The sequence below is a fragment of the Echiichthys vipera genome (assembly GCF_963691815.1).
Source record: "Echiichthys vipera genome assembly, chromosome: 13".
Classification (NCBI taxonomy): domain Eukaryota; kingdom Metazoa; phylum Chordata; class Actinopteri; order Perciformes; family Trachinidae; genus Echiichthys; species Echiichthys vipera.
Genome location: NC_139838.1, coordinates 13984774 through 14128952, shown reverse-complemented (window position 1 = coordinate 14128952; position 144179 = coordinate 13984774). Strand labels below are relative to the sequence as shown.

The following is a 144179-nucleotide window of genomic DNA, read 5'->3' as shown; positions in this document are numbered from 1 at the left end:
TTGTCTTACCTAACTTTAAATGAAACATAACATGTTAATTAGTGAGCTTTAATGGTGCTGATGAACCAGGCTTGCTGTTTCTTCCTGTTTACAGTCTTTATGCTAAGCTAAACCAGCTGCTGGTTATTACTATTATTTTGAGACAACTTTATTCGTCTGGTATCACGCATTCTCAAAGTACTGATTCTTCTGTCATCTGCCCTGTATCATGTATAAAATATAAGTCTTCCCATACAACATAGCAGTAGGGACTTTCATTCTGTGATTGGGGCATGGAATTCATTGGGTGTTCTTTTCATGACGGATTTCACTTGTTTGTCATTTGCAATCTAACTCTTACCAGTGGCCCACCTGCAAAGTGCAACCCTATCTTCAGCCAGAGGTGGGTGGCGCAATAAAAAATGGCCGCATGCAAACATTGTAATGCAGAAGCCTCCTTTTACACAAAAGCGCTTCAAAGCTCCTTTGCCACTGCAGACTACGGCGATGTGTTTCTCACCAGGGACCTCATGAGTAACCTGTGTCACTATCAATCTGCCAGCCTCTCCTGATGCCATCCAGATGCCCCATCCTGAAACACACACCAGCCTCTCTGTTTGCTCCACTTGAGGTTTAGGACCCTTTTTTTTCAATAAGTTGGACATGCACTAACACATATACAGATGCACATACGCTTTCACCAAAAATACACACTTTAAAACCAACATGATGTTGGGACACAGGCAACCGCACCCACACTCACACTCACAAGCCACCCCCTGTCTGAGGTAGATGCTGCAATGAGGAATAAACGACACATTTCCTATTTCATTTCGCTAAGTCTGGCCTGCTTTAGCTCACTCCTAACCTGCCTTGCCATGTCGGAAGACCAAGAGTTAAATTAGAGAGGACTAAATTTCCTGAAATGAAATGACTGTCAACTCAACTTTGCTCCATCATCCCAGGAGAGTGCAAGAAAAATACCCCAGTCCTTCCATTCTGTTTTTGCGTAATGAACAACGAACAGAGTTTGAAATATCAAAGGCAACCGCGGTAAAACGCATCTTCTCAAATGAAGGAAAGTTGAGTTGTTTTAGTCTGTCTTCGATCTTGAAGATTTATAGTGAGGCAGCAACATGTAGCTCCCGTATATGTCATCATGACCATTAGGAAGTGCTGACATCTATCTGATTAAAATGAAGAAACAGCAAGCACCTGTATGGAGGTGTGTGCGCCAAAATGTGTCGCCAAATGCTTTGCACATCTGCTGCTGAAAGTATCCATGCATTAATGTGCTTTTGTGCATGTGCATGGATGCTTTGCATGGATACATTTTTGTACATTTGAGTGTGTTTGGAAGTGTATGTATTTTTGTTCTTCTTCTTCCACATCTGTGAGTGTGTGAGGATGAGGGAATGCATGCCTGCGTGGTGTGCTGGCTGGCTGTCCTGCCTTGAGGGGAGATAAATGGCTGAGTGTTGTTGTTGTCCAGAGAGCAGACACTCAGACAGCCGCTCACACATGATTAATTGTTTCCTTGTTGGGACTGGGACCAGTTGACTGTGGCTGGGCCAAGGCCTCCCACCCGGCCTTACCAGACGTGTGTGTGTGTGGTTGTGTGTGTGTGTGTGTGTGTGTGTGTGTGTGTGTGTGTGCAAGAGAGTTACAGAGTGATGAAAGGCAAAGACAGCAAAAAAGAGAGAGAATGTTATGTCCTATTTCACGAGTCTGTCTGTCATTGTACTCTCTTTTTAAACATGTGCTATTGTTTTGAACCCGACCACACAGTGAAGCAGTGAGGTTTTTTTTTTTTTCTTTGGTCGAATGTGGTCAAAATGATCGATGTAATTGAGGGGGGAGGATTTGACCTGCAACCTTTTTAATGTTCACTTGAATTCGATTTTGCAATGTTAAAAGGTCTTTAATGGACTTTTTTTCCTGCAATTGTTTCCCTCCCTTGTGCAGTTACGATGCAGATGCTGTGACATGCAATTAACTATGCTCTAATTACTTGCTCCAAGTGAAATAAGCTTTAGCTTTTGCCTTGAATCATGGCTGCACATTGATTTCTCATAGGTCAACCACTGCTCAGGTTGATCTACAGTGATGCTGGGTTTTATGAGAGTGCATGAGTGAGCCTGATGATTGATTAATTGCAATTATCAGAGGCCTGATAATTCACCAGAGATGATAATAACATCAAATGTGCTTTGCTGCTCTGGCGGAAAAAGCCTCTCCGGTGTCTAAATTGCACCCCCCTATTAATTTCTCTTCCTTCACTGTCCAATGCTTTTAAGTGCAGCAGGACAGGTGGGTGGCTGTTACGTTGTGTTCAAATATTGGAGGTTTGGGAGGGGACGGGGGTAAAATTGGGAGTAAAAATAAAAAACAAACACCCTAATTGCCAGGTATCATGGGTGTATGGGAAGGGGACACAACAGGGGGGGTGTTGTTGCCACAGACGTCACAGTTAAAAACATGCTGCCATCCTAACACGGCTGTTCGGCTCAGTTGCACATTGTGGTTTAATGATGGCATGAGGATGACTCACATGCAACACTGATTCACTTTACATTAGACCCTTAATCACAGCAGCTATTATCCCCCATATGTGTTGATTAAAGTACAGGACTCCACTGAAACTTGTGTTAAATAGATGCAAAACATTTACTCAGTAAGAATTTATACTTCACTTATGTGCGTTATTTCACAGCGTAGACTGGTAGGAGGCTGCTATTATTCATTCATTCATTCATCTTCAACCGCTTGTCCCTGTCGGGGTCGCGGGGGGCTGGAGCCGATCCCAACTGACATCGGGCGTGAGGCGGGGTACGCCAGTCTAACGCAGGGCACACAGAGACGAACAGAGACAGACAACCATTCACACCTACGGGCAATTTTTAGAGTCATCAATGAACCTGGTTTAATTAGGTTGTTCATGGATAAATAAAGCATTATTGGTTTTGCTGGTTACTATGGTTACTATGGTTACTATGTCATGTTTTGCAGATGCTTATGACAGAACTCTACATGCTTTACACAGAAAACAAATGTGACTGTAGTTACACTTGTCTTTTCAATACGATTGCTGTCATCCAATTACGACGGGACACATTCACGATCAAGTCTGTGCGCTCCAGATCCTAGCAAGAGCCGACCGTGATCAGCCAGACCACATGGTGAGGTTTGGACAGCCTGTGGGCACAATCCGGACAATTTGATCAAATGTGGGTCTCACTTCATCTCCCTGCCACACTGGAGTTCCTCTCCCGAGTGAGAGCAAAGGGGAACGGGGCTGGAGTAAAGCGGAGAGAGTGGGAAAAGATGACCAAGTGACATTTTGGATGTACCTATTGTGTGGGAATAACATTATATGCACGCAGGAATGTATCCGATTACAATCTGATCAGGATCGTCGCATTGCAGTGTCAAGTGTGGACACACATATGCGGACACAGCTGAGTTCCAGTCTGACCACAAAAGTCCCACTGAAAAAACAAGTGTTAACACTGTTACTACATCAAAAACGATTTTTCAATTGTGGTAAACAGAAATGACACATTGCATGAAATTGTTTAGATCAGATTCTGGTCTGTACTCCATGAATCAAATGTGTTGCTGGCTTGGCAGGGCAGTACAGACTTCTACTGTATATACTGTACATTCTCTGCTGTGTTTTTCTGTGCTTTGTGAAATTATACATGTTTCTGTCAAAGACCTGCGAGATGGATCATGTCATAAACTGCAGGGCTGAAACAGGGCACTCATAATCCGTCTTGACATCAAACCAAAGCCTTGTGTTTTCATAGTGGCTGAACCACCAGGGATAGCATTAAACTGAAACATACCCATCTGTTTCTTTCTGTGTGCCAACATGTCAGATCAGGTTAAAATCCGGACGGGTTTAAGTGACGGTGAGGCCTCGGCGTGATCCCATACTGTCTCAAATATCCAGTGTCATGTCCACATGTCCCAATGGCTTTATCCTCATTTTCAGCTGAGCTGTGATGACTCAGATCAAATCTAAGAGTGTTTTCGGAGCAAAGCATGAAATATAACCCAGATATTGTATCTGTTAGTCATATGTGTAACGGTGGAGTCAGTTATTTCCATTGTAGATATTTATGTTCCCCTCAACCACAAATTTGAAATTTTGAGTCAAAGTATAGCGCTATTCTCACTAAAGTATTAAGACTTTTTTAGTTTTCTGAAGATCAAAGTAATATTAGTTTCAACATATGCTATTTTTTAGATGAAAAATCGTTTTGCGGCTTAAGTTTGGAATGATGTATCTAATGTGTGCTGAATCTGCAGTGACTGAGCAGGGTCTGTGCTGCAGTGATGTTAAGAAGATACGTAGTTTGATGTTAGGAGAGGAAGGACATTAAATCATGTTAAATCTGCTGTATTAATGCTCTAAATGTCAAGTACAGTCCCTTAAAGTGGCAGACAGTTCTTTGGCGGCAACTATTAACTTCCCAGTGTCTTTGCTGGTTGACTGGCAACTGCTCAGACCCCAAATAAAAATCAAATTTCCATTAGTGAGTTTTAGAGGTGCTGGTAGGTCGGTGTTGTTACCTTTGGACAGAGCCAGTGGGGCAGTTCACCCTGTTTCCCGTCTTAATGCTAAGCTAACTATCTTTATATGCAATATGACATATTTTTTTCTTAACACAAAACTGGAAGACTCACTTCCATTGTATTCTTTGATGTATAGATACGAGGCGAGTCAACATCATACTACTAACAAAATCGACATTACATAGCTCTATCAATAAAACTCTATATACATATACAATACATATGTAGGCATGTTATATAGTCTATATAGCTTCAGGCAGACTCCCTATATCTCCCTATATATAATTTAAAAGGCTGTTTTCATCTATTTTTTAGAGAATATGATCACAGGTTTGACTTCACTTGCACATGATATTATTGATACAGTTTTAGATTTTACATATTCTTCTGATCCTATAGAAAGGGGTAGAACCATTGAAGACAACACAGGATAATTTGGATGAGGATGAATGGGGCTGAATAAGGAGCCTGTGGTCAATCCATACTGGTTAATTGAGGCAGTTAAAAGTAGAGTAGAAGGGACTTAAAAGCCCCAGTCCTTGACACTGATGGCTGTCCTATAAGGGACCCTCAGTAGGGCCCTCAGGTCTTTTGATAGGGCATTCGCCAGTGTCCTTTGGGGCCGTTTCACCCCCACAATAAACAGGCAGCCCTTTGTCAACGGGAGTAGGGGGGGGTCTGAAGGGTTGCTCCTCGTTATTATTTTCTAAAGTAATTATACCTTATTATCTGTGTTTACTTTAGCGGGGGTGCGAGCGTGCAGGTGTGGGCCATTCTGCAGTGGGTTAGCCGTCTCACTGGTGAACGCACCCCGAGTGTCTTTTTATTTATTTTTTTTACTCTCTCCCCTCCATCTTTACTTGGAGGTTTTTGGGGGTTTTAGTAGTAGTATTGTAGCCCCGTCGCTAAATTCAGCCCAACAAAAGAAACATGCAATTAGGGCTATTATAGTAGCAGCTGCAAGCTTCCTAGCTGTGCAGAGACAGCTTCGTCTTCTCCCTGGCTCGGCGGCGAAGGGATTGGAGAGGGGAGAAGTGGAGAGAGCAGGGCCTGCAGCGGCGAGGAAAGAGTTTGAATGGTCACAGTAGCTACCAGTGTCTGCAGGAAAGAGAGGAAAATATAGCCTCGGAGGCTGGTGTGTTTCCTCAGTGAAGACACAGCAGGGACTCTCTCGCCCACAGGCTCGTGGGCCTTGAGAACAATGGATCTGCCATCTCCCAACATGAAGTGTTATGAAATAGTCTTCGCCACAGTTCTATTGGCTGCTCTCTCGCATGGAGTCATGTGGTCTCAGAACTGCGTGGGCTGGGGTAAAACTGATTTGCAAATAGGAAAATGCTTTTTGAAGAATCTAGTCTTTCATAAAGACAAGGATCAGTTTACAGAATTTGCGGCATCCAGTAGTTCCCATATTGATCCAAAAAGTAATGTGTTGAAAGTATTACACATACACTGGATTTCTGTATGAAGACTAAACTTTGCAACCATGAACACAGAAGTGGTCAGTTTAAAAGATTTAAACCTTTCAATAATGTCAAAATATTCACCCAGCAGATTGTTATTCAGACCTCTGGAAGTCAGTCAATATCAGCCGCCGTGAGCCTTCTCGTGCATGTCACAGGGAATCATGCGGGTCACAAAGGAACAACAAAAATGCTCGCACAAATTAAAGTCACGATTAAATAGGATCAAAGAACTAGCGCAGAGACACTGAAAAGCCTGTCGATCTGTGTGAGGTTGAATATTGAGGGTCCATCGAGGCCCTCATGGTGTCAAACACAAGGGACCAATCTCATGCTCTCAGCACAAACAAAATAGTCACAGGTCCTCCTCTGTTGCTCTCACTTACAGATTCTCTCACTTCACCGACTACCAAACCCTTGGAATAATCATCTGGCCCAGGCCCCTTAGTAGGGCATAAACAGATCTGAGTATCAACTTTATGTATGAGTTGGAGCTCTTTGAGTTCACTTGATGAACATGTGACCTTGCTTTATTTCCCGCAGTACTTGCCAACCAAATATTTATCTTCTTTATTGACATGTATATCAGTAGCAGCTGGAGCATTGTCTTTCAATCACAATATGGGCCCAGGAGAGCTGTTGGGCTGTGATATGCAGCTGATTGGGATAATAACTGGTAGTAAACAGGGATTTTGTATTTTCCCAGAAGAGAAGGAGAGACTGTCAGATACTTGTCAGCGTGCATTTAGTTGCCAACATTTAAACGCTTGTCCTGAGCTAGCAGATTTCCACTTCCACCTTTTTCAGCCTTTAATGCAAAAATCTGAGAGTAGCAGTTTGAAGTATCAAAATATAAACTGATGCAAAACAGCAAATTGTATTGGTAAATCAGCATCATAAGAGGAAACTAACGAAATGTCACTGTCTGGCCCAAACTTTGTATCTCTATATTTTGTCATTTTTTTCTTTTTCTTCATAAATCAGTTCTATGGGTCAATCTTTAGGTCTGTGTGTGGGCTTTATAAAGGATAACCAATGCAAAGTATTAAGATAAGCTTGTGACTAAATCTTGTAACACCATTGGGACCTCAAACTGTCAGCAAAACCACACACTCCTGAAGGACGAGTTTTTCTGCCCAACAGCAATGTAAAGCTAGCAGGAATGGCCACACAGACAGAACACAGTGGTGGAAAAATTAATGAAAACATTATTACGTGCCATTACTCATTAGAATAGTCAGGATTAAGATTCATTATGTCAAAATTAGGGATGCACTTATTAAATACTGATGTGGGATATCAGACCGATACTGACTCAAAAAGCTGGGTTGGTTATTGGTAACAAGGCCAATCTATTCAATTCAGTTCTATACTATATACATACCATAATGGGTCTTATTTCAGTTTAAGTTTTAACTAATTTGTTGATGCATTTAAACGGTTTACACTTTAATTGTAATTCTTGTTCATTTAAGATTTTTTTACTAAGTTGCTGCTGTCAAATGAGGGAAAAACTATATACATAAATACAGAACTTGAGTATTTAGGTTACTTTCCACTTCTAGAGGCGGAGGATGAATGTTGTTTTCAGGCTGAAAGCTGCTCCTGCAGCCTCAGTCTTACTGGCATCCATTTCACCTCATTAGGACCCTGGGACTGAGAGTCGACAAAACACTGAGAGAAATCATTTTGCCGGGGAGTGTGGCGGGGATAAATTGGCCTCTGGTTCAGTACGAGAGTCCCCGCTGTGCCAAGCGGAAGAGAAGGGCCTTGCTGGCAGTAGGGGCAGGCCCAGGCAAGGCAGGCTGGGAGGCCCCATGCTGAGACCCCCTCCCTGCCTCTGACAAACACGGCAGTGGATAATCTCTCCTTCAGGGACTCAGCCCAGCGCTGTGGGGCTGAGAGGGAAGGGGCTGTTATACAGCACAGTGCAGAGGAACTGCCTCTGTATGTGTGTGTAGCATGCACCATAAACACAATTGTTTGCATTGTGTGTACTTCCACTGTGCACAGCTTATGTACATCTCCTTTTGCCCGTGTGCACCTTTTCGCTTCCTATGCCATGCAGAAATCACTGACAGTTTCAATAAACAGAGCCTTACATGAAGTATGGTTGCTACAAAATGGACACCAATGTCTCGGATAAATTCTGTTGAGCATTTGAACTTGAGTAATATCATGCAAAATGAATGTAGTCCGAAAAAATGCACAACGTATCGGCAGATTGCAGGCAGATCAACAGCTTAAGACTGTAATTGTAGATATTTTAGCCAAACTCCAAGTCATCTTCGATACACAAACTTATAACTACACAGATGGATTTAGTTTATGCAAAGAATAAGAGCAGTCCAAGGACAAGGTGAAACAGAAGGATGAGGGCTAGATTTCTGGTAATGGCCTATCAGGCATCAGTTAAATTTAGTCATTTGGCTTGTATTAAGTTACCAATATCACTTGCTCAATTTCAGCATTGTTCTTGAGATTACTCAAGAAATTCTATCCTGGGTTTTTTTTTTTTTGGTTATTCAAGCCAGTCTGTAGACCTAAGACTAAGTATTATTAAGCAAAACTAAACTTGAATGTAAGGTGTACTTTAAACAATAGCAAATGTATTATCTATAAAAGTCATCATCTAAACATTTCAAGTACAGCTGGTAAGTAAAAACACTGAAAAGTAACTGTTTTCTCCAAACACTTTACTTCCATCAAAATTTCTTACAAAAAAAAACACAAATTAACATCCTCAAATTCCATCCGGTGGTGTGGTAATATTCAAATATAAATGTCCATATCCATCGTAATACTGAAAGGCCTTGTCAGCTGCTAAGACGTCTCCATCTTGTAACCATGCTTTTCCAGCTCAGCCCTGCAGGGAGGAAAAGGAAAATAGAAAGATCAAGTCAGTAGAGATGATTACAGGTAAGTGGCTGAGGCATAAGTACCCTCTGCTATTGATTGTGAGAACCATTAAGAAATGGGAGTGAAAAAAAAAAAAAAACATATATATATATATATATATATATTGCATAATGTGTGCAGCTATGGATTTGATGATTACACACACACACATATACATAATATATATATATATATATATATATATATATATATATATATATATATATATATATATACATACACACACACAGTACGCACACATGCACGCACACACACACCAGCTATGCCCTTTAACAATAATGATACCTTGAAGAAACAACTTAATAGCATGACTATCATAATTGGCCTAAGTAAAACAATAGCATATTACAGTCTCAAGTGTACTCAAATAAAAACAGACAAGCCACTTATGCATCAACAGTTATTGATTAGCCAATAAGTGTGAGTTTAAGCATGAAGGATCTTACGATGGTAACGTTGATGTGTAATGCAAGGTGTTTATGGCCGAATTTCAGATATAAGTGAAACATACAGCGGCCTACTGAAATTAACAAAAGCCTAAGCTAGTAAATAGAATCTGCACAATGGCTGAAAAGTTAGAAACCAAGAGTAAAGAGCCTTTTTGGTGCTGCAAATTCCTGACCTACAATTCAAGCTGTATATTAGAGAAACTCTTCCTTCGTCTTTTAAGAGACCATAAGTTTTGAACTGGATATCATTCTGGCTTGGAGTGTATTGCAATAACTTGTGCAAAAATACATCTTTAAAATATTGAAATTTTATCATGTTTCATTTTAGAAAAATAATCATGACCATGGATCATAGATGCAACATTGTTGAGTCATTGACTGCCACACAAATTAGTATTTTACAACAGTAAATCTATATTAACTTCAAAAAGCTAAAATTGTTTTAAGCCTTTAACTCATGTATAACAAAAATGATATGGGCTATGTCCAGAATTGTAGCTTTGATGTTGTCAAACATCATCTTTGAAAAACACAGACCACAGAGTTCAGCAAGTCACAGAACTGCTCCTGTCAGAATGTCTCCTGTTTAAACCAATTTAATCAGTAGCATCAGATATGTAGGCACGTGTTTTATGCGCGTTTGATATTTCTTGAGAACACAAATTGAAGTAGGATATAAAGAGCAATAATTTCAAACAAGTCTCCTTGGTTTGACAGTAAAATGTAACAGTGCACTACTCTTACGGCAACAGATCATGCAGTTGGATTTGGAAACCTTTAAAAGGATCAATATCTTATCATTCCATTACTGTTAACTAGTTATTGGAGGAAAAGTCTGCATCTCACTTAATGATGTATTTATCTGTCGATACATGGTGGTTATTGTCAGTTGCACATAGTATAGGTCAACGTCAAATAATTACTCAAAGAGCTGTGTGTCTCATCTACTGTAATTTATGCATGAGGATTTAGCGTGTGTGTAGATATGAGAAAGATGACTTGAATGACTTCAATAACTTACTGTCCTATTAAGCCAAACCTTTAATAATTGCCCAGCATCTTTATTACTTCATCATTGCTGTACTAGATCACTGATGAGAGGGTGTAACTAGACATTGTGAATGTTACTGAATGTTCAGACTACCTCAGTTGATTTGAGAAATCGTCCTCTACATTGTCATCATCCCAGTTGTCTTCCCAAACATGAGCGTCTTCATCTTCATCCAGCCCCGTCCAGTCTAGGGAGTATACAGTGGGATATCAACAATACATAAACGGTAGAGACATTATCAATTTTGAGACAAAAAAGGCCATCAACCTGCACTCCTACAAAGCCTAAGCGCAGTGATAACTAAAATTTAAGCTGCAAGCAGCATTGAACGGACCCTCACACCCCAGTCACATGGGGGTGGGGCTTACCCAACCATACATACCCGACTAAACATTATTGTCTGCATGGGCTGCTTGCAAAATGTACGCCACGCAACATCAAGGGTGTTCCATGAATCCTCAAAAGCTTCGCAGTTTAGTGTCACAAAGGTCTTTAGATGCAACCTAACAGATTTTAAGTAAATTCTCTAGGAGTTTGTTAAAGTGCAACACGTCTGACTGGCTTCAATCTGGGAAAAAAAATGACACTTTAAATTCAAAATGGCTAACTTCCTGTTGGACTTTTTTTTAGTCTCCGTACCAAATTTCGTAAGTCTACGTCGAGCCAAAGACCCATATCAGGTATTAAATTTAGACACTGATGATGCGTGTGCAACTTTCTGTACGCTTAAGAGCACCAGTAGCACGTCAAAAAAGCCAAAAGTAATAAGGGGCGCAATAAAGCCGACCTGCCAAGCCCAATTGTGACATCAAAACGAAGTAATTACTAGTTTGAGCATCCTAAATTCCTCAAAAGTGATACATACATGAAATACATGATGGCCAACTTCCTGTCCAGCAGGGGGGGGGGGGGGGGGTACCAAATTTCATTTCCATCAAAGGAACTCGTGTGTTTAGAGGTGCTCGTCTGAGGCCAATCACATTTTATTGCTATTTCCACCACTGAGACATGTGTAACGATTTCTGTGAGCCTTCGTGCATCCTCAGCCCCTCAAAAAATGTGATGACGCAGTTTTAACATATATAATAATAATAATAATTTCTTTAAAAACAATAGCTTTACTTGCACTTTCTGTGCCAGTAGCAGTTTCGTGCTTGGAAAAACACTGTCCTAACAAATGGATATTTGGCACATTGATGATGGATTTTGCTTAACTGGTTTGTCATTTAATGTTGTTTTATCCAAATTAAACCTAACCTCCATACTTTCAGGCCCAAAATTGTGCTGCTGCAATATTGTTATTAGGGATTTCGTAGTTACTGCAGTTATGGTTCGTATACGGTTTGCGTCACCTGAACGGCTAACACTAGCTTAGCTTTTCGGCTGGTATTGACGTTAGCGAGTATGTACTGTGTATAATACACGGCAACAAAATAACAGAGATGCAAGTGTAAAGTAATCAAAAACAAAATATCATTAGTAAACAGACAGCTCCATGAGTATTGTTAGTTTGGTTATTGCGTGTTACAAGCAAGTTAGCTTAATGGCTAGCTAAGGCTAACACGGCTAGGCTAGCTGAGTCACTGCTGCAGGGCCTTGCGCTGAGTACAGTAACAAATACTGAGAGACAATAACAAAGGAAACAATAACAGAATGACCCCAAATAGTATCTGTATTATTTACCCTCGGCTGGGAATTCTTCGAACTCATCATCCTCCTCCAGTAAGCCCAGGTCCACGGTCTGTTTCTTCTCCGACATGTTAGCTGTGTTGCTGTGCTGCTGTTTGTTAATGAATGGCCCTCTGTCGCAGGACTTGTGGGTTGCTGAAGCTGTTCGAGCGGGTGTCGATTGCGTTAACTTGCGCAGAAAAGCGCAGCAGTTACCGTGCTTCACGACATGTAGCCCATTTAGTTCAAATTACAAAGTACTTTATTTCTTTTGTATTTATGTATGTACCATGCTATATTGTCAATGGAGCCGTGTTGCTTTGAATATGTTTGTAACGTTTTTTGAGAAATTGTAATTTCAATATTCATATGAGAAGCTGAAATGTAATGGATTGCTCTAAATAAAGTTTTGGGGAAAAAAACATTTAGTTATAATTAAAATCAACGTTCAATATCTGAATATGCTTGTGCATTGAACCTCATATTAATCGCTCATACAGTAGGCTACTGACACACACACACACACACACACACACACACACACACACACAAAAAAAGGCTGCAGTAGCCTATACATAAGCCTCATAAAATAGTGGAGGGCAGTTGTAGGCCTAGTATAGAAAAATAGTCTACATGAATAATTTTCTCAAAATCAGCTTGGAAAAAAGCAAAGTTATAAAAGCTGCCCTATATGTTACTAACTTCTAAGCCTAAAATAGCTTAGGTTCAAGAATACAAGTAAAAAATGTCCCGATTTTATCTTTTCAAATGTGAATCCTTTCTTGTTTCTTTAGCTATTTATGACAGTAAACTGAATATCTTTGAGTTGTGGACAAAACAAGATATTTGAGGACGTCATGTTGGGCTTTGGAAAAAAATGACTGGCATTTTTCACAATTCTCTGACATTTTATGGACTATGCAACTGACTTACTGTTCGAGAAAATGATCGACAGATTAATCCATAATGAAAATAATTGTTAGTTGCAGCTCTATTCAATTGTAAAATAATTGATATACTGATATCACCAAAACAGGCTTGTCACCATGTGACAAATAAAGATTGTGTGCATGAAAAATTGTAAAACAAAGATGTACCTGAGCCCACATGGTTGTGGTGTCATAAAGGGGGAATGTTATCAAGTAATTTAGTAATACAAAGTTTGTAATTTTGTGATGGAAAACCTCTTCTTAACTGTGTTTACACAGTAAGCACTTTTGAGTTTTATCTATAGCAATGTGCAGACTGATGTGGTTGATGTGATGTTGTGTCTTGTGGCTTTTCGAGCGGAAGTGAATATTTCTTACATAATTAAGTTCCTCATCAAACATGCAAAGATCTCAATGTGCTGCTTTAAACCATAATTTTGTCGTTTTATTGTTAAAGTCTAACAGCATGGCACCTTAATTAAAGATGTGAAGAGCAAACAAGCATATAAAAAATTAAATTCATCTGATTGAATGCATAATGGTTGTCTGTCTCTGTTCGTCTCTATATGCCCTGTGATAGACTGGCATCCTGTCCAGGGTGTACCCCGCCTCACGCCCAATGTCAGCTGGGATAGGCTTCAGCCCCCCCGCGACCCCGACGGGGACAAGCGGTTGAAGATGATTGAATGAATGAATGAATGATTGAATGCATACTTTAAAACAAACTTATAAAGTGATTAAATGGAGTAAATATCCCTTGGAATCATTTGGCTTGTACAATATTTTTTTTTAAATTCCTTCAGGACTGTTGTTCTACCTCTTGGATAAAGAGGTACAACAAGTTGGCCAGCTATGGCTACTATAATGCATGTGTTTGCTTGTTTCTGTGTTTACAGCTTGCATGGTTTCACTAACAGTGCTTTGACATGGAGAGAGTTGAGCAAAGCTTAGACAATTCATGCAAATATTTTGGAAAACAGAAAACAATTTCTCTTTGCCCCTCTGAATTTCTCCCTTCACTCTCTCCCAGACACTCTCTTTTTCTCTCTCTCTGTCTTTCTCTCTCTCACTCTCTCCCAAACCACCACAAAAGCCTTGTGCAGTCCTGTTTCCTCAGAACATATGCATACAAGTAGTCAGTCAAATTTCAGCAAAGATTTTTCATTCAGGAACAAATGCACATTGTAACCCATGTGGCCTGCTCAAATAATGAAGCGGCAGCCACAGCTTAGGATGTATTTTAGATAAATGAGAGCATGCATTTACCACAAAACCACTCGCACCACTTGAAAATTGCTCTGCAGCTGTCATACGTTGACAGATGGAGCAAACCTCAACTTAGGCTCTACGACCTACTTATTCTATTTTCAAATTATTTTGTAATCATCCTAAGCCTTTACACATGACAATGCCACAACATTCGGAGGAACAAGAGGAACAAGACATGGATAGAGTTCAGGAAGTAAATGCCACTGTGTTTAAATACTGTAGGCTCATTGCAGTTAGACATAGAAATTCATGCTTCAAACGACAGGTTTTAGGTATAAAAGAGCATTTAAAACAGAAGGTCATGTCTGCATATGAATCACTTTTTAATCTGAAGTAATGAATAAAGGAATAAGTTTTACTTGCTTATTGATATTTTTAAGGCTTCAACAATTCTTTTCATCATAGATTAATCTCTTAGTTAATTGATCAATTGTTTGATTTATAAAATGTACAAATATATTACAAATAAATACCTATTTTAACGTTTTTAAATGACTTGTGTCGTCCTACCACCAGCCCAAATCATAAATATATTCAGTTCATTGTCACAGGTGTCAAAGAAGAACAGCAAATCCTTACTAGTGAAAAGCTTGAATTAAGACATTTTGAATCAAAATAACTGCAATACACAGAGTGGCCATTACTTTATAGCTCATGTCCTCCTTAGCTGATCCTGGTGCCCATGTCACTCAGTCTCAGGTGCAGGTGAAGCCCTGGGAAGTGGCTGCAGCGTCCACCCAGCATACCTGAGACTGCAGTTACACCGCGCCTGGCGCCTGGAGTCTCTCTGCTCAGGTAAAATAGGAGGAGGTGGGGGGCATAAGAGGGGAGATACAACATGGCCACTGCAGACAGACTCCACTGCAACTTATGTCTGAGTAGCAGCATCACATTTCTGTCCTTTCACAAAGCCCTCTGGGAAAGGACAGGTCGGCAGCCACTATAAGTACACTGAAAGAGACAGACAGGGCGGACAGGGGAAGACTAAAGCTGAAGCCTGCCCCCCCATCACCCTATAATCCCCCACCACCCCCACCGCCACTATGCCTGGCTCTTTAGCACAGGCCCCGCTTATGATGTGGCCTTGAGGCGGTCCACAGTGAGAGGTGGATGGATGGAAATGGGTGGAGAGAAGAGAGAAGTTTATCTGTGTGTGTGTGTGTGTGTGTGTGTGTGTGTGTGTGTGTGTGTGTGTGTGTGTGTGTGTGTGTGTGTCACCAAATATTACAGATCACCTCCAAGAGATAACAGACAAGTCCTCTTCTTCCACGTCAGAGAAAGTGAAAGCGCATAGGAGGACCGCCGGCTGTCTGCTGTGTCGTCTAGCCGTATACTTGCTGTACCTGTGGACACTTTGTCTAGACACCCCCCTCCCAACAATTACACTTTGCATTGTCATTTTCCCGGCCTCAAAATGGAGGCTTCCTATGGTGCCACTCAATGTGCATACCGTAGAAATACAAGACGATTTTGAGCTTAATTTTGTTGTCAAAGCTGTGAAGTATTAAGACAAGAAAGTAATGGGACACGAGAGCTTTAAGAAATGCCCTAAGACATACAAGAAAGTGATCATCATGGATTAAGGGGACTTAACTAGCCAATTAATGAAGCAAATCCAAGAAAAAGCATGTAAGCTTTGCTCCTAGGAAATCTGCAGAGGGAGCAATATGCTTCCAGGATATGTCTGTCAAGATCCTGTATTAAATTTAATCCGGGCCAGTCAGTAAGTCTACTCCATTGTGAGTTGTGTCGAAACCCAGTCTCTCTTTTCTCATAAATACTCTACATCCAGTAGAGAATAGTGGATACTGATTATTTCAAACTTTGTAATATAATCAATTAAATTCCCATAAGTGTCAAATTAACAGAAAATGAAAGGATCTTTTTTTATGTTTGTTTTGCTCTACAGAGCCATTTTTTCTGGGGGTCTCATTCATTGAGATGTCTGTCATGACGAATTTAAGTTTCATATTTTCCCCCCTGTCCGTCTTGAAAAGCTCTGTCATCTTGGGCTTGAGGTACAGTTTGCCAAGAGGCTAATGGCCCTTTATGACAGTACAATCTGATGTCTGTCCAGGCTAGCCTCTAGGTAATCCTGTCCACCTCGGCGGCTTAGCTCTGCTTGGGCTTAAGTTGCATATTTTGTTTTTATCAGGACACTGCTGATAAATGCTATCAGCGAGGGAGAAATGAAATATGGGGGGTCTAGCTCCATTTTGTCTGAGCCTCTAGTTGAAATCTAGCTGAGGAACAATGACACCTCTATTGGTGGAGCAAGACCCATAGGGTATGAATAAACAGCAACAACTGCCAATGATGTTTAAAGATCTCATATTGTAAAAAGTGAGATTTCCATTTCGTTTTGGATTATAAAGCAGGTCAATGGGCTATAAAAATACTGTAAAAGTATCAAAATGCTCAAACCGTAGAAAAATGCACACAGCCTGTATTCAGAAACTTTGCCTTTAAATGAGTTGTCAGGACTTCTGTATGGTTGTGATGTCACAAATGTACTATATAGAGGTCCCCTTCTGGTGGAGGTCCCCTTCTGAAAACTAACAACAAGGACTGCATATTTTCACCTGCGTAATATTGCAAAAATTAGGAACATTGTGTCTCAGAAAGATGCAGAGAAACTTGTTCATGCATTTGTTACTTCTAGGCTGGACTATTGCAATTCCTTATTATCAGGCTGCTCCAATAAGTCTGTTAAGAGTCTCCAGTTGGTCCAAAATGCTGCAGCTTGTGTACTAACTAAAACAAATAGAAGAGAACATATTTCTCCTGTATTAGCTTCTCTGCACTGGCTACCTGTAAAATCTAGAATAGAATTTAAAATCCTTCTCCTTACGTACAAAGCTCTTATTGGTCAGGCTCCGTCGTATCTTAAAGAGCTCATAGTACCGTATCACCCAACTAGATCTCTGCGCTCTGAGAATGCAGGGCTACTCGTCGTTCCTAGAGTCTCCAAAAGTAGAATGGGAGGCAGAGCCTTCAGCTACCAAGCTCCTCTCCTGTGGAACAAACTCCCAAATGTTATTCGGGAGGCAGACACTGTCCCCATATTTAAGAGTAAACTTAAAACTTTCCTTTTTGATAAAGCTTACAGCTAGGGCTTACGATGAGACTTTATTCTGCTTAATTATGCTGCTATAGGCCTAGTCTGCCGGGGGATAATACTTTTCCTGATACTCTGACAGCGTGCTCACACTGTCCTTTTGGCCGCGGCCAAAACCGGTTTTTCAGCTAAAGTCTAGTACCTTTAAGTAGTGTGAGCGCACCCGCTCCGCGCTCAACTGGGGCCAGCTGGCCCTCCACGGCCCGCTTGAAATAGGTGGGCTTTAGCGGAGCCGTTTGCACATGTACGAGCACGAGCGTGCGCACGTGTACGCGCACGAGCACGAGCCCTACGGCAGTAGCGTTATGTCCGCCTGTTCGGACATGTAAATAGAAGGACGGACCATGCGCGGACATTTAACAACAACAACAATGGCGGTGAAAGGTTCATGTTGGTGTGATGCGGAGGTGGAGTGTTTACTGCAGATTTGGTCGGATGAAAATATTCAAAAACAGTCGACAAGACGCACAAAAACTCCGAGGTCTATGGAAAGATTTGTAAACATAGCCACACACACGCGATCAATGCGTGTGACGTGTTACGGCGTGATGTCGTATGGACAGCAAGAAGTATTGGCCGAGGCCCAGGTAGTGTGAGTACAAACGGGGCTGGGGCGCGGGGGGGAGAGGGAGGGGGGACAAGTACCCTAAAGTCCGGGTCTCGGTCCGGGAGGATAGTGTGAGCGCGCCCTGAGCTTCTCTCCTCTCTGTCTGAATCATTCATGTCCCATCAATGCATGTTACTGATTCAGCTTCTTCCCCGGAGCTGTTTGTGCTTTGTCGTCTCGCAGGTCTCTGCTGATCGTGGTGGTGCTTGCTACTATGGTCCTACATGACGCTTCCTGCTGCTATTGTCACTGTTACTCATATATACTATCACTAGTTTAATAAACTATAAAATTTGTAGCTGTATCGTAGCTGCTATTGCCACTACTCATCATTGATCATGTTTGCCACCATAATTATTATCATTTTCATATTCTGTCACCTTAGCTGTGCTTGTTTCTACTATTCTGTTGTATTAACTGCCTTAATATATACGTTATATTCACATTACTATAAATATTATAGTTACTGTTAGGCTTTGCTTGCAACTCTGGAAGTGTGTCTGTCTCTCTCTGTCCATCTGTGTGTCTTTTCTCTCTTTCTCTCTCCTTTTCTTCCTCCCCAACCGGTCAAGACAGATGGCCGTCCTCCACAGAGCTGGGTCTGTCTGACGTTCCTGCCTGTTATAGGGAAGGTTTTCGTTGCCACTGTACTCTACGGAGGAATTGTTGGGTCTATGTAAATCATAAATAAGTCATTGAGTGTGGTCTTTACCTACTCTGTAAAGTGTCCTGAGATAACTTTTGTTATGATTTGACACTATAAATAAAATTGAATTGAATTCTGGTGGACCCCGCTGGACCTTATATCGGAAAAAATTATGTATGAACGGGGAGAGACAAATTATTCTTTGATCCTGTTTGAACTGTGCCATAAATTACACATATGATGCCTGTCAATTTAAAAGATAATTTTGCAAGTCAAGAAAGTCACACTAAGGTTTGTCTCAGTGCCTAGTTTGGTGTGTAACTGCTCATTGAACTACAGCTCTCATCAAAAACATTATTTGTCTCTCCCGTTTCTCTACCATGTACATTATTTCTTCATTTGGTCCACCTGACGGGGAGTGACTTTGTTTTTTGAACAATAAAGCATGTAAACATGTTTCAGTAGAAACTCAAAATACAAGTATGAACCTGAAAATGAGCATGATATGGGACCTTTGATATTGTCACCAAAGTCGAGGTGGTACAAATTCCACTCGCTTGCTTTGTTTAAATTTATTTGCATAAATGCATGATAATCCCGGTGCTCAGCCCTTTCATTCACAATTACAGCAGCTGTACTTTTAGACCTCCAAAATATTATTTAATAAAATCATAAAATTACATGCTAATTTATTGCCAGTAATGTGCGCTATTAGTGTACTACCTCTGTGTCCGTGGTCCAATGCCACGGACCTATACAGTACGTGAAAAGCACTCACACACTCTTACCATAGGTGATAACCCCCTCTGTGAAAAGCACTCTTATTGGAAGTGCCCATTATCTGCAAAGTCTATCTTCATGCTGACACGAAGTCATTAGCTTAAGCTGTCCTCTGTGTAAAATCATTGTTAATTTCTATGGCAATGGTGCATTGTGAACTGACACATATTTTCATTGACTGCTACATATAAATTACGGATAAATTAAATAGGGGAACCCGCAAAATGTTACACCTCACAGGTATATTCAAAGGACTGAGCTCTGTGATGTTGCATAATTCCACTTGAAAAATAAAATAATTAAATGGCAATATGGTTTTAATTTTCTGAATTAGACCATGAAGGTAAATGATGCGTGCATCTATACAACTGCATGCTACAAAAGGGCTTTGTGGGAGTTGACACATGTTCAGGGAGAAATGCTGGCTACCTGGATTCCTAACCTTTTTGCTTTAAAAAGTCTTTATCTTTTTCCAATGTGTCAAGCAAATGTGTATTCTCTTATTCAGACTTTGTATGCTCCTTAAATGTTTTAGTATTAGTATGTTTTCTGCTTGATATTTTAAGGATCATTACATGTTTGTCGTCTCCATCACCCATGTGTCTCTTTTCTCCCATTTTTTCCCACTTTTCCTCTCCCCAGTCATTTTCTAGTTCTCTATTGCACACAGAAACAGACACACCTCCTCGCTTTTTATAGTTATAGTCACGGTTTATCTAAGTGTGCGTGTCCCACACAGCAGGGGTGGGGGGTGGGGGGAGGGGGGGCTCAATGAATAAGTGACAAGACCTGCTCTGCTCCTCTCTGACACCTGTCAGAGCCTCGCCTGTCGTCTGTGTGCAGAGATGGAAATGAGCAGGAGTGACACAACATGCCAGAGGTGACAGTGACGGCTCACCTCTCTCTGGCGGCTTCTAAATCAGTTGCACAGCTCGCGGCTCGCGTGCTGACTGGGTAACAATAATTATCGACTCAGAAGCTTTCAGATGACCCTTTTTTGTAATGCAGTGATGTCACACTCACTTAGACATTTGAGTTGTGATGCTGCGGATGCTGAGTTCATAATTTATACTGCCAGATAAAGCTGTCTACATACAATCATATAGATGCTTTAAGCCAGAATATTTTACTTTTGAGCAATAAAATGCCTAAGAAATAAGCAATGCACCATTGCTCATTGCAATACACTCAAGGGTTTTTCTGGTAGCCTTACTTGAACCGGCATGACCATTGGTGGCCAATGTTAGCATAGCGAAGCTATAAATATTCAACCCTGTCTGATGTTCCCATACAACGAAACTGCATTCTCATTTATGTTAAATTTTAAAAACGTAATTTCTCCTGGATTACACATTGACAGGTGCACATTGGGAAACCAAACACGTGGTGTGAATTGAAACTACTTGGTTTGGAAAACATCATGGTTTGGGTTAAAATAAGTGTATTTGTTACATTTGTTTGCCCTGACCTCCATGGATTTTGATTAGAAATGTATTTGTGATATGTCAAAAGCAAAAGTAATCCAGGACAAAATACTTTCCTATGGGAATGTAATTGAGAATGCGGTTTAATTTTATGGTAGCTGCATTTTTAAGAGCAGGGGCAGACATATTATTTTATAAGGTCAGTTCTTTGACTTTATGTCTCTTCTTTACTCCTCTATGCTACTGGTACAATAGCTTAGCATTTTAGCTAATGCTAAGCATGATCCTATATTGTCATTTGTATCTGCTGTGTGGCTGCTGTGTCTTGCATTTACATTGATAGATGATACCCACAGCACATCGATCCAGCTGCAACTTTAGTGTAATCCAACTCTTTTCATTGTTGATTTGCTATAATCTCTAACTGACTAACTCCACAATTTGGTTGTACTGAATTCCGTGTGCCTAATCCCCAACATGTGGCTGTCCCTAGCCCCGGAAAAGTCTGTGATTGGTCTGATTGATAAATGAAGCCCCTCTTATGCTTTTGGGCGTCCGTTCGAAGGGGGCCTCTGTGGGTCTGGACTATGTCCAGGAAACCTGGGACAGCCACTTATTAAGTAGTTAGACCCTCAAGACGAGGGCTGCAGACAGGGACCGCTGCTGGTCACCTGGGTTTGAATTTAGCTTTGGCATCTCTCAGCCATCAGTCAGGTCTGGGGGTCTGACTTTGGTTTCATGTTGTGAAAGGAGCACAAGCCCCTTTTTCTGCACTGAGGTCAAAGGTTGCGTGTTTGTTCAGCCTGGCCAGGTAAAAAGATGTGATTATTAGCACTTCATCAAAACAACCGGAAGACCATACTGTGTGTTTTGAATTTGCATGTTAACAATCCAACTTTGTCCACAAGATATAAGACAATATGAAGTTGAAATTTTAATTAAGCATTTATAGTGCTTTGTATCTTTACCCTCCTGGTATCAATTTAAATTCCCTTCAGAGATATTGTTATTTGTACTGGAGGAAGTTAATGATAAAACAGAGAGGAAGGTATGCAAGAGTAGGCATTGAACCTGCCACCCCCCCCCCCATTACAGTTTCTTAATTGTTTCTTCTACTTCAATGAATTTTTCAACAGAGATGCACACTGTGTCTGTTCATCGTCAATTTCACAAGTTTCAGGGAGAAAAAGAATAAATAAACATCTTAAATTAAGCAGAGCGGAAAGGCTACACTATACTCCACAATTAAAGAACTCTTAATGTTTCCTTTGTTTGGTTCTCATTCACACAAAAATCGGAGGGGGAAGAAATGTATGAGACATGTATGATTTATCATTTAAGCTATATTTTCTGCAAGGGCTATTAATGACACAGAATCAATCCTCGCACCACAACAAAACACCACAGTTCCCATGTAATTTGCCAGCCTGTATTTTCAAATTGCGGTAACAGCCAGTGGTAACAGTAAACGTTAGTTTGACACAGAAGTCCACAAAGGCATAAAACCAAAAATGTTTTCTGGAGAATATGGCCATGGGCGAGGCTTAAGCGGCTCAGTCAATGATATGGCGCTCAGGATCGGAGAGCACCCTGGGTAGAGCCCAGATGAAACACTGAGAGGTGAAAGGGAAAGTGGTGATTTGTCATTGAGACTTTTCAAAGAAAGGCCAATGCCAAGGGTCCAATTTATGTTTTTTATCATTTCACTCCAATCACTCCCCATGCCCCTAACCACATTCTTTTTCCAGGTATCCAAAAGAACACCACACAAGATGCAATGCCGTTTGTGATTAAATGCCAAAATATCACATTCCTCAATATGCCAGAAATGTTTATATAGTGTTGCTCTACATTTTGTACTTGGATTTTTAAACATGAATTGTTGTGACCAGTCTCGGTTAAATGTGATGGAATCCAGTTCAGCATCTTTTCAGCACCAATGTTTGTCATGCAATATGCTTGGCAACTGCCCCAACTGTATGTAATCTACTCTGGCTTTGGATCCGAGCTGTTTCTGAGCTCATTAATACGGAGGGAAGGTGAGGAAAGCCTTTTTTTCAGTATGACTGCCAGGTACAGTTTCTCTTGGCCCGTGTAGCATTTGTAAAACATGCTCTCATAAAAACCAAAATCAAACGCTCCAATTCTTAAATGGGATGTTGGAAAATTATTTACAGGCAAATAAAGTGTGCGTGAGACCATGTTAAAAAGCTGCCCAGATTTGGTGTATGGTTCTGTTTAGCAGAAATCATTTTCACTCCGAAATTTGGAAGCGTTGCCTGTGATTTGCTGCAGACTCTCGTTAATCCTTTGCACATACTTGAAAGTTGATCATCTAAATTCAACACAGCTCTCTGCAGAGGGCAATAACAGGATTTTGTGTTTGCGCACAATTGGTTATTTGTGTGTAAAAGTGTGTGTTTAGTGGGAGATACATTACCATTCTATTATAAGGTCTCTTATTGTGCTAATTTTCAGGTACATTCTTGTATTTGGGGGTTTCTAGAACATGTTCACATGCTTTGAGGTAAACAAAACATTAATTTTCTCATATTAGCTGCCTGAATAAAGCTATATTCACCCTCTGAAACACTCCATTTTAGCGCCTGTCTCTTTAAGCCGATGTCCCGAAAAAGTGCAGTCTGCTGTGATTGGTTAGCGTATCCAGATCTGCCACATCTGCGCCCTCTGTGTCTCTGCACCCTCATTGCAGCAGGGGAATGACTGTAATGGCACTGTAGCAGCACTTTCTCCAGGACTTTATTCTTGAATATCGTCTGTGTGCACCTCTCTTTGGATTGAGTCAGTGTGTTAACATGCACAGCAGTAACCCGAAAATGGTCTTTCCTTGGTTAAGGGAATAACAATAAATCATTTTTTCACGTTGCACTGTTGCTTCCTGATCTATTATATTTCTGAGTCAAAAGCAACTGCATCTCCAGTATAACTAAGGGCAGTATAACTAAGGGCAGTATAACTCACGGAGCATGCACAGATGCGTAACCAGATCATAATTTGGGAATGCTGCAGGAATAGTTAGGGTAAGGAGTTATCTAGGTCGTTTAACCGGGATATGAGAACTCCGATTATATTCGGGGTACAGTGTTTACATGGCGTTTGAGAAACCAGAGTATTGCTTCGACCTGAATATAATCAGGGTTTTAAAGTGTTTTGATACTTTCACAGTAATTATACAGCACCTTGACCTGCTTTATAGTAACAAAAGAGATATTAATCTTACTTTATATTATAAATATATTGGACCTTTCAAAGACTTCAGAGGAGGCATGCTGTTTGATACCTTCCTGCCCGCACACAGACAGACACGCAGATGTGCACCGTCACTGGTTGATTGTTGGTGACCTTGGCTGATTGAACTGGTAAAGACCAGTTGTGCAGCTGGGGCCCACTGTCTGGCTGGCCAGGGCAGCGGGGCGGTGAGGGGAGAAATGGTAGCGTGACTGCGAGGGACCGCCGAGCAGCGATATCATGACCTCAGCAGACGCACTCCCATGTCTGTGCACTATGCTGCACTTGTTTCCCTGGCAGAGACGACAGAGACAAAAGAGCAAGGAACTTCCCCAGACCTTCATTTTCGGGTGTTTGGACAACTCTTAGGCCCCCACAGTGCCCCCAGGGGCCTCTCAGCTGGCCTGGAGAGTGAGAGCGACCCAGTAATAAGGCAAAGCAGTGAACACTGAGCAATTACGAGGGGAAGTGTGTGTGTCTGCAAGTGTGTGTGTGTTAGGAGCTACGGGGTGATGAGGAATCTATGACATCATTGTTATAGGGAATTTATAAAAGCCATTTGTTGCATGTATGGCTGCAGTTATTCAGATTTCTTATTATAATTTACCAAATAATGAAGAGTCATTTAATCTGAAAAAGCTGCAGTGTCTCCCTTTTTGCATATTAGTTGATGACAAGAATTTGGAATATAAATCTTGCTTATGTTTTATTAGTTTGGGAAAAGCCTTCCTTTTTATCGACCGTGTCTATGACTTTTATGAACATATAAAGTGTGTTCTACTCTATTATTATCGCTGAAATGCACAGGAAGCATGCATAAAATCAAATATTTGCCTAGTTTATGTGAGCAGGATAACCATATGCAATGTTTTATAGAAGGGTGACTCATGGTTTCTCCATTGCACGTTTATTTGTTTGTTTATTTGTTGGCCGTATATTTTGGTGGATAATGACCCACCTCGGCAAACCACATAAAGCAAAAGGGGAAACATTTGTAATGGCCAATGCACGGCTTATTTTTCCAGCAAAAGTAATGACAACAACAGTGAATAAAACAGGCTGCAAACATAAACAAAACCATCAGTCAAGAACAACCAAAATGAGCCTTGTCCCGTTGATGTCAATAAGTGTTTATTATCCTCATACAGAGCGACAGAAGGAGAACAATTGTAAAACTTTAGGTAAAGAGGCTGTTGTGAATTGAGACACCACGGCTTCAAGGAAGTAGTTAAAAAGAGTGAGTCAAAAAGTCATCAAAAGAGGTTTTTAGCAAGGGGGAGACAGAGAGGAGAAAGGTTTGGCTGTTGTTACGTGAACGCAATTTGGCCTTGTTGGATGACAAATTGTCCAGCGGTGGGACAGGACGGTTCAGCCAGCTGGTTGGCCCCATTGGCGAGTTGATTGATGGTGTTGATGTTCTAAATCGGCCGCCAACACACAGAGTACAGGACTCGTAATAGCGCAGCTTTAGATTGGCCCTGGAGATAGCAGGAAGTGGATGGGGGGATGCAAGGAGGGGGGAATGCAGGGGGAAAAGGACAAGTTCCCATGCATGCATACCGGGATATGAGATTTGAAAGTGTAGCTGCTGGTTTTTAAACATTCCTACAGTCCACTGAGGTATCGCTTAGAAAGCTGTACAATATGGGTTAGGGTTAGTGAAACTATCATGGCTACCTGGCTACCAACCATCCTGTTACTAGTCATTACAATTTGTATGTGTTGTACATCTGCATTATATCTTGCTTAGTCATGTATCAAGAAAAATACATGCAGGGTCATCGTCACTTCACAAAAAAGCCTGGGGTCAGGGAGCAATCATTACTGTCAAAGAGAGGTCAGAGCCGATGCTCTCATGTCCACAATCGTCCGATCAAGCGTCTACAAGATGGGGATGGTGGAGGGGTAGAGGTGGAAACTTCCCACTAATTGTAACAGGAGCCCCTTTATCATAGTTTCAGGCTTTCTTAATAACACGCTGAACCTTTGATCAAGAGCAAGGCAGTCTGGGATTGAGTGGGAGGTCCTCAGATCTCGACACACGCAAAGGGGAAACGCAGGGCAGTTCAGGGTTGCACTGGATCCTTTCCACCATCATTGCATAAGAAATTTTGATTTTCCTAAGTCATTTCAAAGTACGATTATAGTTAATTGCCAGCAAAGTTAATGGGACCCACCCACCTGCCTAAAAACAATGGTTGGAGAGGATAATCTGGTCTTTTGATCCAGAATGAGTCAATTAATCAGCATCAACATATTTGTTCTGTAGCTGTCGACCAAACATTTCGTTGGTGAATTTCCTCGAAAAACATTTTCATGCAAAAAGGTTTTTGTAGCCCCTAACGTAAAAGAACATCATATATTTATTATCAGTGGCATTTTATTGTTGCGGTTTCTTTTAGAAGGCTGCAGAATACATTTTCCCATGACACTCAAACACAAGCATGTGCATGCAGGTGTTTGACAGTAGTTTCCCAAAAATCCTCTCATGTTGTAAAGTGCACACTTTTTAAAAAATGTTTTCAACTCAGTGAAGAGATGATAAAGAGTTTAGAATGATGAAACTTTGAGTTGACCCGTTCGGTGAAACACCTCTCCTCTTCCATTATGTGAACATCCAGAGCTCAGCATAAGCATTAAAAAAAACAACACATGCCTGATAATATCATCAGTGCAACTGTACACAGCAGCAGCGGGAAGAGGTTAGCTCCTATTGAAACTAAATAAAATATAATCCAGCTGATTTTGGATAGTAATAAAATAATATGAAATTAAAAGGTACAGCAACCTGAATCACATCTGATTGCTCGACACTAAAGGGCATAAAGGTTGGGAACGTCAATACTTTTATTCCAGAAACTGCATGTAAATCTGTCAAGTACTGAAATGTTCATCTTTCTTTGATTGTCAGGCGAGTGCATTGCTTTTAAACAAAAGAGGGCTATCATCTGCAAATAGGGGGTAATCACATCAAGTATTTCACTTGCTCATTTAGTCATTTTTAAACTATAAGCGTGCAATCTTTGTAATTCAACATACCACCCAAAAGGTGAGGACTATGTAGTAGGCAGTCCTTTTAAAGTTGTGTTAGGCCCAGAATGGCCTTTTAGGCATCCTCAGGTTTTGCTATGAAGTCTATTCATTAGTCTTTGTAAAAGGAAAAGGAACGCAAAATAGTTGTGGCTGGCTGGTTGGGGGAAGATAATGGGCGAGAAGCCAGGGAGTCGTCTGTATGAGCTGTTGTTGGGCCAACGTCCTTCTGGCCTTGGGCCGCTTGCAGTGGCGTCCATGAACCAGTCTCATTGTTAACAACCACACATGCACAGACATAGGCCTACACACACACACACACACACACACACACACACACACACACACACACACACACACACATACAGACATAATGAACAGTTGTGTGCTTGCACATACAGCAAGTGAATTCAATGGCCCAAGTCTACACACTCATTTTTTAATGAAATATAATCAAAACTAAATGTATTTGAGCTGTGTTGGGAAGTTACTCAAAAATGTAATCAATGAATTATTACTTTATTTTAAAAATTAAATACGTTACTTTACAAATGACTCAAAAGGATGTGAAATGTCACTTTCCGGTACTCTGCATAGTTTCATAGGAAATGCCTTTAAATATATAAGTCCACATCTCCACATCCACTTATCACATCTTCTGTGTTTAACATAGAAAAGGAAACATTGTGAAAGAGGTTGGAGGTATTTACCAATGATTGTACACAGCTCGCAAAGAGAGTTGTTGAGTGACACATATTTTTTTGGGTAAAAGCTATTCACACCTCCCCATCCAAACCCTGCGGTAAGGTAAAACGTCCTGGACGTACAGTGTGGGAGACAAAATTAAGGTTGCCCTGTCACATATTCTTGTAAACCAAAAAAAGTTATGTTTACGTTCAGTGTCACTCATTAAATACTGCATTGTTTATAACCATGTTTACTTGCTAGCGGTCCTCTTCTTCCCTGCTTGTGTTAGCAGTTTGCTTTTAATGTTTTTATTGGAAGCATTTGTACAAAAAACTTGACAAATTGACAGTAAACATTTTTAATTTGAACACTTTTCCCAAAAAGAAATTAAATAAAAAAGAGAGAAAGAGAAAGAAAAAGGACAAGGGGGATATATAGCCATCGACCCGCTTGTACACAAAAAATGTTGAATTCACAGAGTTGCAATTAAAAGTAACTGTAATGAATCACAAAGTAATCACCAAATGTGACAAATTTATCAGTAATGTATTGCTGTTGCTTTTTGTCAGCATAATGGGGAATTGTGTATTTTGAATGTATGTATAGACTGGTCACTGCCAGCACTAAATGAGTATATCTGCAAAACATTCTCTGACAATGAATTTCATTTATTTTACAGTATCCACTCCCAGTAGATAAAGCATGATTCATGGTTCATGAGGTTTTATTGTGGTGTTTTTGGCAACTCAGTGCTTTAAGGTTAAAGGGGAACACTTCCTTCATTAAGAATGAATTGTTTTATATTATTTCCATGGCCTCTAAGTTGAATCAATATTTATTGACATGAGCTGCTTCTCTCAAAGCCAGAAACCAGAGAAGTAAGTCTCAAACTTGTGATGTCATCAAGTATGAAGTCTGGAGCAGCTCCATAGAGAAATGAGCCAAATTACCCAAATTAGATTTATTCTATTGTAGTCTTCATAGTTTTAAAACACAAAATGTCCCCCTTTATGCTCTCCGTGTCTATAACATCTTTCATAATTCATTATCTGTGGAGCAGTTCCACACTTTATACTAGGGTTTGGCAATTGGACGAATTTATCGGCTATGGGTGATGAGTGCATCGCTGTTTTGTTTTTTAATGTGAGTTCTTGTGTGATTGTTATAATTGTTTTGCTAATTTAAAGGTCTGCTTTTATCAAGCAACTCCATGGACAGCTGGGCAGCGGGGAGACAGCGGGGAAAAACAGTGTTTAGAACCAGCAGATTTATTTAAGGATTGATTTCGAACTAACCAGAGTCGGTGCTTGTTGGAACAGTGAAAAGATCTACAAAGATGGTTTTGGTGAGATGTATTTGACTTTGAGTGAAATGTATTTAACAAAAGAGTTAACAAAGCAGTTAAGCTAGTATTAGTTCGGCGAAAGAGAGAAACTTGCATTCAGAACGTATATGGCTGTATTTTTCGGTTTAATATGGAAAATAAGTGTAAGAATGTAACCTTGGACAATTTAAATAGTTTATTGTTGGAATAAAAAAGCTAAGAGACCATGTGAAAAGTAGCAAAGCTCAACGCTCAAACACATACACACAGAGCGGGTGTACTGTCGTCACCACACACACACCTAGGCGAAAACATTGTCAGTTGCTGGGCTGACAGAGGCCGGATGGAAAATTTTAACATGTCGCCCAACCCTACTGTATTCTTGATGACATAACAAATTTGAGTTTTGGCACTCAATTTTTGGATCTGGGAGTGTGCTCTTCATGTTTACTAATATTGACTGATTTTAACAATAGGAATAACATGTATGAATTTTGAAAATGGGCATAGTTCCCCTTTAAGGTTTGGGAAATATTGTAATTTAATATTGAAAAAGTCAACATTAACTTGAAGCAGGAGACAGATACCGTTGACTTTTCAATGTATAACCAAAACCACAACCTTTCCTAATCTTAATCAAATGTTTTACTAGCCTAAACCTAAAAATATGCGATATACAGCATGTGAATCCCAATATCTGGTGTCACATTCCTGTGCTTTGTTTCATTTGGCAACGCAAATTAGCAATATTTAAACATCCGATTGGTCATAGTGTGGTGAGATGTATCTCCCTTGCATACATGTTGACAGATAAACAAATGAACACATATACACACACACACAGACACACACACACACACACACACACACACACACACACACACACACAAACACACACACACACACGCACACACACACACACACACACACACACACACACACATAAACATTCACATTCTACAACCACCCGTTGGATGATCCACTCTCTGGACATGTGTGCAGGGGTATAATTTTCGCCCTTTCCTCCTGAATTAGGACACCCCCTACCACACACACACACACACACACATACACTGTTAACCCTGGATTCTTGGATAATTTTGGTCACTTTTCACCCTTGGCAGAGTAGTGCTGCACAAATGACAGAGGCAGAGCAGGCCTTGCAGCTGTGTTTCTGAGACCTCACCCACCCGCTAAGAAGTGCACACACACACACACACACACACACAAACATACTTGTTCACACATACCACCTACTGGCACAGCAGTAGAAAAAAGAGAACTGCGGTTACCTCACTATTATGTTCTGTGACTACTGTGTGTGTGTATGTGTGTGTGTGTGTGTTCATGTCTGTGTGTTCGATTGTCTCTTTCTCCTTTATCTCGTTCTCCCCATGTCTCTCTCTCCCTCTGCCCCCTCCCCTCTCCCTCCCTTGTCCTCCTCCTCTCAGATCCTTCTTCTTCGCCATGATTTCACAGACCTCCACTTACTCTATTGTGCCGAGAAACAAAAAATAAAAGAAACACAATCGCCCTGTCCTCTTTCTCATCTTAATAAGCAGCTCCAAGTTTGATAATTACACGTTCAGCCCGCCGCATGAGTTTCTATGCAGTGTTCACATCAGGGAGAAAGCCATTGACTCCGCTGTTGAGGGGAGCAACTATTAGTAATGACTGACAACTGTCCCCCTCCCCCATTTGGATTGGGCGGCTGTAAAAGCGAGAACAGTGCCGATCAATTCTGTCTCCTCGTTAGGGAGTGTGTCCCTGAACACCAACATGTTACCATCAGAGCAGCCAGCGGACCACATACGTTGCAAAGGCCCATAATCCATTCCATAACCTATCGCCATGTGCTGCCGATTAATGGGGTTTCTGCAGAGCAAGCACCGAGGAGACGACCAGACTGAGGGTTTTCTTCTGTGGCGGAAGCCAATCTGTTTAGGATTAAGGGAATAACTGGTGTGGCTGACACCGAGGCATCCAACATGCAGGGCGAAGGAGAAGAGAAGGGAAGAGAATAGAGAAAAGAGGAAGGAGTGCCGTGAATGTGTTGACAGGGAGTTGATTGTGTTTTGGCAGGGGTCTGATCATTGGTGAAGGTTTGAATCTAGGACTTTTGATTGTCCAAAGTCTGAGAGCCATCTGTGGTTGTTTAGTACATTGCACTGCACCATGTTTAGAAAGCATCCACATTCTCTTATGTTCATTTGCATTTTTGGCTGATTATCGCAACTTTTGGAGTATCATCCTGGATAATCAAAATAAAGGAAACACGGTTCTCCTCTCCTCTGTTTCCAGACTTTTTGAAGCGGAGACATACCTTATCTGACTCCTCCACACAGAGAGGCCTTCTTTTGTGGCCTGCTCAGCCATTATGATGGCAATCTTGATGATTAAAGACCCGTGGAACAAACTGGGCTACCTGTTGCCATGATGTCATGTCTAGTCTAGAGCAACGGCAATGATTAAGATTTAAGGGCATTAGAAAACTTTACTGGATGCTGTTTGTGGAAAAATATCAATTAGCTCCTGGCTACAAAAAAGCCGGTAATGTTTTGGATCGGAGGCTCTGGCTCTTACTGAACATTTAGGGGCTCATATAGGTGCATTTTTATTTTGGTAGGTGATGTATAAGAAACAGCTGATGTAACAGAAACACTTTTGTGTCGAGACTTGACGCAACCAATTATCACTCTTGGATTAAAAGGATCAGCCCTTCAACTCTTGGCTCTCGGGTTAGTGGTAGATGGCTGGGTTTGGATTCAGTTGCATGGTGCCATATTAATCTAACAGTGCAGAGCTACAATTAATTTGAGGAATTGGGTACATTTGAATTTATGAAGTCTATATTTCAACCATTTCCCAATAAAGTTTCCTGTCACTACTATCAAATTGATTGAAAGCAGTGGTTACATAAAACAAATTTTATGAAGCGAAAAACATGCTACTTTTCCTCAGCTCTACACAACATTTAACATCTTTTAGCTTATTGTTTTGGTTTTCCAGACCAAAACTTTACTATTTTGCTTCACTCTCACTACTTTCGTCAACCACATGCCCAGCTGTATGCTACCCAAAGAGCCTTGTATTTCCCTCAGGCGTCGGTGGTGATCAAAATATTCCTAAGCAGTTACTGTATGTCTCCCATTGTATTGATTTGCCATCTTATAGACTCAGTGGGCAAAAATAGATATTTTCTGGCCAAATTTGACAGCCCATATAGTAACTAGAGTTTAAACTAGTTTCAAACATCATACAGATGTGCTTATTTGTACTCCATTAGAATTGAGAGACGTTGTTTATTTGCTCTTGCAAACTTTATTGACACACATTCAGCGCTCTACTTCCAGTCCATCCTCTATACTGTACTTTACCCTCTTGAATCCATACACACACATTTTCCTATTACACTTCTGTTCTCACCACAAGCCTGACTCAGAAGTTGGAAGTTCCCGATTTCCGATTACGATTAAGTGAAGGCAGCATGACCGTTAATGGACAATGTCACTAACATGGCAGCCTATTTCCATCTAGCAAGGGAATCTCGGACATATAAACACCTGGCAAACTACTCAAAACCGCTACAGTAGGTGTCTCCAGGACCACATATTGCCATAATGGCACTCACACACACAAACACACACAGACTCACAAGGTAAAAACAATGCTAGCTTTGCTGTCGTGGCTGAACAACCATTTCACATAGAGACACACACACCGCTCTTCATGGGCAGAAGCCCCTGTGATAATTTATACCTTGTTGCCTCACCTCACTACACAGTCGACTGAGTTTGTAGGACCTGCTTAGCCCACCTCTGCCCTCTATGATCAGTCTACCGCTGCTTCACCTCCACTTCTACAAACCACAGTGACAGGCATCTATATGTATGGATAACCTAACAAATATAACACAGATGAATTCTTTCTCTCCTCTGTCTTTATTTTATTCATCACCATATACCTTCCTCTCATCTTTCTTGTCCATTACTCCTCCTCCTCCTCCTCCTCCTCCACCCTTTCTCACAGGTGGCTGTGCCACAGCCTTGCTCACATGGAAGAAGGCTCTTCTCAAGGCTCGGGGCCTCGGCCTCTGAAGCACTCCTCTGGGAGATTCAACCAGAGACCAAGGCCTGCTTTTAATGCAAATGTGCAGCCACACTCTAATTGGAAATCTGAGAGACTGTGGCAATTGGGGAAAAAAATTCACAGAAGCAGCACAGAAACACACACACACACAGTGTGTAACATAGATACTTATGCATGTAACTTAGACACACAACAAAACACACACCTTCTCCTCCTTCGTCCTCCTTCAAGGCAGTGTTATTTTTGGCTCGGGCTGGGACATATGTCACTGGGGAGTGCGTGTAGAGCCTGGTTAATTAGGACTAGCTCAAAGCAGGCATAAAAACGAAGGCGATATTTATTAGGCAGCGTTTTAGCTGCTTGTCACGAGTGCGTGTCAGTGCTGCAAAACAAGGTTTGAATGAGTGAGTCAGAAAATGTTCTGCAACTAACCATCGCTACCCCTGCCGCTAATAGATAGATTGACATTTCAAGTTTCTTTGCTCCAATTCATAAATACATCCTGGTGCTGTACTATGTGTACACTCTCATGGAAGATAAATCCCTGTCCCAGTAGTATTTATTTGTCGTAATCAAGAGGACAGAGTGAAGTTTGTCCCTTAATGCTCTCTGTACATGATTCCTCTCAAAGCAGAGGTACACTGTTACACACCAGAAGCATGTGATAATTTACGATGGCCATTCTGAGGTGGTTATGTAAAAGCAGACTTGTTTAATTTTGCACTGAAAGCTAATAAATCCTAGAGGTAGTGTGAGTTAGTGTTACGGATGAAAATGAGTTAGGCCCGGTAGGTGTTGATGTACTTTACAAATTAAAAGAACTTTAGTATCAATCTGTGCTGAATTTATGTATTCAGTATGCAGAGCAACTTGTAAAACAGTAGAACAAATGTTATGCTACAGTGACACAAGTTGATGGACATCCGTTGGTTCTAATGAGGCAGGGCAGGCTGTTCTCATGCCTTTTTTTTAAACATATAAAAATGAAAAGTGCTGCGCCATAATTTGTGTGGTTTTCACATATTTATTTAGTGTGTATAACACAGTGAATGTCTGCTTAAAGCAATTCTCACCTTTCTGGCATTTTTACACTTTTCTTTCGTAATCTTAAAATGTTCCTAATAAGCTTATGGCACACTAAAATGTAGAAGAAATGCACCAAGTGTTGAAACTCTAAAATTCTGACTAATCATTTTATTAAGTCTGAATAAAATTATTTGCAGAGATTCCTGCCTATCTTCCCTGGCTCCATTTCACTTGCCCTGCTCATGCTGCGTTCCAGTGCTGTGGGAAGTCCGAAGTTTCGGACCTCCAACTTGGCAAAGGGTCCTTGTCAACAGCAACCATAGTGGTGCATCACAGTTTAACGCACAGGGCTACGCAGTGTGTCAAACTTTGGCGCTCCACCATGACTGCTGTTTTAAACGGACCTCATGCAAGAACATTTTCGTATTCTTATCTAAACACATCGTGCCACATCAAATTTAGCAAATTCTACAGTTGGAAAGCCCAGTTTCAAGGATGCCTTGTGCCTCGGTATCAAATGCAGACAAAACAGCAGTATTTTTAACACCCTGTGAATGAGAACAGGCTGGTTGATCATACAGCCTGACAAATGTGCCAGTGGATACTAAAAGCCAATTATGCACTCCTTGTTGGGATTTTCCACCCATAACTTTTGCTATTCTCATTTGATTTTCCGATAAACTGTCAGTCTTTAATGTTTATTTTCCACCCACACCCTGCATGCGCATCTCACGATGACATCACTTGAGAACATGTCTAAAGTGTACTTGGAGTATTTTGGGGAAATGGTGCCTTGGTCAACCCCCAGTGGCCTACTGCTGGTTAGTAACTTCAGGACATTAAACCAGTAAATCCTCACTAAATTACCTACTGCCCAGAGGCCATACTGCATCCCCAGATCTACAGTTAGAAATACTTTGTATCTGTGCCACATATGAAACAAGGGAATTTGCTATAAAAGTGAAAAATGTTTCACTAATTTTATGGTAGTTCTTATTTTTTATTCTATTCTATACAGTTGTATGGCTGATGTAAAACACAGGAGCATTCACATTTCATTTTCTTTCCCTCTCAAGTGGAATTCCAGAAATAAGTAGTCAATGTGACGAAAAACAAACATCCACCAATTTTTTCAGGCCGTTCAATGTGACATTGATGCAACCTGTCACGCACAAACCCTTTGTCACCTGTTTGTCTTCTTCCAGCTAACACAAAGACTATTGTTTTTGGTTGTGTGTGGAGTATTTTGGCCACTTCACACCTGTCATTCACATCAATCCCAGTCTGTTCATTCAGCAGCGTGAAGGGAGGGTCTTTTGAGCAAGGAGAATGGCATAAGTAATCATTTGCAAATGTAACACATACCAAAAATGATGTCAACAACTCCCTGTTAAGAGTTACTGGCCAGCTTTTTTTCTCTCCATTTTTCTGATGTTTCTGTAGTGAAGCATGTAGCCATCACCAAATTAGTTGTTTGCCAGAGTCAAAGAGGAATGAAGTTAAAGTGGAACGGGGAAATCTGGAGCAAAACATTGAGTGGTGGGCTCATAAAATTGAGACAAAGTAATAATTTTAAATAGAGCAATAGAGCCATGTTTAATTCTAGCTGGGTTTTTTTTGGTTTTTTTTCCCCCGAGAAATGCACTCATTTTCCCAGTGAATGGACAAATCTGTCATTATTGTATTTATCCAAAACCAACTAATAATTGTTGCCACAAAGACTAATTCCTGAACAACCAGCAGACATGTTCTTCCAGTGATGTTGACGGTAAGCTGAATTCTCACATCTGAACATATCAATAGATTCTTATTCTCAATGCAGTAATATCATAGCTGCATCTTGTTTTTCCACCATATTGCACCTCTACGAAAGCTCCTGTAACAGTGTGTGCCGGTTGCGTTGATTCAAGGGTTCTGGTTTCATGATTCTTGGCCTGAAGGAGAGTGGGTTGTGGTTTAGAGTGAGGGTGCCAACAGAGGCCATATGATAGGCATTACCTCAGAGCGAGGGTCCATGGAGATGATTACACTTTAAGAGCTTTTTAATGTTCATTAACACTTCTGGCTCCTCGCAGGCCTGGGTTTCAATCATGGCTACTTCTACCTTTAGCTGACATGAAGCTGTACCGGAAATGTAAAACATTAAAACAGTGTTCATTCTTGGAAAAAAGAAACATGTCAAAATAGAAAAGATCAATTCCAAAATTAAGTTCAATTTAAATGTAATTTTGCAGAACCGTGAATGTCTCTGAAGTGTTTACATACATAAGGGTTGTATCATTCTGACACACCTGAGTGGCTTTTTTTTGAGCAAGTGCCACAATATCAAGATATTATCCAGACCCTCTCAAGCCTGCATAAACATGGAGTTAGGCTGCTACTGGTATTTATATAAAACCACTTAAATACTTAACACACATTACATTACACACGAAGGACAGTTTGGTACAGAGAGACTGAAAGCACAGCATTCACTAAGAGTTGTAAACATGTTTTTTTGTCAAAGTTGCATTCAAATTAACCACACCTTCTCGAAAAGGATGACAAAGCATAGGTTGTTCTGCTCATTTCGCCTGCAGTTTACAATAGTTTGTTGTTAGAGGCAAACATAAAACTTGCGAGTGTTGTTAGGCTCATGCAGTAATTGTTAAACGTTGTAATAGACTTACAAAAAGTATTTTCCACCTTGCGTGCATGCATCAATTTGATTATGGTGAGAGCAGCATGATCACCAGCTAGAATTAAACATGGCTCTATTGCTCTATTTAAAATTATTACTCTGTCTCAATTTTATGAGCCCACCACTCAATGTTTTGCTCCAGATTTCCCCGTTCCACTTTAACTTCATTCCTCTTTGACTCTGGCAAACAACTAATTTGGTGATGGCTACATGCTTCACTACAGAAACATCAGAAAAATGGAGAGAAAAAAAGCTGGCCAGTAACTCTTAACAGGGAGTTGTTGACATCATTTTTGGTATGTGTTACATTTGCAAATGATTACTTATGCCATTCTCCTTGCTCAAAACAAAACATTTTTCTTGATTTTGGAGCAGTAGCCATCTTTTTTCTTACTGGCATGATTTGGTCTTCACAGAAACGTTTTAGGGTACAAACTGAGGCCTATAAATGCTGCCCAGATCTTTAAAAAAAATGAGATTATGAGCTTCACCAAGACATAACACTGACCCAGACACTAATCACAGGTTGCTAAACCAAGTTTTAATACCTGGTGTAAATATAAACTTGCAAACAGGGGACTACGATAAAATATGGATCTTCCTCTGCCCCTTTTTTAATTATCTGACAAACCAAAAAGGCACTTTACTTTATTGCTGCTCTAGGTCAACCCGTGACTAATTTTTTGCTAGCTTCTTGCTATTCTTACCAAATGTTAGACATGTTAATAAGTTGTTTCTGATGCTGGGTTGACTGCTTTTACACTGCAAACAAGCCGCTCCAAGGATCAATTATAAGCAAGCCGAGGCCAAACTTTCTTGGTGATCTACTTGTTTGCTGTGAGTAAAAAGACATTTAAAATTTGTCATGGCAAAAGTGTTTGTAAAGATGCTTTATAACTCTTGTGTTGTTAGCTTAGCCATGCTAGTTACTGCTGTTTATATCAGTTCTCTGTCCTGCCTGCTTTTTGCCTCAGCATGCACGTGAGTACTTCTCAGATGGTTTGTTGTCATGATTATCCATGCAGCACATATTGCTAGTTTTTTTGCTTCACCCAAGTAGCAACTTCCGGGCCTGAAAAATAATGCAAATGTGGAAGTGCCAAAAACTGCCGTTCCTCCAATGGCCACTTGAGGCTGGCTAGACTTACATTTAACTCATCTGTTTAAATTATAGGCTATTGAGGCTTAAGTTATGCATAATTAAGGGCTGGTCGCTTTGAGTTACGTTACAGGCAGCTAGCATAGACTGTGGGCTTCACTCGTCCCACCTTAGCTAAATCCACGCTCCACCTCTTTGCCCATGTTTGAATGAGCCAGGAGTAAGGCAGCATCAGGCACTGCCAAGATGGCAACAGATGGAGCCACCCACACTGAGCTTCATTTTGGACCTTCAGAAACCTATGGCTGACGTCACAGAGACTACGCTCATATTTTATACGGCCTACGGCTTTAACACATAACTCCCCCTGAAACCACAAGTTGTCCTTCTTCTATTTAATTTAAAGGTTAAATGTACTTTGATAAAATGTGTTCATTGGTCAGCTTTTAAATTATAGACTTATTTTTTTCACTTTGAACAGAGCGAAGCTAACTGTCTCCAGTCTAAGCTTGAGTAAACATTCATACCAGTCTTCTCAGGACACTCTTGGAAAGACGTGCGTGATTCCCAAAATATTAAAATACTTCATGTAATGTATTACTAATAACAAATACCTGAATTCTCCAGAAATACATCTGCCATCATCAGTAAGTTTGGTTTATGTGATTAATACTCCTTGGGTTTTCATCAAACAGTGGTTTACTCTCAGTGAATGGCCTTGCAAAAACTCCCTCCAGTCTTGATTAATTTGATTAATTGATAACACAGCCTAGGTGAAGTTTGCTGCTGTAGATTTATTCAATGTTAAGGAGGTCAAGCATATCATTGAAAAGCTTGGGCTGAAAAATGGCAAAGGCACACGTTGGTTTGTTTTGGCTTGGGAGCCTTGTTCCATTCTATGAAATGGATTTGCAGACTACTGGTGTAGAGCTGCTCTCTTTTATTTGACTGTGTGCCTCGCTTTGAGAGGAAAAAATGGCTTTGTATAATCACCAACCAGCCATGTCCCCCCACCCCCCTTTAAAAAAAAAAAGGGAAAAATGTTGGCAACTGTTTTTTGTGCAGAACATTAAAAAGAGAGCAAGAGAGGGAGAGAGAAAGAGGGAGAGAGGTTTCTGACCACAACTCATAAACCGCACTTTATTTAGACTGGCGTGCACCCATTATTTGTTCACAGGGGCTTTCAGTCAGTCTGAGGGAAATATGTTCCAGCATCTGGGGGGGAGGAGAGAGGGGGATGATGGAGGGGAGAGAGAAGGAGAGAGAGAGAGGAGGTGGGATGAACTCTTGCCAGGTGTCGGCCGTTGCCATGGCGTTCCATCAGGCGACTCCATTGCGGCTCGGCGGGCTCATCAGAGACTGAATGCCAATGGGAGGGCGTTTGCACCGTGGAGAAAACGAAAGTGGCTGTTGAGCACTGGGCTCAAACCAGCCCCCTACTCCCCTTCTCCACGCTATCACCCACCCCACCCCACGGGAATGTATAGAATGTGACCTGTGTGTGTGTGATGCATGATTGACAGGGAGAGTCTATGTAATGCACTCAAGGCCGACTTTCTCGGTTAAATGTGTCTCTGCGAACTGAACGTTTTCTTTGACACATCGAAGAGAGTTTAAAATAGGGCTCGATAATTCCTGTAACGCAGGTGAGTTGCTGGTGAGCAGAGTGGTGTGCATGATTTATTTTTTTTCGCACTCCAAGTAGTACCAAGCCTGTATGGGTTTCATTTTGGGGGGACGATACAGATACGCTCCGGCTGCAGCCATGACAGGAACTGGGATGTCATTTTTTTAACATCCATAAAGTATGATTCGCTCTAAATATAAGAGAGATTTTGTCATAACCACTCTTCTGCTGCTATGGTATGAATGGTTTACATTAGTATCCTCTCCACTACCAATGGTTCCCAGCAGTGTTACCATGCTCATGAATATTATGTGGCATTGTTGGAAATGTCACCATCCTCATCATTGATACAGAAAACATCTCTATCTCTATTCACCTATATTCCAGCTCAGCAGCAACTGTACATATTCACAAACTGAATAGGCCTCGCTTGCTGCAACTCTTAGCAACTGTTGCTATGTGTAACATTGTTGAACTCCACCTCTCGCTCGCTCTTCAAATGCGAATGACTAATCCATCACGGAGCACACTGAAAGCTCTTGGTGAGGCCTCTGGAGCCGCTTGACGCCCCCCGTGACCCTCTCCTGGATGTTTCCTCATTACTTTATAATGTATTCACGCTTATGCTTCCATGGCGCTCGCCCTGGCCTCGTAATGGGAGGAAGCAGTGAGCTGTTCCAATGCATACGAGCCCGGCACAATTTGCACTTCATTTTATTAACAAAAAACAGCCAGCCCAGCTTCTGGCGGTGTCTTGCCAAAGCTCACCAGGCTCCACTGTGCACTGCCGACAACTTCCCTGCAATGTGAGGACAGGATAGAGTCTCTCAGCATCAGTGGGGTACGTCCGCTGGCCCCCGGGAGATGCTGTCTTTATGCGTGTTTGCAATCATGGGAGCTGAATACCTTGGCTGGAAGTGAGGGAGAGGACTGACGAAGGCAGAGGGAGAAGGGGGGTAGAGATAGAGAGAGAGACAGCGAGAGAATGAATGTTTCGGCTCCTCGGCTGTGTTTTGAGCTTTCTGAAATGCATGTGCTATCATAGCAATGTTGTGTTTACCACAGCAGGAGGCAAACACAGAGTCACAGAGGAGAGGCGCGGAAACGCCAGACACAGTAAAATGAGCAAAATACATACATTAGGACTCTCTGTATTCACTACACACAAGCCGAGCTGAGGGGGGGAAACTCATTTCAATATAAATGGAAGACAAGCAGGGAGTGTGTCTTTATATCAGCTTTTGAACATCTCTATTTATTTATTTTTTTGTCCTCGCCCCATGAAAATATCCAGCAGAAGCCCTGGGACGAGTTTTGCTGGGAAGTCAGGATGTCAATGTTAATTTTCTTCCCGTTGCTAAGGAGACTCACTCTCTCTCTCTCACACACACAGAGGCCCTGGTTTCCTCCCCCATGGTCACCATGCTTTCAGTCAAAGAAGCTTTTCAGTTTCCAGTCCGCCTTGTGCAATCAGACATTAAGGAACATCTCCACATCAGACTGCTCTGTGGACCGGGAGGACCCCAACATCTGGGGGCTGTATTGATTTCCACTGTGTGTGTGTGTGTGTGTGTGTGTGTGGGGGGGGGGGGGGTCTCCCTAGTGAGCTATTCAGAGCAGCTATTTTAGCACACAGCCATCTTCTGCTGTGATTGTCGTGCTTGTGTTTTGATGGCAGGGTGTAGTAGTCGCTTGTCTTACACAGGAGCAACACAAGCAAGCACTTTAATATATCAATACCATACCCCTCCACCCCACCACCCAGCCAGGGGCTTTAGCTGGTAGCCACGTCAAAGGGAAATTGCTAATGTGAGGACAAGTTGCAAGGAAAGCATCGTAAACACTAAACATTTTAGTCTGTCAACGCCTAGTCAGGAGTGGAAATCACTGACACAAATAGCTGTTGTGTGGCTGCCTCAAAATGATCCCTCTCAGCCTCCGTATTCACCTTTGCGACTGACACGCTGTGCTAGTTATCATGTAACACATCGGGAGCTTAAGGGGGGTTTAGATGATATGCCGTATGGCTTGCATGCACTGTCAGGAATAAACCTCCCTTCACTGTACTGGGCTTGTTGTCCCCCTGCAGCCGCACAGAAACGCCACAGCTCAGGTCATTCAATTACCAAAAATCTGCCTCTGCTATCATGTTCTGAGCTGAAGCATTTTTTAATTTTTGAGGCTAAAGCAATCACAAGAGGATGAGGGTGGAAATAAAAAGAAGCATTGTACTGCTCAAAGCCAGGATTTCTACCTGATGTGAACCTCCCGCAGCATCATTTCATTGTTTTCTTCCTCCTCTTGAAAATCTTTGTTCACACGCACTTCCTTTAAAAAAAAGTCTGCAACGGGTTCAGCAGTAGGCTGTCACTTGACAAATCAATACATGTTTATAATAAACGCCGAAGACAGTGAGTATTGTGTGGTGAATTTTATTCAGTTTCAAAACAGAGAGATGCAGCCCGAGGGTTTCATTTGCACCTGACAGATTTAATTACATCACAATTAGACAAGATCTTTCTGCAATTACAGTACAATTGTTTTACTTCACACTTATCAATTTGATTTAAACACATTTGTGTAAACCAATTTAACATTGAAAATGCATTAGAATTCTGAGCTTTAATTTCAGAGTCAGAACTCAGACAGATTGTTTTCTAGATTAACCTTTTAGTCAATTCAGTGAATAAGTGTCCGTCAGTGTCACCCAGAGCACAAGGTTACATTACCGATGTCTTGTTCTGTCTGACCAACAGTCTACATATTCAACTTGCTGTGATGTGAAACAGACAAAAGCAGCAAATGCTTGCATTGGAAAAGGTTGCACTTTTGTGTTGAAAAATCAGTGAAATATTTATTCAATTATCAAAATAGTTGCAGATTCATTTTCTGTGTTAGACAATAGTTGGACAGACTATTGATACAACAATAAATCATATTACTTCCTCTTGCGATACATTATTGATACACAGGTGCTGAATATCAATATTTTTTATTAAAGAGAGAAATGTGATTCTTTTGCATTGATTTATTCATTTTTACAAGTAATTTCACATTGGAATTATGTCAGATGTGGACATACATGAGTTGCACTCAGTGTGTGTTAAAAGCACTAAGGTAACACTCAGTGCACTTTGTTGTACTGCGTTTCATCTCAGTTGTCAAATTTTGAGAAACTGACATCACAATGCGGTTAATGCATATATAATTCCTGCTTTTTGCCTTTTATGGAGTATTTTTCCTTCTCCAGTTACACAGGTATTTCTGATGTATTGTAGATGATTGTGATCTGCGATTTCCACCCCTATAAGAGAATCAATCACATAGTTTTATTAAACATGCACAATACATATAGATGTCAGTTGCACACTTGCCTTTAACATGGAAATTGCCCAAGCCATAAGACAGGATCTCAAACTGATTTATACTAAGTGCATATGCAGCCAACAGAGTTGCTGGCTGAGGGCTACACAGGGGAAAAGACAAAAATGACAGGGATTTCACCATTGAATCCCTTTAGCAGGCCACTGACACATGAATGAGGGCAAAGGGAGAGAAAGGAGAGAAGAGAGAGGGAGCGAGGGAGGGAGGGAGGGAGGGAGAGAGAGAAAAAAGAGTAGACAACCAATTTGGGAGTAATGCAACTAAAAACTGACAAGTGTAATTTCATCCATCTGGGCCGATGTGTAAAAAGCGCTGCTCCGAACATTCCCCATGATTCCCCCTGATTGATCTTCCCCTGGTCTGAAACACCTATTATTAGCCACGAGCCTAATAGCACCAGGATGGCTCAGCGCTCTCCCAGGGGCCAATTCTCCGGTCATCTGCCCCTCACTCACCACAGCTGTGGAAACCAACCAGGGAGAGGGAGGAGAGACAGGGGGGAGGCGAGGAGAAGATGAAGCAGCCAAGAGGGGATGGAGGCGTACCTATTGGGGGGGTGGTGGTGGAGTGAAGGCAAAGGGGGAGAGAGGTGTGGGGTTAGGGAGAGGGAGCGAGGTTGAGGGGAGAAGGGAGAGAGGGGTAGAGTGGGTATGAAGAGGAATATGGAGAGGAGAGAAGGGGACGGGATGGAGGAGAGATGGAGACCAGCGGCTGGACAGGCATTTGGGGTGGGGTGGGGTGGGGGGTGAAGGGTGACATGAGAGGAAGGTGGGCGTGATGGAAAAGCCAGGGAGAGATATTGGAGAGGGGGAAACAGGGAGACAAAGAGAAAAAAAAAGTTATTCATAAGCATTTCCCATTTCACCTTTTGCTGCAAATTAAAAACATCACGCAGTATATTCACTCACTTAGCACTCACTTTAATTACCGAGGTAGAAAGAAAAATAAGTGAAAAGGCCGTCAGCAGGACACAATGCCTGACTTGTGCTCGTCTTTCCCCAGGTGAGGAAGCTGCTAATGCCAGGCCGACAACAATACACCAGAGAAAGGTTGGCAGAAGAAGGCACACTCAGCTTGTTTTAATTGATTTCAAAGTGCAGGCCCTATGGGTATAATGACGCAAAGATGGTTTTTCTTTTCATTTTTGAGTCAAAACATTTTAATGCTTTGATTTCAAACTCTCTGTAGACACCCCGTTGTGACTATTTATGTTTTAAGGACATTTCTTTGATAAAGCTAATTTTTAATAATCTGAACTAACTTGAAAGGGCAACCATTTAAGCCCCCATATACCATTTATAAACAGTATATAAACATTTTTGACAAGTTTGTAACACACTTCAATTGTGGTGTAAGCGGAGTGAATACAAATATAGACAAACCACAATGGTGATCATATAAAATATGTCTTCATAGGAGAATTGCAGACAAATACTGTACATTAGTGCTAACACCTGCATTACAATGTGTTATATACCATGTATAAAATGTATATGTTCTGCTAATAAATGCTTAATAGATGGACTTAAGTACACATTAGAACGGGACTCACAAACTGTATTTGCTCTGTTTGATGAAATATTGAGGGTTGAAGAAAGTTACAATGAATGCAGCCAATACATGTTTTAAGCAATAGTGACAGAAGATAACGCTCAAGGTCCCAAACCCAGATCTGCCATTCTGATGCCCAAGGTTAGATGTCAACAATAAGAAAGTTTGCAGCATAAAGCTGAAGTAGAAATGTTGATTGCTGTCTGGCTCTTTTGGGAGATTTTTTTGCGATGGATTAAGGTCAGAAGTCATTTGTTAATCGCCCCTTCAGTCTCTTTGATTGAGTGAGCCCTCAGGTGAGGCGTAATGCATTTTCAAGGGCAATGATGACAATAATTGGCTACCTTCACTTCACCAAAATGGACAAAGTCCTAAAAAATCTCTCCACTTGAAGCTGACAGTTCAGAGCAAATGAAAATAAAGGCTCAGAGGGCTTTTCAGCCAACAAATTAATAACTATGATTTTATGAGGCTAGCTACAGACATGATCTCCTGGCCAAGTTATTAAGCTGATCTGTGATCTGCAGTTTGTTAACTGAGGACTCTGGACTGTCCTACTCGCAAGTGTTACACACCAGTTTATATGATTCTGCTTATATTTTAATAAGTGATGTTCATATGGTACTGGTTGATTCATAAATGCAGCCTTTTTAATTTTAAGAATAAAACATTTCTTATAATGCTGCGACACTTCACAAAATCTGAGAGGCCACTGAATGTTTCCGTTGTTTTTTTCTGCAAAAAAATGCTACAGAGGTTCTTCTGAACATTTGAAAGACGGATGGTCATTTTATTATAAGTTTTTAGCTGTGAGACAGACTTCCTAATTTGAAAAATAATGAATATGCATATGCCCTACTTCTGCACTGTATGTGTACCACGCCAATTTGCCAGTTTGTTATTGGTTGTTTCTATAATCTTGTGGCATTATTTATGAGATTTTAAATAAAGTAGTGCTCATTGATGAGTGCATCCTCACATTATGCTTATTTGGAAATTTTAATTTTAATTTAATTACTTATGTAATATTCATTTTTTCTAATATTCTTATTTTCCTGTTCTTCATTTTGGTGTTTTCATTAGTTTTGTATTAAAGATAAGCTGATAGCAAATACAAGAGTTAAACACTTTTAAACGAAGAGATGTGATGAATGTAATGATGATGATTATGATAATAGCAACAACAGAAGCACTAAAGTAAACATCAAGAGCCAGCTAATAATAATAATAATAATAATAATAATAGTAATAATATCAATGTTGATGATGATGCAGGTAAGAGCTGTTAGGAAAAAAGGATCGCTTAATTGTTTTGGAATACAAATATATGATAAATAGATGTAAAACACATTTAATCTGAGTCTGTAAAAGCGACAACACTAATATTATTTTGCAGGGTAGAATTAAATTGTGGAACAAAAGAAAACCTTTTTACTATGTGGTGTGAGGTGTCTTAAAAGGAGACATTTCTTTGAAACAGATCATTTTCACTTTTACAAACTAGACATTTGTCAACCTGAAGAGGAACGTTTCCTCCTTTTCTTCAATGCAAAAATAACCAGAAATGAATGTGGAGACTCAATTGCAGGCCTATACTCTTGGTAAAAAACGTAGGGTTTGCACAACATAATTTCCTCTGTTACTCCAACTTTCTTTGAGCAGGACGTTCCTTAAGAGGGCAGAGCTCAAGACCAAACCCAAAACCCAGCCTGGTCTGAAATGCAGTTTCAGGTAGGAGTGTCTTAAGCTGCAGCACACAAAAGTCCACAGCTATCACCTGACAAACTCCAGCTCCTGAGAACCCCAGAGCAGCATCTTGTCCACCACACCACATTTCACCAGGTGTGACTCCCTTTCTCTTCACTTTGTTTCCACCTCGGTTCACACCGTGCTCTTAAATTTCAAGCTCTTTTATTTTCACAGTCAGTGTTGGCTATTGTGTGCAGCACTTCCTCCAGCGGGGCATTCATTCCTGCATGAGAGCCAGGACTTCCATGTCCTATTTTATGAGTTTGTAATGTGTGTGTGTGTGTGTGTGTTTTCTTGTGAGACATGTATCTGCAAAATATTCCCACCAACAGGATTTTTCCCCTAGTATTTTCACATTGGCCTATTCATGGCACACTATAATCCTGTATGAGATCAATGGCGGACTATATTTTCTCTAGTGCCATTTTAAAGCACTTCATGGAGAGTTTAGGACTCTTTCTCAGAGTTTAGTACTCTTTTATGAGGTTCATGTGGTTGCATTTGCAGATGAGCCTCAGATTCAGGCCTAAGAGAGATTGTAATTGGTCAATAGTGGCTTTATTTATCCAGCATATGCTCCAAGTCTCATTATTATCCTATAAAGATTATACTTGATATGTTTATGCAGGCTTATCCCATAAAAAATGTGCTCACAGGCTTATCCCATAAAATGTGCACACATCAGTCCATGCAGGCCTTATAATTCAATGTAGGTCTTTAATATTACACGCTACATGTGTGGTGTGAAAGGAAGAATTGTATACCGAGTCTCATGTATTTCTAATTCAGTGAAAGCATCCTTTTATTCCTCGCATTTTTAGATCAGTAGGCTACACATGCTGCCACAGCTCATTGAGAATCCAGCCTTTTTTTAATCCATGCCGCTACAACGACTGTTGATGGGACATTTAGTATCCATGCTCAATTCATTAAATCCCCTTTTAAAAGGTTCACTATAATCCAGGGCTCCGAGTGTCATTTCTCCGTCTATCATGCTCCATGCAGCGTGTGGCGCGCACTGGAGGCGCGCTCAGAGCACTGTGGAGGTTTTCAACCACCTGCCTGCTCGGACACAGACAGTAACCTCTCTCCTGATGATGGCCTCACCACAGGATCCGTCTGTGTCACTGATAAATACTCCTCAGATTGCCGCTAATTATATCACCTTAACGAAAAATACCCTCCACCCTGACATCGCGCTTGGTTGTTTTTTGTTGTTGTTTTTTTTTTAACTCATGACCTAATTAGATGTCTGTTATATTCAGTTTATAAATATAAAGGCTAGGGTATATATTTCATACATTAAGATTGTGTGCTGCGTAATGCCAAATCTAAACGAGCTGGTGCTATGGCGTTAACAGCAACAACATAAACAGGAATAATGGCCCACTAATAATAATAATCATAATAATGTGAATAATGTTCCGACGCAAAATGCGTAAGAATAGCGCCTATAAATGAAAGTATAACCCGTGAAATAATTGACGACTAGTCTATTTGACACAAATGATCATTTTTATCTATGCGGCTGATGAAGCACGAACGCTTTCATGATTCGGATAAAACCAGATTTTTTTTAAATGTATACCAGTCCTTTAATATCCCGTTTTTACCACTGTGTCGGGCTACTATTTATTTGTGCTTAATGATTAAACATTTCAGGAGTTTGTTTAATGCTCCACGTTGTCAAGTATTCGTTCTTAATTTCTCCCTCTCTCTTTTTTTTCTCTCTCGGTCACGACAGATGAAAAAAAGGCGCTCTAATTATTCCAGGAGGTTGGGAAATAAATGATTGTCTTTGAAGTAGGCTCGGGCCTTGGACTACATTAGAAGCCAAGCATGTGATTTGCAACTGTTGAAGTAAAACCCTCACTCTGCAGCAGGAAGAAAGAAAAAAAACGGGGAAAATGAGGAGGGTGGATTCTCGGCAAAAGAAAATGGTATCTTTGTTTGCTCTCCTTTGTTTACCAGAGGATTCTTTCTCATTTTTCCTCTTTTTTTTCATTTCTACTAATTCATTTCAATGGCTTTCAAACAGGAAAATGGAAATGTTGCTCCTGCCCTCTATTTCGGCGGCAGCGTCCTGGCAACAGCGCAATTTTCTATCATCAGGGATAAACGGCATCGAACAGTACATTCTGATAAAAAAAGAGCCCATGATTGCTGGCCTTCCTGTCTGTCATCTATCGACCAAATCCTCTCCTTCAAGACCGACCACTGTGCTGTCAGACCTAATAATGTCGCGTATTAAGTCGAGAGGGGGGGGACCAATGCACACCCCAGCACTATAGTCTTATTTGTCACCAACATAAAATTCAGATCAACTTTTTGGATATAGCTCGTTGGTTATTGATTTACATATTCTGGGCTTAGAACTGCCAATATGAGACAAGTGCATGTCAGAACCATTATACATACATCCTTGGCCATTTCGCCGTTCATTGTCTTAGTATATTAAAAAAGTGAAGACATTGGTGACAGACATCTGCTAATCAAGATCCTAATACTATTGTTTCATTTAGCAAATGGCTGAGTTTCAGGTGCATTGCCCTCTCGTTTCTCCTTCTGACAACGTATAAAAGCCATATGACTGCTGTAGGAAACCGAGCGATGCAATCACTCAGCTGGGCCTAAACATGCAGGCGAGAGAAGGCGACAAGAGAAACAAACAGTCTTAATTAGGACTCGGGCCCTGAGTGGGACCAGTGCAGCTTCAGTCGTGCCAAATTAAATCCATTAGTCTATGAGAGGCTGTGAAGATTCAGTGGTGCAGGCCTTTGCTTATTTGTGGTCATTTAGCTCCACTACCATCACGTTACGCTGGGTCCATCTGAAGGCCCTCGTCTGCACCTGGGGCCATGCATATGCCAATTTTTTTGTTTTTGTATTTACTGAATAGATAATGCAATTCTAATTTATCATGCAAAACTTGTAAACAGTGGTCTGCCCAGAGCGCATGATTTTCTTTATGACCAAACCACACTCATTTTTTTTTGGTGTAGTTGCACGCTTTTACAAAACACATCAAAGCTTTGCATAAGTGCCTTTGCATTAGCGCGCAGTGCGCAATTTATGTGCGTAAAAAGCAGCACGCCACCGTTTGGGCACGGATGAATTCTACTAGAGCATTAGAGGCTGATCTGTGATAATTTAAGGCTGATGCATGTGTGTGTGTGTGTGTGTGTGTGTGTGTGGGGGGGGGGTGCTCCTCTGAATCTAGTAACAATGAACCACGTTATACTGACAGCTGTGTGGAGTATGCATCTGCGCTTCCCCTCGCCACTTCTCGCCCATCAAGCGGCAGAGATGGGGAGCCCGTCGACGCCTGGCTGTCTGTGGAGCGCCAGTGGCTTTGCTTCTGCGGAGAAGGGAGACATGTTGCTCAAGTGCCTCCCGGTCGGTTTCTGTCTGCAGTGACAAGCTCTAAGCGTACCCCCAAAAAACCGCCCGGATCCCAGGCTGAGCAGCCAAGGAGGTGGCTTTCCATGCGAGCCAGTCAATAGCTGTTAGAGGGACCGACCGCAAACGCCCAGCCTCTCGCTACAATTATGACCTGTGTCTTGCTGGAACTTCGTGTTAACGCTCAGATATGATTAACACATGTGGCCAGATAGACACGAAAAGACATGCGGAGTTAAAAAAAATATATAGTCAGACAGAAAAGACAGGGAATTAGTTATATTTTATGTATGTACAACTGCCATTCTAGTTGAAGTTGGATGAAGTTGAGATCACATCTATACATGCTATAAAGGATCTAACCTAAGTGAATACTGATATTACAAATTCAGGTTAAGGTGCCCATCCCGTCTGTAAACAGAAAGTGACTATGTTAAGGTTACAGCTACAAAACGCAATATAAAATATCCTCGGTTTCCATGCACCTATCCCAAAGTGGGTGTGAGGGAAATCCCAGGCGTGGAGTGATTTTAGAGAGTCATTCATCAGCGTTTATAAGACAGATGGAAATAAAGACCACTTCTGTTAAACCACCACGGCCATTGATTGTGCTGAAGGTCAATCATCTACTTAGGGACAAAGTGATTTCTAGATTTGCAGATGAACGCTGTTCATTTTGTGATTGACATTTTGACGAAGTGAAATATAAAATAATTTCTCTCCAGAATAAGGCTGTGAACTCCTAATAAGGCAGAGCACACCGGGGTGGGGGTGACGGAGGGGGTTGGGGGCACGATACAGCAGGTGGACCATGCGTTAGACGGCATAATGTCTCATTTTCGAAATGTTCAAAACATTTTGCACAACGAAACTAAACGATGGTTTATAAATTCCGTCCTCTGATAACATCCTGTATAGGCCCATGTTCTTTTTTCGTGTGCCTTGCAATCAGACACGGTTGTCAGCATGCATGCAATAGGCAACGTCTTAAACATTTCAAAAGCACCAAGGTCGAGTATGTCATGTTCTCTGTATTCAAACAAATCCATCCTTTCACCACTTCACTTAATCTCAGTGTGCCTAGAAAAGCCTCCCAACACGCCTGCGGGACACCAAGACTCTGACATTACCCGCAATTTAATAATCTTGCGGTGACACGCGGATGATGCTGCAAAAAAACAAAAACAAATACAAAAACAAAAAAACTGATAATGAGAATGTCTCATCTTAATCGAGCCTGGAGGATTTTTTTTTAGCCCGCGGGGAAACATCACTGCAAAGCATGTATGTCTTTGTAGTAGCCCTCCAAAGGCGATTAGAAAAGGAATAGGATCTGGTTTCTCTTTTGCGTGTCCAAGTGGAACGCGGGCAGGGGAATTGGCCACTATGTTAGATCACTGAGGGGTGACCGAGGTGTGCTGAGGTCTGCGCGGCCACACTGCTGCATGCGCCTAAAATGCAGAATTCTCAGAGGCAATAAAAATCATTCACCAGCGTCAGTGAACATAAAAGAGCATTCAAAAAAAGGAGCTCTTACCTGCAGCCCACCGGACGACAATAGAAGAAACCCCTTGATTTAAAATAATAATAATAATAATGATAAAAAACAGAACTTAAAGGGTCTGCAAGCATAAAAGCAAGTCCTGTCTGATGCCTTGTGCGGCTCACATCCCTGCCTCTGTGCTCCTCTCTTGGTCCGCTGCAGTAAAAATGATTATCCGGCTGGGTTGTGCACTTTTAAATCCCACAAAGTAAATAACAACCGTAGTTGACGATAATAGCAAGGTACCAAGTTCTTGTTACAGAAAAGGAGAAAATTGAAACTAAACGCTGCATTTAGACAACCATTTTTGATAAGAGGATAATTGAGGCGACACTGGCGTATAATTAGGGGATAATTTATGCTATATCCACTTTTATTCCACCCTCCCAAAATAAATCCAGTCCATAATCATTACAGGCGAATTGTTCTTAATTTTATAGCTGCAATTTGAGTAAAGTGTGGCCGCTAATCAAATAGGTTTTCGTAGTAACTTGATTGCAACCATAATTATTTTTCATCGCCCTTTTTTGTGTGTAAAACCCCTGGATGTTACATTGCGGCAAAACAAAATGTACTCAAAGTGGTGCAAAACATGATTTGAATACCTATTGCATTTATGTTAGCGCAAATAGCATTTTATTCTTATATGCAGCCCTCAGAGGCAAACTGTATAATTTACATATATTGAGGACCCTATCAGGCCTCATATTACAACAGGGATAAAAGACACTGTCAGTTTACCACGGTATCCACCCTTCTATGTGCAAAATAACCTATTGTACCTCAGGCATATTGTTATTTGATGTGTCACATGTACTGTATCTGAAGATCCTTAATCATATGGTCAGTAGCCCCAGGGAAAACGAACAGTTATAATATATGTTACTTTCAGAGCAGAGGGGGGCTTAAAGAGGGACTGCTCATTACACTGCACTACACTGCAAACACTCATTTTAATACGTTATTGGATAACCACTTATTCCTTGTAAATAAATATATATATATAGAAAAGAAAGTAAAAGTTCTAATTTGTAAATAAAATACTGGACTTGTTGCAATGCTATTCCACCTGTTTTATGAGTTCCCTTGACATAAAACAGATTACTTGTGTAGTAAAAATAAGTATAGTGTCTTCAAAATATATATATATTTAAAGCTATACTTAATACACTGGGGTTATTTAACACTTTGAACTTGGTTAAACATTTGATAAAAAAAATATCTAATTCTTCTAAATGATGATTTTTTTTGGCAATCGTACATATTTCACTAGTATTAGGTTAATCAAAATCAATTTTCACTTTTAATATCGTTAAAAGGGGATATTTTCCTATGAGTAATTAATTCCTGAGGAGAGGAGGAGTTAAAGGCTGAGAAAAATTGAGGCACATATACACTGCTGGCTCATCCGGCTAAATCAAAGTGCGCGCTATATGTTACGCGTCGTGCGTAATTTGGGTAAAAAAAGAAAAGAAAATCGACTCTGCACTTCCAAAAGAGCTGGTTTTACGTGTGAAGCTTGTCTGTAGGAATTATGCGTCTTTCCCCACCATACATTATTTCCCCCATAGTTGCGGTGGGAGCTGGTAAGGTGGGTTAACTCCAGCTCAAGTCTCCGTGAAGCGCAGAGCACTGATGACGTTGGGTTGGATGACCAATCGGAAGGCGCTGCCCTTTGGAGACAAACCATTTTACTTGTAGTGTCTGCATCAAGTCTGGAAGCAAGGGCTCAATTTTAACAGAATCCACCTTAAAATCTCTCCCTTAACTTATACCTACCTTCCGCCACTTTGAGTGAGAATATCACACGACAAGGGGGGTGGGGGGTGAATAAAGACGCCTCTGGAAAATTCGGGTGTTAATAGGACAATATCTGTTCGCGGTGGAGAGGGGGAGAGAGACAACAGCACAGCGAGAGAGAGAAAAACCGATTTGGTCTTGAGAGAGAGAGAGGGGGGTGAGTGCTCTCAAGGCAGAAAATTCGATGATGACCATGACTACGATGGCTGACGGTCTGGAGGCTCAGGACTCGTCCAAGTCTGCTTTCATGGAGTTTGGGCAGCAGTCGCACTCACAGCAGAGCTCCCCGTCGATGGCCAGCGGCCACTACCCGCTGCACTGTCTCCACTCCGGCTCACACGCTCACCACCAGCACGACAATACCGCGTACACCGGGACCAACACCTACAACAGGTCGTTACCCTACCCGTACGTGAGCCATCCGCACCACAGCCCGTACCTGCCATCCTATCACAACAACACGGGAGGACAGACAAGGTTAGACGGCACAGGTAAGAGACCCCCTTTTTACACCGGCCAAGTGGAAAATGGCACCGCGTCACGTCCATCCCCGGCGCCTGGCAGTACCATTAGCGCATACCTTGTTTTTTTTTAAGCACCCACGGTGGGGTTCAAACCTTTTCTCCCTGCCAGTGTTGGTGTCATGCCCCAAGTCACCGGCAAACTCCGAAATTCGGACGAATGATCTTTCAAGCGTATAGGTGAGCGATTACAGCGAAGAAAAACGTGCGTAAACGGCACCGGATAATTCAGAGATCGAGCCTCTTGCCTTCGGTCTGTGTTTTTTGTTTTTTGCTGTCCCGTTTAGCACTCCCCTCACTCGCCCTGTTTTAATGCCCGGGGTGTGATCATTGCCACCGTGCAATCCTCACCAACTACTCGTGAAAATTAGGCAGCCCGCACGCCTTGAATGTTGTAATTAGCATTTAATTGACATGTCATTACCAGCAATATCCGAAATATGACAGCGTATGAGGAGTGTGGCTGCCACGGCGCTTTAAAGGCGATGTGAGATGTCAACGTTTATCGGCCTGAATTATTATTTTTTTGAGACGGTTTCACTCGGAGCCTCTGACTTTATCTTCACGGACTATTTCGGCTGGTTTTCACGCGGGTTTTTATTCCTGCACACACACACGCACACAAAACTATGATCAAGTGTGTGTCGGTTTTTGAATGTTAACATTGGTTGTTTTTGTTGCAGAGCAGCAGAAGACGACGGTGATTGAAAACGGGGAAATTCGTTTTAACGGGAAAGGCAAGAAGATTCGCAAACCTCGGACAATTTATTCCAGTTTGCAGCTCCAAGCACTGAACCACCGTTTCCAGCAAACACAGTACCTCGCTTTACCTGAGCGCGCCGAGCTGGCTGCTTCTCTGGGACTGACACAAACCCAGGTATGAGCAAGGGATTTACACTCTGGATTTTTAACATTAGCTCCTGGAGTCCACCATGTGTAAAAACACAATAAAGATTATGATATTATTATTACTTTTATTTGGTCGTGTGCTCCGTTTTGGTAATGATATTTCTTATTTTAATAAATGCATTTTTTTGTTGTTGCTGAAGCCTACTCAACAACTCCACACGTGTTCTTTACCCTTCACTAATTGCACCCCTTCTCCCCTGCAGGTAAAGATTTGGTTCCAGAATAAAAGGTCAAAGTTCAAGAAGCTCCTAAAGCAAGGCGGCAACCCGCACGAAAGCGACCCTATGCCGGGTTCCATGTCCCTCTCCCCTCGCTCCCCGACCATCCCTCCGATATGGGACGTCTCGGCCTCTTCCAAAGGAGTAAACATGCCGGCCAACAGTTACATGCCCGGCTATTCTCACTGGTATTCCTCCCCACATCAAGATTCAATGCAGAGATAGACTGATGAGGCAAAGGGGTCAGTGAGCTGTCTGGAGGCCTCCGGATCTCCGCCATGCAGTTTCCAACGTAGCCTACAATTTGTGTCAGCGCAGAGACTGGATGCTGGAGAGCAGGAAGAGAAAAACACCCCCCTTGGCTGCTCCTCTTCTGAAGGATAAAAACGCAGCCCAAGCCTCGGTGTGATGACACAAACAAAGGAACTAACTTTTTTTTTTTAAGAGTACATGGCTGTTCAGTGGGCTCGCATATTTGTTATGCTTTCATTCATGTCAACATCTGAACCGTCAATATACCAAATATTATCAGTGACATTTTAGCCACTTTGGGCAAAGACTGCTTAACACTCTCCGTGCGCTGTGACGCCCAGAGCCTTTCGCCATGGTGGTGGACTCCTGACTGCTTTTTTTTTCCTTTTTTGGTTGTTTCTCCAACATGCAAAACCAAGCAAATTGTCTGTCTGTAAATATAATCTGCGATTTTAGTTGTAAATACACTTTTTATGTTTTGTCAGATTGAGTAAACCGTGACTCAAAAACAGATGCCTGCTGTTGCATGATTTCATACCTTCATTTTAGGCATTTTTTAATGCTTCATATTGGGCCAACATGACATTATAACAGGCCTACCCCCCGTGTGCACGAGCTTCTAGGCAATATGAACATAAGGCAATGACACAGATCTCAGTGAAAAGCCATTTCATCACAGAGTAAACATTTCTAAATAAATTCAAAGCGCTCAGTGGCCGATGAGTAACGCCACAGTATATAGATTTATCCAACGCACTCAATGCCGGAGGGAATTAACTTACCCTTCCTCGCTGCTGTCTACATTCACCTCGAAAGACATTTGCTCCAGGTCCAGCTTATCTTGTCATTTCACCCCCAATTATTAGAAGTATTGACACAATGTTTTCTCCCTTCTCTCCGTCCTAATGCAGGCCGTTAAATGCCAAGCTCCACGGGATCGATGTTGAACAAAGCAGCCAGCTGCAGCGGCGTTCAATATGAAGGAGATATTTGGGACAATTTGTGGGTTTTTATCCAAGTGAGGCTTTTTTTTCCATTCTCATAAATGCAGGCATAATTAGGGTAATTTTTGATGTAGCCCGCTGATTACAGCGTTTTTACCGTCAAAGATAATTACCTGTAATTTTCTACCACTTTTAATACTAAAAGGCATCTTTATTTGGATTTGAGGTAGCACAGATGGAACAAAAGGGGGAAAATTATTCGGTTATTCACATACAAATTGCCGAGAAGAGTGAGCGCTCGGGATATTATCTGAAATTACAACGCTGAAAAGCTTCATGCAGCTGTCAAGTCGCGGATGTCCCACTGGCGCACATTCAGCCTATATACCTGGGGCCCCCAGACTGGGGCCTATCCGCTCCTGGGCCATGTGCACCCTGATCTGCAGGCTGCAGGGAGCCCGAAGCAGAAGTCGAGTAAACATCAACAAAGCTCACAAATACACAGTTGGCTTATTCAGAGCAGAACTGACACGTTTCATCGTGTTTTGAAAATGGAAAAAAGGCTTTGATGAGCAGATGGATAGATAGATAGATAGATAGATAGATAGATAGATAGATAGATAGATAGATAGATAGATAGATAGATAGATAGATAGATAGATAGATAGATAGATAGATAGATAGATAGATAGATAGATAGATAGATAGATAGATAGATAGATAGATAGATAGATAGATAGATAGATAGATAGATAGATGGTAGGATAGATAGATAGATAGATAGATAGATAGACAGATAGACAGAGATAGATATAAAGTGCAGGAGAGTGACAGGCATGGGGGTGGGGGGTGCAGAGAGGGATGTGTCACTCCTTGCTCTGAGATCCAGCAGCAGTAGCTGATGCACTATACAGCATGCTTCTCATATAAAAGCTCCTACAGCACCTGACAAGATCTTACACACTACCACTAACTGTACGCCTCAACAGGGTCCGGAACCACCCTCATAAACACATTCACAGCCCCTAATATAGTCTAACAACAAATACAATCAGAATTTTAAAGGGAAATGCTACATTTTCTATGTCTGTCACAGTCCCAACCTATTAAGCCGGAGAGTCCCATTCAGCCAAGAGTGTCACAGCCTCCTCTATATGACCAGGAACAGACACAGGACAGAAAATATAAGACTCATCCTTACCTTTCTCCGCTTCTCTCTAGATAAACCAGAACGCTCTGCCCGGTTTTACTGCTGGTGGTTGAATAAGCAAATCCAGGTGGGAAAGTGTTTGCACACCCCGGTAAGCTCTTATATATTGCCTGCAAAATTAGCTGTTATTACTGTCACTGTTTAGTGATGGCGAGCTTGAAAAAGGGGCTCTGCAATCAAGAACCAAGCGCATCTTTGCAAATTATAGGTAATTGTCAATGTCCAGATTATGATAATGGCGGCCCTAATCCTGGAGAATAATTATTGTGGAGTGTTACAGTTGAAGCTGTCCAGTAAAGCTAACTGTCATTATTTAGACTCGATTTGCAAAACGGGGGGAAACTAGCTGAGTGGAAAATGTTCGGTTGGAAATAAACGGGGGCCCTCGATATAATGGCACCACTAGTGTGTGTGTGTGTGTGTGTGTGTGTGTGTGTGTGTGTGTGTGTGTGTGTGTGTGTGTGTGAGTGTGTGTGTGTGTGTGTGTTTGTGAGAGAGAGAGAGAGAGAGAGAGAGAGATTGATAGTCGGGGACATACAGTAGTGGTGTGTGTGTGTGTGTGTGTATGAGAAAGATATATAAAGGCCAATGTGTTGTGCCTCTGTGCACGAGGTTGTGCGCGCGCCTGAGTGTTCTTGAGAGCGTGCACGTGCAATGTAAAAAATCTAAATTTCTCGAGTGACCTGCTCGCATTGTAATTACGGGACTACCGTTTAGCCTGCATCAGAAATTAGCCTGCAAAACAACAACAATAACAGGCACGGTGGCGTGTTAGATTAAGGCGAGCATTTTCTATTTGCTCGTGTGTGTGTGTGTGTGTGCCTGCGCGTGTGTGTGCGTGTGCGCGCGTGTCTGTAGTGTATTCAGAATAGGCTGCAATCAGGAGGAGGAATAGGATTCTGTGTCAGGTGGAAATGGTAACATGCATGGGTCAGTGTGTGGGTCAGATGCAGTGTTGTTTAGTGTGTGTGCGTGTGTCTGTGTGTGTGTGTGTGTGTCTGTGTGTGAGACAGACAGAGGGGGGGGGGGGGGTAGTTTGTGCAATATAAAAAATCACTAATATGATCTTTGTGCATATGGCCGGGCAAATTCAATTAGATCCATTTTCAAATCCCCAATGTTTCCCACAGTGGCACGGTTTGTTTAGCGGTTTTTGCAGCGGCAGCGCTGGTATGAGTGCCTGCTAATAACATGGTGAAATCGTGGAGGATTTTCCTTTTCTTTTCCTTTTTTTCTTTTCTTTTTTATTTCACCCGGAAGGTTGGCTGCGGCCGGGAGTGGCAGAGCTCTGGAGCCGGTCTACCCCCACAGGAATGCGGATTGTCTCAGATCTCCGTGCCGCCCCCCTCGCCTCCTCTCTGCCATTCAAAGCGGCTAATTGTAGGGGACACAAAGCGAGAGCGACTGCAGACTGTCTGCTGCGAGAAGCAGGCATTTTCTTTACAGACGAGCCTGAACCGACTGAAAGGCTCAATCAGGTCCTCCACCAAAAGGTGTTAAAAAGGTGATCATTCTGGTGGTGATCAGAGGCAGAAGTCAATATAGTAACATAACAATAATAATAATAATAATACATATTTGAGAATGTTAATTATTACACGAAAAAATAGTGTGTGATTATTGTAAGAATTTGTGTTAGTTTAAAAGTATGAATTACTATAACAATGCCAGGATACAAAGCCTATATCACCATAAATCAGATAGTATATAAAAATAATAGCCTACAAAACATATTATTATATTATATAATATTATTATGATATTTGGCAGAACTCCCAGCAGTATATTAGCTATATATTTCAATCCAGTTCAAGAAACACCGGTATTCAATGAAGTGTAATTATTATAGCAGGTTAAGGCGTACAGTGGTACACAGTAGCCATGTTCTCTCACAATAACACATATTTGCTTAATGTCTGTTTAATAAAGTCATAATTGTGCTGCACTCTATCCTCGCAAATGTAGGTGAAAATTAGCCTCATGAGAGAAAAGAAAGGCACATTCCTCACAAAAAGACATATTCCCCATCTCCAAGACAAATTTGTCTGCGTAATATCTTTAATACAAATAAAAAACAAAACAAATAAAAAACACAGAATAAATAGAAATTGTAGGTGCGAATGAAAACGTCTAAGATCACGACCCTGTTTCTAGATGCAGCTCAGAACGGAGCAGCTGTGATTTACAACCTTGTGTGGAAATGTCACCTGAGAATCACAAGCGTCATTTCTGTCTGTGAGTCTTTGTCGTGATGTTCAGTGTAAATAACTGAGGGTTCAAATAACGAGAGACTGCGGCGACGCCGAAGGTTTTCAAAGTTCCATTGTCCATTTAAACGTTTAATAGTCTTCCAAAATGCAATAAATTACATGCACACATTTACACATTTTACACGTTTCTTCTATGACTGTCATCAAATACATTGCATATTCCTCTGAAATTTGAACACGAGTCCCATAGAAGGAGAAAAAAAAATATTTGAAATGAACAACAGGTTTTTTCTTTCTTTCTTCAATATAACGTCCCCGCTCCAAGAGCCAACGAGTGCTGTATCGAGTTAGGGGTCTGCAGGTGGGCAGCCATGGAGCTGCCGGCTGAGGTGTACCATGACCCCGAGTTTTCCAAAAAGTTAGAAGCCGTCGTGTTGATGTTTTGTGGCTGTAGGCTGTGCGGCCTGGGGGGGCCCTGTGTGTCCCAAACGGCCGGGGACTGTGGAGAGTTGCACACCATGGGGTCGCTGGAGCTGGGGCTGTGCTCCGGTGGAAGCTCGCCGTTTTTCATGATCTTCTTCAGTTTTGATCTTCTGTTCTGGAACCAAATTTTGACCTGGAAAAGAGCAAAAACAACAACAACAAAAAACAAGAGCATTAATATCTCGTGCATCAGACATACTAGGTTCAGATGACGCACGGTGCGTAAAGGCGCACAGAAACAAAGCACAAAAAGATATATTTTTTCGAACAAAAGAGCATTGTAAACATTTAAAAACAATCAAAATGGGTTAAGGAAGACTTTGATTTAAAATCTCACCTGTGTTTGCGTGAGTCCCAGAGAGGCAGCCAGCTCGGCTCTCTCCGGCAGCGCCAGATACTGTGTGTTCTGAAACCGCCTCTGCAGGGCGGCAAGCTGGAAGCTGGAGTAGATAGTCCGGGGCTTCCTCACTTTCTTCGGCTTGCCGTTCACCATCCTCACCTCTGGCTCGCTTATCTCCTTTTCTATTAAAATAGAAGATTGTGCTTTTTACAAGTTGCACCGTATTTCGATTATATTTTGTATGGGGTTTCGCCTATATCTCTTAAATCCCATAAACTCAATTTCCTAAACCAAATTAATTCTGGGCTGGCAAAAAGTAACATGCACGTGTATTCTCCTATTAGTAAGGATCGCATTGGATGACGTGGTTTTAAATAACATAACACAAATTTGTATTTATTCCTTATTTCTTCATCTAGCTTCAGGCTGGGATTTTTTTTCCAGCAAGAGGAACAGTCACCGATAAAAGAAATGCAAATAAATTATAAAACAAGATAAAATGCGGTTATCGGGTTATTGTATGTGCTTATCCACTAAAACGCTGCTCTTTATATATTGTTATTATGGAAAAAAACGTCGGCCCTTACCTTGTGGACTCGGCTGAGCTTGCACTCTGCTGTAAGTCCCAGCATACTGGTGGTAGGCGGGGGTCGTGTACGAGCTGTAATCAGTGTAGGATTTTGTCGAGTAATTTCCAGCGGATCCATTTACACCCGGGTACTGGTACTGGTAGGCATTGAGAGGCTTCCCGTACGAGGTGGAGCTGGGCGAGCAGTAGCCGTGAGTGACTCCACCGGCGGGACTGTAGTAGCCAGAATCCGTGGCGGTGGACTCGGGTAAAGTAGGAGATTCCTGAGACGGATGGTGCATGGTGGAGAGTTGAAAGGAGCTCTGTAAGTCTGCAGTTTTCACACTCGGGATCCTCCGGTCGAATACTCCAGTCATACTTCGATAGGGAACGCGTGGGTTTGTTTTTATTTGATTAGCGAAAGAAAAACAATAAAAAAAGAAACGAAGCGGTCTGACTCCAAAGTGGTGTGAAAACTAGACTGTCATTGTTGAAAGGCTCTCGGGCCGTCGGGCTCTGGTGAAGACTGCAGCCAGCCCCGCAGCAAAGACTTGGTTAAATCCTAAATCGCGCTCTTACGCACTGCAGGGAGGATCTGGTTCCATTGGCCAAGGCGCACAACAGACACAGCTACACCCAATTCACTCAGCCAGCTTTCTTATAGGGGGGAAACCACCCGGGCTATGAGACTGCATTGTTGTGTTTTTATACTATCAATCAATGGGAGCAATTAAAGTGTTGGCCATGTCATCAATCGACGTTTTCAGGTGGATGACAGAAACTCATTAAGGCCTCCTGATGTAAGACTGACCGCTTATTACGATTTTCTTTATTATTCTTTTCATGTTTGCGTTTTTATTAAATCAGACTCCACGTTATTTTTTTGTGTACAGCCAAATAACCCCGAAATCACAGCATCAAATCCTGTTTCAATCATCTCACATTAATGAGAAATCATTTATAAAACAGAATCATTTATTGAGCACACATTGGTTATTATGTTCCATTCGAGCAGTCATATAGGTGAAACCTGATTAAACATCCTAGCCCATACGGTCTTACATCTAACAGAGTTAAATGTCCAATATGTTATGAGCGAATTCAATATATTTAATGTGCTACATAAAATAAATTCCGCATCTAACAATAGTTAGATCCCGTTCCACCTGAGCGGTTTTCAAATCCATGCAAACTGCTCTTTGATTGGCGTGTCACCTATAATAATGCCAAAATTGACCATGCTTCCCCAACTGGATCATTAAAGATCCATCGTATCTTATTTTAAAAGCTGCTGCCGAGACTTCAAAATCAACGATTGGACCCTCAGTGCGCACATTCCGTGGTGCACAGCGCCGACCAGAGGGGGGACTGGGGAACTGCACTGCACGCTCAGCATAGTGGCAAACCCATGACGCTTAAGTGATGAGGTGATGAGGATTTCATCTCATCCCATTTGGCGATTTCATAAAAATTAAGGGCAATAGGCAATTATTAAAAAAGAAAAGCTTATTAAAACATGAAGCTGAAATGAACAAACTAATTTGGCCAAAATGCTTTAGGACAACAGGTGTGAGGATATACATCACTAAACCAGATATATCGTGTAATTTAGCATTCCACTGTGTCAAGTGTCAAACACGGGATACATTGAATCATATCCACAGAAAAGGAAGTCAGACTGCACCGAGTAGGCAGTTTGAACTGCACTCACCATATTATCTTATCTTAATATAGCATATACATCATACGGCTTTATTACTTTTTAATTTTGCCTTTATTACTGAATTATTTCTTCACAATTCAACATTATTCTTTGAAATGTGTCTTACAGTTTACCAGTCAACTCTTACCTGTATAGACCTACTCAAGGCCGATGCTTTTATTCCAGGTGGACGTAATCTTTCCTACAATTAAAAAACAAATATAGCTACACATAATATTCAGTGTTTTCCTGCTGCTTCAAGCTGACAAGTCATTTCAACAAACTAGCCTACTCTGCCTCGATGAAACTTCTGCACGCATTGTTATAATTTTCTCATTTTAATAGCCTGAGCGAATGAGTAAACCGGGCTAAGCGCTGAAAGATTGTTTAAATACTTATTTGACTTTGGAGTCCCGGAAACACTCACCAGCGAGGCCACGGATCACTTCCGGTGGTGTCTTGTTTTGTGGACAAAGTTTTTACTAACTCTGTTTGCGGGTCGCGGTTTGTGGTTTCGGTCAGTGTTGTCAGCCATGCGATATAGGGCAAAGCTTTATGTTTTCTTATCAAGTGAATTACCTTTGTTGTGGTTGTTAAATTTGAATTCGGGTCAAGTCTGAGAGCGCGCGGCGTGCGTCTGACGTCACCGAAGAGTTCAACGACCAAGACAGTTCCCTCCGATTAATACGTACAAAAACGATACATGTGGAGGACTTAACATGACTTAAGTCTCAATGCATATACAAATAAATGTTTGAATTAAGTCAGCAATAAATAAATAATACAGACATACATATAAAAATGCTGAAATAAATAAAAAATGCTGAAATAAATGGACCTCATTGACATATGGACACAGAAATACATAAATAAATAGCTAAATGTGGGTGAATTTATTTATTCATACATGTGTTCATGCATTCATTTTTATATTTATTTACGCATTTATTTGTTGAGACTTAAGCCATGTTTAGTCCTCCATGGCTTTCATACTTTGTGAGATAATAAATAAATAAAAACAACAGTGGCCAAAGACGGAAGTACAAGGGAGGGAACCCTCTCGCCCTGCATGGGTCTTTTCTGTGCTATCTTTTCTCTCGGCTCCCGTTTTGTGTGTTGGGGGGATGGGGCCGTGCCGAGGATGAGAGACTCCAAATATTTACCACTTGGCTAACTTAATATCTCTATTTCCGAACTGGGAATCATCCCTTCGCTCTTGTAAATATACATACTTTTCGACCACGCATGAGTTTCGGTGGAATTTGGCCCAAATAAAGTGGAGTATCTGTACGTCCACGACACACGCTTAAAAAAGTCGACAAAATGTATTCCTCTGCTGGAGGTAAGTGCTGCAGCTAACATTAGCATCTTTAGCAACAAAATAACACTGGTTTGCAGCATTTAGCCGCTACATTCCCGTTGCCGAAACACAAACTCGAGTCCTGTGTCGTTTGTCTGTCTCGTTCGTATAAAACTGAACAAATGCTTTGACCAAGAACATGTCGTCCCGGTGCTCACTGGAGGCTTTAGTGGTGGAGGCGAGCTTAGCTTAGCGTGCAACATCAAGACTCTGCTGTTAGCCAAGTTAGCTTCAACCTCGTTTCCAAACTTGTTGTTAGTTATCTTCCCAATGTGAATTCACTAAGTTTGGATCGATCGACGTATATTTTCTTAATCCGTCACACTGGTATAAACACAGGTCTTATTGTAATGACTGTAGTTTAACATCAAGTGAAGAGTTAAAGCAATATTTAGCGGCCGACCATGCAATCTAGTCTCATCACCAATATTAGCCATGGTTAGCCAACTGTATCCACCTTAAATTTGGCCATGTTGCTAATTTCCCGACGCTCTGTGAATGTAACACAGAGTTTATTACATTGGACATATAAAGGGAAAACAATAAGGCTTATGCTGCTTGGCTTAGGATAGGTTCAGCTGAAGTGTAACTGCCGACTCATTTGGCAATTTGACTACATAGGTTAGACTATTGAAGCTAAGGGTTTTCTCCGTCATTAGCTTTTCATCCTGAGGAACAAACAATAAGAACACAATGTTGTATTTCTCTTACATGTAGCCATTGTTTTAGAGTTTGTTTTCTATCCTTCTGAGGGGAATCTCTGTTTTCTTTGGTAGTGCTGAAATATGAAATGGCTGTAGGATCAGGCGATTTCCAGGAGAATGGGTGGCTTCAGCAGAGTTAGATTAGCAGCTTGCTTGATTCCTTCTGTGTGCCTGTTGATAAGAGTTTTGAAAAATTCGCCCTTGATTGTGGACATGGTTTTGTGGAGGCGATAAGAGAGCAAGACATACCGAAATGAAATGTTTGCAATGGAAATCTACAAGTGTAAGATGAGTAGTACTCTGTACCTTGCCTCTCCTTGCCTCTTCTTGCCACATAAAGAAATTGTTCATGTCAACCTCTGTAGCAGTAAACCTATATATATATATCATGTGCTAAGCGGGTTAAATGTATGTCTTTAACATTCTGTGTATTTAAGTACAGTGTGTATCAGATCAAGACGATTTTTGAGCATTCATAACATGATATCTTTGTGCTCTGTAGCCACCGAGATGCAAGAGGGACCCCGTTCCTCTGGATCGACGGGCTCTGGTAAGCGGCAACATCATGTTTTTTTGGTTATCGTTCAAGCATCACAGCATGTACTCATCTGAAGTATGATTTAATCTTCTGGGTGAATAAAGAACTTGTCCAGGAAATGGGGTACATGGTGGTGATTTGGCACTTTAGGTGAGATTCTAAAAAACACTATCATTCTAGATACTAGTCAGTTTCCTCTAAATGCTCCTCATTTTCTGAATGACGATGCACCTTTAGACACTAATATTCAATAATATCCACCATATGTTACTAGGTTTTATGGGTGTTATTCTGTTTCCATGAAAAGAGCTGGAGCACAAAGATACGGTTCTGAGGGGAATTAAGAGTAGTCTAACTAGCCCCTTTCAAACAGCCTGTTCATTGCAGGGTTACTGCTCCTTTATTACGCCCCACCGTCTGTGTGAAAGGCACAGGGACGGAATAGGGGGGACAGATCTGATACGATGGCGGGTACGAAAGTAGAGAGAGCCAACATCTGTGTGAACGGGAAAGCCAGCATTGCAAAACGGCAGACAGTAGTGATGCATGAGCTGAACCACAAAAGCGTTAGGTGTACCATAAGTTACTAATAACTTGAAAAACATGGTGTGCAATACTCCTACCGTCTCTTCCCTTCTCTCTCTTAAACCAACATGCACAGGTACTGCAGCACTGCAGTCCGCCCCTGTCCTCCTGCTGGCAGGTGTGCTACTCTAATGTATAGAGTTGGAGGTTCGGGGGTCTCTAATTTTGAATGATTGATTAATAGTGCAGATCAGCTCATACACGCGACGCAGATGCCTCTTTTTCTTCTAAAATGTTGGAGTTCTGTGTGAAATCACAACTGGGGCGGCTTTACGTCACTTTTGCTTGGTCTGTGTCAGTGACCAAAAAGACAGCTTTACTTCATTGCAGCGCTGTTGCTGAATCTGTGTGTGGAAAACCCTACTGTAATACCTGATGTTGCAGTTATAGAGATTCTGGGTTCAGGCTGTCTACAAATGATGACAGCTTAGTGACTCTTCAGGATAAAACAAAGAATGGATGACACTTCAAAAAGTGCATCAATGCCAGTCAATTCACAAACTCAATAGTCATTTGAAGATATTTAATGTGGAATATATATATATATTCAAAGAGTCAAGTTCTCCTGCCATCTTTAAGCCAAAACAATCAGTGAACTAAGCGTTGGTGTTATATGATGACTTGACTCACTGCCTCTTAATATTCCTGAAACCTTTTAGAACAACTAATAAAGCTAGGTGGTCTTTCAGATGTAAAAGGAGACTTGATTTCTTTAACTGGTGCTCATGTCTCACCTCTGAGTTATTCAGAAACGAATTTACAAGATTACTTATTTACTATATTACAACTGTAAGTTTTCTTTTATTAAATGGGAAACAAAGATCAAGATTATAGACACTTGAAATTCAAATTCAAAGCATCTGTATAGATTTGACCCAATTACTTGCGGAGTCATTTGGTTCATCATTAATGAAGCCCATACCTAAGAAAATACTATTTGAGCATCACAATTACAAATTTGTTTTAGAAGGCTTACATATGTGTACGTGTATCTCATATGTAACGGCTTCATTAAGGTATCCCAAAACAATCTTTGCGTTTGTCTAAATTCACAATTTTGATTACCTATATGTAGTACTAGTTATCATGGCTAAACAGGTTGTGCAGAACTGGTTGAGACATGTCACAAGAGACATGTCTTGAATAGTTTTTGCTAAAGGTAATCATTAAAAAGAAGACATTTTTTACATTTTTAAATTTGGACAAAAACATACTTATCCATTATGATCAGTTGAGAAACACACAATATTTTATTATAAGTGACAGTATGTGGTCAGAACATACTTATTGGGCCTTTAAGATCATGGGAAATCTTTGATGTCCTTATAATGTGATTCTAATTATGCAATTTGCCACTTTTCTACTTTTGACCCCCCTGTTGTAGATCCGCCATCCTCCCCAGTGCCAGAATATGTGTTCAAGCCACCGTCGCGGCCGGACTTTGGCACCATGGGGAGGACAATCAAGCTCCAGGCCAACTTCTTCGAGATGGAAATTCCCAAACTAGAGGTCTACCATTATGACATTGACATCAAGCCTGAAAAATGCCCCAGGAGAGTCAACCGGTATGTTTATGTGTATACATATATAGCCTCTGGCACATTGTAGATCAGTTGTTGGAGTCTAATTCATTTGTTTCATTTTGTTCTCAGTGAAATTGTGGAGCACATGGTCCAGCACTTTAAAACACAAATCTTTGGTGATCGAAAGCCAGTTTATGACGGGAGGAAGAATCTCTACACTGCCATGCCCTTGCCCATAGGCAGAGACAAAGTATGTATTTGTTCAGGACCAAATGTAACAATAAGATCTCTACTTTTGGAGAAATTGCATAAACTGTTGGTCTTTAAATATCACAGCCTTTCACAAGGTATTTCACATGGTTTTCTTGCCCATCTACCACAAAGGTGGAGCTTGAGGTAACCATTCCCGGTGAAGGCAAAGACCGCAGCTTTAAAGTATCCATCAAGTGGGTGTCCTGTGTTAGCCTGCAAGCCCTGCACGAGGCACTATCAGGGCGGCTACCCAGCGTCCCCTTTGAGACTGTCCAAGCCTTGGATGTGGTCATGAGACATTTGCCCTCTATGAGGTGAGTTTTTTTCCTTAATGAACATTGATTAATTTATGGGTGATTCATTGTCCTTATATTATGGTTTCTGGCATGTTTGTCTTGAAAATGTTGTAAATGCATATCCTACCTTATGTCTGTTGTTGTCAAATGACCACAGTAGAAGTTTTCGCATTAAATACAAATTGAATATACTTACCATTATAGCTGATCGTTGTTCGAAAGCTTTCAACATGCTGTGAGGTGCAGACGTGCAGAGTGACAAGCATTGCAACTTCACTGAAACAAGTCAAATTCCAGTCACACAATATAAGTTATGGGGTTTAGTTGTAGTATTAATACTTGATTTATTCGGAATAATAAAAAATATCAATATTCCAGAATAAATCAAGTATTAATTCCCTGTTCTCTAATTTTAATCTCCAGTGTAGCATGATAGAAAGTTTTTTTTGCATATTTCCAGACAGAGATGAACTTCTAGAGACCTAAAACTAACTTATGTTTTACTGTCTTTTGTTAACAGTTTGATCTTTTAACGAGATTGTTGAATAGCTTCCGTCTCTCAGAACATGTTTAATCGGGTTTCACGACTCTGTTACAGGTATACCCCGGTGGGCCGCTCTTTCTTCACTCCCTCAGAGGGGTGTTCGAACCCCCTAGGTGGTGGCAGAGAGGTTTGGTTTGGCTTCCATCAGTCTGTCAGGCCCTCCCTTTGGAAAATGATGCTCAACATCGATGGTAACTTTCATGCTGATTATGCACAAATAGTACAAAGTAAAGCTGTTTCTATAAATCTCACCTCTGTGTGCTTGTTTTGTTTGCAGTTTCTGCCACTGCATTCTACAAAGCCCAGCCTGTAATTGAGTTCATGTGTGAGGTCTTGGATTTCAAAAGCATTGAAGAACAACAGAAGCCCTTAACAGACTCTCAGCGAGTGAAATTTACAAAGGAAATCAAAGGTATAAAGCTAAGGAGCTCACTTAGTGGCTATTAAAGTCTTTGTAATGTCAATTAGACGTTTAAGTTTTTAGTTTTGGGTTATTTCTTAGTTAAATGTATTCATAATTAGGGTGTTGTGTTAGATTTGATTCCGTTTGTAATATCTATTACTAATACAGATTTTAGAATAGTATATAAGATCCATGTATTCTAAAGTTTTAGAGTTCTACAGTGATTTTTTAAATTATTACCTATATTTTTGTCACAGGTCATTCAACATTGGCTTTTATTTTAGTTTTTGGCTATCTTTTTATTCTGTTGTCCTTCATCGTTATTCCTTCTTCCAGGCCTGAAGGTGGAGATCACTCACTGTGGACAGATGAAGAGGAAGTACAGAGTGTGCAACGTGACCAGAAGACCAGCCAGCCACCAAACGTGAGATGATTCTTCTCTCTCATCTGTGTTCACATCATATCATTTTTAATTGCACTGTACAATATCTGCAGGCCATGCATACATGCAAAGAACATAATTCACACAGGGATACGATAGGGTGGCATACTAAATGTGGACAGACGGGTGTAAAGTTCTACCACTGTGTGTTTCTCCCCACATGCTGAGTATTTTAAGATCACTCATCTCCATAAATGTGATCCAATAATCAACTAAGAATAGGAGCCATGTCAAGGATCTTGTCTGTGATAGTTTGTTGGATTGCTGTATTTTTCTTTCTCTTACATTTCTGGTGTGTGTGTCTCCCCTCAGGTTCCCCCTGCAGCAAGAGAACGGCCAAACAATTGAATGCACAGTAGCACAGTACTTCAAAGATAAGTACAAGCTTATCTTGAGATACCCCCACCTCCCGTGTCTACAGGTGGGACAGGAGCAAAAGCACACCTACTTACCTCTAGAGGTAAGCATCACAAACTGCCTGTACTTAAAAAAAAATGCAAATTCCTCCCACAACCCACAACACAACACTGCTGCAGCCAATAATGTAACTGGCAGACTTAAGTATCAGACTTGTCACAATCCATTTGAGGCGCTGTGAGAGTCCCGTACAATAACAGTAAACATTACTGTCTCTATCACTGCCACAAGAGAGTTTTAAGAAACTATGAAGGTGAAAAAAAAACCCGAAACAGCCTGGGAGTTTTTTCGCTCAATCCATCCGTCTTGTCTTCTCTTTTTCTCTTTGAAATGAAGCTGCCTTCAAGTGCAGTTGGAAATGTGGGGATCACAACAACGATTTGATGTAAAAAAAAAAAAACTAAAATAATAAACAATAGGCTAAGTTAAAGCATCTTGTTAAAAGAACACAATACAGTATCACACAAACTGGCCATAGGTGAAACTCCCACTGCCGGACAACCCTGTGGCAACTTGCTGGAGTGCCTTAACCTGTTTTGCTTCATGTGTTTCCTATCCAGGTGTGTAACATAGTGGCAGGACAGCGCTGCATCAAAAAGCTGACAGACAATCAGACCTCCACTATGATCCGTGCCACAGCCCGATCAGCACCAGACCGGCAGGATGAGATTAGTAAATTGGTAAGTGGTTGAGAGATAAAGCAATGTTTATTGAATGTACAGTCGTGTCACTGTCACACACACACTAATCCAATTATATATATCACATATGTTATTATTTTCTAACTGGTAGCAACAAAAAAAGACCAGAAAGGGTTGGGGTTTCAAAGGTGATCAAAACTCAGTGGCTGCTTGGCCTGTTTCTTGACTTGTTTTCAAAAATAGACTCTAGCTGAATGTTTAGGTGAGATAAAAAAGAATTTCTGCTGATGTTGTTCTCAGTTTGATGCCAAACACAGGCTCAGTGGTGTTTGCTGGTTGGCTATTAATAGAATAGAGGGCTCCCATCATTGGTCATGATTGGCTGGTATCATCGCGGCCTACCATAGTTTTCGGTCATAATAGTTATGTACAAACGGTATACTACATGTAGATTCACACCTACACCGCCACAGCAACCCCCTGAGAATTCTGCTACGCTGTCTGTCTGAAGCCGGTTCAAACATGTAGCCCTATTGCTGATTCTCTCCAATGTGTTGAATCATCTTTATGGTCGGATTGCACGCTCCTCACCTCAGGCCTGCTCCTCGACCTCGGGGAGAAATGAGCGTTAGCGTGTCACAGAGTGTGAGTAGCGGAGGGCGCAGAAAGGCCTGATACAAGCGTTCTCAATGAAAGAGAAAGAGTATATGTGCTTACAGCCCCTTCTCTAAGTTTACTTACAAGTTGTCAAACAAAATGTTAATCATGGCAGTTTTTATTTACTATACAAAACAAAACATTCACATTTAATTTTACTATTGTTGTTTTTTTTTACAGATGAGAAGTGCCAACTTCAACACGGACCCTTACGTTCGTGAATTTGGAGTGATGGTGAGGGATGAGATGACCGAAGTCAATGGCCGTGTCCTACAGGCACCTTCCATTCTGTATGGAGGCAGGGTATGTTGATCATCTGTTTGGATGGGTTGATGGCCTGTATTTTTCATGTAGTAGCTGCAACTCAGTTTATTGGTATCAAGTTTTATTTGAATAAATTAATCTTGTGTACAGTGACAAACACTAATAAGGATCCTGTCATTACAACTTGCAGAACAAAGCAATAGCCACACCAATCCAGGGAGTATGGGACATGAGGAACAAGCAATTTCACACTGGCATTGAGATCAAAGTGTGGGCCATCGCCTGCTTTGCACCACAGAGGCAATGCACAGAACTCTTGCTCAAGTAAGTGAGATACATCAAGTGCATTTATTTCATGTCATTGTGGACATATGCCAAGATTAAATGGCTGGTCGTAAAATGTTGCAAGCATAATGTAGACTTTTTTTTATAAAAGTGAACAATTGCAAGGATACTTTGAGCCATGAGCTTGAGTTTCAAATGTTGCAGTCAGGAGCGCAGAAGCAGTACAAAAATGTCTTAGTTCATTTGTGCCTTGGTTGGGTCTTTCACAACTGTCATGACAGCCAAGAGTCTTTTGCTGTATTGCACCCATGAGGACCGAGGTATGTAAGCTCAACAGGGGCGTAAGAGTGCATGTTGATTGTGCACAGATGTGCCATTTATTTGCAAGTAAACATGAGTGTCATGTAGAGTTTTTTGCACCACTTTGAATTGTATAAATAGTAAACTTAGTCAACACACCTCTCTCTCGCTCTCTCTCTCCTTCAAGCTTCATGTTTGTGTTTGGTGTGAAGTATAGCAAGTGCACGACTTACAGGTCCTAGTTTTTTCTGGCTTTCATGATTTTCTTTTCAGATATATTGTGGTTCAGAGTAAATGTACTATTCTTCATTTTCCATATACAGTGTAGGCTAATACTAAGTCAAAAGAAGTTAGAGTAGTTGAATTGATTGATTTTTGAAAACTCGGTAGTAGGCTTACCACAGTAGTTGGTGTTACTAATGTTACAGTGTTTTGGCATACATGATTACAGGTCTTTCCCATGGCCTCCGTTGTCGTTTTGCTTTTATTATATAATAATAAAAGCTCCGTTATGGCCTGAACAGCCCAGTTGGTTAACCATCACATTTATATACAATCTATTTTTAACATGGGCGCCGTAAGGAAGCAGGAAGTGCTCTGGGGCACTTCTGCCTCCTGTCTCAGCAAAAGCTTGACCAGAGAGAGTTGTGATGGGTTTATCCTCATTGTGACATCCCTACAAGGTACCTCAAGGGCTGTTAGATATCCATGAATGTTTTAGGAATTCAACTACTGGACCTGGACTTGTTCTTGCTTTGATGTCCGCCTGTCACTTGTCATTACTTTATCTTGCAACCTAAATCACTAAACCTCATTGAACTGTGAATAAACAAGTTCCTCATCTGTTTCAGAGCATTCACAGATCAGCTGCGGAAGATCTCTAGGGATGCAGGGATGCCCATCCAGGGCCAGCCTTGCTTCTGTAAATACGCCCAGGGAGCGGACAGTGTGGAGCCCATGTTCAGGCACCTCAAGTACACATACCAGGGCCTCCAGCTGGTGGTCGTCATCTTACCGGGGAAGACGCCTGTCTACGGTGAGGGATCCACTCAGGCAGTCTGTTCTTATGTCATTTACTGCTGCATGATTTAAAGTCTGTCAGCTGAGATAAGTGACATTTTCAGGACATTGATATTTTAAACCTAAGCAATCTTTTTTGTCAAGTTAAGTCCTGACTTCCAGTGGTACTTATGATCAAAATACTTTTGAAAATTAAGATCGGAAAGGTTTAGTTGTTAAAACAGAAGTGTCATGATACCTGACATCTCAAACTTGGTGTCCTATTCTCTTACCAACTCACTGTCATTTAAAGATCTGTAAGCCCATCCTCCTTTGTACAGAACAACCAAATATATTTAGATTACACTAAAAGTTGTCAGTGTGGTGGAACAAGCCATATCTTCAGTCCCAAAGGCTGTAATTGATCAGTGTACCTGTGTGCCCCCAATGTCAAGCACCAAGGCAGGAACTCAAAACATGAGTATTGTACCTGATCATGTTTACTTCATTGATATGTCCTTATTGTCCTGATGTATGCTGCAGCTGAGGTGAAACGTGTTGGGGACACTGTACTTGGCATGGCCACGCAGTGTGTGCAGGTGAAGAATGTTCAAAAGACAACACCTCAGACCCTCTCCAACCTCTGTCTGAAGATAAACGTCAAGCTTGGTGGAGTCAATAACATCCTCCTCCCACAGGGCAGGTTAGTAAAAATGCTAATAATGAAATCCTGAAATCAATCTATGTTTTTTATCTCTGAAATGTGACACATATCAACTGTTGTCCAAATTATGAAAATGTAATGTTTTTGTGCTGAATTTCACATTCTGCATTTTTGTTCCAGGCCCTTGGTCTTCCAGCAGCCAGTGATCTTCCTTGGTGCAGATGTGACTCATCCACCTGCAGGAGATGGAAAAAAGCCTTCCATTGCTGCTGTAAGTAACACCACATCACACCACACAAGACGACCATCTACACTTCACAAAAAACGGTAATGTAATGCAAGTGCCACAATCACAGAGAATCTCCGACCATCTCTGCAGCTCTCAGACGTCTTTCCTCTTCTTGATTTGGTTTATGGCGAGGTCATTTATTGTACGGCTAGGCTTCAGCTTCTCTCAGCAGCCCCAAAAGTCAATCCTTTGATTTGATACTAAATTATACTTCCTTACCAGGTTGTTGGTAGTATGGATGCCCATCCCAGTAGATACTGTGCCACAGTGCGAGTGCAGCAGCACCGTCAGGACATCATCCAGGACCTGGCCACCATGGTGAGGGAGCTGCTCATCCAATTCTACAAGTCCACCCGTTTCAAGCCCACCAGAATCATCTACTACAGAGATGGCATCTCTGAGGGCCAATTCAACCAGGTGATACACATATCAGGGATGATGGGGGGAAAAAAAACGTTATATTTGACATTATAGATACATTTGTTTAGGCACTAAAACCAATATAATATAAGAAAATACATACATGTACATAGCAGAGCTCAGTGAATTGTTAATTGTTTTATTTTTGTTCCTGTGTTTATGTCATTGTACATTTTGTACATGTTGAATTTGGTAGATTTTCTCATCAATATATCTAACTTTCCACCTGTTAATCTTTGATAACTTTTGAGCTGCAGGTCCTTCAGCACGAGCTGCTTGCGATCCGTGAGGCCTGCATAAAATTAGAGAAGGACTACCAGCCTGGTATCACCTTTGTGGTCGTGCAGAAGAGACATCACACAAGACTGTTTTGTATGGACAGAAACGAGAGGGTCAGTATTGTGTCATTTGTAGGAGTGGTAGTTTTGTAACCAGCTTAACTAGAAAGATGAAATGAGAGCTAGAGGGGGAACACACCTTTGAGACCAATGTAATGTAATATTTATTGGTACTTGGTTGCAGTTACCTTCTAAAAGTAAACCCTCAGTAAAAAAAAGAAAAGATGTTTGGCATGCAGCAAGGCTTATCTGTAGTCACACAGAGATGGCACTAAGCCAGCTGTGACAGGTGTTGGTGTACTCGCTTACGTGATGTCACTATATTGGGCACATTAGCTAATCCTGAGTAATGTGGTGACACTAGTACGACACTAGCATTTAAACCCGTAATTGGAAATGGCATTCCCAATCTGGAAGTTGACTTTTCAGTTAAAAACATGCATAGGGCAAAATTTGATGTTGTGTATGTTTGCTTCCCACAAAATTACATTTGTTATGCAAACCTTTAAAAAAAAACATCCTACTTCACTAATTCATTTTTTGTGTGGATTTTTGCAGGTTGGGAAGAGCGGCAACATTCCTGCAGGCACCACAGTTGACACCAAAATCACTCACCCGTCAGAATTTGACTTTTACCTTTGCAGTCACGCTGGCATTCAGGTAAGAACTAGTCTTGCACTGCCAGACCTCTCTCTGGCTGCGCCACTTATCATTCTGGTAAAATGGATATAATCTTCTAGTTTGTTTAAACCAATCATAATCGTCTTGGGCAGCGCTAAGGCCCAGATTCAGCAACAGTGTCTTTGCAAAACAGTTAGTGGAGATAGTGGAACGGGGCGAATAAAGTAGGCGGCCAATGGCAGGTTTTATACCAACAGTCTACATCCGGTGAGTCAGACTAGGTAAGAACGGAATAACGATCAACTGTAGTTGGACTAAAAAGTTCAACTGTGCCTCTGAAGTATTTTTAGAAAAAGGACTTAAACTTTAGCCGCAGATTTAAATTGAATTTACATGAACAACAAATGGATCATCAGTCTAGCCAGTTAAGCCAATAACATAAGCCTGTTGGTAGTATAGGTGGTGTTTCCCCTTGTGGACACAAAAGCAACCTGTCCGCTGTGATTGCCCCTTGCAGGGTACCAGCAGGCCGTCTCATTACCATGTTCTCTGGGACGACAACCACTTCTCTTCAGATGAACTGCAGGTCCTCACCTACCAGCTATGCCACACCTATGTGCGCTGCACCCGATCAGTTTCTATCCCAGCACCAGCTTACTACGCCCATTTAGTGGCATTCCGGGCTCGCTATCATTTGGTGGACAAAGAGCACGACAGGTAAGGACTCGATCTAGTTATTTGCTGTGTTTGCTACCTTTGAACGGCTCTGTGTATGTATTCTGTTAAATGAATGAATGAACCTAATGAAATGTTCATAATATCCCTGAAATCCCAATTTTGTTGTTTCAGTGCCGAGGGCAGTCATACATCAGGCCAGAGTAACGGGCGTGACCAACAGGCCTTGGCCAAGGCCGTTCAAATCCACCAGGACACCCTGCGCACCATGTACTTTGCCTGAGAGCACACAACCCCAGGTTGGCATGGGTGAGACCCAACTGATGGAACACACTACCCCTCGCTGTCTCTTTGTCAGCTGTAGATAGTGTCACTGTGGTTTCACATAGTGATTTCCCTACTTAACAGACCTGTCAGTTACCCATATGTCTACAATTGTACTTTAGCCCCTGACCAAGCCCAAATCAAACCAGCTATTTGACTGTAAGATGCAAAAGAATCCCTCTTTCTTGGGGTTTGTGCTGGAAGAGGTTTTATTTACATGTTGTGCATTCGTGTGTGTTTGTATTTGTTGTAGGGAAATGTGATTCAAAGTATGAAAGGAAAAGAAAAAAGTTTGGTCACTCACAGAAGAAATCTACCATTTCTATACTATACATTGGGGTGATTTTATAATTTTAAATTCTAAGTTTACCCTCCTTCTCCTGTTTCTATTGTTTGTTAGGGTCTTGGTGCTTGAAGGGAGGAGGATCAAATTCTTCAAAAGATAAGACGGCCTGTTCACTGTTTGTATGCCTAAAGATTTGCTCCTCTGACAAACATTATTTATCAGCCAATCAAAGCAAATTGCACTGACATGACAATGGGTACTTCAATCATGATAAAAGTACTTAATATATTGAGGGTTGTGTGTGGATGTTCACATAGGGCACTATGTGATGAAAAGTGCCATTTGCCACCACATTTCTGTTGTCATTTCTGTGTAAAACTATGAATTCTTAGGCCCATACCTGCTGGATTTTCAGTATTTGTCCCTGATGACCATTTTATGCCAAATCCGGCGACAATTTACGAAGAGATTCTTTGCATCATATTTCTTATCAACCCTTGAACCAACACTTACGGTAGTTTATTTTAGATGAGGGCTTTTAGAGTTCAGATAGAGATTAAAATAACAACCATGTATCCTTCTTTAACTCTCTTGTTAGTCTGAACTGAAATTGTTTCACCAGTAACCCCATGCCCATGCCGAGACATAGTGTACTGGGACTGGTTCCCATCAAGGACACCTTTCTAATGTAGTCTGAGCCATGTTGATAAAAGACACATGATTTAGAAAACAACATAGGGGGAAACTTTATGAATTTTTTTTTTTATGTTTCCGTCTGTTTTTATAGTTAGTCTAATTTAATTTCAATCCGTTTTGTTATTAATATGCATGTAGTTGACTCATGTTTTACACATTTAGTTATTTGTGATAATTGTTTATTTCTTCCTTTTTACACATTAACCCTTCTTGTATGTTTTATTGTATATAGCAGCAGAATGGTGTTTTCTGCAGTGTCTTTGTCAGAGCAGGATATTTGTGTGGCGCCAAGATATCCAGGCATTCGGTACAGTGGAGTGAAAGCCGCAACCTTTTAGAGTTTAACGGATTTAAATTCCCTAAAAAAGTGTTTGCTCCATGAATAAGGGGCAGCTGTCGCACAAAAAGCTTGGGTTTTATGCAAATGACATTTTATGAGTCATTATACTATATAGTAATGTTGGTAATAAGGTATATTTTGAATAAGCTTTCAGTTGAGGCTGTTGAAAATATTAGAGATTTTTTTAATGATTGGCCCACATGTAGTCTAAATTAACACTGTATTTGTATACGGATTTTAAATGCAAATATTCTCTTGCCTTCTAAGACTGTTACGGTCTTACTAATAATTCTAGACATTTTCTAACCTCCCACCTAGGTTTTACTACTAAGTTGAGCTGGCGAATGTTCTCATAGTCTTGATTGGAGGCGAGTAGTCTATATTTTCTAACTATGCATCATTTCTAACCAAGGGATTTATCAGTGGGGTATCTCACATTAATTTGGGTCATTTAAAGAGGTAAATAATCTGGGCTTTTTAGTTATTGTTGTTTTTTTAGCATGTTGCATTTAGTAGCGTTTCTTAGTGCTTTATCAGCATCTTCATGCCTTTCTGACAGGATGAAGTATTTGTGGTCATTTGTAACATTGTAGATTTTATAGCCTGAAAATTTGGTGTATCCTTTATAACACACAATCTTTCTTAGCCAAACAAGATTACAAACTTTTACATGATTTAATATTCAAAACACATGGAAGCACAAAAGGACATCTTGATTCTAGGTGCTAGAAGTTTTCACTGTAAACCACCTTAAATCCTCACTGGACTGGTCAACGAGGCTCTTTAACTTTACGCTAAAAAAGAAGCTTCATCATATGAGGATCTTTTTCTCTCTCTCTTTGACGACCTCTCTGTGTAACCCTTTTTACTCATTACCTGTAAAGCAACTAGAAATCCGACTGACTGTGTTTGTGGGGCATTCTGAAAATCATGTACTTGATTATTTACTGTTATGATGTCAATATTGTTCTTATCGGTGCTGGTCTCACAACATGTAAATTTGGATGCACTTTTGATAGCAGAACGTTGACTTCTATAGATGTGTGTTCCTCAATCGACGCCGGGGGCTCGGCTATATTGCGTGACACTGGTGTAATTGTGTGGAAATGGCCGTGTGTTCTACCTCTTGTTACCTGTTTAAGTGTTATGGTAACATCACACTGCTGGCCATTTCTGCATAATTACCCCTGCTATCTATCTAATTGGCATTGTTTGAGTCTTGCATTGACAGTAGAGGTTTTTAAACGCTTGGTGTGCATGATGGTGAACGCGCTTTGTCAGTTTACGTGATATTTTATTTCATATTTTACTCAAATTGATAAGATGTGTTTTTTGTTTTGGTTCTGAGCGCTGAGCTGTACGACCAAATTCTTGACGTGTGTTTGTATTCACACACAGCTTTCCCTTCTTTCTTTTCCTTTTTATTCTATGCACCAGTGACATGACTTTTTTTGGCACCTTGATTTTCCACCTGAGCAGCATAACAACAAATGCAAAGCCCACATCAGATATGATCATTGCATATCCTTGAGTTGGAGAAATTCTTAATTTACCCTAGTGGTGCTCTTAGTAAGACTGTTGAAGTTGCTTGTAGACTAAGAAAAACAATAGCGAAGAACCCCTTCAGCCTCGCACGCTAACTCTTAGCTTTATCCCAACAGAACAACATGGTGACGTTCAGCCTGCATTCACGTTTTTCAGCCTAACATGGTTCAGAGTAGCTAATATTGGTAGGGAGAGCAACAAGTTACCAACCTGCTGAGTAGCCTTTCTCTCTGCTGCACCCCGTGTGTGTGAGATTAAAGGAGATGAGAGAAAACATTACACAGTAAAGACTCCCACTAAGCTGCAATACTTGTCTTTCTTTTTTATTAAAGGCATTCATTTATAAGGATTCCGTTATTCTACAGTGTTGAAAAAAACAAACAGAATATCTGAATCCCAAAATCGCTAACTACCTACCAAATACCAATACTAAAAAATACCTACCCAATGAACGGATATCCGAATAGTTAAATATTCAGGTCCAGCTCTAAAAAATATCATCACAGCACATTGTGTTTGTTATTAAATGCCATTGTGCATTTAAGTCTTTCATTCAAGTAAAAGTAAAAATCGTCTGTTGTGTTTCATGGCGTCTGATGTCAGGCGGAGCCCCGTTATTGGGTATATGTATGGAAATATGAATGTCATATTGTGTAGAAAGTGGAAAAGTGAACGAGTGTCCTTGAAAGACAGTGTGCTGAAACATCATTTTTGAGAGATGGACTTGTACGTGTTGTTACTGCTCCTTTCATGTTTTGCATTTCCTATATACCAGCACCTTATAATAGCAGATCAGAACGGCATTGCTTTCCCTAGCGATAAAACTCAAACATTTGACAATGTTGTTTTTGCACTAAACAAGAATGGACTTTTTTAGCTGTCGCGGCATTAAGAGTATTTATCAGGCGGCAGACTGGCAGACTCTTTTTCTTTTTCTTTTTATGTAGAAAGGAGCAATTAGCATTTGGTGTTTTTTCAAAAATACAAGAGGCACAGCCAACAGGCACACTTGACATTCAGAAAGCCACGCCTGCTGATCAAGAGGGATCCTACCTAGCTAACCAGCATTCAGCATGTCTTCTTTGAAGAATATCCTAATGCCTTTTTAAATGTCGAGGAAAGAGTGAAACTTGTAGTTGTGTAGGTGGGTTGCCTTTGTACAGTGATGTTGGAGAAAGAGCTTTATGCAAAACAAACTGACAGGTGTTGAAAAGAGCAGATTAGCTATGGCCAGTACAATTTCTGTAGAGGGGCGGATGCCAAAGTGCTTTGTGAGGATGAAGTGTGCGGGACGGTTTTGAGTCCTTGTTCAAGACTGCAAAGATGTGCATAGAAAAATAGTGGTTAAAGTAAGGCCTCCTGACACCATCGATACTATACATATCAAGATTCAGAAGAGACTTTTCCTTCTTACATAAATTGCTTGATTATAAGTTACATCAAGAATGTGTATGAAACAAATGAATACACCAGCCTGGATGAATGTGGCACCACTTTCCAATTTTAATGCTCTGCAAGGTGCTTAGTTATGAATTTAAAACCCCTGCAGTGGTAACCCTACATTACTTCAACTCAGTTTTTTTCCTTTATCTTTTCGAGTGTGCAAAACTAGGACAAAGCAACTTGTAGAAATGGCATATCATAAGCTAATTTAATTGATCTGTCAATTAAATGTTTTCATCTCCATTTTTTTTTACGTATGTTAAAATGTAGGGGTGAAAGGCTGAAATCAAATTCCTCCAAGTGTAACGATCGGCCTGTTTACTCTTTTGCTTTTGAATGGTCTTGGAATAAAATAAAGCCAGACTTCCACTGAAACAACAACTAATACATCAACTTATTCCAAACCTTGACCCTCTGTATAGTATAGTCTCTCCTCTTTGCCTCTCATCCGTCTCTTGTAGAGAAACTATTGCTGACATAAAGAAACCTTGTAGAGTAGAACCTATTTTCCTAGCTCCAAATGATAACAATGAATGTACTTAGAGCCTGCATGGTTTGTAATATTGTATAGGCTTTCCATCCAGTACATTTATACTCCTGTTTCCTTCTTGTGTACAGCCTTTCCTTTTGTTTTTGGTGTTTTCTCTTATTTATAGGCTTGAATAATTTGCAGAAAGTATTAGGTTTTCTTCTTTAATGTTTAATTGATTTAGATATCGGCCATATAACAGCTGATATCATTCATCTTTTCACTGATTAAAAGGAGGTATACAAGTCTACAGTTGAGATGTCTTTCTCTGGATGTTTGTAGTTTTAGGAGACACAACGTTTCACACTGTTGCGAAGAGTAGTCCACCTTTCTGTTTTCGGCATCATTCGTGTGAGGTGCTGTAACATAAGAGCTGTGTGTGTATATTTATGGTTGCATTTTCTGTTAGATTTTTGGCTTCTGCTTAAGCCCTCTGGTCTGATATTTCTATCCTGTAAAATCTTCCCACAGTACAATTAGCGCAGTGCCACTTGAAAGCAAAGGAGCTAATGTTTTTAGTTTGAGTGTTACTTTTGCTCCATACTTTTGGTGATTGTATTACTACACAGCCGTTTTTCCAGATTTTTAGAAAGTAAATGTTATGATTTACTTGGCGATCATCTGGCTTCAGCAAGCATACTTCTCTTCTTCCTATTCATCTCTTTGTCCTTGACAGTCAGTCTTTATCACGCCAATGTCCACCCAATTACCTATAGCCATGTGACACTGGTGTGGTATCCACAAGGTTTTACGTTTTTATTGTTTTTAGCTACAAGTCTGAATTATTGAGCACAAATTCAAATGTAGTACTGGTAGACTTGAGGAAAGAACCGTTACACCTCATGTCCACCGGATGCAGCAACATCACATTTTGCTTGTCACATGTGGTCAAAGTCTTGGTTTCAATCTACCTGTTATGCCTTTAAGAAACATCTTGAAGTATTTTCAAGCAGTTCTTAAGCTGCCACGTTTTTGTTGTCATCCGTAGTTGCGTGATCTCACTGAACGAGTCACTGAACGAATCTGGCATTCTACTCAAACGTTTGGAGACATTTGCCATGAAAGGTTAGGTTTACATCTCGATACTTAGAGGTTTATACATTATAAGTTTGAATAACCTGTCCAGTCGGCCCATGCTGTCGTTCAGTGGGTACAAACCAGCACCTATCATTGTTTAGTCAACCGTTTTAGCCGATGTTGGCCAGTTGTTTGGGCCACCCCTTTGTTCACCACTCAGCTTAAATATCTTAACAAAATCTCTTTGCAATCCATCCAATTACGGCCCCATTTCATCTTATGCCACCATCAGGTAAAAATAATTTGTCAAATACTTTGGTTTATGAATAAATACCTTCCCATTAGTCTCAGGCAATCTCAACACACTACACTAAGATGGTGACATTGGTTACCATAATACCTGCTAAACATTATTAGTTAGCATTGTCATTGTGAGCATATTAGGACCCCGATACATTGGCATTTTTACAAGGACTAATTAAGACCAAAAACAATGAAGTCATTAGGAAAAAAATATTGGCATTCATGAAAAATTGAAATGATGGAATAAATCACCTGTGAGATATGACAGTTAACTCCAGGGTCTGTGGGGACCCCAGAGAGGGGGATGAGGGTTACGTATAGCAGAACAGAGAATGGGAACCAATAATCTCTGGCAGCCGCAAGTGAATCCAGAATGCGTTGTAGCATCCGGTGGACATTTGGAGTTAGACTTGACCAAACCCATGCCATCCAGCTGATCTAACGTATCCAATCATGCCAGACTCATGTGGGTGTTTTTGTATTTTCAAAGCATTTCTAGTCTCCAGAATGACTTGGCTTTTTATTTACCAACTTGGAAAAAACTACCTCAGAGCAGTATCAGGTGCTAGCTAATATTAGCCCTCATTTATAATAATGGTAACAAAAACAAAAATTGTTGTGACCAAACCGATACAGGCCAATATCGTATGAGAGCGCAGTTCTGTTCTTTAACCTCAATAAGTGGAAAACCGTGTATGACTGGTTGCTGTAGTGGGTTACACTTTACGGGACCAAATTTTTGTAATTGGGAGTCTCATTGTTTAATACGAGTCCTTCATTTTGTCAAAAGTTAGCAACAAAAACAACCCAGCACAACCTAGGAATCATTCACTTGGTGAAGTAAGTAAATTATAATCATGATTCGATCTTTTGTCGACAAATATGCCACCAATGTGTTGATATTCCAGCAAAAATGTTGGCGATATTGAGGAATGTTTGTAGTGTTGGTGAAGGTTTGTCGGCAAGATGTATGTACAGCAATAATGTCTGTGTGGGCTGTGGATTGTTGGTAATTAGTTTGTCTTTACACTAGTCCTCTTTACGCAGGTCAAGGCGACGCTCAGTAAACATCGTTGACTTTTAGTTCGTAGGAAAATACTTTGGGAATGGGTAGATTAATTTGTCTCTATTTGGAACCAGCTTTTTCAGTTTTTGTTTTTACCAGGATTAAATATTAAGGTTTCTTCATGGATAGAGCCACTCCACGTGATCAAATGCCTACATTTATCTTCCGTGTTAACCCAGTACTGCAATAAAGTCAGGGTGGATGTCCCTGTCTCCTACTCAGTTCATTTCCGCTTCTCCTACCATTAGCCAGACTAAACACAGTTTTTGTAAAGGGTATAAGGTGTAGTTTTTGCATGCGACAATTTACAAAGGGAATATACACATTTGAACATATTTTACAATGTAGCAGGACATTGTAAACTTCAATGAAAGGTACATATGAGTCTGTGTGGCAGTTAACTACAGATTGTTGTAATTTTGTCTAAACTGAAAACATCCAGCGTGTTTGTAGTCGTTTTTATGTGTGCCTTTTGTCGGATCTCTCGCTTCTCCATCTGCCCCACCACTGGGTTTGTGAGTCCTTTCAACAAAAAAGGTTTGACAAAATCTGCTGCGTCACACATATATAAAAGTCATTTCCATTTTTAATTATCATGCAACCTTGCGTGTAGATGCTGCATAGAACGATCAGTATTTGTGTTTTGCACTTTCAAAGCATTCTCAAAAAAAAAAGAAACGGCCCGCTTGAGGTTGGGCAGAAAGTAAAAAGAAATAACTGACGAGGTATTTTATGCTATCAATAGGAATTATAAGGAATAATATGACTTTGAAGAGCTTTTCTAAAAAGGTTGATATATCTATATATATATTCATGAAGTACCTCATAAGCCTGATATATGCTGCATTGACTTTTTTTTTCTGTAGTGTACTTCATATTGTCCAATTTAAAATTTTAATTTTCCCCTTTTGGGAGGTTTGAATGTCACTACAGGCTGTGCACACGCCATAACCAGTAAATCTGATATTGTAACAAAGGAGTATGTTAAACCTTGTGGCCAAATGATAATGTGTCATTTTATGCAATTTCTACGCAAATCTCATCCGAATATTTCTCACTCGTAGCCACATCCTTCTTTTCTGTGCTCTGTCTTTTTTGTTTTTTGCATATTCTCTGTGTAGCCAAAAAAAAAAATATCGGGTTCAGTTGACGAAGAGTTGACGCGCACCGAGCGTACCGCGCGGCTCTGCGGTATAACACGACTGTTGACTCAGGTATTGTCGTGAAAGGGCTGTATCTGCTTACTGTGTCCCTGTCCAAACCCCCCCCCCACCCCCTCCACCTCTTGCACCTTTGTCTTAAAATAGCCTTAGATCTACACGTGAGGTTCCTATTTGGCCTTAAAAGTTGAACAAATTATGCACTACAATTTCGCAGACCTGACAGAGAGCTTGATTCCCGATCAGAAACATTTCTTGAAGAGTTTGCGTCGCATCATTGCCGTGTTATCTACCTCCTATGAATGTAGGGGCTGTCCTGGAGTTGTAGTCGACTGCATACCTTTTGATTTTGTTGCTCATTTAAGGAAAACAGACAATCATCTGTAGTTTCTTGGAAAATATGAAAATATATTCCCCTATTCATTCATAAATAGAACTGATTCCAGGACACTCCATTTTTCTTGTTTTTATCCCTCACTGGCCATTTTCATTTTATATATTGTGCTTTTTTTTCATTGTTAGCCATGATGGAGAAGCAAAGTGACCAAAGTCTCTTGGCAAAGGCAGCCCTGCACAGCTGTGTGAATTCAAACCTCCCCTCATCTGTGTCATTTTGAGCTCAGTTTTGAGTTGTTTGTTTATTTTTTCTTCTTTCTCTCTCTCCCTCTGTCTCTATCTCTCTCTGTCTCTCTCTCTTCTCCCTTATTTAAACCACGACATGCCAAAACTGAATTTGCTGTCATTCCTGTTCTGGTGAGGGTCTTTATGTTGCTGATTTTAATTTGTTCACATCCACTGCAAAGCTCATCGTTTCTTGTTGTTGTAAAAAGGTGTAAGCTTTGATTTCTATTTTACATTTCCTTGTTTTTGTTAACAATTACGCTTACAGAACACAAGATATGCTGTAAACCCTGTTAGGACATAATGTGAATACGTATCACTTAATATAGTTCACTCTTTGGCTTGACTGTAAGTTGCATTAATTAATAAAAATGTTTAAAAAGGTTTACCTGTTGTGACTTTTTTTATTGCTTAATTTGATGTTTTTATGCTCCGAATGGATCATGGTACGCATACATAGACACACTACTGCAGACGTTATGACTTCACAGGTGTTCCCACAACATTGTGGCTCTGTTCTATTCAAGTGTCCCAGTGAGCCATGACAGCGAGTCAGCATGCACAATACCAGGAGCCTGAAACTGACGCAGCCAAATGGAATTCAGCCATTACTCATTTTGTTATTTCGTTACACCTGTGCTTTTCCTACACGCCAGTTTTCATATGGAACTTTAAAGGCTGGTTGCGGCACGTATTAGTAAGGGAGAAATACCTCTGGAACAATATACAGTATAGTCCTTTGTTTATCATTCATAGTGTAGTTGCACTGTTAACTATCACAAAACTACATTTTTAATCAGTCTAACAAATGTAAATCATATTATTGAACATTTTCCTGCCCAAATGACTGCCACCATACAGTATTATTATAATAATTTAAAACGCATTTGAGGAGGGACTTGTGCAGCTGCAATCATTAAAAATGAATCAGAATTGGTTCTGGACCACTTCAGTTTATCAGATAATCTCTAACCCTCTTTCTGGCAGATGTAATTACACAGTGCTTTCCTGCTAACTGGGTTCAATGCAATAAAGGGCCAGTGCACACAAATAGCACATTTTCTCACTTACCTCTGTGGTCTATTAGATAGTTTTTTAGATGGCTTTATTTTCCCAGTTTTTCTTAGATTTCTTCCTTCACACCGATACAGTAGATGTTTTTTTCCACACAAGACGTTTGAGTACACAGAGCCATCTTTAGTGTTATTAGTAACACCTGCGTTTTTCCTACTGTGACCGGTCAATATGTCCGCTGTGAAAAAGGCCTATGGAGAGAAACTGACCTATTTAGCCTCAGGGTTAAAGCTTAATTTCCTTTTCACCAAATTTAAGTTTTTAAAAACATGCTTTAAAATGCATATTTTAAATACAAGCTGTTAAGACTGGTCATAAGGGGCTGGGTGCAAAAATGCACAAATCAATAAATTATTGCAGAATTATACTTTTTTTTTGGTAACTTATTTAAAGGAATGTGAACACGTTGCCCCCCAAAAGTTTTTATTTTTAAATAAAAACAGCCAATCTTTACAAATGTCATCAAACGACCAAGGACTGTGCTTTACTAATATACTATTTCAAATCAATTGCCAACTGTGACCGTTTTTGATACAGACATGTTTAGTCTTTCACAAAGAGTCCCAAGTCACAGCAGGTGACTGAGGTTTCATACCAAGCCTTATGTGAGTATTTTCCAGTCATTTATCTTGTGAGGTGCACATTAAAAAATGCATATGGTTTCAGAGATTTTGAGGGTTATTAAAGTTTATTTGTCATGACTTACTGCTAATGTAAACGTGAAAACATATCTGTAGATATGTTGATGTGAAGACACTTTAACAGGCAGTAGGGCACAGAATGTCCATAATGGTAATTTATTAGGGTTTTGTATGTATTTTCCTAAAGTTGAAGACGGGTTTCAGAACTAATACATTTGAAATGGAAAGTAGTGAATGACCTTGATGGTATTTTTTCATACAGTTTTAGCTTTTTTTTAAAAACTTATTCTGATTAAGATTTAAATTTTTAAGACAGATAATAGCGCTAGTTTTACCCTTTGGCTTTGCTAGATGCATTAACAAATCAAAGTTGCATGTTTAAGGTTCATACTTGTATTTTGGTTTCTGCTAGAATATGTTTATACTGCCTATCTGAATAATCTTCACCCCTCCCTCCTGAAAAAGCCCAGGCTGCTCTGATTGGTCAGCATTTCCAGATCTTACACAGCTGCACTCTCTGCACCATCATTGCAGCTGGGGAATGTCACAGCACTTTCTATCTATATATAGTACAGTTGTGACATCACAACTGTACAGAAGTCTTGACGGCTCGTTTAAAGAGAGTTTCTGAATACAGGCTGCGAGCCTTATAACCACCTTCGCCTGCTTTATAATTAAAAATAAGACATTGATGTCACTTTTTACAATATGGGACCTTTAGATTATACATTTATATAGCCTGTTAGTTGAAATAGCAATCAAATTTAACAATAGTAAATTTCAAAGTTTATTTGGAGTATGATCAGGGCTTTGGCATACTGCAACACTTTAGAGAAGGACCATAAGGAGGGAGTGGGTTTGTGCCACATTCACATATATAAAACATTAACAAATTGGCTTATGTAGACAGCAAAGATGACAGTCAATGACAATGGAGATGGTCATACTCCAGACAGACAGGCTGATAACAGGATCATTAAAAACAAATCGATGGATCAAGTGTCACAAAAACACTACACTCTACATGTATAACTCACCACACTGATGAAAAACTAATATAAGAAAACCAAAACTAGACAAAAATCAACAGACACAACAACAGTCTTTGATCTTGAAAAAAGTACATTATAAAGTTTTTTCTTTAAGAGGAGTTGTGCGCAAAAAAAAGCCTTTTAACCTCTTTTGTTACTGCCCAGTTGATCCTGTGGTGGACACTGATGGAAGAGTTTAGGGCTAAATAAAAACACTAAAGGATAAGTTGCTACACAGGTTGCTCAGGCATGGCAATGATGTGCGACACTGACAGGTTTTCTTGGACAATGACTGCTTAAAGATCTCCCACTCCATCTCCTTTCCTTGTCTTCATATTGGAGCTTGGGTGGTGATCGTAAATCCTGGACATCCATGAAGACAGACTGACAAATGAAATCAAGGGAAACGACTACAAAATAAAACGTGTAACTACGACAATAAATTAATGCAAAAATTTGGCCCGAGTACGTGACCAGATTTTTTTGTTTCACCCTCAATGGAATTCCACATTGAATAGAAAGATCTTTCATAAAAAGTTATAAAATAAATAAGCACTCTTTCCCTTTGAGTTGAGTAGAAAAAAAGTTGCACAGCGTGCAGGCCGGAGAGGAGATAGAGCATGTTTTTTTCTTATTTATTTGTGTGTTTTGCAGAAGTATCTCTGCTCTTCTCCTCTTCTTTGGCCTTTGTGGTCACAGACATGCTGGACGGTCGGTGCGACTCGCTCAGAGTGGTCATTGTAGCTTGTCCTCAGTAGACCCAATTCACCGGGACCCACTGGGGTTCACTGCACAGTTTGTCCACGGCGGCCTGTAACGTCTCGAAGGCCTTGTCCAGGTTGTCGTTGACAATGGTCAAGTCGAAGTAGTGGCTGTAAGCCCTCTGGATCCGGGCGCTCTCATCCACCGTCTTCCTCAGGTCCACATCCTGCAAACACACAAGACAGGTGAGTTGTGGAGCGATATAGAAGATATAGAGGAGACATGTCAGAATTACCGCTCAGAGGAATGGAGGAGTCAATAATAAAACAATAAACTTTACAGTATTTAAAGTGCCTACAGAAAATCATGATACCTTTTTGAAATAGTCACGTTTTTTGTTTTACAGCCTGAAATGATAATACATTCAAAAAATACACATTTTTACAGCGTGACTTACACATTTTGCCTTACAACATTTAGGTGAATTATTTTTTTTTTTCAATTTTTGAAAATTAATAACAAATGTAAAACTAGAAGCACTTTTTGCTGTAATTACAGCCATTAGTCTGTTTGGATCTGTCTCTACCAGCTTTGTGCACCTAGATTGGGGAATATTTCCCCATTCTTCCTGCAGAACTGTTGGAGTTCAGTCAAATTCTGTGGTGATGGACTGCACTCTTCATGTCCATCCAAAGATGTTCTGTAGGATTCGATCAGGGCTCTGACTAGGCCACCCTAGAACCTCTGCCATTAAGACTTGTAACTCCTTCAAGCTCACCATGCGCCTCTTGATAGCTTTTTTTTCGTGGCTCGGTCATCCAGTTTGGAGGGGTGGCCCGATCTAAGCAAGGTCTGGGTGGTGCCATATGCCTTCTACTTCTGGACAAAACTCTAAATGGTACCCAGAAGGATAGGTAAAGCCTTTGAAATCTTTTTATATTTTTCTCCTAGCTTGTGCCTATCCACAACTTTATCCCAGAGCTCTTTTGAAAGCATCTTCCCACCATGGCGAATTCTTTGTTACCATGCACTGAGTATTGGTAGTGGTATTCCTCAAGGAACAGCGGATTTTATTCTGAAGTAAAATAAAAAACACCACAGTTGATGTCAGGTGGAGGCCGATTAGCTTAGTGTGTTAATCTGGAAGGTGCTTGGTTTTACCTGAGGATGTTTATAATGGTTATTCTAAAATGACTCATCACTTTCCCAACCCAGAAATTCTGCAAACAAAATCACTTGAATGTTGTGATAGTGATAATACATTTTTATGAAATAAAAGGCCTTAAAATAAGTATGAGAAATATTAAATAAATATTCTAAGTGGGATCATAAAAGTAGGTTTTGAGCTGTTTCTTTTTGTAAGTCATATAGAAAGAGAGCACCAGATGACCTAAGGAAGGTTTTGGGACATACTCAGATAAGCAGTCAGTGAGGTGTGAAGGTACTAACACATTTAGGGCCTTAAAAACAGCTACAGGACAATTTAAATTTAAAATCAATCATCGCTGTGACATGGAGCCAGTGTAATGATGCTAGTACTGTTGTCTTTTCCTGCTTTTTTGTCTTGCTACATTCTTGCTGCTGCATTTTGATCAGCCAATCATTTTTGTTAGTCTAGCATACAGTGCATTACAGTAATCAAGGCAGGAAAATACATGGGCATTGGTCAACTTTTTGGCCTCTTTCGAAGAGTTAGAGTCCAACTCTTGTCATGTTTCTTAAATATTGTATCCGCATATATGTTTTCCCATATGCACCAATATGAAAACCTTATTTGCAAAACATTAAATGTAGAAGACAATGGACAATAGTCAGCCACTGAAACTGGACATACAGTACTATTTGGCTATTTAATTTATGTCTGTTAAGTCTTTATTTACATGGTCAACAATTGACTAATACTGAACATATTGATTTAGATTTTTTATTTAGTTTTTTATTTACTTAAATGAAGCTTTGAATGTAGGACTTTTGTGTACGTTACAGTTTGGTATTGCTAACTTTAAAGTTGACTTGTTTAGGACGCCTCTCGGTCACTGCACCATAGAGTTATGGTTATGGGTGTTTTAATCAAGCATTCATAGGTCTGAGTTTGTTTTTTGGGTGGCTCAATATGGGTAATGTAAAACGATGATGTGCACAGGAGTTGTTAACCCACCGTGAGCTGCTTAGTGGTGATGCCTGCGTCCACCACAGCTTTGTGCATTGCCTTGAGAGTATCAAAATCTGGCGCTCCAATGAACACCACGTAAGGCATGAACTCCGCTGTTTTCAGTACCTTGAGAGCCTGAGGAGAGACAGAGTATGTGACATCACTGCCATGGCCAAAAATGTAAGTCTGTAATATTGTAAGGAGATTTAATTTGCCATTCTCGATCAACCTCTCATTTTTATCATTTTAAAAGTCCCTTCTTTATATTCCAAAGACACCCGACAATGCTGCCAAATGTCCCTGAAAGGACCCTCAACCCTTTCAACTTCTTTTTACCTGTGGGTTGACATCCAGGATGCAGGTGCGTCCTGTGCCCACCACCTCGTGGATGGACTCGATCTTGGTGCCGTACAGGTTGCCGTCGTACTCGCCGTGCTCCAGGAACCGGCCGGCCTTCACGTCCACCTCCATCTCTGTCCTCGTAGTGAAGTGGTAGGAGTTGCCGTCCAGCTCGTCGTCACGGGGCCGCCGCGAAGTGTCTGAGGACATTTTTGACATGTTACTTTTGCGTTATAGGGTGACAGAATAAAGACACAAGTAAAAATTTTTTTAAAAAAACAAGCGGGACGTACATGGCATGGTGGTGCCAAAGCGTGTGGGTTGGAGGACCATCAGCCGGTTCTTCAGACTGCGTCGGCCCACACCCTGAGCACCAATCAGAACAAGCGTCTTTCTCTGGAATGCTGGCACCTTTGCCACCTCCTCATATATCTGCAGCTCATGTCTGTCAAATTCTGTTTAAACACATTCACAATTATAAGCCAATGAAAGAAAAAGATGATGTGAGATAAAAATCAACAGCGTGATGTGTCCTCTGACCTGCATTCTTGGCTGTAAGGTACATCATCTTTTTCTTCTTTTTTCCAGCTATGGTTCCACAAAGAATCCCTACAAAACAAGACCAAACACTTATGCACTTGACTGTGTGCTATTACAGCATTTGACCAGACAGGGGCAGGCGTGGACCATTTCCCAAGTGTAACATTGGCTATTCAGGCCTTTTTTTGTGCCATAAATCAGTTTTCAGTGGTGAAAGCAATAGAGAAGTGACAAACGAGTTGAAAGACTTTAGACCAATCCATCTTGTTAAAGAAGTGAAACAGAAGCTTTTGGATGTTTTAGCTCTTACTAAAGCACCATTTACAGTGTGTACTCCACTGAGAAACGCACACGCTGACTTACCTGACCCATCAAAGTCTCGAGGGACAAAAGCTTTCCTCTTCTCTTCCAAGAACTGACTGGGTATCAGCCCCGTAGCCCCGGCAACCACATGGCACGCCTGGCACAGATAACAGGTCACACTTAAGTCTTGAAATCTTTACGTCGCTGTGTTTTTGGAACGATGGACACTAAAAACAGTAATAAAAAAAAATGGAGGAGCGCTCACCTGCCACCAGTTGGGATCCTCTCTGTTGACAATCTGAAGGATGTCGCCTTTCTCGAAGGTCATCCCCGCCTCTCGGCATGGGATCAGGTTGTCATTTGCCGGGTTGTAGTCGAAATATGGCCGCACATACACCTGTGACGAACACATGCACAGTTTTGAGTCTTGGTGGAAAATGTATTCATATCCAATGGCTCGCCTAGAATAATAATAACAAAAAGGTTGTGGATGAAGCACACAAATATACACAAAGACACAAAAGGGACTGGAGCTCAGCATGCTGCCTCACACACTGATACAGTAGCGGTGGCTCATTCACACCCATTATGCCCAACGTCCTACACCGCACCCGACACAGCTGTTCACGCTGCGCCAACAGTGGAAGCTTTTGCCAGCAAGGGTAAGTGCTCTGGCTGATGTATTCGATTAAACAAGCAGCCAGAGGAAGCAATAAAACAAGCCAGTAAAATATACTGTGCAGTGTGCCCTGGGCCACAGAGCAGAATGGGATTTTGTATAATGTCTCATTCAGTTTTACTGCTCGTCATTCAATTTAAGCCTAATAAGCATTTCCAAGTTTATGTCTCATTTGTTCTGGATGCACAATATCTTAAGGATTTTTTTTTTTGTTCAGTTTTTTTTTACTCATTGAAAAATTTGTGGTGCACGCATGAGGGAAAATATCTAAAAATATCATAAATTACTGTACTTTCCATGTTAGGGAGTGTGAGATTACAGGAAGCGTGTGTGTGTGTGTGTGTGTGTGTATGTGTGTGTGTGTGTTTGGATTGTGTGCAAGAAACCGAGACAGCTAGCGTGACCCAGATAGCATGTGGCGTGTTATTAATAGGGCTCCCAGGGTTCACATTCCAGCTGCAGGGGATTGTGGGAGGGCTGTTGGACAGATCACCGGCCCGGTTCTGCTGCCCCAACATCTGTTGCTCATCATGTAAGTGCGCATGCTTTTGTTTACATTATCTAATATGAGTTTCCTGTGCGTGTGCAGGTTTTACCTGCGGAGGTGCGGGAGCGTCCCGATAGCTTGGGAGTATTTTCAGTGTGATCCCTCCGCTGCAGTCTTTCAGCATCTCCTGCAGCTCAGTGGGGTTGTTGCCCACGTCCTTCCCGTTCACTTCCTTTATGATGTCACCCACGTGTAGCAGACCCTGCCTGTCAATCATGCCGCCGTGAAGGATTCTGGCGATGACAAGGTCGTCTTTCTCCACACGAAATGTCACGCCCTGAGAGGGAGAGGACAGCAGGGTGATTTTAACCTCTGATATCTAATTGTACCGTGCACTCATCTTCACCAACAAATCCTAATGTTCTCACGTCTCCTCGCACCCTTAGTGCTTCACTCAACCACTCCCCTCCAGCGGTATCCACACACATACACATGCACACGTATACACATACACATACGCATACACATACGCATACGCATACGCATACGCATACGCAGACGCAGACGCAGACGCAGACGCATTCAAGATTTCTCAGCTCACCAGTGGCTCTCCGGCCTTCTTTCGGATGCCAATCATGCGCACAGCATCGGCCTGCATCAGAGCGCTGTTCACCGCCGCGTCATTGGCCGTCTCAGTTGGGGGCGGGACCTCGTAGCACTTAGAGGCCACCATGTCATGTGCCTCCAAAAGGGACTGAAAGAAAGAGAGGACAATTTGAGAGGGAGAGAATAATGATGGAAGAATAAAAAGCACATTCTTCCTCTTACAAAATGAAAAGTTAATTTGTAATTAAACGCACTCTATTTCAATTCAATACACTCAGAGGGTTTGCTGCATCAGCATTACTGGGTCTGGTATGACCAGTAGCTTATGGTCGCTAAAGTTAGCAGGCAAGCTTTAGAAAGATATTGCAGCGTAAGTAACATTACTGAGTCACTTTTCTGACTCTGTGACTCCGTTCCACTTATCGTTGATGTTGGACAGAAACCCTGCATGTCTAAACCCGTCATTTTTCAGGAATGTGAAGTTTTGCTGACAGTATTAGGATCTAATGGCGTTACAATATTTAGTCACAAGCTCTTTTTAATACTTTCTATTGGTTAAAACTTTATAAAACCCGCACACAGACGTAAAGAGTGACCAATAGCACCGATTTGTGAATTAAAATGAAAATGACATAATATAGAAATAGAAGGTTTCCGCCAGGCAGCAACGTTATGTTACTGTTTATGTTATGACGTTTAGCATTATCCTGTAATTGTTACTTATGGCCACAGTGGATACTGTTACATAGGCTCGCTGTTAACGATGTCAACAAAACTGATACCTGATATCGCAAAGCAAAAATGCAATGACAGCTGTAAAAGGTAGAGGGTGCGGACAGATGGTAGAATGGTAAAGTAGGATAAATGCAGTCACAGAGTCAATTGAAGGGCAGACAGAAGAGCAGCAGCTGAGACTTTGCAATGCTGCGGCATATGTAAAAGTTTATCATGTGACTTCTGAGTTTGTTTCTCCAAAAAAAGAAGAAATACAAATCACCAAGCTGTTTAAATACTAAATTAGGAAGTCTTCAATGTACCTTAATAGTGGCAGAAAACAGCAACAACAACTAATCATCTAATAGCTCAAAAATCCCACATATGGATTATTACTTAAAATTTAATCACTCAATTCTTGGTTTGCTGACTATTCATCCATCCCCTTTCATCCTAGCCTCTTTTTTTGTTTTTTTAGATGCTACCGGCACTACTTTAGAAAATATATTTGTAACAATTAGCCAATAGACACGCAAGTTACTGGTGAAGAAAACCAGCATGTGAACTCACACTTGATATTTGCTCCGTTTCCCTCATTTCCTCCGTCTTTTCTTCCCAACTCCTCTCGCCCTCCCTACTCTCTACTCTCAGTAGGTCAACAGGGTCTTATCCTTCAGCTTACAGCACAAAGGGCTCTGATTGGTGCGGAGGCCTTGCTGGGCTCAGAAGTCTAGTTCCAATTGGTGGAGCCGTTGTAAAGCCCCCGGTAGGTCCAAGGATAAAGGTTAGTGTTGTATTGATGCATGAGGACTTGATCCAAAACATCAGCTCTGGGCTACTGTAACTACTGTCAAAACATCCCAACTCTGGGCTGAGCTTAATGTTCACTGTACTATAAAGCTTTGAATGGGGAAAAAAAGTAAAGACATCCTAACATAGAGTGGAAATTACAGAATCTCAAATAAGTGTCAACAGTGAGCCATAAAATTAACACTTATTTACAATGTCAATCAGTGGTGTTGAATAAAAGGAAGTTGCACATTACTTTTCCAAACTCAATATTCAATCCATTAGCATTAGAAATCATGTCTGTTTACCGTTTACCTGTGTGTTCCCCCCCGTCTCACCTGGAAATGTGGCTCCTTGAGGATCCTGGACAGTTCGGCGGCGCTGTCGTCCTTCACCTTGAGATTGTTAATGTCTCCCAGGATCTCTGTCACCAGCTCCACATTGTTGTCCTGCACGGCCTCTAGCTTCACCTCCTCCAGCTGTTCATGAGCCTGGGGGAGACAAGAGAGACTCAGCGAGGACAGATGTGAAGACATGCTGAGAGTTGTGTTTTTGCTCTCTTAGAAGTCAGTGTGTTATGTGGTAAAAGCCAATTTACTGTGGCATATTAAAAGTCAAAGGATGATTATTATAATATAATAGTAATTTAAAAAAGGCACAGCAGTGTAAAGCTGCATCACTAAGTCACTGACAGATGCAGTGAGCCCTCTGTTAGTCAAAGCCTCACTTTACCTCAGCACCTTACCCACAGTAAGGAAAAACACTGCTTGTAGCAGGGTGATGGCGTGCAGGCGTGGGGTGGCGGCGGCTAGCGGTTAGCCTGCTTACCCTGAGCTATGTGTGTGTGCTACCTTAGCCGAGGAGCTTACAGTGGGACTTTCCATGATACCGCGCAGGAAGAGCAGGTCGATGTCTTTGGCGCCCGTGGAGGTGGGCGCATCACCCATATGATCTAACACCTGCTGCATGGCTGGATGGACGGGGGCGAGAGATAGGAAAGACACGGACAGAGACATAGAGAGACAAGAGAGACAGAGATAAGGAAAGTTAGCCAGGTGTGAAAGTCAAACAAGGCATAAACAAAAAAAAGTTCAGATAATGCAGCAGTTAATAGGGAGAGAAGTACACACTGGCTTATGAATCAAACTTTTAACTTTCATGTTACTCAATTATTTAAAAATATAGGCCAAACTGCTTCAAATTTGTTTATAGTGATAAAACTCAAACATAACGCGTATACTGAGATACAAAAACTTCAGGATTCAAATTTTCTGAGTTGTTAGAAAGAATCAAAACAAAAATGAACTCTGTTGAGACTTGTATTACACAGACAGAGAGGGGGAGAGGTGTGGAGTATAGGTATCAGCCAGATAATGCCCTAATGCCGGGGTCTCAAAGCCCACATAAGCCCATTTAAGACACTTAAAGCCATGGGAACGCGTGTGTCACTCTGTGTCACTCTGTGTCATCACACTTTTATGTGGGTAGTAAATATGTCCAGTCAGCCTGTGTATACTGTTGATTCACTCTGTGATTATGAGCCTATGATTATCATCTTTAACCTTGACTCATTTTCTATGTCATAGAGTCCTGTCACACTCTAATACTTCCTATCTCCTATTTAGAGTTTTAGACATTTTACATGTAAAATTTAAGGCATCATATGCAAATCATACATTTCATGTGTTTTTTGTAAAGATACAAATCATATGTAATATCTTATACGTAACAGCATTTTACATATTGGTATGTTTTTGGACATACCATAGACTGTACGTGACATACTGTGTATGAAAATATGAATTCAAAATTTGTTCTGTAAGGGTTGGGTAGTATTTTCCATGCAAAATGAATGCATGTTAGATAACGGCTCATTTTAAATTCAATTTTTTTCTGGTTTGGAGCACAAGAAAAAGTCATCAGTCATCAGTTAAACTATAGCTTGTGACAGTGTCATTTTTTCATTATTCATTCCTCATACATACAAAAGCCGCACAGTTGCATGATTAAGAAGGAGACGATGAAAACACAATTTATCTCACGATGAAGTGTGGTTTGAGCAGACGCACTGCATAAACAGAAGGGTTCATGCAAAAACAAACCTTAAATATTTATGATCCTCTTTAAGAAGGAGAAATAGAGGAGGGAGGTTGAAAACTGCACTGCAGACGTGTATGTCCATAAAGCAATATGTTTGACTGCATGACGACACGGGAACACAATCTAAATTCAGATAGTATGCATGAGCAGGATATTCGGCTCATGCGGAGACCCCACACAATGTTTCACAAGCTAGAATAAACACAAAGCCTCAGAGCAGAGCTGTAATTGTAGTAAACACATCTACACACACTAACGTGCAAACATGTAAACAAGCATTAAATACCACTGCGATTGCGCCACTCTTGCTCAATCACGTTTACAAGAAAGTCACGATACAACCTCCAGAAATTTGGAGAATAATGTATTTACCAATCTTCCAAAGACTGATCCAAGTGACCTCACTTGGAAACTTGAACACATCTGGCTACAGAATCTAAACCCCAACATACACAACTGTATCCCGTGTTGTTGTGCTCTCCGCGTTGACCTTTACCCACTCGGTCAGCTCGTTGTGTCAACGCGTCCTCGACCACAGGAATGTTTGCTCATCCCAGTTCATCCACAGCCCCCCCTGCCACGTGTACTCGTCCTAACAAGCAACCGTGAGATGCTTTTCTATCCTGTGAGAGATTGGAGATGAACTAAAGCCTCCTAACTAAAGTCTCTATAATCCCATGAAATATTGCATGGAGATACAACCACCTACGAGCCTCTCACTGCCTGGCCTAAAGGAGTTGTAAAGCTAAGAGATTACAGCACTTGAATTTACAGCGTGTTGTTTTTCCCAGCTGGTTCATTTATGTATTCATATTAAATCGATTCATCTTGCTTACCTGCTCTTAATTCCTCCCTCTGTGATATTCTGGTCTGTCTGCGGTCTCTCACCATCTAACCACCGCCTCTATATGTAGCCCTACTACCAGCACTGTGTGCGGTGAATGCCAATGCAGGACCTCCCTACTCAAGAATTCCTAACTCCGTCTCTTAAGGATTGTGAGACAAGATGGAAATCAGAAGATCACCTTGACTGGCACAAAAGTAACATCCCACAAAACAAATTATACTTCAGTATATAATTTTTTCCAGTAATGCAGGTCAAGTACTAAACCGCCTCCAGGAAAATAAGCAACTCTCTCAGCAAGCATCGATACCAACCAGGTGGCACTTGAAGCCCAGGGGGTACTCCTACAGTTAGTGGTACGCAGAAACATTGCAGACTAACTAAACTAAAAATTAAACTAAAAAACTTTGGTAAAAATTTCATTTTGACTATAAAAGAATCTGTATATTTAGTCAGCTGTAACATGTGACCACTACCTGCTGTAACTTGCAATTGAGAGTGCATGAACACTAGCTAACTAGTTAGCGAGGAAGCAGTGTTGGAAGTCATGAATGAACAGTTCAAATAGCTAAAGGTAATGAATGAAACGTTAAAATACTAAGCTAATAGATAATTGTTTGAGATATCCAAAGGCAAGAATTAATGGTTTAACTAGACTGAGCTGAAATATAGGCCTATATAGCTAAAAGTGTATGTGTCATATGCAAGGGTTGAAATGTTAGCTAAAACTTTAAGATCATGTTTTAGTGGTTAGTACTGGACAGTAAGCTAAAACGTTTCGCTAATGGATAAACAGTTTAAATAGTTAACGTTAGCTTATTGTTATTGATAAATGGTTGAAATACTAGGGTATATCAACAGATTAACAAATAAAAAGATAAAATAGCAACAAGTAACAGATAGGGACATAGTGGAATGAAAAAGTGAAAAAGTCATGGATAAATGGTTGAAATGTCCAGCTTTGCCACTACAAAGTAGTACTAATGCATGACCAAAACAACCATAACATTGATATCTGTGAAAATAAAAGCTGCTTTATTAACAATGTTGAAAAGCATATAGTTTTAAATCAATCCATTTCAATGAACAGCTTTGGAAGAAGATGATAAAGGGGTACTAGAGTTTGGGGATCAGACAATAAAGTTTGGGAACCAGTGCTCAAAAGGATAATCAGATCATTTACATTTAAAGATAACTGAAAAGTCTGACGACCACTTCGCTCTAGTTACCTGACAAACTATAGGTTACTGCCTTATGATTGTTTTTGTTTTTTTCGTAAAACCTGCCATCTCGAGTCTTAAAAACAAAATCAAAGACTACGATATCTCTCCCCTCCCAGGTGACACCCCACCTCTTCCTCCTCCTTTCCTCACCTCCAGACGTATCTGCTTCCTGGGTGGACTGCACTGCAGGGGGGCCCTCCACGCCAGGCTGTCCCGGGGGCGTGACCTCCTCCTCCACCTCCCGTACCCCATTGGGACAGGCATCCTCCATAGCTGTGACCATCGCCAAGCCCTCCTTCTTCCTCTCTGCTGCCACAAGTATGCTAAGGCTAACCACTAGTAAACCACCAGTAGTTCTGCAACTATGTCTTCTGTCCTCCAATCGTCTTGTCTGGCACTGTTGACCCGCTAAACTCCCAAAAACACAGAGTACAGAGAAAGAGGGGATTGAGGACAGAGAATGAGAGAAGCAAAGAGAGCGACAATAGAGCGGGATTAAGATTAGGGGATATTAAGAGACAAGGAGGGAAAGAGGAGTGGAGAGGAGGAGGAAAGATGAGGGGGAGAAATTTAAGAAGGGAAGAGGCTAATGTGAAGATAAGTCCGGAAAGACAGGCGTGAAAGGAGACAGAGAGAGGTAGAAAGCTGGATCGCATACACAGATGTGGACAAGCGTTCAATGCTTGTCAGTCCCCTCCCTCCTCTCTGGCTTTAATACCTTCCCTTCAAAACCATCAACCCCCCTCCGTTGATAACAAGCATGCAAGAACACACACACACACGCACACACACATAATCCCACAATCCTCTCCTGCTGTTGAGGGCTTGCTTGAGTACCCCTCCTCTTGTGTCCCCAACCCCACCCAAAATTGCCCCACTTGTCTAGACACACACACACACACACACACACACACACACACACACACACACACACACACACACACACACACACACACACACACACACACACACACACACACACACACACACACACACACACACACACACACACACACACACACACACCAGTTGAATCTGTCATTATGTAAGTAATCTTACATAAGTGTTACTGAAGTTGGCCTGACCCTACATTCCCATTCTTTTCCTCAGTCTTTCTCTCATTCACACTGCTTATTGTTTGGACACCCGCTGCAGCAATGTGCAGAAACTCGCAGCGGGTGTGGATTGTAGATGTGCGTATTTCCGCAGCAGTCGTCCACCTCTTTAAAGCATCATGTGTCATCTTAATGGGAGCTTTTTTTGTGCTCATTTTTTCTTTGGTCTCTCTTCCTCCTTAAATTTAGCTTAACACCTCACTTCTTGCTAAATCTGTAGACTGGAGGTGCTGACTGGATTATGCCCATTTAGGACTGTAATTTAAACTGCTACATGACAGGTCTAAATACTTTATATACAGTATACACATACATACAAACATACCTGTATATACAAATGGTAGTCTTGGTAATTGATGGCGACGGCAGTCTACAGCCATGCTAGCAGCTCAGTGAGGCTGTAGTTAAGCATATAATGTTGCTTTGAGCTCAATGCCGCCATCAGCATGCTAATTTTAAATGTTTAACTATGTTAAACAACTAATGTTTAGCAAGTATAATGTTTAGCATGTTCACATCTTAGTTTAGCATGTTAGTGTTAGCACGCTAACAATTGTACAGTACAGCTGAAGTTGATGGCAGTGTCATTAGTTTTGCAGGTATTTGAAACATTTTGGCCTGATGATGAAGATGAAAAGTCAGAGGATAATCAAAGTTATTACAGTTTATGCAGTTTCAAATGTTGTGCCAAAGTGACGGGCCGACTGACTGACTGCCATTTCTATAGCGCAGTTATCAAAGCGAAGAAGAAGCCACTACAAAGTTTTCTAGCTACAATATAACATAACAGAACCCAACTGCAAAAGCTCGGCAGAATTTGGCATTGCATTTGAAGTAGCATGGTTGTCAAAATGCAGAGGAAAAGCAAAAGAGGTAGCTAGTACATCCCCAGTGCTTAGTGTCATCCAAAACAGGCCCCTCCTACAGCAACACAGCTGTGCAAGGAGCAGATCTGTAGTCTTTAATCCGCCTCGACTCTCCATCCACCCCATCCTCAACATGGCCAGTCAACCCCTCCCCCCAACCCGGCTACATGGGATTTTAATCCGGCCACGAAAGCACAGGATTACAGAACCTCTCTCCTTCTTTCATCATATCCAGTGTTCAGACATCTCTACACGGCTAACAGTATGATACACTGCCTGGTTTTCTGATGTACACTAAGGTGGCTTACTGAAATGGTCTTAGGTAACCGCTGCCTCTGACCCAAGTGTGAAAGAAGATTCTCTTTTGGAAATCAATACAGTGTTACAGTATGATTCTGTTAGGTGTGCTATGTTTTATCAATATAATTGGTTTGCTACTCTGCAATAAGCCAATATCTGTATGAAAGCACACTGGTGTTTTTTTCAAGGCAAGGTAACCTTCATCAGACATATATTATACACTACCATGCACAGTCAAAAATATAATGGTACCCAACAATGGCCAATAATGTAATAATAAGCTTTTTGCCAGTCAAATTTGGGTAAGATTTATGGGCAGTAAATGAATATATACAGGTATTTTGTTATATATGACTGAACATTCAATTTCACAGTTTTAGATTAACATTAGCATCTTTTTAGGATAGAGATATTATGTTATCATCCATGTAATCCACACAGGGATATAAACACATACGGAAAAACCAGCTGCTTCCCTAATTCCTCGAAGGAGAGGTTTTTTAAAAGCAGTTATCAGCACATCCTTGTTTCAAAGACTGGTAGTCCTCCCACTGAACTGACAAAATCATGTCAGCATGCAGAAAGCATGTGCTTAAATGTCTCCAGTGTGTAAATTGTGAGAAAGAGGTGGGGAGGAAGTTGCGTTTACCTGTGCCAGTTGGTGTAGCCCAACCCCAGTCCTACTGGTTCCTCATCAGTCAACTGTGAAGACCTGGAGAGACAGAGAGATGTGTGAAAGTCTGAGAGACACAAATATTGAGCCCTGCTACATTCCTGAACATTAGTTTTCTCCATTCTGCAAACGCACACTTGCTTGAACGTTCCGATTCGTACTTGTGCTGATCCCTCACATTCTGAATGACTGTCTTTTTCCCAATAGATTATCTGTTTCATCTATCTATGTCATCCGCGTCTCCTGCAAGATAGGAGTCTTGTCTGCAGGCGCTGTTCGTTCAAAGCGATGCACAAAGTCATCCGGGACGATTTATTGTCTTCTGCCATTCAAGGATGCCTGAATCATCCGCTGGCTATGTGCCGTCAACGTAGTAAATGGCCACTATTCTCTGAAAGTAATGACAAAGCAGTATGCATTTATTCCCAGAAAGACTCTGCACTCACTTTCCCTGGCAAACACATGCATACACGCCTTATACTGTATGTGTATCATGTCGAACTAGACTCATATATTGGAGGATCAGTATCCCTAGCTAATACTGGCTTATAAAGATATATCTATACCATTATAGGCGTTGACTGATGCGCAAAAACAGATGTGGTATGCAAGCAACAGTAATCTTTACATTGTAGAGCTAGACCAAATTGGCCAGGCCAATACTGTATTTCAACCCTAGTATTTATTTATTTAACCTTTATTTAACCAGGAAATCTATTTTTCAAGCATGGCTGGTAACTAATAAAATTCGGTGGAGAAATGCCAAACTAGGTTTGAGGTAATTTAGAACCAGTGTCTTCATTATTCATCCACCTGAGAGTGCAGAGAGTGTAAAATATTCAGCTCATTATATATCTTTGTCACAAAAAAGACTTAATGGATTGTTGCCAACAATGTGCATAAATCCTTATCTGAATGAGTTGACACAAAAATTAATGTGATCTTTGTCATAATAAATAACAGTCATCTTCAACTTTTAAGCTACAATGTACAGTAGGGAGAATCTTAGAGGTGCTCAAAACCACTGAGTGAAGTATTTCTGCCGGAGAAGACTGTGAAAGAAGAACAAAACCAAAACTGCAGTTTGAGAGGTCGGTTCCGTACTTCTTATCCTCTGTTTTCTATTCATAAATGACTCTGAGAGTGGATAGAAATGACCCCACTCCCCTGCAACAGCCCCAACCCCAGTTACCCCGCTGTATGAAATTATATTTAAGATATCATCTGTCTCATAGAACTGCAAAGTCTGGCAGAGCTAAACCTATTCTATCTCTCTGAATAGTCATTGTATATTGGATCATTCGAAAATGCAAGTCAGCAGAAAAATAATTAAAGTGTCATTACAAATAATAACTGATGCGTGCAATCACCCACAAAACAATAGACTTTAACTATTATGGTTCAGCCTCTTTCTCTTTCCCTCTATCTCCTTCTTTCTATTACCCTGAGGAAAAGGGGGGGGGGGGGGGGGGGCAGAAAGATTGTCCAGTAAAAATCACAGGTTCTAGACTACTACAGATATTACAATATATATATTTCCGTTCCAATATCAATTACAATGCTTGAACTAGTGTATCGGCTAATATGATATCATATACATCCTATTTGGACTTGATATGATTGCTATAATTGTGCCTGGCTCAGGTTAAACCCTGTAAAACATGAACAAATAAATAAATGCCATCAAATTTCCTCAGTAATAATGGAAAAATAACATAAATAAAGTACTTTAAAGTAGATAACTTTCTGGGTTAGCTGCATGGCATCAGGTCGTTGCATATACTTGCCAATACCAGCGTATCGGAGGCAATCCTGATACTGGTATCGGATACATCATACTGTCAACCTTAAGCTCCTCTCTGGTCGTACCGACCCAGTCCCCACTGGAAACGATCACAGTTTCCCAGGGACAAAACATTTCCAAGGTGATTACAAAACACAGGGTGCGTCTACTCATCCCTGCTTCGCTATTATCCCTCGTTGCTTTTCTTGGGTGTTTTCACCAATCATGCTGGAGCTAATTGTATGAGAGGAAGAGAGAGGGATTCAGAGGTCGATTCATTACGCAACACAGATTACAATCAGGCTTGGCACGCTCATTGGAAGTGAAAGATATCCCTTGGAAGAATGTTAATGGAGTCAAAGCCACCAGTGCAATTTTTTCTACAAATCATCCACACCACGGGGCAGGAGCAGGGGCCGGGCCAATCAAAGGTCCGAACAGGGAGGGAGAATAGAGGAGGTAAAAACCTGAGCAGGAAAGACGTTTAAGGGTCACAACTTAGAGGAATGTATAAAAATTTGGCGGAGAGACTTTTAGAGGGGTTTCATAAGAGAATAAACACGCACATTGGGAGTCATGAAAGAGAAGAGAAGCGAGGTGAATCCTTAAGGATTAGATAGAGTTGTGGGGGAAATCTCCCAATTCTCGGGAGGCTGAGAAGGGAACGGATGAGAAAGAGAGAGAAAGCATGGTGGGAGCAGTTGTCGAATACAAACGCATTCGTAATCTGTTTTGCTGTTTCCAGAAACTGCCAGATAACTGTGGTTCCTCTTTCTGTATCTGAATGTCCACAAATGTTTTCTGAGAATTTGCTTTTCATAGAATAGACGTGCATGGAGAGTTTGCATATGCACTTGTTGGCATGCAAAGGCCAGGTCATCTCAAGGACTAGGAACTGGGTTAAAACACGCCATTGATTTTAAACTGTGAGTATGCACTGGAGTCAGGCCTTCCCTGATGTCCTTTTAATCACCATCACTGTCCACTCTTTTTCTCCCTCTTGGGACAGAGAGGGTAAATCACAGGAAGTGGTCATTTGCAATCCTGACTGCCATTGGCTGGCACATAGAAAAGGACAAACCAACAAACGTCCTCTGAGTGCCCCCTGGTTGCCAAGCACTCAGATGATGGACAGCTCATGGAAGCAGGATTATGGTGGGGATCACACAGGGGGTTAGTTTTTGTACAAAACATCATTACTGTCTCACACATGTAAACCTGTGTGTGTGTGCGTGTGTGTGTGTGTGTGTGTGTGTGTGTGTGTGTGTGTCTGTGCATGCTATTAAAAGCGCAGACAATCATCAGCTGGCCATGTCATTTTAATTCCTCCAGTTCTTGTCACGCTAGTGGGAAATCTCACTCTACCTCAGACTCTGTGTCTCAACAAGCACATTTTATGAATTTATAGTGTCGGGGGGAGTACAGCGCTACATCTCTTGCGGTCATGAACCACAAATACACACAGAGTCAAACCCTCCTAAGGCATCCATCCTTGAGAGACCATTCAAAATGTGTCTATATATTCTCTCCTACTCTATTCTCTGCCTTACAAAAAACCTTTTCCTCCTGTGCACCACAGAACCGGGGGGCACAGAGTTCTCAGAGCAGCCGTCACTCCCAGTTCCTCTCAATGACTTGAGAATCACAAAAGAGGCCATGCGAGCTCTGTCCAGGCTGACTCCAGGGGCAGCAAAGGATAACTAACTATTAAACCCTCCTGAACCCTGAGCTGCAGTGCTTCCACCGCATGACACCGGTATGGTAGTGGGTGCTAGAGGGGCACAAGATATTCAAGGAAGCAGTGTGTAATTCTGGCCCTACATGTTTGTGTAATGACTGGCAATTCATATAACCCCCCTGCACCATAACCATCCCCATCCTGTCCTGCCTCACAACCATCACCTTCTGCCTCCAGACAAACTCAATGTAGGTCACTCCATGTGTTAACACAGCTGCCCAGTATGACGATTACACTGCTTTCCCACAGGATGTTTATTTCAGAAGATGAATATCTGCAGAATGTTTACATTTACATTTATCACCCTATTATTGTAGCTGCTGTCTAGAAAATGCATCAGCTCAGTTTTCCCAAATTTATCACAAATAATGACAATGCAACTTTATCCACCGTTCGGCTGACTCATGCTTTCCTCTACTCTTCAATCTAACACTGCAATTTACCACAAAGACATCAACTGTTGCATCATTGCTCTTTCTCTGCATCAACCAAAATGACCTCATTCACCTCCTCTGTGATGTTCCAGCTAGTGGGGTGTTTGCGCTTTACCGCGCAGCTTGGGGTGATATAATTGCAAGGTCGTCCGCAACTCTGCAAAAAAAACCGTTGACAACGAACACGTAGCGATCTTAATAATGAGCACCTCCTGACATAATTTAACCAGCCACAGCTGCACCTGCTATTTCTCAGTCTCTCTCTCCTTTCTCCCCCTCTTGTTTCTGGTCATTAGTATTAAGGGAAAGATAGGAAAGGGATTGGGGAGTGATGCAACAACAGTGATGCAACAACATCTAACATGACTGCAAAGTTTAAAAACTAGAAAATTGATGTTGTGTGATGTTAGAGAGGGAGGCACAGATAAGGAAAATAAACTAGTCTAAAATGAGTTTACCCTGCGTGTAAGCCTTTCTTTTCAGCGTGCCTCGTCATATTTGTGAATTTTGGCAAGAATTGGAAACACATGCATCTCCTTCATCGGGCAGAACTGTGGAATTTAGCTGCTGCTGCTCCTCTTCAAATGAATTTGAGTTTGAGCTATATGCATACATGATGACCTTAAACAATGTCATCGGCAGATGACTTTCCATCAGAAAATATTCCGGCCATCTCACATTGTCTTCATTATCTTTATCATGGATAACCCAAAAACATTTTTCTTGTAGCAATTCTTAAGCAAAGTTATCCCTATGCTAATGTCCCTCTCTTTACAGGTTAATAGTTGTATGGTGTACTTCTTGTTAGACATGCAATTAGCTCATGATAAGTGTGATGGGGTCAGTTATGTGTTAAATGTAGGGAGGTGCAGCCTGCTGCAGGGCAGGGAGGGTTGATTGTAGGTGTGTTGATAACAACCTTCTGATACATTTGTTCTTCTTAGCTGGGAAACGTGAGTCACTCCAGTCCATCCAGTGAGTGTGTGTGTGTGTGTGTGTGTGTGTGTGTGTGTGTGTGTGTGTGTGTGTGTGTGTGTGTGTGTGTGTGTGTGTGTGTGTGTGTGTGTGTGCGTGTGTGTCCCTTTCACTCTTGCTCTAACCCTGGCCCCTTCTTTCTGTACTATCTCTCCTCCCATAGCTGTGCATTAATAATGGAAAACAAGATGCTTCAGAGCATTGGATTTGGTCTCTGAATGACTCACTGACAACCCTCATACAATATGTTCTAACATTTGCAGCAACATGAGTTTCATGTTTTCCACCGCCCCGCTGACAGGAAGGAATATGTATGGGCGGAGAAATCTAACTTTGTGCCTTATTCCATCTCATTAAGCAGCACAATAAAGGTCATCCTGGATCCTGAGTCAAATGCCTCGCTGGATTCCCCTGCCCAGGAACTGCAGATTTAGTCTAATGCACTACACTGTCTCAGTCTCCTTCCCTTCCTCCTATTAGATTCAACAGATCTGATTAGGGCTTCTGGTAAGATTGAAAGGGAAGAGAGAAAATGCCATAAACTATGATCAATGCTGCCCCTCTCTGTGGTCCACGGGCCTATTAAGCACCTCCCAGAAAGGATCCCCGAGGATGATGCGCGTGTAAATTAGCATGGGCTTCCCCCATCACGTGCGTGAGGCTAAACAGCTTATAAACCGTGCCAAGTGACCCTGTGCTTCTCTGAGCAAGGAAGTTCCAAGATTCATTGAGAGCTGTAGTCTGTTGTGATAAGTGGTTTCATGTTTCGATTGAGTGCTCATATAAAGTGGTTTTGACATCGTGTCAGTGCAACATTATTAATTGGTGCACTCGTATATCTCAGTGGAGGACAAAATATAAAAATCAATAGGACCGCCTGGCTGCGTCTCCGGTCGACCAGATTGTGCCAGCCCATTGGTCAACACCCCCTCCTTTTTCATTCAGCATCAGCCCAAAACAAACAAAGCTTTAATATTTGTTGTCAAAGTTTTCCAAGGCAACAAAACAAGATAAAACGTTCTACCTGGTGCACATGCATGAGTGAGTAAAATATCTCTCTCTCTCTCTCTCTCTCTCTCTCTCTCTATGTCTTGTTCAAGCCCACCACCCTTTGCTGATAGATATTGCAGTCCATCATCACGGGACGGTGGCGCGTTCTAACCTCCTCCTCCTGTCAGCACCGTAACCTGCAGCTCTTTTCCTCAGATATCCCCAGTCATGGATCGACGCCACCGTTTTGACGCATGGCCGCGCATCCGTTTGTGCCAGATTCCGTGCGCTTGAACCGTGCGCCAGATCCAAAATGCCAACAAAAAAAAAAAAACACTTGCGCCGATTTCGGCTTGACCAGACAACTGTACACTCACACCGATCTCGCCACACGTGCGGCCATTTTTTTGTTACCCATCCGAGCCATTGTGGCGTGCGCACACTTACGACTGCAACCCATCCGCTGTATCCTTCCTCATGATATACAGGATCAGGGGAAAGGACTCGTCCCAGTCCACAGTCGGCGCCCAAACCTCAAAACTGATATGTTGTCTGATTAACGCCTGTTCTCGCAGCACAGCGGGCTCTATTGGGGGCAAACCACCCCCTTCTGTCAAACTCTACTGCACCTCAAACACGGCAAAGTGTCTTTGTCTCCCGTTTGAAAGCCGGAGAATGAATGAATTTCAAAAAAATCTTCACATCGCCAAATATGATCGCGAGCCGTGACTTACCTGTGAATCGTGCGTGTAAGTTCGCGGTAGTCCACCGACCGTCCCGGTTGGACATTCAGGCCCCCCTCAGCTGTCTGTCCTGGTCCCGCAACAGACTACCAGAGAACACGACGCCAATCAAACACACAGGCCCCGCCCCGCCTGCTGACGTCACACAACATCGGCCAACGGAAGCTGAGGTACAACCCTCGCTTAGTGAGTGCTTTGTAGCATATAGTATTTTCTTTCTATCACAATGTCATACACTCCATTCACATAAATACATGTGAGCGTAATCTCAAATGCCTGTAGGGCTGTGAATAGTATAGTAGGCTAAAGCATAAATGGGACGTCGCATTTTCATAGTGTGTGCAGTTATTAACTGAGGGATTTAGGATGCATGTTCAGGTTCCACAGCAGCTTACAACATTTGACCAGGCTCCACATAGCTTAGTGTCCGCATTCATTTGTCATCTAGGCCTACTTTTATTTCTCCACACGCCTTTATCTGAGAGAGGGGAGGGCCACGAGCGAAGCATAGCATTTCTCAAGTCTTCAATTCATGTGAGAGGGGCGTCATGGTGTTCCTACTGTCTTATTAATGACTGAATACTCGTTTTATTCCCCCCTAGCGTTGGTCTTTGCCTTTAACCTTGTGTCTTTCCCCTTTTATTTTTGTGGTTATTATTACTTTTTGATTTTTTTTGTTTTTGTGTTCTGTCTCGTGTCTATTGTTTTTATATTCAACACAAATGGATTTGGGGATTTTTTTTTTTTTTTGTATTTAAATATTGTATTAAATTAAAATATATATATATTTGAGAAAAAAGATTGAATATTTGTCCCGCACTTAACATGAATCACCACATGAATACAAAGACCCCCCACCATCCCCCCTGAATGTTTGTTCGTCCTGTGGGTAATATCTCATTTCCATTGCAGACTGTGTGTCTGCAGTGCCTCTTAACGGCTTGATTTGTGCTCTCCGGGCTGATGTGATGTCAGGTTGCGGTAGGCTAACCACTCGTGTAATTACTATAATGCTCCTGGAAATGCCATTTCTCCCTTCATTTAGTTTCAGAGTAGGTACTTATCCTCATGGCCACCAGAGAGCGCCATTAGCTACCAAATTGACAGCTTCAAATTGACTGTGCTTTTCTGACCAGCTTTTTTACTGGACCATTCATGCTTGTTAGACCCACTTTAAATGTCCCTCTGCCCCATTATCCAGTGTCTTTGAGCTACATTAGCGGCTGCAGTCGTGGATTTCAGCATCTGGGGCACAGCAAGTCCACACTTGATCTCATCATGAGGGAAGATCAAGCAAACAGTGTCTGAGATGTGTCAGGAGAGCAGTTGCGTAAGAAGCATGTTCACATTAGTGGGGACATTCAGGACCATGTTCTCTCTTATCTGTCAAGGTCAATATACCGCAGTATCTCAGCCATCAGTCGTTGCTCCATTTACCCCTAAAATCTGCTCAGTTCTGACATTTGGCAAACAAAAATGATATAGCTTTTCCGTAGTTTAACAAGTGAACGCCCTGCCTGCAGTTTGTTTCAAACCAAATCGGATTCAAATAGGATACATTTCAAACAGATGCAAAGAAATACATTTCTTCAAACAATTAATCTTTAATAGCACAATTATACAATACAATCAACATGCCCTCCCCCCACTTAACTTTTATGTTTCACAGATGATAACTGAATAAACTATTTACAATTTTATGGCACATACTAATAAGCAGTCGTGACTGTAGCTGATGGGTACGGAGGAGGGTTTGAATATACACGGCGGCTTATAGAGGTAAAAGGGGCAGAGGCAGGGTGGTCATTTGGTGTAGGAGGATATGACGTGACAGATGTGTAGAGGTCAGAATGTCAGCGGCGGCGGGGCAGCAGTGAGGTGAAGCCGGCACTGATGACAGCATCACCAGAATGACGGGTCATATCTGGTGAGAGAGACGCAAAGGACAAGGTAAGCTTCCTGTGAGAGTTAGAAAAATGTTAATAGCTCTCACAGTTTCACACACACACACACACACACACACACACACACACACACACACACACACACACACACACACACACACACACACACACACACACACACACACACACCTTGACTGTGGGAGCGTGTCTGTGCTTTCCTTCAACAGCAGCTCCGAGACCAGTGTGTCCAGAATCTCAGGACTGGACCTTTTTCCGTACCTGAGACACAGAAAGAGACAAGCAGATAGAGCTGTCAAATGACAGAAAAAAAAACATCACAGAGAAAAGAAGAGACCTTGGCTGAACTGAGCACAGGGAAATAAATGACAGGACCTTTTACTCTGCATGTCCTTGTGTCCTAAGTCCATTAAGCTCAGAGAAAACTGAACACAGTCATACAGATACCCTGCAGGGGCAGACAGCAGTTGCATCGCAGGTGGTCATATTTCCTTTTCTGTCCCTCAGATGATAAGCCGTGCCGGTGTGCTTGTCCCCCCTGTGTGGCTTCAACGCCTACAGCCGAAATACAAGCCACTGACATTCAGAAGAAAGCTGAAAACTGTGGGTGATTGGACACGCCACCATGCTGACTGTGGCTGTCATTACTCCGCAGGGTTTTTAAAAAAATAAATTTATTTTACAGGTGTTGCATATAGGCAGCAGGTGTTCCATGTTCTGTAACATGGTGTGAGACTGGCAGCTCCAACAGGCAAAAATTTAGGTGGACTGTTTTTTGTAAAATTCTTTTTGTTCAGATTATATGTTGAGAACATAAGAGAACATGCCAAATGTTTTGAGGAAAGTTTTATACAAACGCCACTGTTGACTAGCAGGATGATAGCAGAGACAAAAGAAATGTTTTCCATGTAGAAGAAAGTAATTTTTTTTATGGAATCTTGCAACCATGATGATAAACAATCAGCTAAAATGAAAACCCTGCTGGCACAGTATTAAGGGCAATGGGAGAAATTGCTCAAAATATATGAACATCCTGTATATCCTACTGAAGCAACCATAAACAAGCAGGTTTTATCTGACAGCAGTCATCCTATTATATCTACTCAGCAGTCACACTTTTTTATAGAATTGGACAGAATATACTTAAACAGAAGGTACCAGCCAGTGAGCAGATAGCCTATTGCCAATCCAGTCATTTGAGGAAAAAACATTGCAAAGTAAAGAAATCAGTTTAAACCTGATATCAAATGAACTCCAGCTCCGTGAATAAGCGTCCTGCTCTGTTCTAGTCTCGCAGAGAGGTGTAATTAGTCCGCCTACCTCTGTCTTGTGATGAGGTTGATGTAGTGCCTCAGGGCTGAATAGTACTTGGCCAGATCCTCCGCTGGGGCGTCATCCCCGGGGTTCTCCGGTTTCACCGGGTATCCCTCCGTCAGGGCGCCCAGGCAGAGTAGCGCCCACAGCAGGAACCCCAAAGTGCCCAGCCAGCTCACCAAGTTAGGATGCATCTGACCGGAGAACAAGTAGAAACTGTTAGTCCATGTCACATCACTGCATACTTTGATCACTGCTTTAAAATGACCTCTTCCTTTTTCAAAATGAATTGTTACTTTTTATTTAACTAAGCTGGATTACGGAAGCCATTAGTTGAGGAATAAATGTATAGTTGGTAGGAGTTAAAAACATTACTACTAGAGTTCCAATAACCAAGACTTTTGCAGCTGCATAACAAGCAGACAATCATCAAAAGTCACGTCGAGAGACTTTAAAGTTTCTTATCAACAAAAGTCAATGTTTTGTTAAATCAAATATCAAGGTACTTACATTTTCCTGGAGGATTAGGGGGCTATTTGCGGCTGTCCTAAGGCGTCTCTTCTGGTCTTCTGGGCGCTCGGTGCGCGCTGGGTTTTATATCTGTGTGCGCCATACACGCGCTGCAGAAAAACGCGTCAGAGTCGCGCTCGGTTCAGCGCACATCTCTGCTGTTCTTCGTGTGAACGTCACTGGTGATGCTGTCATTAGTGTGCTTAAAAAAAACAATGTTAAAAGACCTAAAATAACAATGCAAATTAAAAAAAAGAGTGAGTCAATGAGCCCTTTTCCCAACGAGTTAAGATGGCTTAGGAATTAAGTTTTTTTTTTTTTAATAATATGGCTGCTAAAACCACATTAGGTTCTAATCAAATAAGACTAAAGTCCCTATGAACGTTATTGGATATGGCATTAATAATAATACAGAAAGTCTGAAAAATTCACTACAAAGTCACTGTGGAGCATCTGGTTACCTTTGGAAATATAACTGAGTTAACTAACTAAGTTACTGTGGTGTTAATATAACAAACATTATTTTCCACGTCTCAAATGCAGGTGTGCGTAAACAAACAGGCACAACACTCACACACACACACACACACACACACACACACACACACACACACACACACACACACACACACACACACACACACACACACACACACACACACACACAACCTCTTAATAACTGTGACATTCAAACACACTGTGAAACAGATTGATACACACATGCTGAGTGTGATGTTTTGGTGTTTATGACCATTTACCATGAGGAAGGTGATAAATTATTTCACAATCAAGTAGCGATTCTTCTGCATAACGGGATCAATAATCCCATCTGAAAACACAAAAGAATGACAGTAATGTGACACTGTAGGCGAACTTCAAATGAATCCTCCTTACCAAAAGAAGCTCCAACGAGGACTCCTCGGGTGATCTGGAATTCAAAGATCTCAAACAGACTCACATGTACACAAGCCCTTTTTTTGAAATGCTGCTCGCCTGAATCAGTCCACTAATTTCGTTTTGCAGTTCATTCCATCAGGAAAGACAGACTGGGACACTCAACGTGAACAAAAGGCCTAAATACGAATATCAAGACACGTCAGTCAAAGAAGAGCCCAATCTCCAAGAAACCCACTTAATAAGAAAACCCAAATAGCACTTCAAATGAATCTGTATCACCAAGTGCTTCATTTACATCCTATTCATAATCCTTTTGTGTACCGACTCGCAGCCATATAATCTATCAAAATCACTATTCTTCAGCAGTGCTGCTTTTTAAGCTTTTGCAGAGGATGCGTTAAGGGCTTTTTGTATAACACAGGATGTTAAGAGGGAGATGAGGAATGAGACATAAGTGAGAGAACATGGAGCACAAAGTCATGATCGACTCATGATGATCGCAGGCAGGAATTAGAACTTCTAGTCCTCTTCAGGGGATACACACACACACACACACACACACACACACACACACACACACACACACACACACACACACACACACACACACACACACACACACACACACACACTCACACACACATACTCACAATTGGTGGCTCACTTCAATAGGTACCTTTTTTAAGCAAATAGCTTGTGCCTACGTAAGTGTCTTACATGTGAATGAAGCAGATGTATACGTTGAGAGGTCAGTCAGTCAGACTTGATTAAAGTGACTCTTGTGATTATTAGGGATAGATGTATCAGCTTGAATGTTTTAGACATATGACATAAAATAGAAGAGAAGAGGTCATGTTGGGTTACACACCTGTCAGCTCAGAACAAATGACACTAGTCATCAATCAAGCTGGAAGCTTCACGAGGCTGCGTATAGCACACATTTATTGTGCAAGTGCTGCAGGAATGAGTCCTAAAACCTGTAAATTAGGTAGCATGTTTGCACTTCCGGTTCCCTCATCTTGAAGTCAATGACTTTTTTTTTTTAAAGATTTTGTTTTTTGGCAATTTCTCAAGCCTTTATTAGATAGGATAGACAGGAAATGGGGTGAGAGAGAGGGGGGGGAGACATGCAAAGGACCGCAGGTTGGAGTCGAACATGCAGCCTCTGCCTCAAGGACCTTCAGCCTCTTTACATGGGGCAGCTGCTCTAACCACTGTGCTACCGGCTGCCGCGTCAATGACTCTCTTGATTGGGATTTTGCTTAGATGCCTAAAATGAGCTTAAGAGATTTTCAAGTTTGGTTCATAAAATTTTAGGACATAAAATACATCAGTTTAAAAAAAAACCATGTACATTTTAAGGCTTTTACGTGTTTTTAAAAAGGCTATTGCTAACAAGTGGCTTAATGAGAAGTCAAACTCATCGTGCCGAACACACAAAATCAGTTGGAAATTAGTGATGTCGACCATGGTGTGCTTCATTTATAGCCTAACGTTAGCTCTTTACTTCAGGCGATTGCATTTACACTCACAAAAATCATAAACGTGTCATGCACTGCATTTGGGTCCACCTGCTTTGCTATTCGTTACAAAGTGGTGTTCATTTGTGAAGATTATCTGAACAAAACGTGTAAGTATCATAACTCTCTAGTTGCAATAGAGTTTGGTTTCTGCAATAATCAGAAATCCGATGGAAAAATCCAGTTGACTTTTTGTTGAGGGAACCAGGGTGATGCTTTAGGGTTGGCCTACAAATGTGTCAACCCTGCAGCTCCCTACAACGTTTGTGTAATGTCTGATTAAGCCCATGTATGAATAGAGCAGGTCATCGTCCGGAGAATTCACAGTGAGCGAGTGGTAAAAGTAAAAAAAAAAAAAAGTAAATCCATGAATCCATCATGTCGGGTGCTGACCGTACAAACTGGTGCAGGTGCAATGGTTGGGGTATTTCTTGGCTCCTCAGAAACAGTTGAGTGTCACCTAAATGCTGTTGCAGACCATGCACATTTCTTCATGGTCATAGTCTACCCTTTCACTTTCACTCTTTTCACTTGCTTATAGCAAGGGTTCCACCAAAGTGACAGTTTACTCTTATAGCCCTTGATCTCAAACAGGTGAAACTAAAATGGTAACAACATAATGGATACATCCCCAATTAAATATAATTGACACACACGCACAATAGATTAAGAAACACAAACCAATCCACACCGTCGGGGATGCATTTCAGCTTTTTGAACCGCATTCATCCTCAGATAATATAATAATAAAATAATTTCCCTCGGGATAAATAAAGCTTCTTGAATCTTGAATTTTGAATCTTGAAGAATGAGGAGCTAAGGGTAGTTTAACTTTGGGGGAAAACTCTTCATTTTAGTCTTCTGCAGATTGAATGAAACATTGTAACAATAACATGTAACTTACCATCAGTGAATCACCACATTCATTGTGAGACGTTAGTGAAATCATTGTGAACATATTACAGCCTCCAAAATGCATTTAAACTGTGAGCCCCAGGTGGGATAAGGTACCCTTTATAGTATATGGGAGTTAAAAATATGCAAACATCAGACAGTAATAAAATGTAATCAACAAAATCAATTTAGGACCATGTAGTTGGAAGATGCTTTCCCTAAGACATCTTTGATAATGTGCAGCTTTATTCACCGTTAAGCTATCACTGCTCATACAGTGGATTAGTCCATGTTTGGGATGGTATAAGTCTCAGCCAGTATTCTGTTCATCAAATATTTACAACACGTTCTATAATTAAAATTGCCCTGACAACCAGGTCAGATTTAAGGAGAAATCGGCTGGAATACTGTTCGGCACAAAAGAAGAAGAGGAAGAGGGCGCCGTTCTGCCAGCTCAAGGGGAGACAAATGGCAGACGTGACAAGGCGAATGGGAAACGTGGTCATTCATTTTGATCAACATCAGCAAGAATAATATCAATGTTATTAAAAAGATAGCTACCAATCACTTCCGATACAGCCAAGATTGTTTAAGCTAATTAGACAAATCAAATAGCCACAATTAATATAACAGTGATGTAGTGTTGCCCTAAACCTTTCACCTTTTAGGTAAATGTTGTGTAAGAGAATTTTTCTGAGCTTGTTTTGTCGTTATCAGAAATCATCTCTGTTGAGAACAAGTCCTTTGGAGAGCAAGCCGTTTAAATGCAAATTTGTTTTCAACCTCCTATGGTTTAGACAATAAGTTCTTTCCCAAGATTTGTTTAGATGAAAGGGCCTGTAATTTTCCGCTGCTGTGAATCACACGTTTCAGATTTACTGTAGGTACAAATGTACAAACTGATAGGCTGCATGTTTAGTCTCTATCAGGCAACTGAATGCAAACGGACTAGGAAGACAAGTGAAAAAAAAAATCTTGTACAGCTCCGGTGCTTTCTTGGCCATTACACTTCTTTTAAAACAGACGTATGACATCTAAATTGCTACTTTTTACAACCCTATTGTGCGATGGTGACAATGTGTTACTTCTGGTAAGCAAGCACTACTATTACTTAAATAACCCCCTGTTTGGCTACATATACCGCTGCAGCTTCAAAGTGAAGATGATTTGAGTAAAGGGGTCTTTATATCAGTTTCATATTGGAGGTTTAAGGGATGTTTAACATTGATTGAAACACCTGAAACGACTAGATTTTACCATATTTTATTAATGGACCTACGTTCAGCGATGAGCTGTGTTACATTGTTTAATTAAAGAGAAAAACAAATATATTTTAGATGTTATTACTGATTCAATGTAATTTGCATAAATTCAACAATAATTGGCTGTTGTTTTTTTTGAAAAGAATTGGTCTACCACCCATGAAGAAGTATCATTTCTGCCATCGGCTCCTCTGAGCTGTTCGCTATCAACACTTCAAAGAAACAAGTCCCAAAATTGTTCTTCTTTGTTTTGGCTTTGATATTAATTGACAGTCTTTGTAAGCAATTACTGAACCACACCACATCTAGGATAAGACAAGTTTTTCTCCACTCTCAGTTCAGATTAAGTACAACACTGATAACTGCTCAATGAGAAAATAAGAAGTTGCGTCCTTTGTCGTTTCCTCATTTGTTCTTCTATCTCTCTAATAAAGCCCCGACTGTGATAAGAATAACCTTATCTAGTTTCAGCGTGTACCTGTCTTTACCTCTTGTTCCTTGCTTGTTGTTGTTTTTTTCTGATGTGTGTGTGTGTGTTTGTGTGCGTGTGTGTGTGTGTGTGTGTGTGTGTGTGTGTGTGTGTATAAATGTGTCTCTGCCACATCTGCTACTGGGGTGAAACCCAGCACAAACGTTGCGTCAAGAGTAGCATCATAGAAGGTCTTTTGATTGACAGATGAACAGAAGGTCAAGCCACAGCGCTGTGACAGCGTTGTTCTGCTCAGGTGTGCAGGTCAGAGTCCTGAGTCCTGATATTAGGAAGCCTGATGAAAGTTGTAACAATGTCAAAGGGCGCTAAACTTTAGTTTAATAGCTGTTGTGACCTATGTGAGACCTCACTCGTTGTTTATCATATTATTATATTATTAAGTGCTCAGTATTCATATTAAATTGATTTTACTGTATACATTTTATGTTTTATAGTTGTATTTCTTGCAATAGGATGTATTATTTTTTTCCCAGTTATTTTTTAAAATAAAGTAATGAGTTGAATGAGTTAAACCGCTGATAATACACAATAACCGATTTCAACTACAAAGTCAGTGTTATGGCGGATGTGGTGTCTAAATATGGCAGTGGATTTAAAAAAAGAATCCTAATCTATATACTTTCATATAAAAAACAAAGACAAATAAACAGCAACCCTTAAACACCTATTAAAAACCATCATCCTTTAACAGGCTTTAATGCTGATGGGGAATTATAAACAGGAGACAAATGAAGAAATACATCACGATGCCTAAATCACGTCACTGTTGTGATTTAACATTTTAATATGTCGGCTGAATAGACTTTTGACAGCACTCTTCCAGTCACTTAGCGTTGTAGGTCTAAAGAGTAAATGTGACAACAACAAACCACTAGCACAGCCAGGTTAAATATATTACCAGCATGTTAGGCACCATGTTAGATACAGCCTTCACAGACGAGGAGCCTGATAATTGAGGGCAAATGTATGATGCAAATTAAAGGCATTTCCAGATTGAATGTTATTATTCAGGTGCATAATGCTGAAGTTCTGTGAGCACAAGCAGTTACACACAAGGACATACTCACAAGGAGCACACTTCACCCTCACACTGAAGCAGCAGCTACGGATACATATTAATTACATTGGGAATAGTTCTAATTCAAGATTCAAGATTCAAGATTCAAGAAGCTTTATTTATCCCGAGTGAAATTATTGTGCAACAGTTTCAATACAAAGGTGGGAAAGGATCAGCGTGACAATAAGCTAAGATAATCAAATCAAAATAAAGCTAACATAAAATAAATCAAACAATAACTAAGTGAGTGTAAGTAAGTGTGACAGAGTGCAACAGACATTGTGGTTAAGCGTAGGTATATACAATACACAACAATACGCACTGTGCAGTTTAGCAGCATATTGAAATAAAATAAGTACAAACTAAATAAGTGATAAGGAGCGATAAGTGAAACAGTTTTAAAAATGTAGCAGCATTTCCTACAGAACTAAGTTACAGTAAAGTACAGTGAAGTGTAGCAGCATTAATGGGGTTCAAGTCATAGGTGATGTTTACTGATTAGTAATTGTATTGTGTTTAAGATCTTTTTTTTTACTACATGGGGCGACTGCTCTGACCACTGTTCCACCATCCTTTAAAACCACATGAAAATTAGTCTTGAGACAAGAAGGATATTAACCATACTCTAGACCTCCTTGTCCTAGAAGGAAGATAAGCTAATCGGTTTCTGTCTGTAGCTTTGCATCTACAGTAACTTTAAATTTAGCTGGATTCTAACTAATGTCCAATTGCCCAAGTCCAGCCTTTACGTGGAATTGAAAGATCCATGTAATTGGTGTGCCCACTGTTGGCTGTTTTGTCTTTGGGGCTGCTCTTTAATTAAATGAAGTACACAAATGTCTCATGGATCGTTTGAACCTCTCCTGAAAAATGTAATAACTTGATTTATAACAGCAGATGTAATAGCTCATTGTGTTATGGAAACCCTACGACCCTTTATTGTCCAACTTATAAACCCTTTACAAGTGCCTTATTGTTAAGTGGCGCTGATAACACGGCTCTGTACAAACAAGAATTAATAGCACTAATTCATCTCTGTCAAAGATACAGTATGCCGTATGTGTGTTTCTGGTCATATGCCCTCCATTAATATATGTATGTGAGAGCGTGTGTGTGCGGCTGCATGTGTTTAAGCCCTCTTCTGTTAGTCAAACATTACTGTTGATTTAACAACGCTATACAACATCACATTGTTTGTTATCACTGTGCTTTGAGAAAAAGCTAAATCTATTTCTCACGACACCACCGGGGATAGAAGCGGAGTCTCTATTAAGTCGCTGCACTGTCAGTTACCCACTGTTTCTACCACAAAAGAAAGGCAGCACACACTCACACGTCTAATGTGGCCAATGTGTCTGTGTCCAATGTGTCCAATGTGTCCAATGTGTCTAATGTGGCCAATGTGTCTGTGTCCAATGTGTCCAATGTGTCCAATGTGTCTAATGTGTCCAATGTCATACATAGGTTTGTGCTTCAAAATGGTGTTTTTTTTTGTTCTTCTTAGAAACAGAACAAGCTTTATCTTGTTTGAGTAAGATCTGTCCTACATAGAAAACTGGTTGATTCTCCTGATCAGAAGAGTTTATGATGTTTGAAAATAGCATAGAGGTCCATTGTTTAATGAAAAGCTGAGCCAAAGTATGGCTACAACAGAAAATTGACAGTAGACCTTAAAGGGGCTGTACTGGACATTCAGGACATTAATATAGCATTAAACACATATTTGCTATGTAAAGATATAGTAAGGAGGAATAGCGTCCTGAGCAGAGAATGAAGTCCGCCACCCTCTGTCTGTGTTGTAACCTGAGTTTCTCTGTTCGCCTGATCTGATAGTCGGTCCGGCATGTGAGTGCATGGGCGTCAGTATCAGGCGGTATCAGACGCCAAAAAGCATTTTTTGGGCCCAATGGCATCACGTGACTGACAGAGAACTTGTAATTCCACCGTTTGTCCACTATATCAAATTGGCTTCAAAGTCTGGAGCGCTTCAAAGTCTGAATTTCCCCGTGTGGGATAAAATAAAGTAATTCTTCTTCTTCTTCTTCTTCCTGAGCGCCTGGCTAAATGAGACTACAAAGGTCATCACACCAAAACACGCAAAATCAGTTGGAAAGCTAGTGATGATGAAGTTGCTATGCAACCGTGTTGTACTTTGTTTTGCTTCTTGCATCTGCCGATTGCATTTACACTTCAAAAATCCTAAAAGTAGTGTTCAAATGTGAGCATTATTTATGCTGAACCAAACCGTGGCTCAGAGGTAAAGCGTGTCATCAGGGGTCCTTGAATAAGACACTGAGCCCCAAGTTGCTCCCCGGGTGCTATATGGCTGCCCACTGCACTCTAATGCTTATGATGGATTAAATACAGAGAATGAATTTCACTGCTTTGTACTGTGCACTTGTATGTGTTGAAATATCTTTCCTTTCTTCCTTTTTTAAGATGTAGCATAAACTTTTATTCCCCACAGAGCTTATTTTTTTTTGCATCAATCTTATATTAAATGAAAAAAAAATCCTGTTGGCTTTTTGTCAACTGAACCAGGGCTATGCTAACTTCCAGTATGGCCTACACTAACATGTAATCCCTGCAGTACTCTATACCGATCAGGGGTGTTGAAAGTGAATCAATACAGCAATGTTGCGAGCTGAAAAAACCAAAACAAATGCTCCATAGCACTGAGGAAAACTGTGAAGTTGGGTGATAATTATCACTACGGAGGAACAAAAGCAAAGGGTGGCCAACAGAATTTATGGACTCCAAGACCATTTGTATTAGCTTTAATATTCACATGGGCTGAACAATATGTCAATGAAAATGTTCTTGTTCACCTTTTTTTGCATTTTGGAAATTGTATTTCAAGCTGTATTTATTCACTCTAAGTAGTATCTAGTTGATAGTTTCAAGTGATCTGTCAGCACCTGTCAGTCTGTGGTGTCTCTCTGAGTTTTCGTTACATCTCCCTCTGTCTGTGGGGAAATTAGGGAGTGTGTTCTTTGTCTGAGTATGTGCTCACCGTAACTGTCACTGGGGTAATTAAGTATTTCCTTGTGCAGTAATTGCCAATTTAACGTTCTGCGCTTGTGTCCTGATTTGTAGTTTTGGATCTGTCAGTCAAGCTGGGTGTGGTTTCCATGGGGATAAGGAAATTGTTGTAGGCATTTCCTTCTACCAATGGCCAAAGTAAATTACCTATAGCCTCCTTAACTGGGTTTCTATGGAGAAGCAATTACCCTAAATTGTAATTGTGTCGGACTAATGTGTCTGGCCTTTACTTCTTAAATTAATTGGGCTTTTCCTTTCTCTGTAAGAAAACATGTCCAGGAGTAAGCAGTAGAAACAGGTCAAGTATTTCCTTAAAGGATGCTTGATTCTAGCAGTCAAAAAAGCTCCTTTGAGTAGCGAAGGGGAGACATGATTGGTTTAAAGCGTAAATGTGGCCGTGAATGTGTGTGTACATACTTTATCTTGTGGTAACCTGATACCACGGTCATTGTAGATATACAATGAATCTGAAGTGTCAGTTTTCAGATGGGAGCCCTTACACTTCAGCACCCAGCTGCATGCAGAGACCCAGGTGCATAAATACCATCTTCAGACGTAGCCCTGCTTCCATTCCCTCAAGACCACCTGTTCAACTCATAACACACACACACACACAACAAGTTCCCTCGGGTAATATTGACATCACGGCGCAGGTGACTTGTGATGCACTTGCCAGCACCAGTGTAGATGCTGGTCCAGTTTGACTTGCCATTCTCAGAGTGTTAACATTTGAGTGGGAGTGAATCCTCATTTTAGATCCCTGTTAATTTTACTTCTCAGTTAAAGATGTGAGAAAGTGGGCCACTATTGGGAGAAAAAAAACACATGACCTGCTTATATCTCCATTTACTGCATGGATTAAATCAGCTCTCACTGTTGATCTGCCGTGAGGAATGGGATTAATCAATCGGAGTCAGTACATCTATCTGCCAAATTAAAAACGCCGCTCATCGCTGAACACATATAGCTCCTTGGCTCGGCTGTTATTTTGTGGGCGAGTGGGTGGCTTACTCTCAGTAAGAGAACATCAGTCATACAGACCTCAGATGTGTAACCTAACTGGTTTATGAAGCATTTATCAAGAGACAAATATGAAGCTATAATATGAATAAATAAAAGTATGGGTTAGTTACAGTATCAAATAGGGTATGACTGGGATTAATTATATAGTACGTGTTCCTATGTTTACCTGGTTATGACCAAGTAATTTTATTAATGTGCCCTGAAATTTCTAAAGTTTAAAATAATTAGTTCTAATATATTGTTTGGATTTGATTTTAAAACTCTCATATCTCCATTTATTTATCTCACAGATACAAATGCAAGTTGATGCATGGTGTTTCTGCAGCTCACGTTTAGCCAATATACTGAAAAAAAAACCAAAGATAAGATCTCCTAAACATGCTTTACTTCCAAATGTGACATATCCGTCATCTCGAGTATTTAGTATTCAGGCTCTGTCAAACGGATATGTCTTAAAAGCTAAGAAACAACTGTGTCAACCTTGGAAATATGGATAATCATAGCAATGTTCCCCTCACTTTGATTAGATCAATATATACACTGAAGATCAAAATTAGAGAACAAAGTATTGATACTTGATTTATTCTGAAATACTGTCATTTTTTATTGTTCAGAAATTGATAGAATATCCGCTGTGGCTACACCACTGCTGTACTATGTTTTTTTTTTAAAAACCAAGGCAAAAACCTTTATTTTTAGAAGAAACAGTGAGCAAAATTAAAGAACAGTAACCACTGTGTCACAAGAGAAGATTTCAACAATCTTTTCTTAGGGATTCAAAAATTAAAAGAAAGTGAGAAAATTGCAGTGAAGGTAGCACTTTGCCAAAGGAGGTTCACATAAACATTTGCATTCACCCTGCCATGTAGCTGTACAAGAGGCCCAACTCCTGCTGCAGAAAACATCCCCAAACCATGACATGACATTGCTAAAGTTCAATTTATTTGTGTCAGACTAGGAAATAACTGAGCCCAAAGTGTCTAAAGAAGTTGGAGGAAGTGTCAGAGTCCAGATCTAAACCTCACAGAGAATCTCTGGAAAATTCTCGGCGACAAAGTAATGGCTAAAAACCCACTACAGTTACAGAACTGTGGAAGAGACTGAGGAAGAATGGACCCAGATCAAACCAGAGCAGTGTGAGAAACTAGTGATGTCCTGTGGGCGCAGATGTGCTGAAGTCATTCAAAGCTGTGGCCTCTACACTTCCTGTTCACTTTTTAATCCTGTAGCCCTGAGACAACATTGTTTAAATCTTCTCTTCTGACACAAAAGTTACTGTTCTATAATTTTGCTCACTGTTTTTTTTTCACAAAATAAAGGTTTTGTTGAAGTGCCTTGGTTATTTAAAAAAGCATGCTAATACAGCAGTGGTATAGCCACAGTGGATATTCTATCAAATATGTGTGTGTATATATATATATATATATATATATATGGTGGGGTTGAATCACTGATGCTGACAGTTGATGTGACATGACACTGACAAAGACAGACACTTCAGGGAAAAAGAAAGTAGTTTAGATGTGAAACAACCAAAATCTTCTTAAGCTTTGGACATAATTAAACATCACAGATGAGCAGATGTCTATGATTTATTTGATATTGTTAATCCTATCCGGTTTGACAGATGGATTCTGAGAAGAATGTTGCATTTCACTGTTTCTTGGTCACTCTCTTACATTGAGCTGATGCTTTAGTGGATGTTTCTTTGATCCTCGATGCAGAAGATTTCTGCTGGCAACCGTCTTTTCTTGCTTGATCTGAAAAAACACATGGCAGAAATTATGAAAATCATGTGATAGTACCAGCAGTGGATGTTGTAAATCTCACATGTAAGGACCTTAATTCCAATCTATGTTTTGTGCATTGTCTATTCCAGGGTATGATGTTAAAAGTTTTAACGTAGTTAGAAGTAAAGGCTTATATTCTATTGAAATAATTTATCTGCAATCTAATCAAAGTAATTAATGCTGCACATTCAACCAACTAACTACATTTCCATGTTTTTCAGAAGAGGCAAAAATGACTTCACAAAAGCTGCAGAAGTCAAGTCGTACATAATTTGCACTCTTAACATGCTGAACACTCATTGATTACACTCTTGCATTTGACTAAATGCTCTCCTTCCATGTGCATGATAACCTGTCAGTTAAGGACCTCTGTGCAATCATCCCCTATACTGAATATATATCGTAAAAGAACAAGAAGTAAATCTCTATACATTTTATATGCAATATGTAATGCATGATTGTTTGCATCCCAACAGCTCTCCTGCAAATGAAGACTGGGTGAGAAGTCAACGCGGTAATGAAATCTAAGGGGAACATTTAGATCTTTAGATCTGAATGTACTCTGTGTGTGCTGACTTGCTTGTCCACCACTGATGCTATGCTGCTCTTTGCTGCCCTCACATGCCTCTTATAGGAACTTTCTCTATCTTTAGTGCAAAGCATGTGCACACCGTTCCACAAAGATCCAACAGTCGGATCAAGGCTGGATCACCAAAAAACAAACTCCATGAATCAAAGTGTGTGTGAACTGAAAAATATATTTTATTCTTTATTGTTCTTGCTGGGGTCTGACGTAGCTCCACATAACTGGAAGTCTATAGAATGTTCCAGATTCACAGTACCGGTGGAGCACCTCTCACATGGCATACATACATAGAAAAGTTTAAAATGCATCTTTCGTTGACAAATTAAAATCACATAACATATAGGCTACATATCTAGTGCACACCTGAGCTTCTGGCTTCCAAAGCAAGGTAACCATCCATCAAGGAGCTGAACCCCGTCAGCCCCCCCATGCCAGCATATGGGACATCCCTGCCTAGGGGCCGACCACGTGCCTCCCTCTCTAGTTTAGTCTCAACCTGCCAAAAAAAACCAACAGTGATTTGAGTTAACATGAAGTTCCAAGTGTGCAACATAATGTCTGTGGTAGCAATATTGTAAATTTCTGTGGAATATGTTTTTTCCTGTGTTTGTGTTACACCATTGTTGAATGAATGACTACTCACCAGAGTCTGATGGGCAGAGCTGGGCTGGCCACACCCACATGTGTAGGGGCTCTTGAACCCAGAACAGGAAGTGCCTTAAAATTGTGTAAGTAGGAAACAAGTATGTGAAAACCATCTCCATATGCATAAGATGCTTAATTTGGGCTCAAATTAAACAAATGATGTCCTTAAGTGTAGTGATTTCAGACTCACATTTTTTGCACAAGTGGCCAGTAGCTTCACTGTGGTCCTGAGGTAAGTGTTTACATCTGCAGCGGACAGGGTTTGGCCCAACCTGAGGAACATACTGGTAGGCAGAACAATGACATCCTCTGACCTGGCATGGGAGGACTAGGGGTCGCTCAGAGGGAACCACTTCAAAGTCTGTCTTATGTTGCTTGTACCTGGAAAAAAATATATTACTCCAAAATGTGTTTATTTATGTACACCCACGTGTGTGGTGGCATGTAGGGGGAAAGGATGTCTAATTTCATGCGTTATCGAGTAATGTACTACCTATGTGCACAGAAGCACTGTGTCTCAGGACCAATGAGCTTGCAGTCAATACCTCCTGGAACCCCAAAGCTTACATAAAGCCTGTTTTCCAGTCGCTGAGGGAGCACCCTCCTCTTGTACTGCTCATATTCCTCTGGAGTGAAGAGTTTTCCTCCATCATCATCCCCCACAATCCTGGCAAAGACAAAGCACCAATAAAAAACAAGCAAAGATTCTACAAGCTGCCCTGTCTACGACAAAGGGTTATTGTGTTATTTTACAATTTGCATTGTACTTTAACTTAGCTGTTATATCACTTCCTCTGTAGTTAGCATTAACTAACAGTTGTGTTTAGTTGTCGCAAGCTGTTAGCTTAGCTCACAAGTGTATGGCACCCCTCTAGAGATTAGTCAGGAGCATACAGTCCAGTGTTGACACAGACCTTCTGTACTCCCAGTAGTCCTCCACTGCTTGTAAAGCTGGTTTATCAAGACATAATGTCCCCATTGTAAAAAAAAATCCCAAACTCATAGGTTTGGGCTTTTTCTGTTGCGCAGCAAATTACTGTTTACCACAGACGTTGCCATGGCAATGTTTGTAGAGGTCCCTCTAACGGTCGTAAAGTGAACTACAAAAGACACGTACACACACACACACACACACACACACACACACACACACAGATAGACATTTTTAATACATGACGAAGAATGGATTGAATACATTTGAAATATATAGATTTTTACATGTAAGGGGGAACACAGTTGGATTTCAGTTAGTTGACACAGTGCAGAAGTGTTTTAGAATAGCAAACACTGTTTTATGCTTTTCTTCCATTTACTAAATTCAAAGACTTTACGTACATTTTAAGTTAATTCAAGAAAAACATAAAACTGGGGGATGATTTCAGTATCCTATTTTTGTGGAGGAAAAATGTTGCTAGGCAGAATTGTTTATCGTTTTTGTTTTGCAGTATGGTCTTGTGATAAAGGGTACTAAAATCGAGAGATCACGAGGAGTATGAATACATTTCCCAGAATGCCGTAGTGATGACGTACGCAGTGGACGTCCAGGGGAACCATGACAGACTGCAGAGTTGCATGCTTGGAATTCTCGTTACCGACTTTTGCTGGCTTGGACCTCATCGTTCCCGGGACCGTGGACGAAGAAGAAGAAGACGGAAAAACTGTCAGGGTGACCGGACACCTCAACATGTAGCTCTGCAGCTAACTAACTCTTTTGACGGAGAGGGCGGACTGTTCCAGATATTTCCCCAGCGACAACAACGGCAACCCGGGTTTGCCAAACAACAAGCATCATTCAGTCAGCCAGAGGTAGCAGCTGGAGCTCGACCCAGCTCCTCTCTGGAGACTGTTTATTCCTGCTTCAACCTCAAGATAGCTTCTCAGACAACACATGGGGGTAAAGTATCTGTTTTTGATGGGATTTTCTACCTTTGCAGATGATATTTAGCCTTTTTGTTGACGGTCAAGTTTCGACCTAACACGTCGAGCTAACATGAATGTTAGAGGAGTTGGAAATGGCTTCAACTGAGCGGAGCGGCTGCTAACGATGAACTGAACATATTTTTTTAAATGTGTTTTAGATGAAAAATTATTGAAGCGTAGTATACGAATAAAATGCATATTTCGTGTCATTTTTCGTCGACTCGTCGTAGGTGAGTTTACTTTTCACGAAGCTACATATGAACCTGACATTGTGTAATGAAAACTCTAGCAAGTCACGTTTGCCAAATCTGTGTTTGGAGGATAGCGTGTGTTCAGTCAAAGTTACAGTTTCATATCATGCACAATATCTTGACTTTTCTCCACCCAAACATTATTGACGTTTGATTAAGTCTGTTGTACCAGCCTGCCAGCTGTGGAAACACATGTGACAGCTACGGTCAATATTTAACCTCTAGATTAGGTATTTTAACTGACACTGTGTGCCTTATCACTGTCAATCACCCCATTGGGAACACTAATACCTACACAAGTGGAACATGCATTGTCTGAAACTGTGGCCTAAATGGTGTCCCTTTCCATGGAACAAAGATCAATCCTGGTGAATAGCCTGACATGACAATAAAGAGAGGATATTGTCTAGATCATCCTGATGGTTTATTTGCCCTGGGGCTGGAATAACTCACCTTATCACCTTCCACAGAAAGTCCAATCCAGCCTGAAATATTATATGTGCATAATATCCCTGTGTATCTTACATTGTGTTTGCTTGTTTTCTTTATACAGCCCTTTGGTGAATGGCTAAAACTGTCAAAAATAAATGTACGTTTGTTTTGAAATAGGATGATCATGGATTTTTACACTTTTCATGTTCAGAATGTTATGCTAAAATATTGTCCAGCTGCTTCATTTGAAACAAGAAACCAACACCTATCTGGGTGGCAGAGCTTTCTGATTTATCAGTCATAATGTGTTACTTTCACCAAGTCTTTGCACCTGGCTTTCTAGTTCTTCTCTACTTCTCGCCTGCTGATACACAGTAGCGTCCAGGTCAGGGCATGTTTGTGTGTGTGGATTGGATAGAGACTGGGAAGCATTACTAAACGGATTATGTTACCTTCCTTTTCATAATTTATTCCCTCAGTCACTGCCCCCTATCTGACCTCAATTGAAGTGACACTCCCACACCCAGGAGAGAGAGAGGGCTGAGAATGAACTGGGTGACAAAGTTGCAAAAACTGAGAAATGATCCCCTAATTTCCCCTGCATGTGCACTGGGCACTCACGGGTTATTTGTCAGTCAAACAACCATTGTGGAGGTGGGATTAGAGAATGAATGCCCTCTATGCCCTCTTTCTGATGCTGTGTATCCTACCTGGAGCTGCAAAGGGAAATATTAAGCTGGTAATCACATTTCTGGACTCAGAGGGCAGAAGAACATTTGTTGATTTGTTGATGAGTGAGCTATTGTGCACCCGGAACCAAAGCAGCTAACAAAATCTGTCTTTAATAATGGCTAAATAGTCTAGGAAACCACTTCGATGTAGCCACCAGCTTGTTGCCAATAATGATGAGGTGGATTTTGTTCCTGTTCCAGGACATGCAGGGGTGTTTGTGTGTCTGTTGGCAATTCTTAGTGCATTTATCTACCCAGAAAAAACCCCCACAATGCTCAACTTGGCTTTGAAGAAACTACAAAAATTAGGTTGTTTTTTGTTTTTTTGTTTTTTTTGTATTCAGAGAATGAGTCGCAATTTATGACCTTTAAGCATTGTTAAAAGAAAAAGGTTAGAATGAGCTGTAAAATTTCTCTCCTAAAAATATGACTTTAACATATGTGTGTGTGTTGTGTTTCTCCAACAGAGTCAACAATGTCAGCGGACCCCCTGCCTGAATACTCATTTTGCATTGGTGATTTGATGTTAGAAATCTTGCAACAAAAGCACCTTTCCAAAAAACCCTAATAGCCGTTGTGAGTGGGCGTCAGCTTCCTTCTGGTTCCACTTCCTGGCCTCTGCTGTTGCTCAACTCATCTCCTCTTAGGAGGGGCAGGATGCCTTTAGTGGTTAGACCAGCTTCTTCGGCTGTATGGGTATAATGCAAGCGTGTGTCCGGCTGGAGTTTACTTGAGCGAGGCAGATTGAATCCGTACCAGCTCTAGGAATGCTTTGCAGTGGACTTTGACCTCTGACTTCTCTGTAGATACAGACTGTGGAAAAAAGAATTTCCCCTTCAGGAATCAAGTAATTATCACTTTATTGGTACAGTCACACCTAAGAAAAGACCTACTGCCTCAGAGCGGGCCTCCGTAGTTCCCCTCCCCTTCACTTCCCCAGTACCATGCTGGGCGCTCTTCTGCGGCGGAACATGTCCCAGAAGCTGAGTGTGCTGCTGCTGGTATTCGGCCTGGCGTGGGGACTTATGCTGCTGCGCTACACTGCACAGCAGCCTCGCCATCAGAGCAGCACTGAGCTGCGTGAGCAGATCCTCGAGCTCAGCCGGCGTTACGTCAAAGTTCTGACAGAAGAGAACCAGAATGCACCAGGTGGGCCGCAGGGAACTTCCATGGCTGGTTATGGTAAGCATTCAAGAGGAAGTCAGGAATGCTGTGCAATATATGGGGTTACTGCTCTCTTTCGTGCACATAAAATGACATGCATTCTCCTGTGTGAACATTGTGTTTAATTATTTGTTTGTTTTTCCCTCCTTCTCTTCCCCTATCACACACACACACAGCTGATCTGAAAAGGACTATCGCTGTGCTACTGGATGACATTCTGACGCGGCTTGTCAAACTGGAGGGGAAAATCGAGTTGGCGGTCAATGCCTCCTCCACTAACACCTCCCACACAGCAGGGGGTGTGTTTGCCTCTGCCCCCGCCGTCCTACAGAAGACACCTGGCAGCCATCCAGGGACGTCACACCTTCACCCACACATCCCTAATAGGCCTCGGCCACATCAAGGAGCATAGTCTTGATAGATGTATTGATTTTTTAACTTTTAGCACATCACACTTTTCCCGAATATATCACTGATGTAACAACATCAGACAGATGAAAAGCAACAGGGAGTCATATGGACATCCAGAACGGGGATGATTCTTAGAAATGTTCAGCCAACTGTTCAGGAAGAAGATGGACTTCTTTATGCTCTGTGCTATCATATGCTGGTATTTATTTATTTATTACCAAGACTGTCCAGCACATTTTTTTATATTTGCATTGCTGATTTTATTTGGCTTAGATTGTATCTTTTTTTTAATAATGCCATATTTGAATATTGGCTGTTTAAGCAAATGCAGAGAGGTATAAATAATCTTGGAACTGAACCAGATTCTCATATGCTTGATCATAAAAATGGCTTGAAATGCTCCCCTATCTACATTGTAAACAATTTTGCAATACTGCTTAAATATATCAGAGTGCTGAACTAAACATAACATTCATTATACTTAGGAATAGCTGGGTTTAGCAGAAGATTCTACTTTTAGCTTACACCCAAGTTTTAAGAACAATTCAACTGTATAGTTCGCCTGTAAGAGATAATCCAAAGAATGTTATTTGCACTCTGTCCGTCGGCAGTATAATTGTTTATTTACAATTGCTGCAAGACAGTTTGACATTAATGAAGAATATGATGGGGTGATGCCAACTTACCACTGTAAAGATGAGCCAGCGTGTGCTTTGTCTCTGTTAAAATCCAATGGTTCCCTTGCCCAGTGTTGAGAAATGTTTTACCTTAGGTAGAAGATTGAATGTACTGTGTAGTCAATCTTTAGCATTTTAGTGCTGTTAAGATGACTGACCTACTGCTAACACATATTCAGGGTTCATGTTGCACTGTGACTCTATAGAGACCTTTTAAAAATGCTGGGCTCATCCAACTATGACTTAAGAGACATTTTAGGAGGAAGGACGTCAGTCTGTGGGATATTCATTTATTACAGCATTTCTGCTGTTTTGGGTATGGTTTCCATAATACTGAGAAAGATGCTGATGCTTATTATGATGACTTTGTGTGACGAAAAAGATGCGCAATAGTTCAATCAATACTACTTGGGGATTGCATGGGACAAAGTCGGTGAAGGTGGCATACTACAATTAGGGTAAAACCTGCTCCATAATGTTGCTTACACATTACAGACTGAAATATATACGTGAAGGCTTCTAGAAAGAAGGATCAAACTGCCGTTTTGACTGTCTTCATGCCATTACTGTACTTCATAATGCTAAAGTAAAAGAGATGATTAGCCAGCCAGCTGCTGTGAGATAGCTTTACCAATAAATTGACCTTGTGGGAAAAAGTATTCTCCCTTCATTTAAATCCACTGTTTTACTATTTATTAAGTCTGATGGGAAAAATATTCCTAGGGTCCTTTAGGAGATCATGTACCTTCACAAGATGATGAATAGGGATTTATTTGCTTCTATCCAAATATTCAGCCAGTGGTTCCCAAAGAGGGCATTCTCAAGGAGAATAATGTTATAATTTGCCATGGTGGACCATAAAATCCACTCTATTATAATACTAGAATACAGTTTTGAGACACTTAACTATGCAACTCAGTGTATCCATTTATGCTATTTTCTACTTGCCTGGAAACCAGACAAATCTGCTGAACTCAAATTTTCTACTCTCACTACATTTACTCGATAGCTGTCAAGTAAGTAATTTACATGTTCAACGTAAAATATGATTCATTCTTATTATTCATAAGCTCCCCCAACAGTAAAGTGGTTAAGAGAATAATTTTTTCATTAATATTATTTCAGTGACAAGTATAAAAGAAAGAAAGAAGTTGTGAAGAATTTGAATGCAGTACTTTTACTTTTTTGATGACACAACATAAGTACATTTAAGAAGAAAGAAAACACAAAATACACAGTATAGAAAAAAATAAAGTAAAAATCAAACTTGAATACAAAGTAAAAAAACTAATTGAAACGTAGGCAATATAATCACATTTCCTTGATAAAAACCTTATGGTATATCAGCTGTATACTAATAATACTTTTCTTATAAATAATAATTAGGATAGACTCAGAAATAATTCCGTAATTCTGTTTTAAAGGGTTAAAGGTTGGCTGAGATTTTCAAAATCAAGCTTTATGGAGAAATTATGTTTTATATATATATAAATAAATATAATTTTGCTTGTGGGACTTAATTAAAAAATCCAATATATTGTTTTGGTTTTCATAGTAGAGAATTGCATCTTTTCCTGAAACATTTTATGAGACGTTCAGGTCGGACGTGACGTCAGATTCTGCAGCATCGTACACAAACATACCACCCACTTTCACGCGCCATCTTCTAGCTAATCGGCCAGAACAAAACATTGTTTGAAACCTCAGTGCAAGTTAATTTCTATCAAAATACTCGTTTGTATTAGCTATACTGAACAATGAGTGATATTGAGGATGGGAGTTATGAAGGACGGGTAAGGAGTTTCATTGAATTATGTCAAATATCTGCCTTTCTTTCCATCTCTTCCGTGTGTCTGTCGGTTAGGCGAACTCACTACTAATGTAGCTAATGTAACGGCTAACGCTCACTCGATAGCTTACCGCTGACTTTACAGGCTTTGTTGGCTAACATTGCTCATGTTACAGAGGCATGGAAGTGTTCTGCTTTTGTATCAAGTCAACAATGTTATCAAACGTAATTTTTATTACACAAACGGTTCCTGCACTGTTAGCAAGACCGCTGGAACCAGCCTCCTACCACGGTAGCTAGCATGCTAGATAGCTTAACGGTCACCGTGGTTGGCCCTTAACTATTTTCGCATTTTACCTATATTTTATAGCTGAATGTATTGCATCTGACTCATTTGTGTATATAATTATATACGCGATATCTTCCACGTTTGTATGTTGTCCTATGGTTAAGGCTAATGGAAGGAGGACGGGACTACGAAATAAAAAGGTCTGAGCTTTGGAGTTTGACACATGCGCAGTAACATCTGGTCGAGAAGCACAATAGCTGTAGCATAGCTGTAGCACTATCATAGAGCAATAAAAACTATGTATTATGTGAAAGAGTTGGAACCTTGTTCTGGAAAGTAATCGTACTAGATTTGCATAGCACTGATATTGGTACTGCACTTAACTGTATGTATACTTCTATTGTTAATGAATATGTAAAAAAACGAAAGGAAAAAACGACCAAAGAGCACGTGAGCGGAAACCATCACTTAAGTAACTTACTACTCCAGCGACATCTGCTGTTACCCTCCAACAGCGCAGGTCCAGTTTTTTTGCGTGTGCGCAATTCCCCAAAGCACCTATTTTTGTTTATTTGTTGTCCCATCCTCCTTAAATTAGCCTTACCTTTTGTGCGGATACCACTGCTGCAGCCAATAGTGTTATTGCACTTTGGCAACCCGTTTCTGCTGATCTAACATCCAATTATTTTAGAGGTAACTTTTGTCTGATGCATCTCTTCCTTCCCTGCTTTCACACTCTTATTGAAACATTGATACGACGCATATCTAAGCTCTTTACTTGTAACAATACAGTTTAAATTGTTGTAACTTTGCTTAACTTATTTTCTGAAATAGTCAAATTTAATGTAGCAATGTAATTGTTCTGCATTCAGTGTTCCTTTTTTATTTTATTTTAAATATTCTCCTTTTCTTAAACCTAATTTTATTGAATGTTCTTTTTTCATTAAGGTTATTGACCGTGAAGGATTTGGAAGAGTTTTATCCAAGAATGATGAAGAAAATTTTCAAGATAAAAGAAGGCTAATGAAAACATGTACAGAGCAGAACATAGAACTGGAAAGGGAGGAAGTGTGACGGAAGAATGGTGTCAGATAGAAGCGCTTGCGGTGTAAAGGCTAAAATGAAAAAAGACCTGGAATCAGAAAATGAGAAAACTGAAAAAAGAAGAACGAAGAAGGATAGAAATCCTGAGAAAAGGGAGTAGCGTGTAAAGAGTCTGGAAGAATGAATATGTCCCTAGGTTAAGTAAATATATTGTTTGTGTCACAAATGTTTTCTTTACCATGCTCCTTGTTATGTAACATGAAAATGCATGTTTTATTTCCCCCTTGTGGCCCAGGTCAACATGGAAATAGACCTGTCATGTAAATTTGAATCATATGGTTAATATTAGGCCATTTTGTAAACCAAAGATTTATTTATTGGAATTATAAGATAACTAACCTTTTCCTCCACAGTACATAAGCTGTGTACAACTTAGACAGGTGTACTGTATGTGTCCAACGTACTCTACCACATCTCACTACTCTGGGCTTAATAGTTTTTCTGTATAATGAAATACATGTATTTGTCCATGACAAAGTTGTTAACATACTGCTGTGGCTATAGGGGTCACGCTCCCCATCTAAATTGGATCGTGGGAGTCCATCTCGGGTCAAGTCGGAGAGCAGGTCCAGCTCCCAGAGCCCAGCCCGTGCATCTAAACGCTCTGAGTCCAGATCCCGCTCTCGGTCAAAATCTAGGTATGTTTTTTCCCATTTTATGAGCCCTTTAGATACTGTGATCATCATATTACAATCAAACAAATGCTCATTAAGGGCCGGAATGTGTTGCTTAGTCACAGTGTGCATTGTCACTTCCCTTCTCTTTTCTCTCTCTGATTGACATCTATAACTTTATCATTGTCATCTGCTGTGTGCCAATACATTCAGTGCCTCTCCTCCTCTGCTGCATCCTTTTCAGATCTCGTTCCAGGCGGCACTCAAACCGACGCTATAGCCGCTCACGCTCTCGGTCCTATTCCAACCGGAGGAAGTCCCACTCTCGTTCCTACAGTCATGAGTACCGCCACAAGAAGAGCCAGAGCACTTCCCCTTCGTCAAACCGGCACCGTCACACTGGAAGCAGGGTAAGTGGCTTGAGTCCTGAAGATAGGGCAGAGCAATTGCCTAGACGTGAGAGAGGAATTGAGGATTGCTGGATTTAATTTCTTAATTTTTCTGCTGGTCAAGTTATCAAATATGCTGCATTAAATGGTAGGCCAAAACGGAGTTCTCAAACTTGTGGGTGTGACAAACTTTACAGCCCCACTGATGTGTTTTCACCTTAACAACTAACATCAAACGCCATTTCCTCTTGAACTCAGGGTTCGTACAGGTGCTTAAAAATCCTTGAATATACTGGAATTTTATTGTGTTTTCAAGGTTTGAAAAGTGCTTAAATTGAATTGAATCCACATTTTCTTCACAACAAATAACTATAGAATAGGAATTTAATTAAATTTCTCATCCTCCTATTATTACAAACACAATTTTAGTTGTTTAGAGCATAGTACCATCTCTTTTAACGTGATTTAAAAAAGGGGAAATAAAAAATTTCAGTATGTTTTCATAGAAATATGTAATTCAACACAGCTGTAAGGAGCTGGAAAAGCTTGAAAATGGACCTTAAAAGTGCTTGAAAAGTTTAATTCGACCTTGGAAAAGGTGTACGAACCCTGTGAACTATTCAAATGACCACGACAAACCGTTCAATATCTGTTCTACTCTCATTCTATTTCAATGGTAGAGTGGACCTATTGCACATAGTTTGTAATAAGTGAGGACATGCACATATACTGTGTGTCCTGTAACTTAATAGAGTGAATACAAAAAGAGTCACGCTCTAATTGTTTTGGGAAGAATTAAGTTTTTGGAAAAGGAACTTAAATTAAAGGAATCCTGGTTTTCATGTGTTTCCAACGCACTGTAGCGGATTGCCTGAATATTTTATTTTTTTTTGCGTGCCGGTCGGTGTTAAATCAGACAATTTAATGGTTAGGTTCGTATTGAATGGTCAATCCCCACATGGATAAATTAATCAGCGTTTAAAGGCGTTAAAAATCACCAGACGGAAGGATCACAATTATACAAGCAATAATCAGAGCCAAACAATTTAACAAACAATCCTTGAACAAGTGAATCTCCAAAGTTGTCAGAGTTTTCTGAGAATTATAAACATGCGACCATGTAGAGACAGGATTTACATGCTGTTGTGCAAAAAAGATAAATAACATAAGGCTATTTAGTTTGTTTACTGAAAGGACAAAGTAAAGAGCTGTTCTATAGGAAAGGGATCCTTAAATGACTCCTGTTGTGATCTGATGCTATTCAGAAAATACAATTAAATAAAATGTACTTGATGTTCAAGGGGATGGAGGGTGTCGTGCCACCCAATATAATGGTAGGGGAAACTATGAATCAAATAAATTAAATTAAATAAATACAAGTATTATATGATTTTAGCATCACTTACCAGTAGTTTAAAATTAAGCGCAAGTGTATTTCTCATTCTGTTATCAACCTTCCATTCCTTTCCTTATATCCACAGAGCCATGACCTCACAAAAGAAGCCAACAGTCATGGTGGAGATGCTGATGTTAGGGTATGTGGACCTTCTGATGTATTTTGGGCAAGAGCCATGTAATGTTTGTTTATGGGTCAAAGGGGCTGCTCCCAGTGTAGTACTGAATGAGCGGGAAAAATAAATCAACATAACCTAGTGGAGATCAAATAGAAATTTCATCCATCCATCTTCAACCGCTTGTCCCTATCGGGGCCGCGGGGGGGCTGGAGCTGGAGCTGACATCGGGGTACACCCTGAACAGGACTGCAGTCTATCGCAGGGCACATAGAGACAAACAGAGACAGACAACCATTCACACCTCTGGCAATTTAGAGTAATCAATTAACCATACACGTGCATGTCTTTGGACTGTGGGAGGAAGCTGGAGAACCCGGAGAAAACCCACACAGACACGGGGAGAACATGCAAACTCCACACAGAAGGGCCCCAGCCGGGACTCGAACCAGGAAAATGCTGTATGGGCTTCATCATGACAATAATTATCAATATATGAATGAATAACATATACTAAATATGTATACCTCTTAAGTTAATGCATTTCAAAACTTTGTTGTAACAATGTGATTGGTATCTTTGCAAGCAAACCTTTACAACGTTGCTCTAACAGCAAAAGGACAAATGCAACATCACTTTAAAACATTGATTTCTGGTTAATCAGGTTGGGTAGTATTAAATGGCACCATGTAAGACCACAGTTTGTGTAATGTCAATAATGTTTAAAGTGCACTATTGCTTTAAGAAGTTCATGTGGTACTGAAAAGCAGGAAAGTGAGCTGTTTAAAGCACATGTTTAATTCTCCCGGGGGCATCCTTATGAAAGATGCTTGGAGGAAAATGTTTTGGTACCCTGTTGCAAAAATGTACCTAGATTCTTACCTTTTTAGTACCGTATTTTTCGTATTATAAGTCGCATTTTTCATAGTTTGGCCGGGGGTGCGACTTATACGATGGAGCGACCCATGTGTGAAATTATTAACACGTTGCCGTAAAATATCAATTAATAGGCCGGGCTATTATTTATCTCAGTCACGTAAGAGACTAGGCTAAATCAGCAATCGTCACACATACACACTTCAACCAATCAAAATTCGGCAGGGGCGGGTCATGGCAGAAGTGCGTTGGGGAAAAAAGATCCTACTTGGAGTTGGTGGAGTTGTTCAGAAGTGACACCGAGGAAGAGGAGTTCATTGGATTTAGTGATCAGGAGTGACAGAGTGTTTGGTAAACTTAGAGCATGTTCTATATGTTATAGTTATTTGAATGACTCTGACCGTAATATGTTACGTTAACATACCAGGCACGTTCTCAGTTCGTTGTTTATGCGTCATATAACGTACACTTATTCAGCCTGTTGTTCTCTATTCTATTTTTATTTTAAATTGCCTTTCAAGATGAAATGTCTATTCTTGGTGTTGGATTTTATCAAATAAATTTCCCCCAAAAATGCGACTTATACTCTAGTGCGACTTATATATGTTTTTCCCTTCTTTATTATGCATTTTCGGCTTGTGAGACTTATACTCTGGAGCGACTTTTAATCTGAAAAATACGGTAGTAACTCAAGCTCACGCCTTAGTTGTAAACCAGAAGTTACGGTGTAAGAAAAGGATCCAATGTAGCTGGAATAGTACCTCCTCTTTAAAAAGTGACAAGCAGATGTGAAGCTGCCAATACAAGAAGTTTTTTTTTTTTTTTTTTAAATCAGAACTTATTAATCTGTGATATTCACTCTGTTTAAGTTTTGGAATACATGTCTACAGTCTATGTGCCCAGTGCATAAAACATGTAAAATGATGCTGTATACATGAAAAGGCATGCTTTGCATACTAAATCTAGTAAATGGCTTTTGCATGCAAATCATTCCATAGGTAGATGCGGTGTGCTACACCATCAACTCTAACCATGTGTTGACCCTTGCAGGCAAACCCTGACCCCAGCACATGTTTGGGGGTGTTTGGCTTGAGCCTGTACACCACAGAGCGTGACCTGAGGGAGGTGTTTTCCCGCTACGGTCCTCTGGCAGGGGTCAATGTGGTGTACGACCAACGCACGGGTCGCTCCCGTGGCTTTGCCTTTGTTTACTTCGAGAGAATTGACGATTCCAAAGAGGTATGTGAAGTGTTTGTGGTTTTGTTTATTAGTTAGATGCCAAATGATCTTCAGTCCTGGTACCGGTGACTTATTTGTTTTCTGGTTAATTGCATTCATCTGGTGTTTAAAGTGTAAACTATTCCCTGATTAGATGGATTCAATGAAAAGTGGCTGGAGGTCAAGTGTTAAGTCTAGTATTGATTATTGCCCTTTGCCACTCAATTGATTTCTTCACTTCAAAACTATTCTACGGCCACTTATGGTCAGCTACGTATTGTTTGGGACTTTGTTTTCATAGTATTATAACATGCAGGTTCAAAGGTCCTCCACTTCAGATAAAGCCTCGTTTTTTAAATATAGGTGTGATTACATAAGTTCACCACTAGGTGTCTGCCTCACCTCATAGTCATGCACCTCATAGAAAGGGGGTTAAAGAGTGTAATGTAGGTTGGCCTTTAAGAAATAAATGATTAGTACCAAAAAGCTAAAAATGGTGTGATAACATATTTGTCTTCTCCTCCCTCTTGTATTCCTTAGGCAATGGAGCGTGCCAATGGCATGGAGCTGGACGGGAGACGCATCAGAGTGGATTTTTCCATTACTAAACGTGCTCATACCCCCACACCAGGAATCTACATGGGCCGACCAACTCAGTAAGATCAACCTTAATGTCAAGACATACATATCGGTTTCCTTAACCTCATGTGTGGAATTGATTGTTCATCATATGGTTGAAGTCCCTAAGAAGCATAAATGTACCGGGATGGGGTAATGTCCTGATGTCAGGGCTCACTTTTTTTTTTGCATCCCGTCTGTACAAATTATTTGTGATTTGTAAAACTTTCTATCAGTTTTGACTTGGTGCTGTGTTCCTCAATAGACAAGACGCCTGGATATCATGGCCTTCTTTTTTATTTCAACAGCAATGGTGGCGGAGGAGGAGGTGGTGGTGGTGGCGGCGGTGGAGGTGGTGGCGGCGGCGGCGGCGGCGGAAGCAGCAGGAGAGGGAGAGACTCGCATTATGATCGTGGTGACCGTGGTGACCGTGGTGACCGTGGTGACCGTGGTGACCGTGGTGACCGTGGTGACCGTGGCGACCGTGGCTATGAGCGCTATGACAGATATGAAGAGTATGACTATAGGTACAGGTGAGCAATAATTTGTGTGTACAAAGTCAATGTTAACACAGTGGGTGGGAGAAGATGTATTAAATCGTCTTTGTCTCTTTGCAGTCGCAGGCGCTCTCCATCACCCTACTACAGTCGATACAGGTCTCGATCACGGTCTCGCTCCTACAGCCCACGTAAGTATGAAGAGAAATGCATAAAATAGAAACCTTGTCCAACTTCATCCAGACTTCTGTATGTATGCATATTATACAAGTATGTATCTTGCAGATTGACTTTATTAGTAATGTACTTGGGACTAATATGAGTTTCACATTTTCTTTTTGCAGGGCGCTACTAAGTTTCTTCTTCCAACGTTCAGCTTCCCTCCAATAATTGATGGTGTGTGATTCATCAAGATGTTTTCTGAGGGGAACATTTTTAAATTAGCATGTCTTTTCAACAGAACTCTAAAGTTTGGGCTTTGAGACTTGTATTCACATGCAATAGATGTCTTAATTTTTAGATGTTATAATGCATCCATGTTGCATGTGAGCAAAGAACTGTGCAGCTGTTGTACTTGCATCCTTCCCTCCCTCTTTTTCTGCTGCAGAATGGCTATTTTTCCTGTGATTGTCAATGAGATGTATTGCACTGATCACTGTTAACGTGGTCCTTGTCATAATAAGGAAAGAAAACTGAGCTCTATTAAATAAAGGTGAAACTTAATTTTACAGCCTGTATGAAAGGAATATGTCATCCTCATCATTTGTATATCAAGTGCTCTCCCTGTTACCTTGAATTTTTGAAGAATAACATATTTTTCTTGCTCACTGGGAATTAAGAGGCCAATACTTTTCTTCTTTTTTGGATTCTTCAAGAATTCAAGGTGACACAGGGTGAGTCATTATCATTGGGTGAAGTGTTTCTTTAAGTTAATATAAAAATCCACTCTGTATGTACAGTAAAGATGACAGTTTAATCTTAATGTTACCTAGCGCTAACTGAGTTTACTGGTAAGTAACGTTTAACTCGGGCTGTAAAATTGAGTGTTATCAGTGGCTGGTTCTTTGCTCACGTTCATTTTTTTAAGTCAAGGAAGTCATCATTCGAGTTTCTCCAGAGACTTTTATCATCACGCATTACATTTTTAATTTTTTCTTTGTATGGAAATACAAATATATGAAAACTTCAAAGTTTGTAATGTGTCTTTCTAATGTGTGTGAAATTGAAGTTGAGCTTTGGTCTTATAGGTGGGAGTTATTGCTTTAAGTTGAGTGGGTGAGGTGGGAACACAAGCTGGGAGAGTTTCACAGAACAAGGCCAGCTCCGAGACGCGCATGATAAATTTATGTTCACAAAAATTTAAAGAAGTTGATCTGGAGCCACTCTTTACAACCACAATGGACGTTTTCTGTCATTCAGGCTACACTGAAAAAACGCAAGGGGGCTTTTTTTTTTCCCCAGCTTTTGTTGAGTGGTTTCATTGCATAAGATACAGATTGCAAGTCAGAAAACAGACTTATTAAGTAATTTGTGCAGTACATAGTTTGTTTAGAAGCATTTCTCCGTATATATGCACAATTACAACGAAAGAGCCTGAGCTTTGTTCAAAATGTTTTACCTTAATTCACATTAAAATGCAGTAAATTAACTTTGTGACTGATGTGCTTCACCTACACGATGCCTTACCCAGAACATTTCCGTATTTAAAGTAACCTAACATATACTTGACATTATGAAAAGATGACAGAATATTGTCAGATTTGTTCTTGAAAAGACGATACCAGTCCCATTTTCCTAAACAAATCTTTGTAGATTGCATCAACACACAATCAGTTTGGTTCCCAAAAAGACACAGTTGGGGACCAACAAGATATTAGCTGAGAGGCTAATGACAAAAGTAAACCTGAAGGGACGTCTCTCTATCTGTAGTCCCTAACCTCAATAATAAGGCACTTTATTCAAATGGAGTGTAATCAGTGCTGACATGTCATGGGGCCCCTCAGAGTTATGCGTTCATTCACACCGACTCAAAGATCATTCTTGAGGTTCCAAGGTAACCACGAGCTGGAAGGATTCAAGGGTCAAAGTATGAAGTCTCTGTCAATAAAGATTCAACACTCAAACCCGAAGCGTGGTGTCTGTTGGACACTTATGTGCTCATTTTCACCATAGCTTTTGCTGTGAAGTGAACATCAATCACTGGTATTTCTTCAGACATATTCTTCCTGTAAAACTTGTGTAGTAAAATGAGTATAACTTTTTTCCAATAAAAAAAAGCCCACGATTTCAGTGCAGTGCAGCCACTTCTTTGCAGTTTCTTTTCACTGTAGAGAAAAGGTGCAGTTTGAAGAAAACATTGATTTTATGTTAACCTGAGGTAGCATTGTGATGTATGAATTAATTTTTTTTGAAAGGCTTGTGGCAGGGACCATGTACCAATTGGGGGCAGAATGAGTAGATATTTTCATATTATTGGGGAATCCATGCGGTGACATCTCCCCTGTAGAATTTGCACTCAAACATTCAGAAAGATATACAAGTATTTTCCTTTTTTTGGTTCAGAGAAAGCACAATGTCAACTTTTGATTTAAATGAAGTCCACACCCACTTCTCCAAAAAAGATGAGCCAAATCCCTGTTGCAGTCTGGGGCCAGATACATTTGATATAAAATACACTACTTCCATCTTTGCTTAGTTCTCCATACGTAACCATTCAGCTATGTAGAGGTCAGTGTTCTATAAAAGAGAACCAAAGGTCTACACCAGGTGCAACATGTGGCTTTAACATCATGTATGTTTCTGAGAATTAAACTGAGGGTACACTCCGTACAGGGCCATGTCTGAAGGTTAAAAGGCAACAGCATGTTCATGTTTTCTGTATGGCTTGGACACATGATGACTGGGGGGGCTTAAATTCCCCACCTCTGAGTTTCCACATAATAGGAAACATTAACAGCACATTCTCATAATCTAAGTTATCAGTCAGAGTACTTTATGCTACATATGTCCCAAAGAAATATCTCCTGACCCTTTGTATCATTTTATTTTGGGATAATCGAAAGTTCCTGATTTTGGTAAGTGGAAGATGTTTTTTGAAAACTACATTTTCTGTAGGTTAAATGCATTAATGCGTTTATATCTTATAGAAATGTGTCCAAATTCAATTGAACAAACAGTTCTTGACTGTGCCATAAATGTGTTTTAATTGCTGTTTTTGTTTTTTTTAAAAAAACAATGCTTTGCATATGTAATTCTCTGATTTTAATACACGTGACAATCAACAGACAGTTAATTACCCTGCAGTGTAAATCCACAGTCTCATCAAGTTGATAGATGATTCTGTCCTCAAGTCATGTCCACATACAGTAAATAAAATCTGTATTTTTAACAAGAATTTGCAGGAAATTGTCCACTTGAGAGCTTACACAATGTAGTCCATTCCAGATCCAACAAACTTTATTTTGCAATAAACATAATGTGAAATTACATGAGTGAGAACTTGAAGCACAAGAAATCATGTTCCTGTCTTTTAGAAAACAAGATATTGAAGACATGGATTGCTTTTTGAGTTGTTCCCAGAGCCAGCAATGAAACGTATCAATGAAGATGCAGAAATGTCAAGCTGTTTTTTCTACACATATGCAGCGTTTGAAATGCAGTGCTTTCCAATTTACGTGCATTATCATTCGAAATGCAGGGATAGTTTTGCCCCTTGTGAAACTAAATAATAGACGCCTGTAGCTGTGTTTGGGTGCTATTAATAGCTTTTTAGAGTAATCTTGAACAAAATAAGACAACAATTATTTCCTTGGAAAATATCCTCACATTTACATAATCATTTCTTTCACCTTTGATGTAGATTGAGCAAACT

The 144179-nt window shown here is 40.8% G+C and overlaps 9 protein-coding genes across 13 annotated transcripts; 4 read left to right on the top strand and 5 right to left on the bottom strand.

The window, feature by feature from the left end:
* Nucleotides 1–8702: 8702 nt before the first annotated feature.
* On the bottom strand, nucleotides 8703–12250 carry sem1 (SEM1 26S proteasome subunit). The gene is made up of 3 exons (XM_083926103.1): nucleotides 12126–12250; nucleotides 10536–10629; nucleotides 8703–8889 (listed from the first exon to the last, which is right to left on the bottom strand). Exons 1-3 carry the CDS (start codon nucleotides 12199–12201, stop codon nucleotides 8847–8849), a joined length of 213 nt encoding a protein of 70 aa, XP_083782229.1. The 5' UTR covers nucleotides 12202–12250; the 3' UTR covers nucleotides 8703–8846.
* Nucleotides 12251–53304: 41054 nt separating this feature from the next.
* Nucleotides 53305–55212, top strand: dlx6a (distal-less homeobox 6a; the record flags this gene model as incomplete). The annotated part of the gene is made up of 3 exons (XM_083926284.1): nucleotides 53305–53611; nucleotides 54325–54518; nucleotides 54754–55212. 3 exons carry the CDS (start codon nucleotides 53305–53307, stop codon nucleotides 54991–54993), a joined length of 741 nt encoding a protein of 246 aa, XP_083782410.1. The 3' UTR covers nucleotides 54994–55212.
* Nucleotides 55213–59227: 4015 nt separating this feature from the next.
* dlx5a (distal-less homeobox 5a) lies at nucleotides 59228–61302 on the bottom strand. Its single transcript, XM_083925311.1, has 3 exons — nucleotides 60795–61302; nucleotides 60205–60389; nucleotides 59228–60000 (listed from the first exon to the last, which is right to left on the bottom strand). Exons 1-3 carry the CDS (start codon nucleotides 61150–61152, stop codon nucleotides 59686–59688), a joined length of 858 nt encoding a protein of 285 aa, XP_083781437.1. The 5' UTR covers nucleotides 61153–61302; the 3' UTR covers nucleotides 59228–59685.
* A 2307-nt stretch (nucleotides 61303–63609) lies between these two features.
* ago2 (argonaute RISC catalytic component 2) lies at nucleotides 63610–85410 on the top strand. Of its 3 annotated transcripts, XM_083925382.1 has the most exons (21): nucleotides 63610–63819; nucleotides 65044–65091; nucleotides 67049–67229; nucleotides 67317–67437; nucleotides 67572–67753; nucleotides 68334–68470; nucleotides 68557–68691; nucleotides 69019–69106; nucleotides 69437–69584; nucleotides 70102–70221; nucleotides 71020–71142; nucleotides 71294–71427; nucleotides 72540–72724; nucleotides 73231–73390; nucleotides 73532–73622; nucleotides 73863–74057; nucleotides 74312–74452; nucleotides 74957–75058; nucleotides 75537–75736; nucleotides 75869–75993; nucleotides 76419–85410. In XM_083925382.1, exons 1-20 carry the CDS (start codon nucleotides 63801–63803, stop codon nucleotides 75975–75977), a joined length of 2619 nt encoding a protein of 872 aa, XP_083781508.1. In that variant the 5' UTR covers nucleotides 63610–63800; the 3' UTR covers nucleotides 75978–75993; nucleotides 76419–85410. The 3 variants fall into 3 exon arrangements, with proteins under 3 accessions (XP_083781508.1, XP_083781509.1, XP_083781507.1); XM_083925383.1 differs by having other exon boundaries at nucleotides 74318–74452; nucleotides 75869–85410; XM_083925381.1 differs by having other exon boundaries at nucleotides 75869–85410.
* Nucleotides 85411–88088: 2678 nt separating this feature from the next.
* On the bottom strand, nucleotides 88089–108962 carry pals2b (protein associated with LIN7 2, MAGUK p55 family member b). Of its 2 annotated transcripts, XM_083925455.1 has the most exons (14): nucleotides 108857–108962; nucleotides 102179–102241; nucleotides 99399–99656; nucleotides 95951–96051; nucleotides 95420–95572; nucleotides 93574–93726; nucleotides 93082–93309; nucleotides 92072–92203; nucleotides 91867–91963; nucleotides 91504–91572; nucleotides 91257–91418; nucleotides 90961–91163; nucleotides 90631–90759; nucleotides 88089–88698 (listed from the first exon to the last, which is right to left on the bottom strand). In XM_083925455.1, the coding sequence occupies exons 3-14, from the start codon at nucleotides 99529–99531 to the stop codon at nucleotides 88522–88524; spliced, it is 1737 nt and encodes a 578-aa protein (XP_083781581.1). In that variant the 5' UTR covers nucleotides 99532–99656; nucleotides 102179–102241; nucleotides 108857–108962; the 3' UTR covers nucleotides 88089–88521. The 2 variants fall into 2 exon arrangements, with proteins under 2 accessions (XP_083781581.1, XP_083781582.1); XM_083925456.1 differs by lacking the exon at nucleotides 99399–99656.
* Nucleotides 108963–110664: 1702 nt separating this feature from the next.
* npy (neuropeptide Y) lies at nucleotides 110665–112295 on the bottom strand (the record flags this gene model as incomplete). Its single annotated transcript, XM_083925975.1, has 3 exons — nucleotides 110665–110789; nucleotides 110959–111048; nucleotides 112108–112295. The coding sequence occupies 3 exons, from the start codon at nucleotides 112293–112295 to the stop codon at nucleotides 110768–110770; spliced, it is 300 nt and encodes a 99-aa protein (XP_083782101.1). The 3' UTR covers nucleotides 110665–110767.
* Nucleotides 112296–124449: 12154 nt separating this feature from the next.
* fam221a (family with sequence similarity 221 member A) lies at nucleotides 124450–126796 on the bottom strand (the record flags this gene model as incomplete). Its single annotated transcript, XM_083926015.1, has 6 exons — nucleotides 124450–124556; nucleotides 125536–125668; nucleotides 125816–125889; nucleotides 126008–126198; nucleotides 126311–126484; nucleotides 126732–126796. 6 exons carry the CDS (start codon nucleotides 126794–126796, stop codon nucleotides 124450–124452), a joined length of 744 nt encoding a protein of 247 aa, XP_083782141.1.
* A 592-nt stretch (nucleotides 126797–127388) lies between these two features.
* On the top strand, nucleotides 127389–132002 carry ccdc126 (coiled-coil domain containing 126). Its single transcript, XM_083925969.1, has 3 exons — nucleotides 127389–127711; nucleotides 129619–130333; nucleotides 130492–132002. The coding sequence occupies exons 2-3, from the start codon at nucleotides 130096–130098 to the stop codon at nucleotides 130725–130727; spliced, it is 474 nt and encodes a 157-aa protein (XP_083782095.1). The 5' UTR covers nucleotides 127389–127711; nucleotides 129619–130095; the 3' UTR covers nucleotides 130728–132002.
* A 1051-nt stretch (nucleotides 132003–133053) lies between these two features.
* Nucleotides 133054–141492, top strand: tra2a (transformer 2 alpha homolog). Of its 2 annotated transcripts, none has more exons than XM_083925552.1 (9): nucleotides 133054–133196; nucleotides 135090–135223; nucleotides 135444–135609; nucleotides 137070–137123; nucleotides 139026–139214; nucleotides 139734–139849; nucleotides 140120–140338; nucleotides 140429–140499; nucleotides 140653–141492. In XM_083925552.1, the coding sequence occupies exons 1-9, from the start codon at nucleotides 133161–133163 to the stop codon at nucleotides 140661–140663; spliced, it is 996 nt and encodes a 331-aa protein (XP_083781678.1). In that variant the 5' UTR covers nucleotides 133054–133160; the 3' UTR covers nucleotides 140664–141492. The 2 variants fall into 2 exon arrangements, with proteins under 2 accessions (XP_083781678.1, XP_083781677.1); XM_083925551.1 differs by having other exon boundaries at nucleotides 140120–140344.
* The last annotated feature ends 2687 nt before the right edge of the window (nucleotides 141493–144179 follow it).

Bases quoted from the DNA above. Each gene is read 5' to 3' on its own strand.
- sem1 (XM_083926103.1), bottom strand. From the start codon at position 12,201: ATGTCGGAGAAGAAACAGACCGTGGACCTGGGCTTACTGGAGGAGGAT. The intron at 10,630-12,125 runs GTAAATAATACA...TATACTCCCTAG, and splicing joins CGAAGAATTCCCAGCCGAGG to ACTGGACGGGGCTGGATGAA. The intron at 8,890-10,535 runs GTAGTCTGAACA...TCCTCCCTGCAG, and splicing joins GATTTCTCAAATCAACTGAG to GGCTGAGCTGGAAAAGCATG.
- tra2a (XM_083925551.1), top strand. From the start codon at position 133,161: ATGAGTGATATTGAGGATGGGAGTTATGAAGGACGG. The intron at 135,224-135,443 runs GTATGTTTTTTC...CATCCTTTTCAG, and splicing joins CGCTCTCGGTCAAAATCTAG to ATCTCGTTCCAGGCGGCACT. The intron at 139,850-140,119 runs GTAAGATCAACC...TTATTTCAACAG, and splicing joins TACATGGGCCGACCAACTCA to CAATGGTGGCGGAGGAGGAG.
- pals2b (XM_083925455.1), bottom strand. From the start codon at position 99,531: ATGGTCACAGCTATGGAGGATGCCTGTCCCAATGGGGTACGGGAGGTG. The intron at 95,573-95,950 runs GTAAGCTCCTCG...TGTCTCCCCCAG, and splicing joins GTATCATGGAAAGTCCCACT to GCTCATGAACAGCTGGAGGA. The intron at 93,727-95,419 runs GTGAGACGGGGG...TCTTTCTTTCAG, and splicing joins TCAAGGAGCCACATTTCCAG to TCCCTTTTGGAGGCACATGA.
- dlx5a (XM_083925311.1), bottom strand. From the start codon at position 61,152: ATGACTGGAGTATTCGACCGGAGGATCCCGAGTGTGAAAACTGCAGAC. The intron at 60,390-60,794 runs GTAAGGGCCGAC...CTATTTTAATAG, and splicing joins AGCTCAGCCGAGTCCACAAG to AAAAGGAGATAAGCGAGCCA. The intron at 60,001-60,204 runs GTGAGATTTTAA...GCTCTTTTCCAG, and splicing joins TGGGACTCACGCAAACACAG to GTCAAAATTTGGTTCCAGAA.
- ago2 (XM_083925382.1), top strand. The intron at 65,092-67,048 runs GTAAGCGGCAAC...CCCCTGTTGTAG, and splicing joins CTCTGGATCGACGGGCTCTG to ATCCGCCATCCTCCCCAGTG. The intron at 68,471-68,556 runs GTAACTTTCATG...TTTTGTTTGCAG, and splicing joins AATGATGCTCAACATCGATG to TTTCTGCCACTGCATTCTAC.
- ccdc126 (XM_083925969.1), top strand. From the start codon at position 130,096: ATGCTGGGCGCTCTTCTGCGGCGGAACATGTCCCAGAAGCTGAGTGTG. The intron at 130,334-130,491 runs GTAAGCATTCAA...ACACACACACAG, and splicing joins AACTTCCATGGCTGGTTATG to CTGATCTGAAAAGGACTATC.